At 39.3% G+C, this 135,000-nt stretch overlaps 12 protein-coding genes across 13 annotated transcripts; 5 read left to right on the forward strand and 7 right to left on the reverse strand.

Annotated features, from left to right (window-relative positions):
• Positions 1–5,553: 5,553 nt before the first annotated feature.
• LOC140935030 (neuromedin-U receptor 2-like) lies at positions 5,554–7,129 on the reverse strand. The gene has a single exon (XM_073384567.1). The coding sequence runs from the start codon at positions 6,896–6,898 to the stop codon at positions 5,957–5,959; it is 942 nt and encodes a 313-aa protein (XP_073240668.1). The 5' UTR covers positions 6,899–7,129; the 3' UTR covers positions 5,554–5,956.
• An 8,579-nt stretch (positions 7,130–15,708) lies between these two features.
• Positions 15,709–16,909, reverse strand: LOC140934973 (melanocyte-stimulating hormone receptor-like). Its single transcript, XM_073384526.1, has one exon. It carries the CDS (start codon positions 16,769–16,771, stop codon positions 15,770–15,772), a length of 1,002 nt encoding a protein of 333 aa, XP_073240627.1. The 5' UTR covers positions 16,772–16,909; the 3' UTR covers positions 15,709–15,769.
• A 4,401-nt stretch (positions 16,910–21,310) lies between these two features.
• LOC140934305 (adenosine receptor A2b-like) lies at positions 21,311–22,308 on the forward strand. The gene has a single exon (XM_073383957.1). The coding sequence runs from the start codon at positions 21,343–21,345 to the stop codon at positions 22,306–22,308; it is 966 nt and encodes a 321-aa protein (XP_073240058.1). The 5' UTR covers positions 21,311–21,342.
• A 6,192-nt stretch (positions 22,309–28,500) lies between these two features.
• On the forward strand, positions 28,501–54,637 carry LOC140932724 (cleavage stimulation factor subunit 3-like). 2 transcript variants are annotated; one of them, XM_073382237.1, is made up of 26 exons: positions 28,501–28,716; positions 30,699–30,812; positions 31,323–31,418; positions 36,178–36,210; positions 38,941–39,038; positions 40,787–40,853; positions 41,730–41,764; positions 41,921–41,981; positions 42,229–42,294; positions 43,005–43,082; positions 44,242–44,322; positions 44,590–44,671; positions 45,182–45,291; positions 45,657–45,773; positions 46,165–46,239; positions 46,847–46,948; positions 47,241–47,282; positions 47,405–47,446; positions 47,655–47,715; positions 48,012–48,075; positions 48,477–48,573; positions 48,915–49,013; positions 49,275–49,416; positions 50,245–50,336; positions 52,271–52,343; positions 53,055–54,637. In XM_073382237.1, exons 1-26 carry the CDS (start codon positions 28,651–28,653, stop codon positions 53,237–53,239), a joined length of 2,178 nt encoding a protein of 725 aa, XP_073238338.1. In that variant the 5' UTR covers positions 28,501–28,650; the 3' UTR covers positions 53,240–54,637. The 2 variants fall into 2 exon arrangements, with proteins under 2 accessions (XP_073238338.1, XP_073238339.1); XM_073382238.1 differs by lacking the exon at positions 36,178–36,210.
• A 2,966-nt stretch (positions 54,638–57,603) lies between these two features.
• Positions 57,604–58,955, reverse strand: LOC140934974 (BLOC-1-related complex subunit 5-like). The gene has a single exon (XM_073384527.1). The coding sequence runs from the start codon at positions 58,861–58,863 to the stop codon at positions 58,243–58,245; it is 621 nt and encodes a 206-aa protein (XP_073240628.1). The 5' UTR covers positions 58,864–58,955; the 3' UTR covers positions 57,604–58,242.
• Positions 58,956–68,189: 9,234 nt separating this feature from the next.
• LOC140932726 (E3 ubiquitin-protein ligase MYLIP-like) lies at positions 68,190–73,579 on the reverse strand. The gene is made up of 4 exons (XM_073382240.1): positions 73,357–73,579; positions 73,012–73,202; positions 72,380–72,835; positions 68,190–69,396 (listed from the first exon to the last, which is right to left on the reverse strand). Exons 1-4 carry the CDS (start codon positions 73,441–73,443, stop codon positions 68,670–68,672), a joined length of 1,461 nt encoding a protein of 486 aa, XP_073238341.1. The 5' UTR covers positions 73,444–73,579; the 3' UTR covers positions 68,190–68,669.
• A 7,674-nt stretch (positions 73,580–81,253) lies between these two features.
• Positions 81,254–85,593, forward strand: LOC140932728 (uncharacterized). The gene is made up of 6 exons (XM_073382242.1): positions 81,254–81,318; positions 81,387–81,492; positions 82,993–83,063; positions 83,286–83,400; positions 83,987–84,141; positions 84,437–85,593. The coding sequence occupies exons 1-5, from the start codon at positions 81,260–81,262 to the stop codon at positions 84,053–84,055; spliced, it is 420 nt and encodes a 139-aa protein (XP_073238343.1). The 5' UTR covers positions 81,254–81,259; the 3' UTR covers positions 84,056–84,141; positions 84,437–85,593.
• A 644-nt stretch (positions 85,594–86,237) lies between these two features.
• On the reverse strand, positions 86,238–88,024 carry LOC140932727 (uncharacterized). The gene has a single exon (XM_073382241.1). The coding sequence runs from the start codon at positions 87,903–87,905 to the stop codon at positions 86,832–86,834; it is 1,074 nt and encodes a 357-aa protein (XP_073238342.1). The 5' UTR covers positions 87,906–88,024; the 3' UTR covers positions 86,238–86,831.
• Positions 88,025–88,101: 77 nt separating this feature from the next.
• On the forward strand, positions 88,102–93,488 carry LOC140932729 (transmembrane protein 19-like). The gene is made up of 2 exons (XM_073382243.1): positions 88,102–88,414; positions 90,108–93,488. Exons 1-2 carry the CDS (start codon positions 88,159–88,161, stop codon positions 90,752–90,754), a joined length of 903 nt encoding a protein of 300 aa, XP_073238344.1. The 5' UTR covers positions 88,102–88,158; the 3' UTR covers positions 90,755–93,488.
• A 1,402-nt stretch (positions 93,489–94,890) lies between these two features.
• LOC140934975 (uncharacterized) lies at positions 94,891–97,524 on the forward strand. The gene has a single exon (XM_073384528.1). The coding sequence runs from the start codon at positions 95,065–95,067 to the stop codon at positions 97,069–97,071; it is 2,007 nt and encodes a 668-aa protein (XP_073240629.1). The 5' UTR covers positions 94,891–95,064; the 3' UTR covers positions 97,072–97,524.
• A 2,835-nt stretch (positions 97,525–100,359) lies between these two features.
• Positions 100,360–103,764, reverse strand: LOC140932730 (bcl-2 homologous antagonist/killer-like). Its single transcript, XM_073382244.1, has 2 exons — positions 103,195–103,764; positions 100,360–100,879 (listed from the first exon to the last, which is right to left on the reverse strand). The coding sequence occupies exons 1-2, from the start codon at positions 103,756–103,758 to the stop codon at positions 100,769–100,771; spliced, it is 675 nt and encodes a 224-aa protein (XP_073238345.1). The 5' UTR covers positions 103,759–103,764; the 3' UTR covers positions 100,360–100,768.
• Positions 103,765–114,251: 10,487 nt separating this feature from the next.
• On the reverse strand, positions 114,252–132,834 carry LOC140932731 (uncharacterized). Its single transcript, XM_073382245.1, has 4 exons — positions 132,495–132,834; positions 131,336–132,412; positions 129,345–129,775; positions 114,252–120,278 (listed from the first exon to the last, which is right to left on the reverse strand). The coding sequence occupies exons 2-4, from the start codon at positions 132,364–132,366 to the stop codon at positions 116,674–116,676; spliced, it is 5,067 nt and encodes a 1,688-aa protein (XP_073238346.1). The 5' UTR covers positions 132,367–132,412; positions 132,495–132,834; the 3' UTR covers positions 114,252–116,673.
• Positions 132,835–135,000: the final 2,166 nt, after the last annotated feature.

Raw genomic sequence — 135,000 nt, forward strand, 5'->3', positions numbered from 1 at the left:
CTGCAGTTACGGGCAGCAACCTTGGCCCCCGAGGGCGAGCGTCGGGTTTCAGATAAGCGGTGGGGCAAGGAAGCGAGATCTCGCCCCCATGACCATCCCTTTCCGCCTTAGTGGATTTGATACTCTTCAACTTCAAAAAAGTTCGAACAAGATGGAGTAATGACGACGAAGTTTGAAACGGCTTAAAGTCACTCCCTTTTTAAGTGACGTTTTCTATGCGTTCGCCGTCCTGGTTGCGTAAGCTCCCAGAGAGCGAAGCACAACGGCGACGACAACAAGAACGTCAAAAAAAAAGAATGAAATAGATTAATGAGAAAAACAATAATTCTTATTGATTCATTCTTTACCGTCACGGCACGAATCACCACGACTATGACGTGAAATTTCCTAATTTCATGTTTTGTGGGGGACAATAACACAAGAAGATGTTTTTTGATTTCTTTTTTCTGAACTCGGATACGGTCCCTAAAGGTAACGTTACACGAGACGATTTGCAACGACGATTTTTAGCGCAGCACATCGTTGTAACGTTGGAACAATGTTGCAAACATTCGAAACAATGTCGCAACCAAATTGCAACGCTGGGTTGCACTAAAAATCGTCGTTGTGAATCGTCCCGCTTAACACTGATCAACTTAGAATGCAACTTCAGAAAAATTATCTTGTGATGTTTTGCAAATTAAACCGTAAAATGGAATGATCACGGCGATGTTTGGAAAAAGGCAAAGTAACTTGGTCGGGCCGGGCAGTGGTTGCTTACGCTCCTTATTAGGGACTTTAAGATCCAACAACGCGACGGAAATGAGAACGTCGCTTAAAAAGTGAATTTGCATTCTTTCAGTCTTTATCGCAATAATTCCTACCCACTTACTTCGTCAAATGTAGGTCAACCCTCCTGGAAGTTGAATTTCTAGGGACCATATTCAAGAGCAGAAAGATAATCAAAATTTCGTCGTTGCTTGTTAACGTACTCCATAAAACGCGAATAGGCATTTTCACGTCGTGGTCGTGCAAAAACGGGCAAAGAAATGTACATACCGATATTTTTCAATCGCCTTAAAAGTGATTTTATCCTTGTCCGATCGCTATAAAATTTTCACCACTGATTGACTATGAATTGAAGTTTCTCAAAATGTAGTCTTAAATAAAATCGATATCACTATTACAGCAATAAACAAAAAACTTTGAAATCGATTAAAGCCGAATTTTGTGCTATCTAGACCAGCTACTGAAAATCCGACACCAGGAACTTGAAGTGCAGTGTTTAGTAAACCTCCGTGAGAAATAAAAAATTATGTATATTTGAATTCAAATAAAGCGTAAATATATTACAAACCATATATTCAGAATGCTGCTCGATATCATCTTTCGCTGCTTGGAAATTCCTGAAAACACGCCTGTTTTCTCACCAACTGTCAAGTGCAACTTTATTCTAAATTTTGACTTTTAGCGCTTTCTTGTATATCTCTGGAACGGCGCGACATAATTCTTTTTAAACCTCATCAAATAATCTGAATGATATTATATAATACATCATTAATCTTTCATTAAGATTGATTTACTGCAACATCTTGAAAATTCAAGACAAACCTAGCCTACCAACCGGCCAAAAATCCGCGTTACACCATTCATTGTTTTGACGTTATGCTGATTTTTCCAAATTGTTGCAGACCAACATACCCTTCATGACTAGCACATTTTAGTTTGAATTTGATTGCATCTGTTGAATGTAAAACACGGACAATATTCACACTGAAACGTACTAGTCATGGAGTTTTGTTACCATAGTAACATTGATCATACTTAAAACTACATTTTGACAAAAGGATAAAATCACTTCGGTGCCTCGTTTTCGGAGAGATTTAAATTTTGCATTGAAATTACCAGGGCCAGCCTAAATTCTAAGAGGAGGAAAACGTTATCATATTTTATGATAATTTTTTGTTGTTGTTGTTGTTTTTTTTTTTTACCAAAATAAGACAGGTATTCTGCCACTTCTTAAGCAGGTAGCATGAATGTTCGAGACCGGTAGTATTAAGTGAGGGCGGAAAAGATAGCCTCTATTGATGTCAAACGGAAAAAACTTTTAAAAGGCCTTTTTTAACGCCCCTTTTAAAAAACATGCAAAAATAACCTAAGGAGTCGTAAATCCGTACAGCTCATGTTTATTTTGCTTTTGGTTTTATTTTCCAACGGAACTTTCTCCTTTCACATTTTTTTCCAAAAAAAAGCAACTTAAAACGTCTCAATGGACATTGGAACCGGTTGTTTTAGCTTTGTCTCAAAATACGATTATCATTGTAAATCCGAGTTCATCACAAATTTAAACCATACACTGTCTACTGTTAGGGAACACTTGAGCTTTGAAAAAAGATTTTCACTGTGGGTAGGAATTAAACATACGGGGTTGGAAATTGTCTTGTTATCAGTTATAAGCTGTCCGTCATTTACAACTTTTACAACTATTGTTTGTTAAGTCGACCACTTACGAGATGCAGAGTACAAAAATATTGAGTCTTGTCTCAGTTTATGATAGTGATTTACGATAAAAGGTTTTTGTCCTATAAATCTGAAGATTGCCATTGAATCATTTGATGAAAAATCATCGCTACAGGATCTCCAAGATTAATGTCACTTGAGCTGAAGCTGCTTCTTATGAAAAAAAAAAGGCCACCGTAGCTAAGTGTCAAAAAAAGATGAAAAAGCCCGAAATAAACAAAAGCAATCAACGATGACTAAATTATATTGCTTTTTGAGTTTTATTTACTGTTCATAAAAGTCTTAAATTAGCAGCTGCTACAGCTGGAAAAGGCTTTGATTAAAGTGTACGTAATAAGAAACTTTCACTTTCACAAACATGCTGTTTCTTTCAGAAGAGGCATTTTTCAGTCATGTGCGTCAGTAGCATATTTGTTCGCTGGCGGTGTGTTGATGAAAAAAATGCCTTTGTTCATTTTTTACTGACTGTGTACCTGAACAAACTGGTCTTAGGTGTTTATGACTAGCAAGCATTAATTTTCTCTTGGAATCGTGAAATTATGTCATGAAATTAAGTCCTGTTTCCCGCGTTTTCACATAGCATGTACTCGTCGCTGAGTATAATGGACCGCCGTTTGCGTAAATTACCAGCAGTTAGACAGTTAGGCCTCGTTCAGACGCTGTACTTTTCATGTTCCAAACCTAACTGAATAGCTGAGCGACACTGGCGCGACATCTGATTCAGACGGCGCATTGTGTGTCGCGCCTAAGTTAAGTTCGACAAAAGTTGGACAGACTGTACTGTTTAGCCAGAGAAAACAGCCGACATTTGGCGACGTTACCACTGGTTTCCCCGCCAAATGACGTCTGAGAGACGAGCGCAGAAATTCCATACTGAAAACGCTTCACTAGCCAGAAATGAGTGGTGCTTCTGATTGGTTGAATCAAGTTTCCCACGAGGCACGACCAACCAGAACCACTACCCAGATCTGGGTAGTGACGTGTCATCAGTATGGAATTTCTGCGTTCGTTTCTCAGACGTCATTTGGCGGGGAAACCAGTGTTGGCCTTGCGAAATGTCGGCTGTTTTCTCAGGCTATGAACCGTTAAGTTGAACAAGACTTGAGATGCGATAGACTATCTATAGTTGTCCATCTTGTAGAGGAGTCGGAGAGTCGAGGACCCAATACTGGGCATATATTACAAAGCGCATGCCCTGTAAGGGATGCTACTGTATTTACATTGTTTCAGTGCTTTCGTCTGAACGGGCGAAAACGCTCGAGCGTCGGGAGATTTAGGCCTAGGCGAACTTTTCATGAGACGAAATTTGTGTGATTTAGGGCCAAATTAGAGTTTGGTTCGTCTCATGAAAAGTTCGACGTTTGGCCTAGGCCTTACAGACCTGTCTGTGGAGGCTAAGTTACTTTTATCAATTCAGTGAACTAAGACAAATTTTAGAATGAAATTGATCCTTCAAAAGAATACGGAATTAATTACACTGAACAAAATACCCTGACAATATTCTTCAAATTGCCGTTTGGCGGCAACCGATTACGTTTGGCTAGTGCATCTTTGCATCATCTTCTTTCTTTTTTTGGCATGAACGGCAGGTCCAAAAGCTGGTTTCCAGAAAAATACCGGCAATAGTAATCTTTCAGGCTGTGTTTCGCGGGGGAGTAATTCGGGCCTTCGTTGTTAAACGGGACAATGGAATTCAGAGTAAGTGTACGGGGCTTGCGCTGTGGAAGCTTGCTGTGTTCTGTGATTTTAATGTTTAAAAAGAGTGTTTCGCACCCTCCTTTTTACGTCCATGGGAGACAGACCTCTTAACCCTTTAAGCCTCAATACCCACTTGCAAATTCTTCAAAGGGGTCTCCAAACATTTCCTTGATAAATTAGTTGAGAGAATTTGACAAAATTAAAAAGATGAAAAACACTTTTCCTTTGTTGACCATTTCAATAATTTCTTATAGCCTTTCTATTGATTGTGCAGTGATATTGCTAAGGAGAAAATTGATGTTGGTCAATCTTGGTGCTTAAAGGGTAAATGGCAAAAGACATACTAGGTTTCTGAAAGAACAAGTGAACCGTAATCCAATAGTCATGTTTACATGCAGCACTACATTCCCATATGGCAATTTAAAGAATATTATGGTATTTTCCGTATTTCCGGGCATATATACTCATTTAAACTACAGCAGGTAACTCATCAATAATACTGAGATTTTCATTTGTAACTTTTAGTGCGTAGATTTATATGAAAAACATGCGTTTGCTCTTGCGAGTATTGTTTTTTAGAGGACGAAAATTTCAAAAAAAAAGACCAACTACTCTAAGTGTTAGAGAAACGGCCTTATAAGGCCAAAAAGGTATATTTTTTGAAAAATGTCATCGTTTTAGCAAGAGTTGACTCATCAAAATTATCAGCAGATAGAAATAGGGTGATTTGCAAGATGATTATTATTGAACTCTTTTATGCAATGCAAGACTAATGAAATGACTTGTCATCCTACGTTTTGCATCTTTTGACCGGCGAAATCCTTGGTGTTACCATTCAAATGAACTGCCTTTTTTAGGTGAACTTTGCACAGTATTAATTGCACAAAAGGAGATTTTTTAGGAATTTTATTCTGGCGATTGTTGGAAGTAAAATGTTGTTGTTGTTTTTTTTTTTTAAAAAAAAAAAAAACAAGCCTTTGTGGGGCTTAATAAGACGATTTGTGCGTACAGTTGAATCAAATTAAATTTAAAAAAAGCATATTAGAAGCTACATCTTAACAAGCCAACAAAACCTGTCACATCAGATCGAACGAGAGCTCAAGTCCGAAACGCAACTTATATAAGTGAGACACGTCCGACAGCTGTTTTATCACTAATTTCGAAGTTAGGCTGCTTACCATTGTTGCTTAATTACAGAGCGAGATATTTCCAAGGTTATTGCCGATAACGAGAAACATGGTTGAGAGAATAAAACTTTCTAAAGAAAAAATACTCTCACTGACAGGTTATCTTGATCATCCGTCATGATTTTTACAGGATTCAGAGGTAAAATATTTCCACAAGTTTAGGCTATCTGATAAAATGTCCCCGCCTGATTGTCTGTGCGAGGAACTCCACAAAATTGAACAGCTGAATAGTTAACCTAACTTTCTTCATTTTTATTTGCTTTACATTCATTTTTATACGTTAAGCACGAATTTATCATTGATGGAAAAGAATATTAAAATTTCCATGGAATTTGAATAAGCAAGGAACAAACCAAACCAAACAGCGAGATTTCTAGTATGGATTAAGATATATTTATATAACGCTAATGTTTCTAAAGTTCATATTAAAGGAAAAGTTACAAAAAAAAACAGTGGGGAAATTCCATGTACATGTTCAATGTTGCAATAGAATTGCACGCGGATTTTTGCGGAGGTTTCTACAAGAGGTTAAATAGCGTCCTTAGAACTCTACCAGTTTTTCTGACCGGCTATCAGCTGATTAAACTTCTCCATGTCTGCCTGACGGCATCGTTGATTTCTCTCAAGCGCCAACAATAAATAAGAGGATTGAGGGAAGAATTAATAAATATCAAAGTTGCTGTTATTTCGTAAGATATCCGCGACTCAGTTGAGATCCCTTCGGCTTCGATCACCGCAACCGTGCACATGTATGGTGTAAAACACACAGCGAGGATGCAGTAAACCCAGAATGTACTTATTGCTTGCCTCTTGATACTAGCCACATTTATTTCTTCTTCGTCAGCTTTTTGAAAAGACAAAATTCGATTGCGTTGAACGTGAATGACGGATCGATGGTGGACCACTACGCGATAAATACTAAAGTACGAAAAGGAAGCTATAGATAAGCTCACAGTTATGATAACAATCGCCACTATTTTTATAACCTCATGCTTCCATAACCACAACGAGCCAAACAGTGAACTGAACAACCAAACGCAAACGAGAACTAAAATTGCGCGGTTGATAGTGATGAGTTCTTTGTATCTCAAGTGAAGACGGAGAGCGAGATACCTGTCCAAGCTAACAGCGGTAACCGTTAGAAGCGATACAATGCACAAAGCGTTAGCGGTGATTTCCACTGAGATTCCAGCTTCGCAGAACAGTGGCTTGTTTCGAATGACTTTGGCCAATATTTGCGAGAAAAACAGTGGATGTACTATCAAGCCCACACCGAGATCGGAAAGCGCTAGACCAAATAAAAGAGTCCCTGACGGAGTATGTAGGGAAGGAGCCCGGTAAATGGCTACCAAAACAAGTAAGTTAGACAGCGTCGCAATTACGGAAAACACGGCGTTCACGACGCAGGTGAAAATGTACCAAGCGGGCGAAGATTCGCCAAGATTGAAGTGTATATCAGTAAAATGATAACAAATTAGTCCGTCGTTGAGTTCATCTTCAGTCGAAACGGCCATCTTAAACTCGCTCCCCTTGGCACCGATTTCGTTCGTGAACAAGTTTAATTTTTTTTGGTCTTTTTGGACTTCCGCAGGCCCGTTTTGGATTTTATGGTGCAAGAGAGTGATGCTGACTTGACAAAAAACACACTTTGGAGAACAGAACTAATGCACTTTAACGATCGGAAATGCAAACGATAAACCAGATTTTCGATTTATCTGATCATGTCTTACCAGAAGATGCAACGTGAAGACCTAAAGCGAGAGAGTATAGCAAATAATCCAATCATAGATGTCAACTGACTTAACAAAAGCAGCTGCTCGATGATTGGCGTTGGCCTGAAAACACTCAATATCAGCTTCTATATCGACGGTTCTTCGGGCAAAGTACACCATAAAACGATATGCCTTTCAAAAGTACACACACAAAACAACACAAATTCACATTGCGAGGAAACGGAAATTAAAATGAAGAACGTATTATTTGACAAGTAAGTTATTAAAGTGACGATCAGTTCACAATTGGTTAGTTCTTCAAGGTGAAAATCAGAATCCAATGATTTCTGCCGGCGGCAAGCATTAACTCAGAAACCGAGAGTAATAGTTTAAAGTTGTAGCGGATGTTATGATTCAAAAAGTGAAAATTGTTGTTTTATTCCATTCGTACTTTTAAAATTTGTGGGGTCTGCATAGAGGAAGTTTTACGAGTTTTACAATACAATCATCTGGGACATGGGAATACCTTTCAATTAACTAAGAAGGCAGATCACAATGTATTTGTTTAAGAAGAAACACGGATTAAGTCGACAGACCAATCCTGGAAAGGCATGTTTTGACTAAGATTGATTCAGCATTATTGTCTTCATAATTAAACCAATATCGGGCGGAGGCTCCGAGCAAATACTGAAAAGAGAGCATGATTACTGCCAACAATGGTATAAATTGGTGATAAATTGAATGCTTTGAATTTCAAAGAGGCCAGGCCAAGATGACTTGGGGCGCTTATAACCATTTGTCAAGACTGGCTATTATTTATCAGGACTTTCCAGTCCGGTTTTTCATATGCTGGATAGCACTATCCACCGGATAAATCACTATCCAACGGATAAGTATTAGGGAAACCAACTGCGTTATCCACTGGATAAAGATTTATCCAGTGGATAGCATTATAAGTTTAAGACAAAATTTCGAGAAAAGACTTATCAGGACTTTCGAGTCACATTAGTTTATTCTTAAATGGTATGCAAGTCAGTGATGGGGTTTGGTCAAAATTTCGAGAAAAGACTTATGCATACAGTAAACACCCGCGAATCTTGTAGATTAAGGGTCTGTTTACATAGAGGTGGGGGACCCCAGGTAGGTGAGGTAACCCGCTTAGGTGGGGTAACCCGCCTGTCCATATAATCTCTCATTTTACTTGGATCACGTTTACATGATAGGTGGGATGACCCGCCTAGGCGGGTAGCCGAGTCTGCTAGACCGGGTAACCCTCTCAGCCAGGGTCAAATTCTGCCATGCAAACGTTTCAAGGTGGGGTAACCCGCCTAGCCGGGGTCGGATTCGCAATACATCAAATTCGAGCAAAGTTCATTTTGGCGGTGGCTTTGCACCATCATTAAAGGCAGCAATAGAAAGCCACAGCACTGAAGGTTGCAGCAAGAGCAGCACGTGAGTGTAGAAGAGCATTAATCGCCTAAACACGAGGTTTGCCAGCATTTTTCTTGTTTACGTGCTTAGCGATCATTCAATAATCTTGAGAATGTACACCCCGGGGTGGCGGGGTTGTAAGATTACATGTAAAGGAGGGTTATTTTTTTACCTAAGCGGGTTATCTCACCTACCTGGGGTCCTGCTGAAGCCAAGCAAGATCAAGCAGTTTCTTATACGTGGGTTACAGCTAAATTATGATATATAATTTAACCAAGGAGTGTAACTTAGTTGAGATTGATAATTTAACTCTTTGGATATAGCTACAGTGAATCTTTGAACGCTAAAAAGTCTTTTTAGACAATTTTTGGCTCATTCCATTCACTTTCCTATTTTATTTACTTACTTGTTACATGTCTTGTTATAGAGTTAACACTGCATATAAATTCTGTAATCACCTTTGTTAGGGTAATGATAACAATAATACAGTTGTGAATAAATAATGTATATATAAGGACCAAACCCAAGTTCGTTTATTCTTCTGGTAAACAACAATCTATTATCTCCTTCACAAAAATTAAGAACCTACTTAGCCTAAATTGCCAATAAGTTCCCCAAAATACAAGAACCTATTTTGCCAGACTTCAAAAAGGTAGGTTCTTATTCGAGGGTGTCTACTGTGTTTCGAAAGCGCCCTAATAAGTCTGTTCAACCAAACAAATTGAATAAACCAAACAAAGAAATTAAATTATTAGAATCGTACATAGGAACGATAACTAAGGCCCAGGCCAGTCGTCAAGCTTCTCATGAGACGAACCAAACTTAGTGAGTTAGGTTCATGAAAAGTTCGACGTCTGGCTAGCTCAGACAGTTCGTCTAAATGAGTTTCGATCGTCAAACACGTTCCATCCGTTTGCTTCAGACGGACAGAACGTCTGACGATCTTCACATGCGACGAACTAAACTAATAAATTAAAAATTTGTGTGAGAATGTGTATTTAGCCTCATTCGGGAGAAAATGTATTACTTGCCAATTAAAATTGCTTTCTGGTCTGATCATGTCTGAGTTTCTACGTCTGATCCAACAGACGATCTTACCTTAGGTCAACTCAAATTAGAGTTTCGTTCGTCTCATGAAAGGTTCGACGTTTGGCCTAGGCCTAAAATTTCTTACCAACGGCCATACATTGTGGTATTTTTGTGTGAATTCACGCGGTGGTAGCAGAAGGTAAAACCCGAGTGCAAGTTGAAAATTAGCTGTGGGGACAGTGGCATCTCAATACTAACTGGGGTTTAAGTCAGTACCTTTAGGATTCGCTTCGGCCGAAATTGGCTCAGAACAATCTTTTGGAATATCAGATTCATTGATGTACGGCTTCAAAAGGAGGAGGGTCAATTGTTCTCAAATTTGAATCAACAAACGGTTTCATACGATTCGCGTGACACGAAAAAGCAACTTTTTTTATCGGTGATCGTGCGCAACTTAAAAAACCCTGTTGACAATTTCTCAACAATTCTGTATGTACCCAACCAGTTATGCATTAACTTTTAGGATAATCCTTTTCTAGTTCTCGGGGTATAAACCCAAACACGTTGTCCAACTTCAAAAACAGGTTCTTTTGTCTTTTGATCGTAATAATCATTCATTTTTTGTTGTGCACGTTGTAAATTTTCTCTCGCTAAATTTTGAGCCAATTCGACTTTTTCGACAACACGATTTCGATAGTCAAGGACCGAAGTGCCTAAGTCAGCAACCACAGGGGGCAAATACTTAACGTCACTTGGCAAACGTGGCTCCCGCCCACAAAGAACGTAAAAGGAGAATCCTTAATTGCATCTAGAACAGAAGTCCTATGCGCAAACAAAATAAGCGGTATGAACTGGTCCCAATCTTTCTGGTTTTTGGAAAGGTACATTGACAAAGACTGACAAAAGGTAGAGTTGAACCTTTCTACAAGACCATCAGTCTGTGGGTGACAACTAGAAATATTGACCTATTGAATTGGAAATATTTTACAAACTTGTGAAACGACCTTAGACAAACGTTAGTTCCCCTGTCAGATAGCAACACACGTAGTGCCCTATGTCTAGAAATAATTTCATCAATCAAAAGATGTGCAAAAACAGCTGCTTCGACACTAGGGACTGGGAAAACTTCGAACCAACGAGCTAAATAATCACTAAAAACTACAATATACCTACTGACTTTACTAGAAGGTGGAAAAGTAACTAAAACATCAACAGCCACTCTGTCAAATGCACCCTCGATGGGAATCAGAAATAAGGGTGCCGTTTTCGAACTTCGTGGAGACTTCCCTATTGAACACTCCACGCAAGACTTAACCCAATTTTCTACATCTTTAAACATACCTTTCCAATAAGTTTGGTTAAAGTTTTGTTCAAGCCAAAATTAGCACCGGCAATATGATCACGTACATTAGAGAGAATTTCAAAACGTAATGCAGCTGGGAAAACAAGCTGAGAAAAAGATTCACGAGCATTACGCCTTCGATTGAAATCAATGTGGTAAAGCAAACCATCTTGACCAATATAAAAATTATCGCAAGTAAAATCTTGCGTGCATCTTTATCCTTAGTAAGTAGGATATCATTCTCTAGAAAATCAATCATTGCAGCTAATTCAGGATCTCTTCTTTACATTTCTTGAGTGTGGGGCGTTTGAGGTTCTTCTTTATTGAGCGAACTTATTTCACAAGAATCATGTGGACGTCTAGACAAACAAACAGCATTACCATGGATTCTACAAGGGCGATGAACAATATTAAAGTCAAATTGTTGCAAAAGTAAGGCCCATCTTGCATGACGACCGGAAGTATCTTTAACATTCATTAACCAACAAAGAGAGCTATGATCAGTAACAACAGTAAACTTATGATTGTGTAAATAAGGCTGAAATTTCTTTATACCCCCAACTAATGCGAGAGCTTCTCTTTCTGTGGTACTATATTTTTGCTCTGCCTTATTCAAACCACGACCATTGTAAACAATGAATACTTCTTTTCCATTTTGAATTTATGCCAAGGTAAAACCAATACCAGTGGCACTATCATCAACTAACAGCAAAAATGGTTCCCGAAAATTAGGATATGCCAAAATGGGTGCAGAAACCAAGTTACGCTTAAGCTTGTCAAAAGCCTCAGCACAAGCTACAGTCCAAACAAAAGGAACGTTCTTCTTTGTCAAAGGATTCAAAGGGTTGGCAATATTTGTAAAGCCTCTTACAAAACGTCTGTAATGATTAGCAAGACCTACGAAACTCCTCAATTCCTTCAAATTTATGGTGGTGGGGAATTCCTGAACCACCCTTACTTTGTCTGGGTTGGGACTAATGCCTTCTGGCGTAATTACGTGACCAAGATACTCTACTCTTTGTTTAACGAAACTCCATTTCTTTGGATTCAACTTAACATTAGCGTCACAACCGTCTAGAAACTTCCTCCAAATGGACTAAGTGCTCATCTACAGACTTAGAGAAAATGATTATATCATCGATGTAAATCAAAGCAAAATGGTATCCTAAGACTCTCAAAATATGACCCATAAGTCTTTGAAAACTGGCTCCTGAATTCACTAATCTAAACGGAATTGTCAGAATTCATAAAGGCCGTTCTGCGTAGCAAAGGCTGTCTTCTGTTGCGAATCCTGGGGCATTTGTACCTACCAAAATCTAGTTTTGAGATCCAACGTGGAAAACACGCTTGCACCAGCCAAAGAATCTAGCGCATCAGCAACTAAAGGCATTGGAAAGCTATCTACTTTAGTGACTTTATTAATTTTACGAAAATCAACACAAAATCTATATGATCCATCCTTCTTTTTTACCAAAACAACTGGAGAGCTCCAAGGGGAGACAGACTCTTGAATTATTCCTTTCTCAAGCATTTCGTCCTCCTGACGGTTAATCTCTTTCTTAACATCAGGAGATACTCTACACGGCCTTTGCTTAATAGGCATAGCATCACCAGCATTAATGCCATGCTGTACAAGGGATTTTCTACCTAACTGATCCCCAGGAAAAGCAAAAACATTACGATGTTTATTAAACAAATTCTTAAATTTTACTTTTTCATCATCATTCAGAATACTATTCGACAAATCAGGAAACTCTGAATAATCTTTTGGCTGTTGCCGATCATCTCAAGGCTTATGTTCAACATAAGAAGGGGAATTTTTGCCAATCTCAAATGTGGCTAAATCATTATCAACACACTCAAAATCTGCTATTTTGTCCCACGAAAAATTTTAACTAGTTGAGCGGAAAGGTTTACCACCCTAACAGGAACAATTGCATCACCAGAAACCTTTACGAGCTCTCACGCTCCAAAAACTGAGTAGCGGTGAGGCAAATCAGACTTAGGCGTGACCAATCCATAAATTTCACTGGCACTGGTGTTTACACCTTTCGGCATTGAACTTAGGGAGCGTTCCTTTGGGATGATCTGGATCAGGATCAGTGATCCGAGATGATGAATGCACTCTGGACAAGGATTCTTCGGTTCATTTGATCAACCGTGATCCGAGTGATCTCGGATCACTGATCCTGATCCGGATCATCCCAAAGGAACGCACCCTTACTATCTATCAACGACAACGACTTCTGATTGAGCGGGAAAAGTAAAAGAATTATCAGCATGCACTGACAAAATACAATTATCAAAAACTTATCCAAATCATCACCAAAACTATTAGCAAAGGGGAGTGGATCCTCGGGGTGGGAAAATTCAATGATGTTCTCCATAAAATCAATTATCGAACAATATTTTTTAAGTAAATCTCTGCCCAAAACAACGTCATGAGTTAAATCTTTGATAACATAGGCTTCAAAAGAAAAACATCAGACTTAATAACAAAATTGAGCCATACTTTACCAAGAACACTACGAGGGGAACCACTTACAGTCGTTACACAACTAGTCGACGAGGAATCTAAACAACAATTTTTGTGACTAAGATACTTGTCCCAAACTTGAGAACTAATTGCTGTTACAGCTGCTCCTGTGTCAAGGAGAGCACGATAGCTATTTCCCTTTATTGTTACACTTACATTAAAATGGTCACTCTCGAAAGGATGAATAGAATCAATTTTACTGGATATGGCACGGAAAGAAACCCAGTCAGTCAGGTCAGTCACATATGCCCTTGTCTCTGGGCTACTTGCGACAGATAAGCCACGGCACTCACAACAAACATAATTATTTTTAGTCCCAACGATATTTACTTCCAAATTTTCTTCATTTTTAGACTCAGGCGCCAACTGTTCTTGTTTTTTAATTTTTTTTTATACTGACTTCGCGAGATAAAGTTTCACTTAAAGACTTCTCATAAATGACTTCACTTTTAGGAGAAAACATAGGTACATTTGGCGAATGAGCATTTTCTTTTTCATTTGGCGACGAGCCGGCGATTACATCATCAAATTTTGTTATGACCTGAGAAAGGTACTTAATAACTCCAAACATAATATTTTCATTAGGGACGTTTTGAGGCTGGCCCTCTTGAGAACACCCGTGTTGACATGTGACGGCAACTTGAGGTTCAAACATTTTAGAGTCTGAAGAGATAACAGGCTCACAGGGATTAGACAAAACATGACTAAATTCTTGAACATTCTTTTTAGTAACACTTTCGGCCGAATTCCCAGAGTTACCGAAAGCACCTTTATCATAACTAGATCCGACGGAAGAATGGTTATTACTTGTTGAACTTTCAAGCACCCCATCACGGGTTCACTACCAAACACGATAGGGGTGCCAGCCAGTTTAACTGAGCGCCAATTTTTCCCTAGTTACAAACATTTTGCACATTGCTTCTCCGAGGCAGGCGTTTAAAATTAGGTTTGAAATTTCTAAATCTGTCGAATTTTGGCTTTTTACCAAAAATAATGATTCCACAACGGGTAGGGAAAGTGCATGATTGAAATTTCCGATGAATACGATATTTTTCATTATTTTTGGAAGTTTCAGTCCATACATTTAATTCATCTCTCACAAATTGTTTAATATCCTCTTTTGAGGGATTAGACTTTAACTCTTAACATTCCTCAATTTCTTGACCATTTTTCGATTTACCAAGAGTAACTAATTCTTTTAATCTCGCAAAATTCAAAGCGGAGTCCACATCAGTTGGTTGTTGCAAAATAACGTGGCCACGTATCTCAGGTCTTAGACCTCGTACAAAACAATAGAGCCATTCACTGTTAGGTAAATATAGACGAGAGCAGAATGAAAGAATATCGTAACGGTAATCGGCAACAGTCTCCCCTAACAACTGACGACGTTCTTCTAATTTTTGCCTCAATTGCCATAGAGTTACATTTGATTCAAAATGAGAAATTAATTTTTGTGACAATACTTCAAACAGACTAGACTCCGAATTCTTCACCAAAATAACGGGTTCTCCATCAAAATATGTGGGGGTGTGTTCGAGCAACTCGCTCGCTACACGATGAGGTATCAGTAATCTGATTTACATCTTGGCCTCTATTCGTCTTCGACTTCTGCTAACAATCTTAATCTTCCAACTCTTCTAACTCTTTTCTACTTACTAGTGCAAGTATAGTAGCGGTTTTTAAAGCCAAAGCTGGACATTTTTGGGTTAGCTGACCGGGAGACCTTCAGTATTGAATATCTTATCGCTAACATTGCAACAGGTTTGCTATTTTTAGGGAATAGATTAGCCTACGCACAGTGGCAACTGACAAGTACCTAAGAACCAAGGTCGGCTCTAACACCACAAACACAACAACCTTTAAAAAACTAACATCTGACAACGACAAGCGAAAAACATTCCTATTATGGCAATAAGTAAATTCGCGAGCTAAGCATAAATTCAAGTACAAGTAAAAACAAAAGATCAAAACAGGAAAATAGTACGTAGACAAAACAATACTTAATGAAACAAAAACTAAACTTTAAAGATAAGATAGATCCGTCTTAAAAACCACTTTCAAAATACTTCACAAACCTCCAATGAAAATGCAGCGCCCTGTCCGATCCGCCTTGCCTTCAATTTTAAGTGTTATTTTATAATGCTGATCCTGATCTACGACAAGATCAGGCTATCCCTCGCTGCTGTTTGTCCAAGTGGTCCTTGCAAGAATTGTTCGCTAACATCCCCATTAGCCTATTACTAGAAAGTACTCCCCCCCCCCCCCCGGGGGCTTAAGTTTTGTACGCTCCCTCACATCTCCACCTACACGATGATGTTATCGTTTGGAACGGGAATTAATTACTTGACTCAGTTTTGCACGAGAGTCTTAAAACAATATTCAGGGCAGACTTCTTCACGGCGTGGCGTATTTCTCGTAACCGCCAGCAAAAAACCAAAGGATTAAGGAAAGAGTTTATGAAAATGAGAATGGCCGTCATCTCGTACCAAAATATCGTTGTCGTTGAAAGTCCACTCCGCATTATGGCTATTAACACACAAAAATAAGGAAAATAACACACGATGATGAGACAATAAACCCAAAATGTGCTCAGTGCGTGTGCCTTAAATTTAGCCAGGTTGACTGCTTGATCGACATGATATTGTTGAACCGAACATTGTAAGGCCAGAGTAGAAAAGTAATGGCGCGAAACAGCGCGATATATTTTAAAATAAGAGTATGTGGCAGCCATTAGGCATATCGCAATCGTCGCCATCGCAGCAAATTTTATCACCTCAGGTTTATAGAGCCACAAAGAACCAATAGTAGTTCCAGCAACCCAGATGAAGCCAATAACAAGAGTGACACGCTTGATCGTAATCAGCTGTTTATATCGCAAGTGGAGTTGAAGGGCCAGATACCTGTCTAAGCTAACAGCGGTTACAGTTAGGAGCGAGATGATACACAAAGCGTTTGCCGCTATTTCAGCGGCTATTCCAGCGTGACAGAAAACGTCTCTATTCCGCGCCAACTTCCCAATCATATGCAGGAGAAAGAGGGGGTGAACAATTAAACCAACACCAAGATCCGACAGAGCTAGACCGAACAAGAGCGTGTTGGACGGCGAATGGAGTGAGGGGGTCTTGCTAATAGCCAGAAGAATGAGCAAGTTGATGACTGTAGCGATGGATTGGACAACGCCGTTTACAACAAAACTAATAATGTACCAAACAAGCGAAGACTCTCCTATACTGTAGTGAACGGAGTTAAAATGATAACATGACAGGCTCTCTACATCCCATTCGTTGGCTTCTTTCGTAATGTTGGACGCATTTCTGGAAATGTTTTGTACGTGCATCTCACGCTGGATTACTGATTTCCTTCAAGGCCACGTTAAGGTAATATCTGGCTTCGTTTCTTCTTCCACGTGAGACAAGTCGTCAAAAATGGAACCAAAATAAATAAACCAAAGTGATTCACCGTGAACTTGTCAATACCGTCGTCTAATAATAATAATGACAAACAGAAACGCCCCCAGTCTCGCCCACAAAAGAAATTTCTCTCTCTCGATTTCAAGTTGCGTAATGCGGAGTAAAATAAATAGTGGAGTAGATGCATAATATTAAAATTGTGTTTGAATTCATATGAAGGCAGTGTTTACACGGTGTAATACGACTTTTAAAGTAAAATCAATAAAAAGTTTCTCGTCGCCAAATTGCAGGCTTCACTCTTCACTCTCTTTTTGGATGGCCTTCCAATTTAAACTTTCATTAGTATTCTTTTTTTTTTTTCTTTTTTTTTTTTGGGGGGGGGGGGGCATTATTGAATCAAATTTATATTCCAAACATACACCATTGTATTCTTTGGACTGGAAATTTTGTTGTAAAAATATCATTAGAATTTTGGCATGAGAAGTTTTATCCGGAACGAAAAATTGTTCAAGATGATCATGTAATCTGAGTTCAGCTGGACTCCACAGCAAATGACCAAAGTCTACAACTTAAGAAGTATGTTAATTAACTCGTAAATCCCATTAATTTAACTGTTTTTAATTTCGATTAACAATAACTCATCCTTAACTAAAGTTGAATTTACTTGTACTAAGATAAAACGCTGAAACACAATGAAACTGGTCGCAGTGGTACACTTCAGTAATAAGTTCAATTTCCGATTAAAATCAACCGTACGAGAAACTTAATCTCAAGGAAAATGAAACAGCGAACAAGGAAATTTACCAGTGTTATGAATATACATGTTAGTTCAACCTACACAAACAGAAAAAAATATTAAATTTCATTTCTTCCCAGACATCTCCAGAAAATTCCATCTAAGCCCACACTAGTTTCCTTTCTTTTTTTCTTCGAATTTTTCCTAAACATAGAATTTCAGTCGAGACTTATTCAAATGCAAGAATAGATTAAAAAAAAATTACCAGCAGACGGAAACGTGATGGGAATAAGCCAAATATTCAAATTATTCTAAATTTCACTGAATGCTCATTCCTGCATCCGCATATTTTCTTTTCAGAAATGAAAATATGCGGGATGTCCATTGAGTTGCTTGACGCACGCGTCGCATAACTACGTGACCTCAGCAAACTACTCAAGCATCTTATGAAATAAAGTCAATAATCGTTTTTAGGAGGCTTCCTGGTTGCTCTTTAGGGGAAATGGAATTGAGTTGAGGATGAGAGAAATAAGCGGAGTAGAAAAAGGTATAACCATAAACCGGTGAGTCCGCTTTTGGGTTCAGGAGCACCTTGTTGTGGATGTTGACTATCTGGCCCGGGTTGCTCGAAGCATGGTTAGTGCTAACCAGCGTTACATACCATGGAAACCTATACATTTTGATACTTCTTAGCCAACGGTTAGCGCTAACCAGGCTTCGAGCAACCGGCCCCCGGTGGTTGTCTATTAATCATTCATTTCAAATTTCAGTTCTAAACAACTGCCCTAATTCTAATATTTCCCCAAATTTTTAAGATAGACACCCTTAATATTTATTCACTACGAGTATTCCGAAAATTCTCAAACAATTATTGAACCAATGACTCCCACCTTATTGAGCCATTGGTTGAATGGAATCTTGGCAAGATATTTAAGAAAAAGGGCGAAGATAAACGAAAAACAAGGTTTTTAGCCTATGGCATTTGCTAAGCATACGAGTATACTTTAGCACACAGCGGATAAGATGACGCTAACCTGGGCGGTGGTATACCCTCAAGATCACGATTCACGAGCCCTTCAATCGTAATAAAAGCTAAAAGAAAATTTGTTCAAGGGTTATTTCTTTGTATTTATTGTTTCTGCTGTTTTTGTTTGTTTTTTTGTTGGTTTTAGGGTGTCAATTTTCAATCTTACTTATTAAATGGCGTCAGGGCTTCAAGAACCTTCGCGCTACACCTACCCTAAATTGGGCGGAGAATCCCCTACGCCTGTAACTAAATAGATCAGTAAATTGGCTATTACGTTTAAAGACCCTAGCGTAACCTTCTACCATCGTCAAAGCAAACGGTTACGTTGTATTTACAACCTAACGGCCTCCCTAGTAAACAAAGTGGTAATCGTAAATACCACTCTACAGAGGCTCTTAATATTATGATCTGCGACTTCTTATTAGATGCTATGGACAATAAGAGACTGTCAGCCTTGATACTATTGGATCTATCAAAAGCTTTTAATAGTATTAGCCATTCTATATTATTACAGAAGCTGAGACTTGTTGCCGCCGACAAAACTTGAGAGTTACCTGACTGATAGAACTCAGGTGGTCCGTATTGGCACATCTACATCTACGCCCCTCCCTATCACCCATGGCGTACCACAGGGCGCCATACTGTCACCACTTTTGTTTTGTATTTATATCAGTGATCTTCCTCTCGCTCCACAAGTATGCAATCTCGAGTCCTACGTAGACGACTCTAAGATCTTCTTATCCTTTCCAGTCAAGGATGCCGCGTCTGCAGAACGTGTTCTTGAAGAAGATTTAAGACGAGTGGCTGCATGGTGCTGTAAAAATCAACTACTAATCAACCCTGAAAAGACCAAGTTCCTTATGGTCGGAACACAACAACTACTGCGCACGCTTCCTAACGAAATCTCGATCTCTTTCTTGGGGAAAGAGATCACACCTGTCTCCAGTGCCAAGGATCTCGGAATAATTCTAGACAACAACTTAACCCATGACCAACACATCCATCAACTTACTTCATCGTGCATAACCAAACGTTGTCAAATAAACAGGGTAAAGAACAGTTTTGATAGGGACACTCTGTGCACGATCATCTCCGCTCTAGTCCTAAGCAAATTGTTCTATTGCTCTACAGTTTGGTCAAACACAACTGCCACAAACATCAAGAAGCTTCAAGCTGTTCAGAATTTCGCGTGTAGAATCATAACAAAAACCACGAAATTTGAGCACATAACACCTGCGTTACGCGAGATCAAATGGCAACCGATAAATGAGCATCTCCACTACAGAGACACTGTAATGACATTTAGGTGCATGAAGGGCCTAGCTCCCACATATTTGTGTGAGTCTCTCCAAGGACGCAAGTCTATTCACTATCATAACACTAGAAACAGAGAATCCCTTGATATTCTTCCAAGTAAGACAAAGTCAGGACAGCGACGTTTCCTCCATAGAGCAGTCAACATTTGGAACAATTTAGACAGAGACTTTAAACAGTTATCATTTAAAAAAAAGTTGAAAACGCACTTGCTAGAGAACTATTTTATTTAATGACCGCTTTTTATAATTTTATTCATTTTTTATTATAATGTTCTTTGCTGTTTAGTATTGCAAAGCCCGCTGGGGAATACTAATAAAGTATGTATGTATGTATGCGTTGGTCATTCTGTCTCCCACACCTAAAACAAATGGCATAGCTTGGCATTGTACTGTGTCGTGGCAAAAATATGCTTAGATCTGCCTCGTCTCCAGTCGCTCGCGATCACTTTTGGGGGATATTTGAGTTAATTATTCAGGAAAGCGGGGACAAAGAGAGTGATGGGAAGGGGAGAAAAAAATCAATCCCCGCTCAGGCAGGCGCTCTACGCTCATTCCCATCACCCCCCTCCCGCGCTTCTCGCTTTCATCCAGCTCTTGCGTATTCTTGAGAAAGCCAGTGGAGGAGGCAGTTCTTATACTGGGAAGATTATTTTTATCAAAGGAACTTCTGAACCGTATACCAATCTTTTATCCATGATTTCATTCAGTGACCAGTTTTTTTTTTGTTTTTTGTTTTTTTTAACTAAACAATGAATAATTCCCTCTCTTAAAAATTCAGTAGGACTGTCCTCAGTTTCTAAGTCAATTGGACGATACAAGCCGAAACTCAAATATAAAAAATAAACAATATCACCTAAACTTTTGGTCCGATTGCTTTACTGACTTTACCTGCTGGCTGTTATACCTTACTGATTAAAAAGAATAATTGTTTTCCGGCTTCAATTGCTGAGTAAACTAAAGAGATTTAAGAATATATGCTGTTGTGGCTATTTATGTTCTCTTGAAACTTAACTCGGCAATTAATTAGTCACGTTGTACGCAGCCGCGTTCAAATTTCAAATATGAGCTGAAAATCATTTGCATTTTCAAATGACTTATCTAGTTGTTAATTTGAGAACAAATTTTAAGGGTGTCTTTTGAAGTTCGAAACAAAGAAGAAAAGGTGGTCGCAATTTTCAAGGCACATTATGAGACAAGATGTCACTAAAGTTGGCAGTGTTTGATTGGTGAGTTTCCACCCAATTAGTAATATTTGTCAACTTCAGGCATTGGGAAATAGGCACTCTTAACCTTTCAAATGAGTCTTCAGTTCTTTAACATTGACTTGGCTTTGCTGTAAAATTCGCAATAATTTGTCCCCTCAAAGCGCTTTTAAGCTTTAAAAAAACTAAAGGTCTTCTGTTTGTCAAGCATTACGGAATGGAAGCTTTGGGAAAATTCAACTTATCGACTGAAAACACGACTTTGCTTCGAACAGGTGCATTCACTGACAAAGCATGCTACAATGTGGACAGTCGTTTCTTTGCAACCGGAGACTTTCTCGAGTACTACATTGCAAACTTGATATGTAATATAATCTTAGCAATCGTTACTACGTTGGAGAATCTTGTCATCTTAATTGCTATCTGGAGAAAACCAACACTACAAGTTCCTTCAAACATTCTACTATTTTTTCTAGCGCTTTCGGATCTTGGAGTTGGGTTGTTTGCGCAACCATTCATTGTTGTCTACACCGCCGCAAAATTACAAGGATTTATAAGCATGGCCTGTGTTAGTTTGCAAGTTGCTGCTGTATTATCGACTTATTTATGTGGTATCTCCCTGTTAAGTATCACGGCTGTGAGTATCGACCGATATCTGGCGCTGTATCTTCACCTCAGGTATAAACAACTTGTCACAAATAAGAGGGTCATAAAAGCACTTGTTTGCACCTGGCTTTCCGCTGGCCTGGCTCTTGTCCCGTGGATCTGGTATCCGAAGGTTATCTCCAATATAACAGTTGCTGTTGGTTTGGGTTGTATTTTTGTCACAACGTATTGCTTTTGCCGTATCTACTTCATTTTACGGCATCACCAGAAACAAATTTTTTTGCAGTCAGAAACTGAGCGTTCTTTCAGAACACCGAACCGAACTCTTATCTCCAAGCGTTATAAACTTTCGGTATTAGGAATGTTTACAGTTTACATTCTACTATTGCTTTTCTATATACCTTACATATGCATAGCCGGTGTAATTGTCTTTCAAGGCACAACGATTTCTAATCGTCTTCTCTTTGAACTTATGAGAACAGTGGTTTCTGCAAATTCTGCGATAAATCCGCTGATATATTGCTGGCGTCTCCGAGACATCAGGGAAGCTGTGTTAGACCTGTTCCCTTGGTTTTAGTAAGCCATATAATATGGGCGGATTTCAGAGAGTAGGGCCGAGAGGACTGCGGTCACCCTTTTTTCTACGTCTTTCTGGGATACTTTCTATTATTTTGAAAGAATTCTCAGCTAAATAAAAGGTATCTATATAGCTGGCAAGTGTCCCGGCCACCTCTTCCTGAATTTACTGGATCGGCTCCTTATATTGCAAGTTTCTAGCTTCTTCAGCGACGCGGCTTTTATTGCAGTTTCTTCTATTTGGTTTCTTTGAGAACAGCTTTCATGGTTGTTAAAAGTATTGGACGAAAAAACGGAGCCTCAAAAAAGTAGAAATCAGGTGGCTGAGTGACGGTGAGTTCTCAGAGTTTCCCAAGGCTTGTCAAGTTTAGATGAAGTTCAAAAAGGATAAAAACAACTTGACCCATGCAGTAAGCTAGGTTAGAAGAAGGAAAACGTACTTAACGTGTCGGCAAAAAAGTAAGCATCTATTTCTTCTATCAGAGAGTATTAAAAATTTAAACACAAAAAGGAATTCGTTTGTATTTCCTTTTTTATTTCAAAAACAGCTCTAACGTTTTTGGGTCGTTTTTGGTTCACATTGACTTACCGTTGAGAGTGTATTAAACAGATAAATCAAAATTTGTGCAAAAGTCCGTCTCAATTACAAAACATCATATGAAATTCTGTTGAATAACCGAGTATAATTGTTTGGCATACATGTTAAAGGCTACTAGGAATATTTAGTCTGACTTCGTTGCACGACTGAAACATTAACAACCTTAACTCATGTTCAGTTTGTCTACACATGCATAATATTCTCAGAATATTTTGTCAGTCATGGCCTTACAGTGGAACCTCGATTTAACGAAGTTTCAAGGGACTGGGGAAATTTGTTCGTTACATCCAAAACCTCGATTTAGCGAATTTTTGGGAAAACAAGCAAAATGTTCGTTATATCGAGATATAGGTAATGATTAATTACTATCCTTCGGTCACATGTTGAAATTTATTCATTTTATCGAGGTATATTTTATGTTAGCGTTTCTGGATTGTTTGTTATAACGAGGATTTCGTTAAATCGAGGTTCGTTATGTAGAGGTCCTTTTCCCACACATTTTACTGTAATTTTGGCCGGGCTAAAGAAAATCGTTCGTTATACCGAGGACTTCGTTATATAGAGGTTCGTTAAATCGAGGTGCCACTGTAGTAAGTTTGAACAGCTGCTTCTGTTTCTGTCTATTAAAATGCGCATAATACTCAAGGCAAATTAAAGATAGCTGATTCATACGTGGGATTGATTATTACGTATTTGAAGGGAAAACACGTTGAAGGTGCTGGAATTCTCTATCACACACGCACACGCGGTCTTTGCGTCAGTCAGATGCGCCTCAGTGGTACATTGTATTTTTGCTCTCCCTGACTTAATTGCTAACAGTGACAATTCAGTTAAGATTTAGATTTCTAGCGATTTCTACGAGGTGATCTGTATTGGGGAGTATGGATACTTCAAATCTTTTAACCTTCTATTCAAGGACTAATTTATTTAGATTTAGTTTCAAGAACAGAATAGCTGGTGAATGGAATTGTCTCCCTCGTGATATCAGAAGAGCATCTTCTGCGGCAAATTTTAAGTTAAAGTGTTTTTTTAGATTTTACGTGGTTAATTTTCGAATTTCTTTTGGATATGTATATGGGCTTTAGGTCGTTTGGGGTTTCCTCTTAGTACGGCGCTGCAGTGCTTAATGAGTATTCTTTCCCTTTTTCAACGTGGATGTTGATGAAATAAAGTTTGAAAAAATGAATTTTAAAAACTCACGAAAAAGTCCAAGATTTTTTTTGGTTAAATACTAAGAAATACATAGCACTATGCAAAAAGGCTACCAAAGAGGTTTCACTTGGGTGGTAACACCATAGGGTTTCGTCTCCAGACTGATGGCAAAATTTAAAATGATGGTTCGGTCTAAGAATGAATGGAGAAATGCTGGCTATCTTTTCAATTTAAGGGAAGTTTGGTTTGGTAATTTGGCACTCATGCTTTTCATTCTAGGGCTCATTACTTCTGATTTAAAATCTCCTCCATGCCTTACAGCGAATTCAAGACGCAATGTCAAGAGTAAAGTGCCCGCTGACCTGTCTATTTGGGTATTTTGACGAACATTTTGTTCTCTGGCATATTCATGGTTCAGACAATTCCCATTACCTACCCTGGGTCCCTACCCCAAACCCAGGTATTTATCGTTTTTTCCTCCAATAAGGTGAGAAGCGCTATAGTGGGGCCAGAAATTCCATGAGACTTTAAAAAATGATTGCATGCAGATGCCCAACCCCGGAGGCAAGATAAAATAAAATTTTCTTGAGAGAAGCTAAAGCTTGCAAGTCCATGCCATCATAGTTATTAGAGGAGACTGGTTATGAAAAGCGGCAAACATCAATGATAAAAACAACAGTGCTGCAGTTTATGTTGGAAGCACCCTGAAAGTGCACAATCCTTTGTTTTCTGTTGGCAAATTGTTACGGAATAAATTAATGCAACGTTTTTATTGGTCAATACAATCAAAATGATAGGAATTCTTTTGAACGTTGTGCACTTTCAGTTCCACAAAAACATATAACAAAGGAGTCTGACGGGTTTCATAACCATTCCACTCAATTAACTATGATGCCATCAAATGAATGGAAATCAACTCATTCCAGTTCTCAGTGAGGCTTTGAATGCATTAGCACTCGTATACACAATGTTGTCACCCACCACAAGAAAAGGAAAACGTTAATTCACTTCAGTGTTCTCCTTATTGCTGGTGAGAAAATCTCAGTCCTGACCCAAGTCCATGATTTTCCCAGAATATGTAAAACTACGACAATCCCAGTTCCTACTCCCTCGCTAGGCAACGTAAATAAGTTATGAAGAGGGGGACTATGATGATTTTGAGGGAGTTCACTATTTTTCAACCGCAGGATTATGGCAGTGGAAGGGGCTTTAAAAAGTTGCCCCCCAAAATAAGACAAGGAGGGCATCAAAAAAGTTTCAACTGATTTTTTTGCTCACAGGATCTTTTAGAACTACTAAGGCAGTGATTTTGTTACCTCTGCGTCCTGCGTCCCTGACGCAAAAAAATCCCCAAAGACGCAAAATTAACCGCCACCCGGTTAGTTCAGTTGGGAGAGCACCAATCTGCCGAGCGGGAGGTCGCGGGTTCAAACCCCGGCCGGACCAATACTCAGCGTCTTTAAATAACTGAGAAGAAAGTGGTGCCTTTGTAATGACATCTGCAAATGGTTAGACTTTCTAGTCTTCTCGGATAAGGACGAAAAACAGTAGGTCCCTTCTCACAGCACTTTCAATGATTTGTTCTTGTGGGACGTAAAAGAACCCACATTACTATTAGAGAAGAGTAGGGGTGGTAGACCCCGGTGGTGTAGTCAACCTTTACGGGTTGTGGGATTGAGTAGGGATGGCACCTCGCATGGGACCTGAGTCCCGTTCGCACCCATTCCCTCTGGGCAGGCCTGTGTCCAGAAAAGCTGGTAAATAAATAAATTAATAAAATAATTCACACGCCAACACCGGGCGAGCGAATGATCTGAAGATGTTTTGTAGATATCCGGTTCGTGTGATTTTGGTTGCTGTTTTTGTGACTGTTCTTTAACAATGCATATTTGTTTTAGTCTTTTTTGTGCTTTACATAGATGGACTACATTTTAATTTTAGTAAACTGTAATGAGGAGTTTTGGAGCCTGTCTTCAGATTAACTGTCTACAGTTGAACCTCTACTCACAGCTACCTCTCCACAACCACCACCTCTCTAGAACGGCCATTTTTTTTTTTGGGGGGGGGGGGGGGGCAGACAGTCCATACATTGACTCTTGCTTTAAACCTCTCCACAAAGGCCACTTTCTTCTGTCCCCAAGGTAGCCGTTGTGGAGAGGTTCAACTTTTGGTCAACTGTAGTTGCATAAAGTCGTGTGCAATTTCAATTTAGGAGTCATTGTTGTTTGAATTTGGACTCAATGGTTTTAGACTGGGACTCAAGATTTTTCACAAAATGAGCCCCAGTACTCACCATGACTATTTTTAACAAAATCACTGCTGAGGCTCAAAAGTTCATGTTCTACAGTCATGAAAGTATTTTTCCACAAAAGGCTGTTTGACCATCAGTATTGTACTAGCAGCAACCCATGAACCACTTACGCAAAGCTTGTGATACTCTGCTTCTAGCCAAAACATTTTTTTTTTGCTACTTTGCTGCCGCTAGTACAAGATGACAGTGAAACTCAGCGAGTCACTTATCATTGCTCTAATTCTTGATCTCCCTCAGTATGTATTTGGGAGGGACAAAGTTTTGCAAACCACAAACAACTGCCAAATGCCAAATACCTCTGAAGTTTACTGACAATAAGTGGCAAACCCAGAAACAAAACGCTGGGTCACCTAAAGGGGTGACCACCTAGCCTGGTCACACTTCCTCAGTAGTAGGGTCACACTCCTAGCCGGCCCAACTTCTTTTCAAAAAACACTTTGGCTTGCCCTCCCAGGTCAAATTGGTCAAGGCAAGACAATCAGAGCATGGGTGACTGTAATTGGCCTGGAGAAAGGGGGATCTGGGCTGGAAGGGTGGCGCTCAGTTTCATGGCACATCATTTTTTCATAAAAAACAGGACCTTATTTGTGAAATTAAGCTTAATTAAAGGTTAAAGGTTTGTTTATTGTGGAAAAAGCACTTAGCTTACATCCAGCTAGTTTGCAGGCACTCCACTCAAATAATTCTGAAACAAATGATGCAAATATAACATAGCAGGATTAAAAACCCCAACTAGCAGGAGGCTGCACCAATTGGTTATTTACAAGAATGGCTGAGGATTTGAACTCAGGACAATTGAGAACAAATCCAGAAAGTGGCCAGAGCAGGAATCAAACCTGGGACTGCCAGATTGTGAGTCCAACGCGCTAACCAGTACACTCAGCCACACTGCCTCCCCTGTAGCTGGCAATAAATGCTTACAAAAATAGGTGGCGGAAGTACTCCCACAAATTTTAAATAGGTGTCCCAGGGTCAGGGATACCCTATTTACAGGTAAGGCCTAAACCCCAAGAATGACAACATATTCAAGATCAGTTATGGCCATCCTCTTTTCTTTTCGCGTTAAGCATTGTCCGACCGACCCAAATTTTTGGCATTTTCAAAAAAGCATAACGACATAGTTAAACCATTTTTCACTTGAAATAATTCTTTTTATCTGAAAAATTAGTACAGTAACAGCATAGAGAAAAACAGGAACAAAAACAGGAACATTTGTTCACGTATATTGTGTATTTTGTTAATCCAAATATGTGAATGTTAACTTTGAATGTCATCCTGGGGTACCAGGGCCTCCTGTTCTGCGACTTCTTGAGAGTTTTTTTTAGGTTTTTGTTTTTCAATCCGACTGACCGACCCAATATCAGGAAACGCATTCGACACTAAACGAAAAATAAAAAAGGGGGATGGACCAAGGGAAAAACAAAAACCAACAAACACACAAACCATCATTAAATAGTTTTCCTAGTACTCTAAGGGAAAAGTTCAGTTTAAGCAGGTAATTTGTTTCCCGTGTAGCTGGGCATGTATGAACTTGAATTTTAGTTGATACAATAAATTTAGATACACTATCCCTGCATCACAGCATGAACGCAATGCCAACAAGGGAAAAAACAATACCCCATTCAAGGATTGAGACCCTCAAAACGGATAACCCTGCGGCACATCCCCCCCCCCCCTTCCGCCCCCTTCCCACTAACTGCCCCTGAGCATGGCGAATGCCAAGAGAGAATTTATTTCATAAGAGGATGTAAGGGAATAAACAGAAAATGTTCCTAATTCTGCCTTTTAAAAAGATTCTGAATTAAATAAAAATGTCTTACCTTCAGCTTAAGCTTCTTGTTTTTTGTTCATGTTGTGGTCTACTCTGTTTACTGGACATGTCTTTACATAATTTGCTTCTGGAGCCATTTCAAACCGTTTTCGCAAGCTTTAGATACCTCTTTGTTTCTTTTTGTGTTTAAAGTACAACTACATATCTATAACTCGCAAAAGCGGCTTTACGTTTTGCAAGTAGCGGTTTAATTCGGAGGACGACGCCATACTGTCACTTTCCGAGTATTCCCGCCATTCCGTTCCCATGAGTCCCTTCGTCGGCTGGGTAATCCCATCATACCTTGCAGTCTTCACAACCACGCTTTTTCCATCCTCCATCTTTGTTTGAGTTCGAGTTTGGTGTGAAATAGCATCTGGATGGCTTAGTTTTAGTTTTAGGTTACTTGACTCAGCCGCCAAAGATTCAGTGGGTAAGGGTATGTTTTAGACTCTAGGTTAAGGGTTTTAAGATGAACGGAGGAGGAGAAATGATCGGCAATGGCGCTATTGAACGGCGTGCAAGTGCAGAACACAAGGTAAACTAGTTAACTCTTTGACGACGTTTTTAGTTTTTTTGGAACTATGAATATTTCCTTCACAGATCCAGTTAGCTTTCCATTTAAGCTAGATCTTTCTACAGGTACATCATTTCACAAATTTTGACCAATCCTGACAGAGTTACCCTAAATAAAAACAAGCAACATTTGGGGAAAAACGCCAATTTTGCTCTTCACGAGTTCAACTAATTAATACCCATGGCAGATAAGATTTGCCCCTTTCCTAAAAAGTAGGTCAGCCAAAGCTCCATGCAAAGGAAAGACGATAACGTGGGTAACAACACAGGCCATCTGAAGAAGAAAGACAAAAGGAAGAGTGCAAGGAACACAAAGACCAAATAGATTTACAAAAAAAGCAAGTTCAAGTCTTGGCTAATGTACACAGAAGCTGCTTAATTACGTCCAATTAGTAGAAAAATATACTCTGAGTGTCGCAAATCTCCTTGCTATCTAACCAAAAACTAGTCCATTAAGGAGGATTTGGTCAAAAAAACATTATTTTTCCCTACTAAACGGTCATCAATCTCCATTGGAATCCTAGGTTAACCTTTTTTTTTTCCCCCGTTATTTATTTTCAACTCTTACCACATAACTGTTTTGAAAACAAATCATGTTTAGAACTTGGAGATGGTGTAAGATCCAGTGGAAAAAGTGAATGGGCAGCATGTGAAGAAATTGATGAAATTTGATATCAGTTAATCATGGATGACCACTCGATGTTCAAGAATTATTATCCTTTGGTTATCATTGCCAGTCAATCAATTGCATTACATTGATCGTCCTTGATTATCAACTTTTGTTGATCAATCAACAAGGCTTTTTACATCATCTGTGATTCTTTGATTTTTGTGCATCAAAATGTAGTTTCAATTTGTGTTTATGATAAAAGATCCAATTTCTTTATCTTGAAGATCATCACCTTAACAAAAAGGTCCCATGTCACTTTACATTTTTTCAGTAATAGATCACAGATGACGTTAAAATGTGTTAAGGAAAAGTGGCACACTACAGCTCGTGTGTCACTGATGTTCTTACTACGTTTTGACATCTTTTGTGATCTATTACTAAACAGATGTACAGCAACATGGAATCTACTCATTTTATACAATGAACAGAAAGCACTGTGCTGACAAATAGTTGTGGTGAATCCTGGGGCTCATCTTGCAAAAAATCATGAGTTCCAGTCCAGAACTATTGGACAAACGCTAAAGGCTAAATAAATAGAATATTTCTGCAGAAACACATGTTCAGATCGATTGATCAACCTTTGCGTCCTACGAGACATCTGTCAAGGGTGTGTCAACTCCATCACTTGCTCAAAGCGAAATAATTACACAAGAATTTTCAAAACTGCAAGTCTTTCATAGTAGTGACACACAACGGCAACCCTTATGAAGATTTCTTCCAGTTTAGGAATTTTCAATTTGCCAAGAATGTTTTTTGTTTCAGTTTCCCCATCTCTATATTTTAAGATCATAAAACAAGATGCAGTAGCATGGTTCGCCGTGCCTTGAAAAGTCCTTGAAAAAGCACCATGTTCTTGAAAAGTCCTTGAATTTTCCACAGAAGTCCTTGAATATTTTTGGAAGCTCCTTGAATGAAAATAACTTTCATTAAAAAAAATGTTTGGTGCAAAGGAATGATTGAAAGCAGAGCAATACACAAAAAGTTTCTTGGTGATCATGAAAGTGTTTTCTTATGATTTCCTGGCATAGTTTATTTTCCCTTATTTGAAGTACCCTAGGAACAGTGTCTTAATGAAGGAAGGTATTGCAATAAGCAAACCCCTTAAGCATTTTAATTTAATTTAAAGGTCTTAATTACTTATTGGTGAAAAGAAGTCCTTGAAAAAAATGATTTTAGTCTTTGAAAAGTCTTTGAAAAGTCCTTGATTTTGCCCAAAAAATTCTCTATGCACCGTGAGTGGATTAAGTCTGATAAATTGGCTTTCCTGTTTTTAGGATGGTGGTATCATTTTCTGGAGTAAAACTGAGCGTGGTATGAAAGCTGAACTTCGCCTACAGCATCATCCATTTGATACTGAATCCTGGGGTGTTTTGATCAGAGAAGCACAGGTATACATGGTATTATTGTAGTGTTGATGATTCCACGGGAGATGTATGTATCTGGGATGTTTGTAAAGGAAAATCATTTCCCTTGTTTTGCCTTTGGTGGTTTATAACCTAGGAATAGCCTTTCCAACTCATAAGTTCTCCTTGGATGTTTATTAGAGCTAGCAGCATGGCCAAGTGGTCAGTACTTTGGATGTTTGGTAATTTCGAAATCCAGCATTAATTTTGAGCCCTGCTCTTTTTAACCTTGGTGGTAAATACATAAACACAAACTCTTTTGCTCAGGGTAGCTACTGAGGTAATATCGTCAGTCATAGTAAAAGAGAATATTGCTTTCAGATATTTGTGCAGCCCATGAGCAATGTTGAGGGTAATTTAAATAAAAACTTATTTTTGTATGGTATCTTTCTTTATCCACATCAATTTTTTTTCTTTACCTTGTACGGTATGAATATCTTCTTGCTTCAAATTTCATTAACAAGTTGCTAAATAATGATTACTTTCTTTTTACAGAATACTCCATTAGAAACTTCAAGAGTACTGTGTGAAAAGCTTGTGAGAAGATTTCCTAATGCTGGTCGTTACTGGAGATTGTACATTGAGCAAGAGGTTTTTAGAAAATTTCTAGTTCATTAAGATATGTTATGTTTTTTACCAGTCTTGTTTGTCTTTCATCCTTAAGCCCATAGACACAATAAACCTTTTTGGCAGTTTGAGTGGTCACATTTGTGCACTGGTGTTACAGCATCAAGAGTTTCCTCTTCCAGTTTATGGTTAATGTCATTGCAAGGGGTCTAGTTGAGATAAAAGGCAACATTTTGGATGCCACCACTGTTTTTCTCCTAAAATGACATCTGAGCAACGACTGCAGAAATTCCATACTGATGATGCGTCACTACTCAGATCTGGGTGGTGCTTCTGATTGGTTTAAGTTAATTTATCTTACAGCATGACCAAGCAGAAGCACTACCCAGAACTTCAAGCCATAGGAATTCAAATCCCATGGATAACAATTTTTTGGTTCCATGCCCAGAGATCATGGGAAACTATCTGTAACAATTTTTTACTTCTGTGAAAATTCATGGGAACCCACTTTTATATCTTTTAATGTAACGCAACAGTTTTCTGGAAACATGTGTTAAACTTAACATACTTTAAAATTAAAGAACATCAGTGTGTACTATTATTTACAAAAAAACTTCAATGTCTATTAAAATGTCAGAAGAAGGTCAATTTAAGTGATAATTGTGTGTGCACTAAAGTGTCAAAAACTCCAGACTCCTCTTCGATCCGTATACTCACTTGAAATGTTCGTTACAGATCTTGTCTTTTCATAAAGAGATTTGGGCCTCATCGTCAGTTTCAATAGTGAAATTGTCACTGAAAGACTACATTCTAATAATGTTTTTAAACTTTAGGAGTCATATATTTTTTTTGTGTCACTGGAAGCCATAACAAACGCCGGTCTTAACTCTTAAAATCTTTCGGGCATGAGTCATCAGAAAAATGGTAATGTTTTTTTACGATTTCGTTTATACACAAGCTGAGTCATAAAGAATTGCTGTACTAGTTAAGAACCCAAGTGAAAAAATACTCTATTTGGGTATTTTTTATCTCTCAGTCTGAATATATCAGGACATGTCAATGGAAAATTATTTTTCGGTTCCATTATTTTAAGATCACGGTACCAGAAATGATCATTACCGTGAATTCCTAGGGCTTGGAACTGGGTAGTGACACATCAGTAGTATGGAATTTCTGCAGTCATTTTTCAGATGTCCTATCGCAGGAAAACCAGTGGTGACGTCTTGAAATGTCAGATGTTTTCTCAGGCTACAAGTGGTCTAGTCCATAGCACTATCCATTGGATATAAGTATCAGGTGGATGGTGATCAACTCTTGAACAATTGGAGACTGGTCTATAATTTTACTAAATTCTCATGACATTAGTTGCAACTCGCACAAATTTCTCACTGCACTAATACTCTAAATGCCACTCAAGTTTCACCAGAAGGAGTGTCAGTGAGTTGACTGACAAGGTGGATTATTGACAAAGAGACTTCAGGTGCATTTGTACAACAGAACTTTAATTTGGTCTGGATCCTTCAAAGAGTGGTATTATACCGGTGACTTTTTTTAAGAAATACTGGAGTTTTCACAGGGCCATAGATGACTATGGTCTTGCTGAAACTCGAGAATTGCTTTGGAAAAGTTATCAGTACAGTGCCACTTTTTTACTGGTCAGGGCCCAGTTTTTCTGTAGTGTAAACTCACCTTTAACAGATTTAAACTATTAACAATTCTTTGTTGCCTCAATCCAGTCAGGTAGGCAGTTAACAGATTAAATGAAACTAAAAATTCATATATTCCCATATTGGTTTGCCCTTGTGGGGGCTTAATAAAGCGGTTTTCAGAATATGGTGTCTTTCATCTCTGAACAGAGATTGACTCTCAAACTGGTTGTGTCGTGTTTCCATTGTGTGCAGTGTGGTTATTTGTCTCCAGTCTCAGTTATTTTATTCCTAGTAATTTTGAAGTGAATATTACTGCCTGCTATTTGACAAAGTTACTGATTAGTTGTGGGCCCTCAGAGAAGTAATAGTTCAGTCACAATGACTGAATGTTGGAATTCCGACTAGACTTCTCTGTTCCTTGCATTACAATCATATCAAGTTGGTAATGGGACAAGCCATGATTGCCATTCTTTTCTTGGGCCATTATATTATGTGTTAACATTTTCATTCTGCTCATCACCACGATGTATTGGAGTTGGGGAATGAGGACAGAATTTCAGAAGGAAAAAAGCCTGTAGTTTTACAATACAGTGTGGAACTGCTGCGATTTCTTTCTCTTCCTGACCCTTTCCCTTCTTCCATGGGGTAGCCGAATGCTAATGCTACTAATTGCCTGTAGACAATTACCATCTTATCAGAGAGTTTAAACCATCACTTCGGTCCTCCAAAACCAGGATTGGTGGTGATTGGGGATTGACTGAAATGATATTTTTAAGGACTGTGTGGGTGTGGCATGCAACGGTTCCAACAAATATAAAATTCAGTTCACGTACTTGGAATTGCACTAAAAACAATTCCATTTTGTTGGGTATAACACTGTTTCAAAGGAAGAAGAGCGTGACTGATTTCTATAGTTTGATAGATCTTAACACAAAAAGAAATCAGAAGTTTTATTCCAAAAGTAATTAATTTTACTCTGTTGGTTTTATACCAAAAAGAAAAATTTCACTATAGAGCTAAGCTTTATTCAACCAGTTTATGTGCCAAAATGGAGGTCATTAGAGCAGTGCTTCACGCATGACTGTCTCTTGAGCCCTTGTTTGCTAGCTTGCAGATGTGTTTCTTTCTGGTTTCCACAATCAATACCATTTTTTTCTCATATCTTTTAATTTACTTCTTGGGTCAGGATGGGGTGTTCTCAGAAGGTGTGGAAAATCGCCCTTTTGAAATGACCAGTCATTTTTGGCAATGTCATGTTATCAGCAATTATTAGGGTATTTCATTCCTTGAGTAGTGCTAGAACCTGGGTATAATGCAACTCATGACTTCATTACTACCCTATTTAAAAGAGCTCCAACAAAATGTTGAGAAAAAAGGCGAGTTCCTGTTTCATTTTACAGCTTAAAAAACTCCTTAAAACCTCTCTTTTCAAAACAGAAAACAATAATTAAGAACGAATGGTGCAATTGCCTAACCTCCTCCCCCTCCGGAAATGATAGCCTACTGGGAGCCATTTATCATGGAAAATCAAACCATTGTGTAATTTCTACATTCGTTAAAGAATGAGTTGAAGAATTTTATATGAGATCAAATTGTTTTCCTTTGGTGATCACTTATTGATTCTCATAACCTGTTAAGAGAAAATTGATTTTGGCCACTTTTTGGGTTCAAAAGGTTAAGGAACAAAGGCACTTTGTATTCAATGGGTGGTCACAGCCCTGCTGCTAAGGACAACAAAAAAGGCCCCTCCCACAACTGTTATTTCAACTTTTGACATCGACCAGTCAATGACTACACTATCAACACAACTAAAAGAGTGCCTTAAATTCAGTGAAGTTGCCAAGTTTGAGAGTGATGCATTGAAAACTAATAACACTATGGCTCTGCAAAGTCAGAAAATTGTACGGATGTTTTAATAGTGGGGGAAGGTTTGTGCCCACATCCTCCCTCCCCCCCCTCTCCTTGCCTCACCATTAGAAATTCCATCTATTTTGACCCTCAAACTTGGTAAGTTATTAAATTCTTGGGCAACTGTTCCAACAGTGTTAATGGATTATTACTTACTGGTTCAAGTCAACAATTTTCCAAAAAAAGTGGAAGGTCTAAGTTTAATTTTGTTGAGGGTAAGAGTCACTCAAGTTAGTAGATGAGATTGACCCTTTCTTGTCAGTCTTTAACGTCATTGGCTTCTCCGCAGTACGCAGCTTTTGCACTTGCCATTTGTTTCATGACAATCTGAAAAAAGATAATGGGAAAGTACTAATGTGCATGTTATCTCAAGGGCATACTTCATGGAGTATGAAAATCGTGCTTTTCAAAGGGCGCATTCCTTTTGGACAATCCGGATACTGAATACTGATCCGAGATCACTCAGATCATGGAATGTCAAATGAACAGATGAATTCTTTTTCCGGAGTAGATTCTGGACACTTCCTTTGATGTGCTGTGATCTGCAGGGCATTCACTAGGCATCGGAGATAGGAGAATTCTCTGTTTACTATGCAAAATTCTGTGGCTAATGTTCAGTAGCCTGTGGCTACTTTTTATTCAGATGTGGAGCCTCTTTCAAAATATTCTCCTGTAATGTTACACCTTTCTCCTGCTACTAGAATTAATGAAAACCCTGGATCTGAGTAACCTAGGATCACTGATCTCAATCTGGATGATCCTAAAGGAATGCATCCAAAAACTTAATTGTCTCTAATTGTGTAAGGGGGTGTTCCACAGCACCTGGAACTTGATTGGCAGGGGAATTTTGCAGATCTGCGAACACCAGATGACTGTGAAATTTAGTAAAAAGGGTTAGGAAACTGAGTGAGTCGAGATTCAAGTCAGTTTGCCCAGTATAATGACTGTAAATGGAACCTGATTCACTCAGTTTCCTAACCCTAATCTCTACACTTCAGAGTCATTTGGTGTTTGGCAGTCATTTGACATTATGCAAAATACCTGTACCATATCTTGACAAGCCACGGTCTCCCTGGTTTTTTTTATCTTGGATTCTGAAAACTTTAACCTCTGAAACAAGAGCCTTATCAGCATGTCTCAGGTTTCACTATCTATCTCTTCGTTAGGAAGACGTGATGTTTGTAGTATGTAGAATGAATATGCACTGTTTCATTGCTTTCTTTCAGATGAAAAATAAGAACTATGAACAAGTAGAAAAGGTAATAAGACCTCTTTGAACCTAAATTTTTGTGTTATGAACATTTTGTTGAAACTGGTCACCAAACACTTAAAGAAATTTATAATCCATTGTCGGGACTTGTTATGCAATGTCCTGTCAAAGTGTCAGAGGGTGTGATTCGAGGGGGACTACCACATGAAAGTGACAGGGATGCTTATTGTCTCGCTTTGGGGTGTAAAAAGCAGATTTTGGTCTCCTTTAGGGTGTTTGGGATGGAAAGTCACTATATTTGCCCATTCAGGTATTGCTCAGTTCTGTGCATAAAGAAATTTGAAAAAAAAGCCTGACACAGACCTCACAGAAATCTCACTAAGGGGTCAGTTTAAGCTTTAGCCACACCCACATTGATCTCCCTTAGGATTTTAAATTGAATTTTGTGACAAGCATCCCCATCACTTATATATGGGAGGACAACGCCCCCGGGGGTGGGATAACTTAAGACTCTTCCCCAGCACTGAAAGAGCTGTACACTGTCATTAAATGTTAACAAATTATTACCTTCAAAAAGGGTATCTCTCTTCCATGCATTGTAGTACACTCTGATTAAACTGCAAGTTGTGTGAAACATTATCAAATTTAAAGCTTTTATAGCTAGCGTGAATGTGAATATGGAAGCCATTTTGAAAGAAATTGAACTGTTTTCTGAATACTTGCCTCTGAATTGCCCTTTGGAAGCTTAAACCCAAAGCGACATTTGTATTGTGCTAATCCAAGCATCAAAGAAAAATCCATTTCAATTATTTTTCGATTCCCAAAATCTCTGAGTTTAGATGGCATGGACAAAACCTGGATTGGATCAATCCTTCCAACACTATCCCTAACTTTTTGTCATTAGTGACTTACACAAGGTTGATCTGATCCAGGTTTTTTTGACACCTGAATTTGGAAGTCTGTATGGGATATGTTGTTACTTTCTTGAGAACTTCGAAAGTCTTGAGAATACCTTAGGAGATCTTTGAATTGAAAAAGTACTTCATTATCCCCTTCCCCATGGGGCTTTTCAGGGAAAAAGAAAGAAACAAATTTAAGTGGAAAATAAGGTTAAGAATGCCAACTGGCAGGAGGCAAACCAGTTGGCTATTTACAAGCATGGCCAGGGATTTGAACTCTGGACAACTGAGAACAAATCCAGCTAGCAGTCAGGGCGGGACTTGAAACTCAGAGCCTCCGGATCGACTAGATTACAAGTCTGGTACTGCTTTAACCACTCAGCCATGCCATGGGGGTAAATTAAACCCCACTTTACGGACACACGATTAATACAGACACCTCTTTATTACGGACAGTAATAGCTTTGTCCCGTGGGAAAGAAATTCCGTTACATTTTCTCTAAATTCAATCTGCTTTATACGGACACCCCGTCAATACGCACACTTTCTATGGCCCTCTTATTGTCCAAATCAACACGGTTTTACTGTATTTTTGAGTGCCAGTTCCCAGTTTCCCTTGGGTGTGGCTTTGGACACGTCCATTCAGATAAGATCAGGTCCTTGTCGAAGAGGGCTTGTGTTTTTAAAACAAATATATTGCAGACCTTTCAGGGGCACCCAACGTCAGTTTTTGGAAAATATGTTTGTTGTAAAATTTCTTGCTTGCCTGCCTCTCCTGTGATTTTCAAGCATCTAAAAAACGGTATAATTGCCCATTTTTACCGCATTTTTACCCTAAAAAGGTCACCTAGAATTTTCAGGAGACTTTTTTCTGGCTGAAATTTTCGAAAAGTTTTTTGATCAGTAAGCTTTTGTTTTGGCTGGGCTGTGCTGGTGACCTCAATATCAGTGCTGTCAACTCTCCGGGATAATCTGGGAGACTCCAGATTTGGACTGTATCTACCAGTCTCCAGATTAGAGTTCAAAATCTGCCTGATAATTGCCCAAGTTTGCCATTTCTTATAGACTAGACTCTCCGACCATAAAATTTTAAAGATGTTGCATTGTTTGAGCTATTTTACTGCTAACATGGAACATTCCCTCATACACTCCACCATCCCATTGTAATTTATGCAGTAACGTGGCTTCTTATGAACTGTTTTATGGGGTATATAGATCAGTCGGAGTCAACAAGTATTTTTTGCATAGTCAAATGAAATCATTTTCCGTGCAATATGACATCATCTATCATCCCTTCCCTATCAGTTCTCAATATTTGAAGGTGTGGGGGGTTGACAGCCCTGCAATAGTTTCTGGAAAATGGCAACTCTAGAATAGGGAGGGTTTTGGGAAGTTTGGTCCAGTATAGAGTATTAGAATATAGGGGAGGTTAACTACGTCTGGTCAAGGCAAAAGGTTCTTGGGTCCGAGTTGTACACCCCCACCCAAGTTCATAAAGTCCCCCCCCCCCCCCCCACCGCTGGGAGTGGGGGGTTGAGGACACATACACTCGTAAAACCTACCTTACTAATCTTCAACCTTTAATTTCCTTTAAGGTATTTTAACACTGATCTTTTTAATTCCATAAATTCCAGTTAACCGTTTTCTCCATACAGTTAGGTAATCAAATGAATCTTGGGGTTTTTCACTATTTTGGTGCAAGAAAAAATTTAAGATGGATGCAATTCCTGTACCCGTTTAATTTCCTTTAATTTTAAATGGAGTCCACACCCACCTCATGGGGCTTTTCCACTTCTGGTAAAATTTCTGTCTTGATAATGGTTATTACTTCCAGTGAGGACCTAAATCTTAACCAGTTCCTGTTGTTGATTGGTTTTCAGCTTTTTCAGAAATGTTTGATCAAGGTGTTAAACATAGACCTTTGGAAGTGCTACCTGTCATACGTTAAGGAGACAAAAAGTTCTCTTCCAAACTTTAGGTAGGCTTGCCAACATTTGTACTTTTCGGGTAATGTTCTTCCCAACTCACATGTGTTAACATAGAAGTTTTATATGCATTACTAACTAGACTGAAACGTTTGACAAATACCACGCCATGGGCAAATATTTTCTGTTTTATCAAAACCAACACCAATAATTTGCTTATATTTACACACAGAAGAAAACTATGGTGCTTAGAACATTTTGGAACCAAGGCGTTGTTAGGGGGGACTCTCACATAAAATTGTCAGGGATGCTCACTGGAAATTACATTTAAAGCTCTAAACAGGGCCATTCTGGGCTTTGCTCAGGCTTTATTTGACCCCTACAGGAGACCGTACTCCAACAAAGCGTGATGTCATTGCCTTTTTCTGTACCCGCAACCCTAGGTGATACCGTTATGGCCAGAAATATTGGCATTCCATCATGAATACCCTAAGTGACACCAAAGTCTGCAATTTCTACTCCTCAGTGATGAGGCAACAAGCATTCCCAGAAGTTCAACTTGACATTTACCTTGTAGGAGGGGGGGGACTCCCTTTATTATGAAAGAGAAGGGATGTGTGGCAATTGCATTAGGGGTGTAAATTGCAGGCTTTGGTTTCACTTAGGGTGTTCTGGACAAAAAGTCAATATTTTACCCATAAAGGTATTTCTCAGGGTTTTGTGTACTAATAATAAACTAAGGCGGCTGTTGTACTACATTGAAGACAACGTTCAATTTTAACTTTTTCGCACAGTTTGAATCAAAAATAATCTGGAGGTTGCGAGTTTGATTCCCAGGTCTGACATTAAATCCCTGTTTTGTTTTCTTTCCTTTCCTTGTAGCTTTAAGTAGCTTTAAATACCAGTCCAATTCCAGAGCACTGGTGGAAAGTGTGGGGTAAAGTGTGCTCACCATCAGGCTCAGATTTGTCAGTCTATTATGAGTGCTGTTACATGCACCCTGTCAGCAAACCCTTTCTTTTACTTGCTTGATTTTGGCATACTCAAGGAAGACTCTGCCTCATGAATCGATTAAGGTCTTGGTTCAGCATGCGTGACATGTTGCTAGGATATAGTTTCAAACCCAGGCTAAATAGCCATGCAGTTGCAGGCACAGCAGGCTCAGCTATGATCATCGGTTTATCAATAAACGGCTGCTTGCACCCAAATTAACCTGTTTGAAGAGAGAAAGCAAGATTGACCAGGTCATAAGTTTAGGCTGCAGAGACCTCAAGCTTGACGCAATTTTAAAGGCAGAGCCTCCTTTTCTCCTCCTCGCTCAAGAAGACAAAAGGAGACTCTGCTTGCAGGTTGTATTACAGTGCGACTGGGAAAACCATGAATACTTGAAATATTTGAGGAATGTTTATTGTCTTACAATCAATCACAGCAAAGATCAGGACGTGTGCAAGCCACAAAACCACAAACTAATTAACGTTTTTGCGTGCGGTTCAGTTTCCTCAGGCCTGATTGGCTTTTTTCTTGCACCACAATAATATTCCCGAAATATTTCTGGTGTTCACGGTTTTCCCGGTTTGACTGTCTAAAAGTTACCGAGTGACGTCAAAAAAATACTTCACCCTTGGGTTAAACTTAACTGTCAGTGTACATAAAAACAGAGAAACTGAGAGTTTCTTTGAAGATTTCTGTTGATTATCATATGTCTCTTTTGCATTTTTGGCACTAGTGTGACTAGAGTGGGCAATAGGCGTACTTAACAATTTGTAAGCTTGAAAGTCTTACACTATTGTTCATACTGCAGAGATAAGATGCTGCAAGCATATGAATTTGCCCTAGATAAAGTTGGACTCGATTTCAACTCATACCAGGCAAGTGAAATGTACTATATTAAGTTGACACTACCTGTAATTATTAAATACTTTTAAAAAGAAAAATTGAAGGTGGCTTTTAACATAGAAAGTCTAAACCCAACAGACTAGGAAAAATGTGTTTGTTCAATGGGAGTATGTTATTTTGTGTCCTTTCAATGCTCTGGCGTTAAATGAGGCCACTGGGCACAAATGCCTAAAACCAGTTGAATAGATAAATTATTTATAGATGATCACCAAGAAGAACATCCCAACATAAGTATAATTATGAGATTTCAGTGTTTTGAGCTAAGCGTAAAGGTTTAGTGTGTTGAATATCTGTAATTATATGGAGAGCTTTGTATGGTCAGTCCATACGGTGGTTGACGAAACACTGACACGCCGCCCAGTCGATGGACTACCCCAATGGGCTATCCCATATGGACTTCCTTGTGAATATACTATAATGGTACACGAGGTAACTACCAGTAAAAGTAATAATGAAATAATTTCAAAAGGTAATCCATTGGGGTGTATAGACAGGGGGTCAGTTTTTTGCCAACGACTCAATCCACAAAGCTGTCCTATTTGAAAAATTTTTGAAATCCCAAAGTTGACTTTCCTTTTCTCTAACTGTGCTCAAATTTCTCATTGTGTTGCTCTTTCATGAGGTAGGGACCTAATTAATGTTAAACTTTCACACCCAGTCCCCTGCTCATTTACAAGTACTTACAGGTATTCTAGTGGCAGTTTTACTGTGAAGGTGTTTGTTATGACTGGATTCCACTGTTATTTATGTTTTTACTGCCATCAGAGTAAATGTCAGAAATTACTATCCAAATGACTATAAATAATGCTTTTCAAATGACTCACCATTTTTGTTTTTGGAATGCACAGGTCTGGGTTGACTTTGTGAATTTTCTGAAGTCGGGGTAAGAATTAAATATTAAATAATTAAAATTGTTGCTTTAAATGGTAATCATTTCATTTTCCAGTTTGTTAGTTAGTTAGTTTCTTTGTTTTATTTTTTCTACGTAGTTTCGTTTTACATCTCCTGATAACGCTTGTCATGATATGTTATCTTTTAGTGAAGCAGTTGGAAGCTATGCTGAAAATAGGAAGATCATCACGATAAGAAAAGTTTTTCAGGTACTGTCAGTGGATGAAACACCCCCACCCTCCCAAAATAATAAGGGATAATTCTTTTATATTCAATATGCCTTCAGCAGTAAAAAGAGTTATGAATCCCCCCCAGAAAACATGCACAAATGACATATTTTACCGCCAGCCTCTATGTAGCTTCCTCAACCTGATGAAGAAGCACTGGAAAAAATAATCCCCTCTAATTTAACAGCTGTACAATCATGTCACTGTGATATTTTTTTGCTCATTCCAGAGAGCTGTGGTGACTCCAATGCTTAATTTAGAAGCTTTATGGAGAGAATACAATGCTTTTGAGCAGGTGAGAGTTTTTTAGTAACTCATTAAACTTACTAGATACATTAGCTGTTTGTTTGTTAGCTTTTTTCAAGCTTTGTTGAAAACTTTTAATTTCAGCAGGCAGTAATGTAAGTGGGCTCAAAAAGATATCATTACACATTTTTGTTAATGGCAATCGTGAACAAAATAGTCTTGGGACAAATTTTGGATTTGTTGGGCATCTGTTTTGGCCCAGAATGTAAACTACTGGGCTGCTAGTAATTGTGTGACAACTCATATGCCTTGTCAGAACTGTGTGGCCTGGTCTAAAGTACAGGTCACATTCCACAGGTCAAGAGTGCAGGTCACTGCTCCATCAATAAATTACCAAACCACACAGATTCCCCTTGATCTAATGGAGCATTTGTTAAGAGATTATAGGGCTAGGAGACATGTCTTTTAATGGTATTAACTTATCTGTATCATTGGGACCTGTACTCTGACTTGAGGAAAAGTGACCCGTATTTTAGACCTCCCGCAACTGTGGTCACATTGTGGGTGGCTTCTTGTGAAATGCTGTTCATTTTGGTATATAATTTTATGGAGCCAAAATGAAAAAATAAGGACAATTATAATAATAATTGTAGAACTACACACATTTTAGGCATTGCAGATGAAATGTTACCACTAGATATTTCCAGCAACAACAATTTGCTATTATGTTCCCTACAAATTGTTATATTGCATATTCAGAGTGTGAACAAGATGTTGGCCAAGAAGCTGATTGATGACAAGACTAGAGATTACATGAATGCCAGAAGAGTGGCTAAGGTAATATTAGATAGACATCATAGTTAAAGGTAAAGAGGCAGAGAAAACTCTGAAAAGTCTTGTTTTAGAATTATAGGAGAGTTTTTTCAGCAACGTAAAGGTGAAAATTAGAAGCTGCAAGAAAAGCTTTTTGTGATGTTATAGAAACCTGAAGCAATACACCGATTAAGTCATTAACATATTCTACAGACTACTGTCAACGACTTACTTTAGAAAGCTGGTTTACTTACTTAGAACAAATGCCACTGAATTGTAGCCAATAGTTACCAGTGCCGTACAAACGACTTATTGACGAGATCAAGCAGAACTAACTACGAGAGAACGACTGGAGAACTGACAATTTGACTAACAATAGACGACTGTTTAACTGTGACAACAGATGTATCAAAATGCACCAATTACTGATTAGGAGTCTTCATAACCAATAACATCACGGCTTAACTGGCAGACGACCAATAACATTGCGACGTAGTTGACCAGTCAGATCAATAACCAGAATATAATACCATCAACTGACTTGATACAACTCACTTTGACTCTGGAGATGACTACCGCACAGGTTGTCGAAACATCAGTCCCTGTCAACAACAACATTCCTTTTCAGGACTACGTTCACCCGGACGATCAAACTCAACCTACTTTTGGAAGACATTCATTATTAAAATGGAACATTTCATCAGAGTTCATTTGAACCAAGGAACATTATTTACCAAGACAGAATTTATTTCAGTTGTTGCCGCTCTTTCTTGTTGTGCATGTTTTAAGAAAAAGTTTAGAATAGTTATACTCATTAGTCATTAAGTTTATTCTTTGATGAGCTTTGTACCAGGTACTTTACATTGTGCAATGTACCCATTTTCTTATTATCTCATTTCTGTTTGTCACTTTGTAAACAGCAGTAATAGTAATTGCCTGTCAAAGCAAAACACAATCAGGCATCACAGACTCAAATTTCTTCCCTTTTTGAGTATTTTTTGTATTTGGTCCTATTCCTCTGGTCAATTTATAAAGCTTATCATGGTTCATTTAATGGCATAGATTCATTTTAGGCCATTTCTGAAGACACCCATTTAAACTTCCTTTTCTTGAATCTTGCTAATATCTCTGACTTTGCTAAACATTCCCAGGAGTATGAAATGAAAAAATATTGTTTCTGCAGGAGTATGAAGCTATGACTCGGGGACTTATTAGAGGAAACCCTTCTGTTCCTGTTCAAGGAAGTGCAGAAGAACTGAAACAGGTATTACTGACTTGTGACTTACTTGTAGTTTGAGTATAATTAATTTTTTTTACATTTTTAGTCTTTTTTTCATAGTTGTTTTTCCTCACCAATTCATTATAATCTTGTAGGTTCCTTGTTCCATAACCATGGCCCTATTTGGCATATTTTCCCTTTTTTTATTATTTTATTATTTATTTTTATTTATTTATTTATTATGTCATATTTATGTATTTGTTATAAAAAGTTTTCTTTTTGTTTTGTTTTTTTGCTCTTTTTTATATCTAGCTACAAATCTGGAAGAAGTATATTGCCTGGGAAAAAAGCAATCCATTAAGAACAGAGGATACAGCCCTCCTTACTAAAAGAGGTATGTTATTTACCCTTCACTTTTTTTTTTCAGCCTCGTATGTCTATGTTCTAACCCATGCAAAATTACCCAAATGTGTTGTCATGGAAACAAATTGAAGGCAAGGTAACATTGCCTGGTTTTGAATTACTTGTCCATGAGGAAAAATGTTTTAGAAGCTTGTCTTCCATTTGTTGTTGTTGTTGTTATGGTGGTTGTTGTTTTGTTGCTGTTGATAATTTCTTCCCAAAAAATCTTTGATGAGTCAACACATTGGATTGTGTGGCAATATGTAATTATGTTGAATTTCCAACTATTTGGGTGTTTTCCCCCTACAAGGTGCTATTTAGTCATGTATCAGAAGAACGTATGACCTCATTTCGTTTAAATGGAACAGTTTTAACTTAATCTGAATGGCTATATACACTACATCTCACTTTTCACAACTGTGGAGTTATTGCATGTAAGTATTATAAATTTACCTGTAGTTCCTTTTCTGTTCTAATGACATTCTAACTGGTCTTATTGCAGTGATTTATGCTTATGAACAGTGCCTTCAAACAATGGGATTTCATCCTAATGTGTGGTGTGAAGCTGCACTGTACCTGGATCAAGTCAGTCAAAAAATGATGGATAAAGGGGTGAGTTAGTCAGAGGGTGTGGCAAAAGAGGGCTGATGATGGATAATGGAGTGAGTTAGTTAGAGGGTGTGGCACAAGAGGGCTTATGATGGCTAAAGGGGTGAGTTTGTTAGAGGGTGTGGCACAAGAGGGGTTATGATGGATAAAGGGGTGAGTTAGTCAGAGGGTGTGGCACAAGAGGGCTGATGATGGATAATGGAGTGAGTTAGTTAGAGGGTGTGGCACAAGAGGGCTTATGATGGATAATGGGGTGAGTTAGTCAAAGGGCGTGGCACAAGAGGGCTGAGTGATTTACACCGCACAATTGTGATGATAAAGACAATTACTGCTTATTATTTTTGCACTCTTTGCATCTTTTATTGCAGGACATGCAGGGATCTAAAGTACTGAGTGATGAAGCAGCAAACATTTATGAACGAGCCATCAGTGGACTGATGAAACACAGCATGCTGATTTACTTTGCATATGCTGATTTTGAGGAGGTAAAAAATGTTTTCCAACCTGTCTGTCTCTGCTCGAGATTCAGCTGAACATTTCATAGGGTCAGCAAGTGAAATCTAGTGTATGTTGTTTCCTGCAATGCAAACTCAAGTATGCCCCTTTGGGTTCTCTGTAAGTTATGTCCAAGTTATTCACTGTTACGTATGTTTATTAAGTCGTTGTTGTAGTAACTGTTTTCTTTTAAATATATTTACAACATTTTCGGTATTAGTTTAAACAAGCTTACTGTATTTTGAATATACCCTCTTTGTTTGACCTAAGTCGTTTTGAGAGGTTGTTATATGGATGAAATGTGTTAGTTTTTTTAATTAGGTAGTTTTGCATTAAAAGCTGTTTCCATTATTTATAATTATTATTTTTCTTACGAAACAGGGGAGAATGAAGTTTCAGAAGGCAAAGGAAATATATGAGAAATATTTAGTCTTGGAGAATATTGATCCAACATTGGTAAGTTACTATTTTTGTCAACAGGAATTTTACCTCAGTCAAGGCATAACATTTGGTAATTATCTTGTGGTCAAAGACAGGTTTTAAATTAATGGCCTCTGTATACAGTCAAACAGTAAAGCATGTACAAATCCCCGTCTGCTTAAGGTTGTGCATAAAGAAACATTAGAATGATTGCAGTCCACTTTTTCTCTGAGATCTGTTGAGATCTAAGTCACAGTGAGTGTATATTAGGACAAAAATGTCCTTAGCCAAAAAATGGACTGAGGCATTTAACTGTAGCTGTCTTGTGCTACCGTGGTAACTTTGGAGAACATAAGAGACTTCTCGCAGTCTTAGAAGCATTTATATGTAAAACACAAATGCCATGATACTGTGTTTGAGTATGGCCTCCTTTAGGGGTCAAATAAAGGTTAAAAAATATAGTTTTCACCAAGCATCCCTCTATCTTTCATATGTGAGTCGCACGCCCCTCCCCACCCCAAACCACAGAAAACGTTTTAGAAGCAAAAATACTTTGTAAACAGGGGTTTTTGTGTTTGTTATGAAAAAATCTTCATCCGGAAATTTTATTTACTTTTTATTCTTTCTTTTTCTATTTTTAAAGGCTTACATCCAATACATGAAATTTGCACGACGGGCAGAAGGCATTAAAGAAAGCCGAGCTGTGTTCAAGAGGGCAAGAGAGGATTCTAGAACAAATTTTCATGTGAGTTTCAAAATAACTAGCAGGTGCAGGTTTCATTTCTTGTCCAAATTTGCAGATGTTTATTTGAAGAAAATAGAATTTTACGTCAGTATGGGTAGTTATCTAGAAAGGATATTCTAGGATTACAACAACATAGTTCTTTCATCTATCCAATGTGTTAGGCAAATTAATCATTCACTTTTTTTTTACCGTCCTTCTGTGAGTTTTGTTTTTATCATATGGCAGTTAAGAGTACATCTGAAAGAATGTTTTTTGTGAGAAACTTTCAAATCCGTTGTGTGTTACCTTCCAGGTTTTTATTTCTGCTGCTCTTATGGAATATTTTTGCAGTAAAGTAAGTCATACAGTCTGGTTACTTGTAATTCTCTGGTTAAATGTAAATTGAAACTGAAAAAAGTAACAGACTGATGTGTACTGGATTAATTAATAATTATGTCCATGATCATCACTTTTTAGGACAAAGCTGTTGCATTTAAAATATTTGAGCTGGGCTTGAAGGTAAGACTGGAGTCTGACAGTTTGTTGAAATTCACATACTTCTACCCCAGGTGCATGTGATACTCAAACCTTTTGTTTGTTTGTTTTTGTTTTTGTGGTTGTTGTTTTTTGTTTTGTTTTTTCTGTTCTGTGGCTGTAAATGAGCTGAGTTTAGAATGCGACAATACAAAATTAACCTGTTTTTACTTTTTGAATCTTTCTTTGATAGAAATACATGAATGAAACAGACTATGTGTTGGCTTATGTAGACTATTTGTCACATCTAAATGGTAAGTTATTAGACATGATGTGCTGTTAAACGTACAATTTTCCATTGCATGCACCATCCAACTTTCCTCCATGAAAAGTGTGTTAACTGTGGTCATTGTGCTGGCTTATGTTGACTATTTGTCACATCGAAATGGTAAAATATTAGACCTGATATGTTGCTAAACATGCAATTTTGCATTGCATGCATCATCCAGCGTTCCTCAATAAAAGTGTGTTAACCCCCCCTGTGGTCTTAACAAACCACCTCCATCCTCCTTACGTTTGACAATAACACAGATCTCAACTTTTGTTACAGATGACAACAACACAAGAGTGCTGTTTGAAAAGGTTCTTAGTTCCATGCCAAAAGAAAAAGCTAGGTACCTTAATTTACAGTGATTTTGAGGGTTGCATTACTAAGTATTCCACAGGGTTTTCAATAACAGCTGGCGGCTGGCGAAATTTGTCGGCTATTTCACATGAACTTGCTGCCTAATTTTCTTTGGAAATTATCCCAAAAAAGCCCAAATTTAGTGTTCTATTCAAACACTCTAATTTTTGCTCCAGAATGCTGGAAATGCACTCTAAGAGGCCCAGATTCCAAAATTTTTCCAGGACCCTCCTAGTAGTACTCAGTAAGTCGTGCCTATGCCGCGAGTTGTTTATTTATCCACCTACTCCAAAGCTTTTGCCACGTACTTAGAACCTTATTGAAAACCCTTATTCTAAGTTGTTTAATATGCTTTGAAAATGTTTTTGAACAACGACATATTTTTTTCAGTGACGTATGGGGAAAATTCCTAGACTTTGAGGGCACAAGTGGTGATTTGGCCAGCCTAGTCAAGGTGGAGAAACGAAAACTGGAAGAGTACAAAGAGGTGAAGATTAATTAAGCAGCTTGTTTGTAATTTATCAAGTTGAGTTTCATCCTTATCAGTAGACCACTTTTATTTCCAATGTGTCCTCATTTTCTCAAAACAAAACTTTTTTGAGAGCATTCTTTGACTGATACTTCACTTGATAGGCCGGGGGAGGTTTAAGGTAGGGAGGAATTTTAAAGAAAAACAATCTACAGACAGGAAAGTTTACAAAAATATTTTCTAAAACCTTCTGATTCCCCATACCCCATACCCACACACCCTCTCTCGTACGACTTCCACGTAAGAAAACCCAAGAACATTTCTTATTTTGAGTATTATATTTTGCTGTCTTTTTTCAGGAGTTAGAGGGCCTTGAAACATCTTTACTTGTAGACAGATATAAGTACTTGGATCTTTTCCCTTGCTCTCCTCTGGAGCTTAAAATTATGGGCTATGTGGTGAGTCAATTGTTGGTTTGTTCTTTAATTGCAGGGGCACCATGTACCTCTTCGTACTTTACTATTAATTTTTATTTGCAGTTGTCCTCATGACTATCACTGTTTTTCAACTTATCTTTGTGTTGTTTGTAACCAGTTTATCTGTTAAGGTCATAGTGCTTGTCAGAATTCATCATAACAGTAACTTTTCCTACAAGTTTAAAGCCTGACTGCTTTGTCCACAGACATCAATAATTTATTGATAGCATTTTCATCTTGTAGGGTTCCACAAGGCAAAGCAGTAGTATGCCAAGTACACTCTCCTCTGGAACCATCCCAGATGAGCAGAGTGAAGAGAAACCAGCTAAATTCCCTAGACCAGATGTATCACAGATGACACCATTCAAACCAACGGCTAGTGCTGGTAAAAACGTCTAACATCAGAATTTTTGAGTTTGTGTGTCGGTTAGAATGGGAATTGGACAAAGGCATAAACAACCCAGCCAATCTATTCAGAACAGAAATGGTTTTTAGAATATTGCCATTCCAGAAAGTTTTTTTTTCTATGGAAAGTGGCTTTTCATCCATTAGTGATACTTTTATCATTTAGATTGTCTGTCTGTCTGTCTGTCTGTCTGTCGAAATGTTGTAACACAATACGGGAGCAATTTTGCTAATATTTAATACTAGTAGGTGTGGAAATCTCATGTATGTCACTTGACCACTGAAAGTAGCTCCTTGGCCCAGTTGTTCGAATGCCAATATTAGTGGTAGTCTGCTACACAGCCGTTTTTAGTGTCGTCACTATATTAGTGGTTACCCAGGGTTAAATTTTTTCTCCATGTTTCTTTTTCTTTTGTTGAAAAGCACTTTCTTGGTTAAATTTCTCTATTCTTTTTGGAGGATCTATCATCAAATTATAGACAAAAAGAATTTAACTGAATTTTCTTTTTAAACTTTTGTATCTGAATTCAAGTTTCGCACTAACCCTGGGTTATACTAACCTTGACTCAACTATCTGCGAAAACAATTATTGAAAATTATTGAAATACATTATTTGAAAGGAAAGACCAGTGTTCATATCACATGTCTAATTACTGTACACCAGACAAAAGTGTTATCCATAGGGTAGAAATTTATTCAGAACACATCTCAGGCCTGTTCCCTTTGCCTACTGATTTCAGTCTACCAAGTAATTCCAGACATCTCCATGACTTATTTTCGCCATTGCTTGTGTGTTGATTTTTTGCAGCTGGTGTTCACTCCGTACCTGGAGGAGTCTTTCCCATGCCTCCAGCAGCAACACATCTTTTGACCATGTTACCTCCCCCCTCGTGCTTTCAGGTAAATGTGACTACTTAGTTCAGCCCTACCCCTTAACTCCCAAGCCGCGTGATCAACATCAGTTTTCAATAGCAATACACAATCAATTGAAAAGCTATTGGAATTAATAATTTGATCACCAAAGTGAAAATGCCTTGATCTTTTCTCAAATTCTCTCAACTAATTATTTAAGGTAATGTATGGAGATCAGTCTGGAAAATTTGATGATGAAAGGTGATGTTACACGAGACGATTCACAATGACGATTTTTAGCACAACACTTTGTTGCCATGTTGGAACAATGTTGAAACTTGTGAAAGGTTTGAACCGAGGAGTCATTTCAAAAGTAGGTTGAGTTAGATCGTCCGAGTGAACGTAGTCCTGAATAGGACTGTTGTTGTCGACAGTGACTGACGTTTCGACAACCTCAGCGGTAGTCATCTTCAGAGTCAAAGTGAGTTGTATCACATCGCACCATTTTAAGATGAAACATAAAATTGACATCAAATTGACTGACTGAATCGTAGCCAACAGTTACTAGCGCCGTACAAAAGACTTATTGACGAGATAAAGCAAAACTAACTACGAGAGAACGACTGGATAACTGACAATTTGACTAACAATAGACGACTATTTAATTGTGACAATAGACGGATCGAAACTCACCAATTACTGATTACGAGTCTTCATAGCCGATAACAGCACGGCTTAACTGACAGATGACCAATAACATCGCGACGTAATTGACCAATCAGATCAATAACCAGAATATAATACCATCAACTGACGTGATACAACTCACTTTGACTCTGAAGATGACTACCGCACAGGGTGTCGAAATGTCAGTCACTGTCAACAACAACAGTCCTATTGAGGACTACGTTCACCCGGACGATCAAACTCAACCTACTTTTGAAATGTTGGAACTCTTTGAAACAATGTCGCAAGAATGTTGTAATGCTGCGTTGTGCTAAAAATCGTCGTTGCAAATCGTTCCGTGTAACATCGGTTTGAAAGGGTTAATTTAGGGGTACAATTTATTATTTATTTTGTGGAATGGTGCAGCTTATGGCGGTAAAAATCTGAACTGACCACACTATTAGGTCATAGGACATTTTGAAGCAATGGACGCTATTGGATAGCCAACTAAACCATTTTTTTTTCAGTTTTGAACAATGAGTGCATGTTGCTGCCAGCTCTTACAGGGTTGCCAAAAACAGCAGGCGGCCGGCACAAATCACCGCCTACGTCACAATTTTAGCTAGCTACTCTGCTGTCCTATTCCTCTAAATTTTAAGTATAAAAGATGACAAATTCATCCACCTTCTTCAACAATGACGCTGTCTTTTTCAACACTTTCCTGCCCTAACAAGTGAAATTAAATTAGGGCAGCCTGCGCCCCAAATAACGATGTTCGGGTAGCTTAAAGAGGCGTTGTCAGATTTTTCCGATGACCCAAGGCCACCCCCCACCCCCCCATCACTTTTATACAGAAAATCCCTCTCACGCTCTGGGAGGTCAGGCCCGAACTGCAACTTACCAGTACAATAGAAAATGGTGGTTTGACATGTCAGACATATTATTTATTGCTTTGGGTTTGTTTGGCCCTGTCAGTGTGTAGAAGCGTGCATGGAAAAATTCTTTGGGTATTATCCATTAGGGATAACTGATTGTAATAACCAGACTAATAACATTGCACTGTGAAAATCTGACATGACTTTTAGTAGTCCTCTTCAGAAATACCAGTGCTACATTAATCAACAAATGGACTGACATAATTACTTTTATCATGGAAAATGTGCTCTCCTCATCGTTGAACATTGTCATATTTCATTTGGTCAGTAAACAAAGCTCCTTAAAATTGTATTGACAATAATATTTCTTATATTACTGATTAAGACGTATATCTCATAGTTTAACCTCGTATTTAACTGAGTTAAATATCTTATATTTAGGGGCCATTTGTGATGATAGATGAGTTTATTAAGTTAACACTTGAACGTGAAATACCGGAACTTCCACCATCAGGTCTGTGAGAATGTTTATTACCTTTTCATCCTTCACTTCGTAATCATCTTTTTTTGTATTTGTTGGTGTTGTTTTTTAGCTTTTGTTAAGTGGAAAGCCCATAGGGTTTTTTCTTTGCAATCTGAAGTTGTGCATGTGTCAATGTGTATCATACTTAAACAAACGTTTCAGAATGATCTTGAGTTACACCATCTGGTCCCAGTTGTGCAAAAGATGTATAACGCTATCTGCTGGATAAATCTCTATCCACTGTACAGCCCAATATTGGTGTTTGTAATACTTGTTTGTGTAGGGTAGTGATTTAACTGGTGGATTAAGCACTTGTATCTAACGTTTGAACAACTGAGTAGGTCTTTCATGCATCAGACTTTCATACTCCTATTCACTTTTGAAAGATTTAAACACTCTTACAGCCTCAGCTGGCATAAATTGCTGTTACATAAAATGAGCACATCAACCTTTGCGTGATAGCTCGTTTTTCTCCTTAAAAATATTAAAAGGGGAAACTTTCCTGTGTTAACTCTGTTTATTTAGTCATTTATTATGTTATTAGTCATTTTTCTGACCCCAAACTAAGCAATTTACAGCAACTAGAAGAGATGGTCTTGCACATAGGCCGCACCTATGAGTTTGAGCCTAAAATTTAAGCAAAAAGATGTGACTTATATACTATTGTGGCGTAATTTCAATACTCTTGCGTTGTGTTCACAGGATTACCAGATTCTGAGGCACCTATGAATGGAGTGGAGAGTAGTGAAAGTAGCATGGAGGTTGAGCAGAACAAGCGAGGTGTCAAACGACCAGGTGTTGACCATGAAAGTGATGATGAGAGTTCATCTGCTGCACCTCCTGTGAATGACATTTACAGAAGTCGACAACAGAAGAGAGTACACTAGTGGAATCACTGGTCATTAATACCTCATAAGTAACACAATGCAGCCTTAGCAAGTGGCTACACACCCTCTATTCTAGACTTTTGTATAAACTCTTAAAGCCATAAGGCGAAAATGCCTTCTAGACCTCCTCTCCTGCCCCCACTGGCTAATTAAAAAAGCCCATCCCTGTTTATAACATTTGTTTGAACTCTAGAGAGGAAAAATTAACTTTTTCAACAAACCAAGTACGCTAGTTCAAAAATAGAGAAGTAGTATGGTTTTCTTAGGGCCTGTTTACACTGGCAATTTTTTTGCACGGTTTTTTATGCAATTTCAAATCGTAGGAGTATAACTCCTGCAGATTTTCACGGTGATTGTCACTACTAAATCACTGTACTTCAGAATGTGCCTGAATTTCCAGTCAACTGTTCACTTTATTACTCAACGGTAGTTAGCGAAAAGCTGCCTTATGGTAAGAAAGTGTTTATACGTCAGAGGCATCTTCAGGTTGTTCATTGGGAGATCAGAGAATTCCCCGTTTACTACGCAGAATTCTCCATTAGCCTATATGGCTATTTTTCGTTCAGACGTGGAGCCTTTTTCAAAATATTCTCCTGTGATGTTACACCTTTCTCCTGCTGCTGGAGTTTTTAATGAAAACCCTGATCTTAGAGAGGAAACCGCTGCAATACTACACTAATAAGAATTAGTTTAATACAACCACCAACAAATCACTGTAAAATTTCCACGAAATTGTGTGAAAAATTGAGGCAAATCATGTACTCCACACAGGTTTAAACAGAACAACTATCTAAACTTTTCTTTTCCACGTTAAATAGTACACTGCTTGTTTGGAAATGAAAAAATGGTGGGATACACCGCAATTAGATTTGAGGTATAGAATATTGTCCACAGAATCCTGCTATAACATGGTTTAGTCCTTCCAGAGGCGCGTTCTTCTACAAAGTTTTACAAACTTATGCCTTTTTTGAGGTTAAGGGCTCTTGCCTCTAATCAATTTTTTACATTCATCCGTCTTTATCAATAACTGTAAAAAGAAACAGGTCACATTTTCTTTTTCTAACACACAGTGTCACAATGTATTTATTCATCTAGTAGATCCTCTCCAAATGGCTAAATAATCTATTCAAAACATGCAACAAAGTTGTAATAAATTTAGCTTGGTGTAAGAGACAAGTGCTCACATTGTGGCAGTTACTTATAGTACCTCAACTGATATCAGTCTTCAGAGAGAGGATCTCTGGCCATTACCAGCTATCTAAAACTAACCTAAGCTTTTTTTTCTCACGGGTCTTTTAAAATGTAATAGGTAGATCTCAGCATATCATTATGTATTTTGCTGTAACCCACAAATGCATTTTAAACAGAGTTTGATAAAGGATTATTGAGGTGGTACAACTTTTCCTTTTAACTGTTATGTGCTACTCATTTCATGCTAGATTGTTGGCATTCTTTCTTTTTTCCTATCTAACATTGAAAGTAGAAGACTTTTCAGTGTTAAGCTCCCACACCAGATCATGCATTAGTGTGAGTGGCTACAATGTATCATAGGGTTTCACCAGAGACTCTTAAGGGATTGAAACGTGTTACTAACATATGTTTGCTTTGTCCGATGCTCGAGAACTTTCATTTTTTCTAGTACTATATTTGGAACGAGAAGAAAAGATATCTGACCAATCAAACTTCGTAAATGACGTGACGTAATTTTACTCCACGTTTCCAGGCCCTCTCGGAAAATAGGGAGATCAAGTAAAAACTACGGCTAGGGCTACGAAATATCACTTCAAAAAAAGGTGAATTTGCGCTCCTTCAAACTTGTTCCATCTCGTTCAGTTCGTCGAATGTTAGCAACCTTTTCTGGAGTTGAATTTGAAAGACTGTATCGAAGTTCAGGAAAACAAAAAGAAAGTCCTTGTCTTGTGTTTTCACCCTCCACGAATCGTAAAATTAGGCACTTTCACGTCGTAGCCGTGAAGTAACGGCAAAGAAATGTACAAAAAAGCGTGATGCTCGTGCAGGCTTGTTGTTAAGCCTATTGCTTTCCAAATGTGGTATTTCAAGGGTTCCCAAATATGGTACTTAGAAAAATGAATATTGACGAGCATTGAACGCAGGTTCTACGTTTCAACCCCTTATGAGTTTCTGGTTTCACTTAAAACACATCCTGGACATTTTTTGCTTAATGTAGTTTTTTATCATATAGAGCGGTTTTCATTTGAGTGTCGAAAAGTAATTGGTTTTGCACTTTCTACACGATGCGATTGGCTTAAAAGATTCGCGCCACCTTTTCATCCAATCAGAAGTAAAACCAAAGCCAATTGTGACGCGCTCGCATGCATTTTCCCGCGCTTTGAGTCAGCCACATGTAATTACTTCGAGTTTTGATTGGTTCAATGTATTGTCTGTGTCCTATGTGATTGGCCAGAGTAATTACTTTGGTTTTGGTTTTACGACACTCAAACGAAAACCACTCTATGACAGACTTACGAAAGGTTTCATCTTAGCCAGTCAACAACCCTATTGCCAGGCCCTCTCTTTCCTTCCAAATACCGTATTTATTCGAATAAGCGCCCAACCTCTAATTAGCACCCACCCCCACTCCCTCCCAATAAAACTCAAATAAGCGCCTGCCCCCACCCCACCCACTTGAGTGACAATGAGATTGAAATTGAAAATGAATAAGTACCAATAAGAGACTTGCCTGAAGACGGAGTTTTCTTCAGAGTATTTTACAGAAACCTTGCTTTGTTACTTCTTGGCATTTTGTTATGAGCATTTACTGTTTTGTTGCAAAATAAACATACTACACTTGCTGAAAATGGGGAAAATTTAATAAGCACCCAGCTTGAATAAGCGCCCAGTCACAAGGTCCAAAAATTTTATAAGCGCCCAGGATGGTTAATGGAATAAATACGGTAAAACAAACTTTGGGGCTTGAGTAGGCCTTAGGTATTTCATGCAGAAGAATGACTTGGCCACACAGAATGAAGAAGAGAAAAGAAATTCACTTCTTTTCATTACTTGGGATTACTGTTTTTTCTCGAAAAATATAGCCATCCCTCAAATAATCACCGCCCTTTGACCCAAATATTTAAAATGATCGCCTCCCTCGAATAATCGTCCCCGGTATCTCGCTATTGATACCCATAGCAGTAAATCTCAAGGGTGAGGCTGAAGTGGAGTCTGATCCATGCAGAAAAACTGATCACTGACGACGCCAACGATATCAACAGTAAAAATTAATCAAGGGACCAAATTTGGAACATTAAAAAGCCCATGTTAAGTTTCTTTTATGTGATTATTTGTTATTTAATGGGAAAATAGAACAAAATGATTGAGGCAAGACTTGCAATGAACAATATCTGAAATTATTATACATTGTACTCACTACCTGTCTCCTCATTGGCTAAGCTAGAGCCTACAGCTAATTTTGGAAATCAGTGCAACCTACAGATTAGTCAGTTATTTGCTAACAGATAACTGACTTACCTGTAGGTTGTGTGCGTAATGCATGATTTCCAATAACATCAATTCATGTTCTGTGCAACAGTATATTTGTCATTATTTTCCTCAAAAACAATGTATGACAAAACAATATTAATTAGATTCAGTTTTTGTGATATGCTTTAATAATCAAGGTCTCAGTAAGTGTTATCAGCCTCAGCCTTCGGGTTGGCTGATAACACTTACTTACCTTGACCTTGATTATTCCGAATATCACAAAAACCTCATCCAACAATAATACTGTTTTTAATCACCTTCCCCCGAATAATTGCCCCCTTCTGGTGCGAAAAAAGAAATAATTGCCCCCTGCTATTATTCGACGAAATACGGTATACAGCTGACCCTCCATTAATTGGCTACCCATGGGGTAGGCCAGGAAGTGGCTGTTTTATGGAGGTTGGCTGCTCAATAGAGTTTCATCATAAATTTGAATAATCTTTAGCAGAAACAACAATTTCATTTTCAAACACACAATGGGAGCAGCATTACTGGTCCACAATCAGTTGCCACCTATCTCACAGGGTATTTTCCTTCATTATATTTTTAGCATAAAGCCAAACTGAGACTATAAAGCCTTTTAGTCCTTTTAGGCTTTAATAGGCCATTTTACAGTTGTGTGCTCAGTGCCCTGGCCTTTGAATAGAAGCAAGGATGGCGGTGACCTTGTTTTGTTAGAAACCTTGTTTTTCAGATGTAAATGATCAAGTTCACAGGCTTGTTAGCATGAGAATACCACGATTTGCACATGAAAAACAAGAAGGTTTGTAACAAAACAAGGTCACCGCCAGCCTCACTTCTATTCAAAGGCCAGGGCACTGAGCACACAACTATAAAGTTGACAGGGATGTAGCTTAGTGTCAGCTGCTACTGAAAGACTAGAGAGCTTACAACTAGCCCAAACTGATTTGGCAAACAAAGGACCGGGTGGCAAAGGGGTTTTCAGTGACGCTTGAGGGGTCATGAATTATCAGCGTGATGCATGATCGGGAACAAATTAGTTGCATGAGGCGTGATTAGGCATAGCTGCCCTTTTAGCTGGGTGGTGTATGATCTTCTGTATTCACAAAGAGTGACACGTGAATTTTCTTATAGAATTCCGTGATTGGTGAATATCATTTGAAACTAGAAGCACAGACATTAAAAACAGATATTCATGATGTCATTTTCTTTTCTACCCAAAAAAGACCATGAAAGCAATTTATTAGAACTGATTCATTCAAGGGTTGATATATTGCCATGTTAACTTACTCATTTACATGATGCATGATGGCTAATTCAGTTTTCCCTGTGATGCTTGATGAACCAAACAAAGTCAGCGCAACGCTAATCTGAGATCAGGCCCAATTTGAGCGGTTCTCATACATTCTCTCTGTAATACGTACACCCCTTTGCCACCCTGATAAAATGGTTTTCTTGTTTGTCTTTTGTTGATATTGTTGCTTTTTGTTTTTTGTATGTTTTTTCACCTACCCACCCCAACATAACCCACATTTATAATTTTAGCGCTGTATGCTGTATTGAGATATAGAAAATTCCTCCAGCCGTTCTTCCGCAGGTAACACGTTATTGAGTCTTTCCATCATAGGTACAAGACGCTTGAGGTTAGCGTCGATTCTCCTGAGATTAGAGTTCATTTCCTCTACCTTCCTTAGCTGTCCAGCCACATAAGAGAACTTCTTGTATCTGTCACTTACTCCTCGCAAAACTGTAGCACAATATGTATCCATTTCGCGGACTTGTGACGAGAGCATGTGTTGGTCAAATGCTACAGCCTCCGCGCATTGCTTCAGGTGCTTCTCATATCGTGAACAAAGCGACAAACACGGGCGAAGGTCAAACTTATCAAAAAACTCCAACTCTCTAGCTGACGAGGCGGAAATTGAGCTTCGAAGGAGCGGATAATAGAATGGTATTTTGCTCAAGTTTCTCGTATCAGGATCTTCAGTTTTGGAGACAAGTTTTGGGCTTCCAGTGGGCGCATTAACGACCATAATGTCTTCCAGCTTGGCTCTCTGTTTCGACTTCGGTTTTGCTCCCTCCTTTTCCACAGAAAACGAGGTATAAGGAACATTTGGATGGCCCATTTGACCCGCTAAACTACTGCTTTGATCTTGCCCCATTCTCAAAAACTGTAATAACCACTACCTAAATAGCATTAAAGAGGAAAGGCTCTCGCCTCAGCGTATTAACGGTCCGCCATCTTGCATCTCATGACAAAAGCCCTCAGACCTCCCTAACAGCGGTTCTCCATTTGGTACCAAGGCTATGGTAGGTACTTCATGTATGGGGACGTATATTGGCCCTGCCCGATATCGTGCCCGATGAGACGGCTTTTTCGGATTCGTTTAATTTGTTTTACGTTAGACAGTCCGCCTTTTCTCTTAAAATCCGTCTAGTTCCTATCTCTGTTAGCACGATTACAAACCATGTGCAGTAACTTTTACAAAGAAAAATAAGAGACTGCTCGCAGTCTAGTTTTACATTCATAACATAAGGTATGAACCAATGAATCGTTGTTCTGATGGTGAGGACATGGGCCTTAACTGCAGGCAATGAATAGTCTGTACAAAAACCACGTCATTGCAAAACAAATCTCTCTTCAAGGCAGTCACGTTGTGTAGCGACACGCACGGCACGTGCACTTTTTGTCACTGTTTGTCACGTGCTATATCACGTCGTATTAAAGGTTGGTCCGGCGGGCACAGGCAATATTCAGGGTAGGCCGGATTCAGGGTAGACTACGAGTAGTCCCCCATTTTTCCTCAGGGATAGTAGAGCGAGCAAAACGCGAGCGCGCGTGAAAATCAACCCACGCGAGCGTGGGGTGATTTTCACGCGCGCTCGCGTTTCGCTCGCTCTACTATCCCTGAGGAAAAATGGGGGACTACTCGTAGTCTAGATTCAGGGTCAGCCAGGGTTTGGGGGTATACAGTATAGTGGGGTCTTGAATTTCGGAAGCTATACAGTATTTTATCTGTAAATTTGGGTATAAAGAATTCACTCACAACTAATTTTGCGTATAAAGTATACCGTGGTTTTTCTTAATTTTGGTATTTTACACGAGTTTTAGTATAATTTTTGGTACATTGGAAGGTTTATTTCGGGTATTTTGGTATTCCACTAACCCCACCCCTCCTGGCCGACCCTGAATATTAAAACGTTTACAGATACGGTTCTAGGACCGGACCATTGTAATTTTGGGCAAGATTAAGCACGCGAATGTCGGAAAGAAATTACCATAAGATGAAATTTTAAAAATGCCAGCCTAGTTATCTCTTTTAATAGTGCAAATTTATGACATACTAAAAATTAAGACAACGGATTTTTTTGTCCCACACCCTAATATCGGTTTCAAGAGAAGCAACATGATTCAATGGTGGACTGTATCTTAAAGGCCCGTTTCAAACGTCGTGCTACTGCCGTGCAGAACTCATATTGACAAAATTAAATTCGACTTAAGCTCGAGAAACCGTAGTTATGACGGGGGGTGACAGCTCTAACAAGGGCTGTTTCGGGAGAAAAACAAATTTATTCCGGGAATCTGGAGATTTTGCTGGCAATCGGGAAACCTGGGAAATTTTGCGGGAAATATGAGATATTTTCGGGACATTGAGCAAAGATCTCATACAATGACACCACACAGAGTATACTTAGCTGAAAGTGATATCCAGAGCAATTTCAAAAACCGCACAACTTGTCTAAAATAAAATTGACTACTTCTACGCGAAGTCACGCCAATAAAAATAAGCATAAAAAGGACAATCGATTTAGAGAACATTTTGGACAGAATTTCTCCTCTCAGAACACTAGAAATGGCGTTTCAGAGCTCCAAGATTTCAAAATTTTCTGGGGGAGCATGCCCCTGGACCCCCCTAGTGGTTGGCCCCTTCACTACTCGCCTGAATTTAGTGGCGATTAAAAAACAAAAAAAACACGAGTTTGACAGTCTTTCTGTTTTAACATGATACCCTCTAAACGAAAAAATAACTAAGGTTGGAAAATTAACAAGTTACATAAATTAACAAGAAGCTACAAAAAATCTCTCATCAAAATTTTAATTTTAATTGTTAAAACAATTTTGGGAAGTTAAACATTTATGGGGAATGCCACCGAAAAATTCGGGAGGGTCGACGAAATTTCCGGGAGCACGTAAAGTTATTCATAGGACTGCCCAAACAGCCTTTGTTGAGTTGTCACCCCCCGTGTTATGCAATAAAGCCAAAAAAACAGTAAACGACGATCAAACACCAAAATGCAGTGGAATACATTGCAGCATAGTAACTATGATTGCAGGTAAGTCTTTTATTTCATTTTATTTAAGAAAAAGTAAGATTTAGCGTTGTTTAGCGTTCGCAGATCTCAGTAACATATTTCTCATATAGACTACGAGTAGTCCCCCATTTTTCCTCAGGGATAGTAGAGCGAGCGAAACGCGAGCGCGCGTGAAAATCACCCCACGCCGCGTGTCGCCTTTTCTCGCGTGGGTTGATTTTCACGCGCGCTCGCGTTTTGCTCGCTCTACTATCCCTGAGGAAAAATGGGGGACTACTCGTAGTCTATTCTCATACAAAGTCTCGTATATTTTCAACGGTCGCCTGTAACGCGACACCGGCGCGTCACCTATGGTATGTAAATTACATTACACCCTTCCCTCGTGACGTGAGTTTGGGCCGCCTGTGGTAGCACGGCAAGCCTTGCCGTGCTACACGGCAGTAGCTCGACTTGTTTTTAAACAGTCAAACGTCGTGCTACCGCCGTGTCGAACTCAATTCATAAATAATAAATACGTTAGAATATATTTAAAAGTTCGCTAAACCGCTTCTTTATTTTTGTGTTTTGTTTTCGGTAACGGCCGTTCTATTCGACTCAATTAAATTCGACGTCTGAAAGCAAGTCGTGCTAGTGTCGTGCTGCAGTCGAGCTACAGTCGAACCAGCTTCGCAAGGCTGTAGCACGACGTTTGAAACAGGCCTTAAGGCCGCGGGGGACACCTATCTATGAATAGATCATCTTTTAAAACGCTTATATCTCGCCTGTTTTAGAGGCGATTTACAGTAGATAAAACTTAACAGAGACATAATGGAATAATGGAAGTTTAGGACGGTTGTTTTTTATGTTTTAGATTGCACTTTACCGATAATACTTTAAGCCACAGTTGTACCAAATTGAGAAAACACGATTTTGTGTCCAAGTTTGTGGACCGAACAGAGGAAAACACTCTGTGATTTTATTAATAAATGATAGGTCAAAATCTCTAGTTTGACAGGCATAGAGCAGATTTTACTATTTTACAGATTGCCAGCAAGATTTAATCGTTTAAATGAGCAAAATCTGTCATCCCCGAAATTAAGGCCTTATGTCTTTTTCTAAAAGTGCTCTTTTAGAATGACGCTGTCAAATTATACACTAGCTCTTGAAGTTTTGTATCTCCGCTGAACTCTTTGAGACTCCCGAAGGTGTCCCGACTAAGCACGAGTTCCAAACAGACGACGATCGAACAGTATCCCATGATGCACCTCGTTTTATGTTATGTTGTTACTGCGTACGTGGCATATCGTGAACAGTGTTCTTCAGCACGCTCGAAGTGAACGTACATCGCGATGTTCCATGTGGATGGTTTCCAAACATGTTTCGGTTTAGCAGCTTCTGCTTTTGAGAATATCTAGTTAGCTTATATTCACTGTGCTTTAAAGGAGAATTTAAGCCTCACTTTGAAGCGTTTTACACAGTCTGGTAGTTGGGTAAACATTAAAAGGGAAATGGTCTCTTCGCCAAATGATGAAGAAATAGCTAATTCTTCTAAAAACCATACCCAATTCAAGACTAGAGCACAAACCATACCCTACTGAGACCAAAATGGTCGAAATTGATACCCTATTGGCAAACCAAAAAGGCTAAAAAAAACCATACCCTTTGGCGCGGCACATACCTATATAGCCCTTTTAAGGTGATTCCCTGGTTTTGCACTGCGCATCTCTTACTGCGCATAACAAGATGGCCGCCGTAAAAAAAAGAGCATGTGAAGTAACATTATTAAATAAAGTTGACTGCGGAAGCACCATTGGAATTTTTGCTTGCGGTTGTTTCTTGCCGAGGTGAGACTCAGTGTGTTTGGAATGTGCATAAAGTAAGCAGTACGCGTATTGCTGATTTCGACTTCCTCACGGAAAACCTCGATAGTGGATGTTTAACTTGTGCTTACTCGCTTTGATTTTCATTTAAACGTTTTTTTTCTTTATCACATTGTGTCCTAAATGTGATATCTCGTTGTAAATTCTGTAAAAATGGATTTTTTAATACTTTCTTCCCCTCTTTCCGATACATTCTATTTTGAAGCTCGCCCCAGTCCTCTCTCAAACATCGGAGAAAATGCATTTGGTGCGCACCTTCTTCAGCTCTACGGCAAAAACGAGTTCGGTGACCTCCATTTTTTATTTCATGATTTTAATAAGGGCAGTGCTTCCTCTCGATGAGAAAAAAATTGGCACAAATCTATGTTCAGTTTTTTTGGCAATTTTACTAAATTGTACGGATTGAGCTATCACGGGTCGAATAGCGCGTGTCCAATTTAATTCTACTTTGGAGCGCAAAAGGCAAAAACAAAGGCACTAAAAGGCATTTTTCTGGTACGTCAGTGGATAAAGAATACATTAAAATCAAATTCTTTGCGATACCACATGTATCATCGAAAAAATCTCTCCTTTTTGTCTAGTTTTGGGCTGCGCGCGGTTTTTGTAAAGGGTCTTAAATAGCCGTATTTGTCAGCGTTGTGACGTCAAAACGAGCACGGTGACCCCGACTTTTTATTACTTTTTCGTCATCTCCTTGACTTGTTTCATCATTGTACCAAGTTCCATCTATAATCTATGTTAGGTTCTTTTACTAAGGAATCACCGTAAGGGACCAACCCCCACCCCCGGGGCGAAAAACGCCTTGCAGATTATGAGTCTTGCTGCTTACGCAAGCGGCAAGACTAATAATCCTTGACTATGAAGGTGACATTTTTAACAGTTTTTCAAAATTGTATTAAAATTTTTGCTTCAAATTTGTAGGATTGTTCATTAGTTAGTTTTTCAAAAAAAATTGTTACTTCTGCTCTGACAGGCGTAAAGTACGGTCGGCGACGCGAAACAAACGTTTTGTATTTTAAAAATCTCTAAATAAAATAATACTAAAACATAACTTAAGATTTTTATTCCAGTAAACGACGATGTATGAAAAAAAGAAAAGATACGAGTATTATTGTGATTGTTTTAGAAAAAAGGTATGTAAAGCTATAAAGTCTCGCATTGTCTTTGGTGTCGTGACAAGTCATTACGTATCACGTACTAAAAGCAAATACGCAAAAGCTAAATTTTTAGAGGTCAAAGTAGAGCTAGCTGGCTACCGAATCCACGAAAAGCTCATTTGTCCTGAACATTTCGCCGATAATATAAAACAACGACTTTCCAACAAGATGATGTACTCAAAAGAAATAAAATTTTGGGGGCGGCTGCGGTTTCGTTGAAATTCAAAGCAGCTTTCCCGTAAAGCTCCACGGGATCTCAGTCATTTATCTTAAGCGAATTTTCTTTTCAACCTAAATGATTAGTAAAAAGAATAGCGTCCTTATTTTTGACCCAAACGTTTTTATAAAAAATACATAAGCAGACCACACTCTTAATTACTGTCTACTCTCTCCCATGAGTCCCCTGTGTCCCTTGTTTCCCCTTGTGTCCTCTGTTTCCCCTGAGTCTCTTGTGTCCCCTTGTGACCCTTGTGTCCTCTTGTTTCCCCTGTGTTTGTTGTGTCCACTGTGTCCCTTGCTTCCCCTTGTGTCCTCTGTTTCCGATGTGTCTCTTGTGTCCCCTTGTGACCCTTGTGTGCCCTTTTGTCCCCTGGGTTCCTTGTGTCTCCTGTGTCTCTTGTGTCCCCTTTTGTCCCCTTGTGTCTCCTTGTGTCCCCTGTGTCTCTTGTGTCCCTTGTGTCCACTGTGTCCCACTGTGTCCCTTGTGTCCACTGTGTCCCACTGTGTCCCTTGTGTCCCTTATCTCCCTTATGTCCCTTATGTCCCCTTGAGTCCCCTGTTTCCCCTGTGTCCACTGTGTCCCTTGTGTCCCCTGTGTCCTCCAGTGCCCCCTGTGTCTCTTGCGTCCGTTGTGTCCTCTTGTGTCCCCTTGTGTCCTCCTATGTCCCCCTGTGTCCCTTGCGTCCCTTGTGTCCCGTTGTGTCCCGCTGTGTCCCTTATGTTCCCTTGTGTCTCCTGGAGTCCCCTGTGTCCCCGTGTCCTTTGTGTCCCCTATGTCCCCCTGTATCCCTTGTGTTCCCTTGTGTCCCCTGTTTCCCCTGTGTCCCTTGTGTCCCTTGTGTTTCTTGTGCCCCGTTTCCCCTGTGTCCCTTGTGTCCCCTAAAATAAATGACGACGTTGCCCTGGTCTCTCATATTGCGCGAAAACTTTGATGGGTTTCATTGTTTTGGTATGACATCATGCGAGGCTTTTTTCGCACGCCCAGCAGGTCAAAGGATGTGATTTTTCATGAAAATAAAGAATCAAAACTCAAAGTTCTGCTTGAGCTTGTTTAGAAAATAATTTGTTTAATTTTTGATAATTAACGAACATCTCACTGATTTACTAATTTGAGCAACCAACTTAGAGGCCCGAGCACCCCAACTAAAATGCTTGGGAGCCCGAAGTGCTCCCTGAAAATTTTCCCTAAAGCACAGCCTTGCACCCTGTAAATGTAAATGTAATGTAGTTATTGTAAGTCTTATACATTACATGCTAATGTTGAATGTGAAGTGCATTTATTGAGGATATTAGTAAAGCAGGAAAGCAAATATTAGTGAAATACCCCATACTCTTAACATATGTAGTGGCAATATTGATGTAAGTTTTGTTTTGAGGAGCAAAGGAACCGTTGTGAGTCACTCATCTTCCAGTGTATGTAACATAACATCTCCGTCACTCCTGTACACATTTATTGTTGATACACTGCTTAACTTTCCAATGCAATTCAACATAATTCTTACTTACACCAACACATCCCGAGTAAACGCCTTCAGGCGTCTTCTTGTTGAATTAAAAATCCCTGAATTAACAAGGTTTACTACCATTTAGGGCCCGATCAACTGGGCTCATGTGAAGAGGCCTTGAGAGTTTGGATCGTCCAACACGTTCTGTTCGACGAATAGGAGACCCCATAAAACGTCTGAAGACTGGCGTCTCCGGGACAAACGTCGACCTTCCCATGCGACGAACTAAACTGATACTAATAAATTAAAATTTGTATGATAAAGTATATTTAGTCTCGTTCAGAAGAAAATTTCTTAAAATAACTTTTTGGCCTGATTCAGATGATTGGTTTGACGCGTCCTAAGTTTGACGTCTGACCCAACAGACGATCTTAACTTAATTTATGTCGACCCAAATTAGAGTTTGATTCGTCGCATGAAAATGAGGCCTTACATTTGATGTGTCATCTTAAGTAAGTTAGAATTTCAGTCGTGAAACTTGAATAACTGTGCCGTCAACAGTGTTTAGCTAGTGTCCCCGACATATTTCATGAACGGAACCAATTCAGTCAAATTTTCCGTGGCTGGGGTTGCACAGAGTTTGACTGTGAACGGGTCTGTTTCCCTTTTCCACCGCTCTCTCCGGCTCAAGTTTCTCTCTTCGACCAGTCCTACCTAGGGACTACTCGAGTTCTAACTGTCTTGCTCCCTCAAAGCAATAACAAGGCGACCGAAGGACAATTTAACTCATTTTTATTCTTCAATCGTCTTCTTTGTAATTGTTTTAAAATATCTAAGTTCTCATTTCAATACTAAGCTAAGGGCTACTCTTTAGACTCGCGGGAAAATGAGAATGTTCCAACAGTTAATGACAAACCTCAACTCAATCTTGACCCTATAAATATAACTGATCGCAACAATGAACAGTTAATCTTCTTTAATTTGGAACTTTCTTGGAACTGACATGAAAACCCTTCCGTAAACCAACCCGCAAATCAGACTATTAATTTAAGAATATGAAGAAAAACTGTGCGTCATGAAAAATAGGCAGTAAATAATCTTACGAAAAAAAAAAAACAATAACTGCAAAACTTTGCGTACTAACTCAAATATCTGAAAGAATAGTTTGTCGTCTACTTGGCTAGAAAACTACTCTATTAAAAAAAAATCTATCCATATTTTTTGAAGTGATCGTTGTCGACTTCAAAACCAGCTTCTCAGCTGGTAAAAAGGTTGCTAAACTCAACAATTTCCCTTTTTGAGAGTTTGGGTCGTCCCACACGTTCTGTCCGTCTGCTTCAGACGAATAGAAGACCCCATAAAACGTCTGAAGACTGGCGTCTCCGGGACAAACGTCGACCTTCCCATGCGACGAACTAAACTGATACTAATAAATTAAAATTTGTATGATAAAGTATATTTAGTCTCGTTCAGAAGAAAATTTCTTAAAATAACTTTTTGGTCTGATTCAGTTGATTGGTTTGACGCATCCTAAGTTTGACGTCTGACCCAACAGACGATCTTAACTTAATTTAGGTCGACCCAAATTAGAGTTTGGTTCGTCGCATGAAAATGAGGCCTTACATTTGATGTGTCATTATAAGTAAGTTAGAATTTCAGTCGTGAAACTTGAATAACTGTGCCGTCAACAGTGTTTAGCTAGTGTCCCCGACATATTTCATGAACGGAACCAATTCAGTCAAATTTTCCGTGGCTGGGGTTGCACAGTTTGACTCATGTGAACGGGTCTGTTTCCCTTTTCCACCGCTCTCTCCGGCTCAAGTTTCTCTCTTCGACCTGTCCTACCTAGGGACTACTCGAGGACTAACCCTCTTGCTCCCTCAAAGCAATAACAAGGCGACCGAAGGACAATTTATCTCATTTTTATTCTTCAATCGTCTTCTTTGTAATTGTTTTAAAATATCTAAGTTCTTATTTCAATACTAAGCTAAGGGCTACTCTTTAGACTCGCGGGAAAATGAGAATGTTCCAACAATTAATGACAAACCTCAACTCAATCTTGACCCTATAAATATCACTGATCGCAACAATGAACTGTTAATCTCCTTTAATTTGGAACTTTCTTAGAACTGACATGAAAACCCTTCCGTAAACCAACCCGCAAAATCAGACTATTAATTTAAGAATATGAAGAAAAACTGTGCGTCATGAAAAATACGCAGCAAATAATCTAACAACAAAGGGCGAAAAAAAAAACAATAACTGCAATACTTTGCGTACTAACTCAAATATCTGAAAGAATAGTTTGTCGTCTACTTGGCTAGAAAACTACTCTATTAAAAAAAATCCATCCATGTTTTTTGAACTGATCGTTGTCGACTTCAAAACCAGCTTCTCAGCCGGTAAAAAGGTTGCTTAACTCAACAATTTCTCTTTTCCAGAAAGGAAATTACACGCTCCATTGACCGTAAACCATTTTTTTTTTTCAAAAGTATTTTGAAAATACACTGTAACTACCTTTATCATTTTTTCTTTCTGCATTTCAAAGATGCCTCAAACAAACCTAAATCTTTTAGTTCTTTTTGTACGTAATAAAGAAATATTTTATAAACTCTTTCTCTACAAATAGTTTATACATCCTCTCGGCGGACTCGCAATGTCTCAAAATAAAACAATTCCGCCTTTCAGTGAAGTCGTTCTGAAACGAAGGTCCTCTTCAATGCGACAGATGTTGCTAGAAACAGAGAATCCTGCTATCTCCAAGTCGTAAACGTGTTTACGCGTAATTTTTTCAACTTAAACATTACAATTTTACTTCATCATTAATATTATTGCCATTAGAGTACAATGTTCCACTGTTCCACTTATTGTTGCAATTCTATATTAAACAGTGAATATAGGACATATTTATTACGTTCCGAAGATCTTCTCGGTTTGGACATAAAACGGACATGCACTTTCACAAAGTCTCCTTTCACTGGCAAGGGAAGAAGACCCTCTGTGCATAGGTAATCTGACTTCGGCATAACGGGCATTCCTTACACATGGCTGAACAATCCACACAACAAACCACGTGACCACAAGGGCAGAAAGCAGTAGCAACCTCGCTATCCATGCATATCTGACAGATACGTGCATCCTGAAGGTGTCGTACCATAACCTTCAGCTCTTCTGGAGACAAATTCTCCGTGCACTCTCGTTCTGTGCAGGCTCTCTGTCCCTCGCCCCGGAACGTCCCAGGTTTGTCTTTCCTTTTCATGTTGTAGCACCTCCGTTGAGTGAGCGGAGACTGTACAGGGCGGTACTCCGCTGACGCACCCGCGCAACGGAAACTGCCAGAGGTGGAGCATGTCATGTCAATCATGCGACACGAGTTAAGCTCGCCCCACGCATGACTGTATGCTTGACGCCGAGTGCGCTGCACATCGAACAGGAAAATCCTGCCGAAGTCGTTACGAGGCACGAACACGGAAAACAGCCGGCCAGCGAATGTCCTCGTGCACTGATCGATAACTGATCGCTTGACGGTGTTACACTGGTAAAATGTGTGGTACTCGGTAAACGTTCGGAACAATGCAACTGCATCGCTCTCTGACTTCATCTTATAGGTGTCTCGCTGGGATAACGGCCCGGTGCCACCGTGGACGACAGTGAAACAGCGGTTGTTGTACGAAACGGTGGACACATCTTCAAAGGAAACTCTGAAAGGACAAAACAGTGACATGAGAAAAAAAATGCAATCACAATACATGCTGTCGTTCAAGGGACCCTCCTAATGATCTTTGACATGGAGAAATCCATCCACATCTCTGATGAGAGGGATGGGGCTTATTTGAGAGGGGGTCCTAATAGAGGATTCACAGTATGTTCCTCATCTTTTTATACTATAGTCTTTGACCTTTGACATTTTCTAAGGACGATTACATGCAAATATGAACTTTAAAGTACAAAATGCAACTTTCGTTTCAGCTTGAGTATTGTCTTTATTTCTGTCTTCCATCTTTTTTAAGCCAAGCAGTATTAGTATCAACTTGGTTGACTGATTGCCAACTCTGATCTCGTGATTTAATCAGAAAATCTGTTTCTCAGCCAATAGACCTTGTCACGGTTTTCGACGACATCTTGACGAGTGGGCAAACGCGTGAGAAATTACAATGTTTGTATGAGAATCTAATGTGGAATAATTTCCGTAGAACGGCTGTTCTGAAAAAAAATATGATTTGTAAACTAAAGCTTCACTCCTAAGAATTCTCCTGAAAAAATTTGAGGGCGTTACATGCACTAGAAGACCTAGAACCACTTATTTAAAATTTTCTATACATTTGTCTGTAAGAAAGTCCCGGGAAAATTACAGACAAATGTATGGAAAATCTAAAGCAAGCCTCCGGAGAAATTTAAGCACAGGTACGCCCCCAAAAGTTTTTAGGACAATCCTTTGCTTTGTAGCTTTAGATTACAACTGATATTTTTTTCAGAACAGCCGTTGTATGGAAATTATTTGACATTAGATTCTCATACAAACACTGTAATTTCTCACGCGTTTGGCTACTCTTCAAGATGGCGTCGAACACCGTGACAAGGTCTATTCCACCTTTGTGGTATTTCCAGTAACACTCAAATGCCGATGCTTTCACTAAAGGTAAATTAGTCCAAGAGGATATAAGGGCTGAAAAGAAGGTGTGCGCAGATTATTTTAGTTCCAACAGCGCGCGTTTTCAACTGCTTAGAGCTCGAAGATGTCAGTGAAGGACGATGCTTAAGAAACCCGCAGCACACGAGATATACCTCCAGCTACCAACCAGGCACCCAGGGTCTAATAAAGTCAAGTGCGTAAGGGGTTATTCATTCCACACAGGAAGACAAAATTAGTCCTAGACTGTAATAATAACAATGTCAAAAATTAGCTCGGAAACGGAATATACTACGAATCAGTTGTGCTAATCATGAAAAGGAAATCTGTAATGCGTGGCCAGCGGTGAACGGTCTTATTACTCATTTACTCACGTTTTCGCAGGAAAATTTTTTACTCTGATTAAAAAAATACACGTGTGATATTCGGCTAGCTAATCTCTGCAGTATGATTATAGCGGATTCAGGATTGACTGACGTCAACGAATTTCGCTTAAGGACAAAGCCCTAAAGACGTTTATTAAGTAGTGAGAGGCATTTTGAATAACTCAATTTATTTATACGAAGTCATCTAGAGTAAATAACACATTGAACTTAATTAAAAGAGTAATAGTGGTGGCAAAAAAGCGTTCTTTTCTCGATTCAGTTGATTCTTAACTTTGTATCTTGTTTAAAAGAGATTCTCAGTTGTTCAGATAGCCATCTTGTGCCAACGAAACTCGAGCAGCATTGACAGGCACCACTGAAACAGAATATGAGTCTCCAACTAATATTACAGGGCTGTCACTGAATCTCGATCACAAAAGCAAACAAGCGGAGAGCTTGAGAAAACACTCGTCTCTTAGAAAAGGAACGTGATTATATCTCAGCGGTGCAGCGGGCGGATACATTCAAGTTTAAAACAAAGGTTTTTGTCGCCAAAAAAAATTGAAATAGCACGAGTTCTTTATTAAGCTTTCCTTTCATTCTTTCAATTACAGTCAATTTTTTGCTATAGATGTACAAACGCGACTTCATATGCGAACTGCTGTTCCTGCATTTTATTTCCCTGTTTATTGAAAGAGTACACTGTAAACATCTGCCTTCCTTATTTGCTTTTATGCAATTTTCGTATTCAATATCGGATAGCCTGCAGTTCTCTTTGCTTTTCATTTCATTACGAGGAGCACTCTACCATTTTCCTACGAAATTGAACTACTTCCACCTTGAGAATACCCGCAGGCGGGATAGAATAAAAACGAATTAAAGATAACTGCAAAGGTGAAGTCCAAAAAAAATAAAAAATCTAGATCCATCGGCTTGGTGCTCGCTCAAATGTAAACTCGCCACGATATCAGGTCCGTGAATTTTTATCGTTATACCGATACTTTCTGAAAAGAGGAAAATAAAAGAGCGACTTTGCCAAAAATTAGTCGTTTGCGGTCTCGCCAGATAAGACGTCTGTGTGCCAATGCAAAACAAATAGTAGCTCAAATCAACCACAGACTGAAAAACTCAATTATATGTATTTCGATTTAAAAAATCTGTCATTTAGATTCACGAAATTCCATGCACTTCCAAAAAAAGAGAAAAGATCATCATTGAAGTAATTATAGTTTTTTCTTTTTTAAAAAAATCGAAATAAAATAGTTTTGAAGTTCTTTTCTTTAGTCCGCAAGACAAGTCGCTGGACTTTTTAAAAAATTTATATTCGTCAGTAAAAAATTGCCAAGGTATAAACAGATGATTTAAAGATGCAAATTGTTAATCCCCAAGAAAACTGTTTTGGTTTAAAAGTTTAGCGAGTGGCAATTCGAACAAAAAGGTTTAATCATTTCAACTTAAGATAAACTGGATATTATAAATGACAATTATCTACGCTCAGTTCAGAAAAAAACGTTTTGCGCGTGATAAAATTAAAGGATATTTTTAAAAATATGGAACATGTTTCCGCTGAAAGAAAGGGCGCACTGTAAGCCAGCTTTTCACTTTAAATAACTTCTGTTTTTAAAGCTCAGCTCAGCTCAGCTTAGTTTTCTAGCTATAGTTCAATCCAAGCGAGAAATTTAGGCTTACCTTTTTTCAAGAATTCTCCTTGCCACATCTTTGCCTTGTTTCCCGTCATATTCTCGGCTTACACTGAACACTCGAATGCCATCACTGCCGACATAAATGTCAACCTTTTTTAGCATTTTATCATCGCTCAGGCGTCCATGAAAAACCTCGATTCCGTAGCCAGGAATACCACCAGATATGTGCAAGAACTCGATTTTCGATTCGCTTATGGGAGAGTTAACAAGCTTGGCGTGCTCAATAGCTGCGTCCTTTTGAAGATCTGAGGTTTTGGCATAAACATTGTAAACAGACAAGGGAATATAACAGGAATATTTTGGAGTTCGTTCTTGGGTAAAATCCCCGCATTCTATATGAGCAAGCAGGGCACATAGCCGAGCGATGGTCTTCGTTTGCAGAGAGGAAAAATCCAACCTTCCTTCCTTTATAAAGTTCTTTAACGTCAGATAATACTGGTGTCTGAAAATATGTTTAAAACAGAAATTAAGAACGAAAGCGAAAGAGGTAGTACAGTAAAATAAACAAATGACAAATACTGATCGAGTGAGGTTTATATTAAGGAGTTGCAATAGCAGGTACAATTGTCATAACGCAATAACAGAGAACTAACGATAAAATTCATCTGTCTCGCTTACCGTGTTATTTCTTGCTGAAGTTCCTGTGGTTTCACGAAGAATTTTACTAGGAAATACAGTCGATAAGGGGGCTTTCCTGTTAGCTGAGACGACATAGAATTTCTCAAATTTAACCAAAACTTTTCTCCTTTCGCGCCACCAAATTTCAAACCAAAATAATCCCTCTCGACAAGCTTTAACATTTCGCAAACCTGCAAACGATGAAAAATTATAAAAGTCCTTTACGTCAATCGAAACTAGCGAAATGAAACGCCGTTTCCTAAAAATACAACCAGCATACAGGTGTATGATGAGTTGCGAATATTCATGCCAATCGCTCAGAGCCTTTTGAGTGTAAATCCTCACCTTGTCTAAACACTCCTGACCGACGGCATTTTTCGAGAGGAAAATTTCGTGAATGATGCCGTTCGGCTCCGAAATAAAACACCACATCTTCCCTTCCAGTGTGTAGGCTGTTTAAAAATCGCTATAATGAATGTTTCAACGTCTCAGGCTCGCCATTTCTAACCCTTTTATCTTCACCATTCACCGGATATTCATGCACAAAGAAAGCGACAGTCAAACAGCTGAACGCAACAGCGCTGTAATTATTTCATTTACTGGCCAATCACATTGGGCCTGTTCGCTTGTGACACGAATTACGCATATTTACATCAGAATTGAATAAATTAGGACAAATATATTTATTTATCAATAGAGACCTTTAGATTCAAGGACGAGAACGACTACCTGTACGAGATTTGACTTAAAGTGTTTTCGCGTATTCTCAAAATATAGGCTCCCCGGAAAGCTTCATTTTACCATTTTTCACTAGAAAAGTTAGCACTGTTACCTTTAGTGAAGGAGGTTACGCGCTTTCCCGATCGCAAAATGATAAAAATTCGTACATTTGATAACTCGTTTTCCCCACTTCGACATTCTCGCTAAAATTCGTAGTAGAGTGACGACGGCTACCACGTTTTCCCGCCAAAATGACGCTGGTTCACGCGCGAGCACTACTTAGTACTGAGAAAATCTCGTACTCGTTGTCGTACTCGTCTTAGAATCTAAAGCTCTCTAATTACTGAACCATCAACGTTAGCTCCCTTTCCTCTTGTTTCGGCTGAAAGAAGTAAAATATTCCATTTATTACTTGAATCAAATTTTGCCTTACCACGTTGCGGATAGTAAATGATAAAAAGAGGAACAATCCTCCATTCTGCTTAAGTTGCTTCAGAATATTTTATTCACCCAAAATTGCTACTAAGATTCACACTTTGAGGGTCGAAAATAAAAATTTTGTTTGATAATTTATCTAATCACTCCCGTATTTTTAGGAAATCAGGTTTTCGTCATCTCTCAGTTTCTGGCCTGCACTACAATTTCACATTCGTTCCGTGAGGAAAATTCTTAATTTTATTGTTAATATTTTTTGTCAGTTTCCTTTTTTGTTATGTAAAATACTCAAACAAAGCTTTACGCTCCGCGTCTGTTTTGTTTTATTTATCACCTGTTGATGGGAGGCTAGCAATTATTTCATACGGCAACTTTACAAAATAACTCCTTGAAATTGTAATTTGATCGAATCAATCGTTGCGTGATTTTTTCAGGTGTGAAACACTTTAATATTTTGTTGTTGTTGTTTTTGTACATTTCCAGTAGCACGTACGCGGTAAGGAAAAGAGTGGATTACAGAAAAGTGACGGTTGCGACAAATTTATCTCGAAATTGACAAATTCACAATTTATCACATTATCGCTCAGTCAATTTCAAGAGCGCTCATCCCACGGGAGATTAGTCGCGCATTTGTCATCAAAGCTCTGCACGAAGATAGAGTATTAATCATTGTTGAAATTCACATTTTTAAAAAGGCGAAATAGACGGATATAGCATATGAAAGAGAACATTACACAGAATACTGCTCATTAATAGTAAAAAGTCGTTTTTAAAAAATAATGGCCCTTACGTAATCAACCAGCAGAAAAATTAATGTCTCCTTTTTCTTAAGCCAGCAGAAGGTTTGTGCACGGCCACGACTGTAGTTCTTTTCGGAGAGAAGACCAACCTGTCACTGTGAAGAAACTCCATGGAACACTTTAGGAAGGTTACGACAAGGGTTCCAGCTAAACTCCAAATGATGGTGACAAGTTTCATCGCACAGTCGAACCTCCCGTAAGCACTCACCCAAAATGCAAAGACTGAGAGGTCGCTTACGGGAGGTGGTCGTTTACAACAATCGAACCACAGGGGTCTCTTCCGAGAAGAGGTCCGGGCGCATCTACTTTATGGAAGATAATTTATTGCATGCAAGTTAGGATGTGTGTAGTTCCATCTTGTCACTAAAGTTCTTCGTATATTCTTAATAACAAAGCTAACATAGCTAGAGATCAGAGAATGCGTCAAGTGGTCGCTTACAAGAGGTTAGAAACAACGCAATATCATTAACCGTCAGACCCAAAAAGTGGTCGCGGTCGCTTACAGGAGGTGGTCGTTTACTAGAGGTTCCAACTGTAAGGCTTTGACTGGGAAAGTTTTGGTGTTTTGGATTGGCTGTCGCTTACGAGAGGTGGTCGCACGTGGAGGTTCGTCTGTATTATTGAACCTCCCCTTTGGATACTACATTAGCTAATACTAGCTGTTTCTTGCGTCGTTCTATAGGGTTAAGTTAAGTAAAATTCTCCGAAAGAGAACAATTGGACCCTTTAAAGTATTGGAAAAAATTTCAGGTGATTGTCTTTGCCGTTTTCTTTATTATACCTGTGATTTATGTACAGAGGCGCTCTCTTGCTTACGAGTTTCATTTGTGAGGTTAATTCTGTTTTACATGCATGGCCGAGGAATTCAACACGGTGCAACCGAGAAGCATTCCATGCCAAATCCTACCAGAAAATGTATTTTTTTATGTTTAATTTTACTTGTGGTTGTCCTCTTCGCTTTCACAATTTTAATCTAACTTTGCGTCGTTAATGGCATTTGCCCTGTCACCAACAACGTTTTTTCTTTATTTATTTCTTTTTTTTTCCGACGAATTTGGCGAGCGAATTTGACATTGCGCTAGCAGTCTGATTATAAATCCCCACGGTTTTTACTTTTATACGAGAGCTCGATGATCTCTCAGATTAGGCTTGGATAAATTCTGCTCGTAAAATGGCTTATTCTGCCTGCCACCAGTGCTCGTAAAAATCTCTTAATCTGCTCAAAATTTTGCTCCAACACCCTTATTCTGCTCGAATTCTGCTCGGTATTTATTTTCGCAAATGTAGAGGGGAGCCTGGGCCTAACCACTACAAACTAATTAAATATTCATTATGCGTAGCAAAATTTTAATTCATCTTACTTTTAATGTGAGTGTGTTGTAGCTATTGAATAATCAAATTAATCACAAGGTATTTTCCATGTATTTTTTATTTAGTTTTTAAGTTTTATTACCGTGTCGCTGATTTTCCCTTATTCTGCTCAAATTCTGCTCGAAAATGCCTTATTCTACCGGCAGAAGGCTCGCCTCAAAAATCGCTTATTCTGCTCGAAATTCTGAAGGTAGAATTCATCCAAGCCTATCTCTAATAAAGAGAAAATAGAGGGTCTCCCAAAAGGCTACCGTTGCGGGGGGTCCCTCTCAGCACGCCCACCCAGCAGCGAAAGCCTTTGCTCGCCCTCGAAAAGAACCAGTGATGAATACTATCTCCCTGGTGTCACTGTTTCATGATCACACCCTTTTTTGGAACTTATCCTAACAGGCTTGTTGCCAAAAAGTATTACTAATTGAATAAAAGACCATATTAAACAGACAGGCTCGGATATTTAATTTGCACGAAACGTGACTCACAAGCACAGCTGACGTGAATTTGATGTTCCTTATACTCAGTGCAAATTTGGAGATAGCATCATTTTCCGTCACACGTGATCATTTGCTTTATAATTTGAAATGATTTTAAAAAATAAAAATTGAAAAAATAACCGAAAAGAACTAACGCTTCTAAGGGGTATTTAAATCTACTTTAATTTTGATTTGAAATCTTAATCAGGGAATCGACTTTTCTTTGACTAATTCTCTGTTCCATCTAACTAACTCGAATCTTTACGTGCTCGAATAATTTTAACTACCGGAATTTCCTTATTTTTAAAATCGTCTTTGACAATCTAAACATGAATATACAACACATATTTAATTCCATGAACAATCTGTCAACTTATTCGGACCTGACACACTTCGTTTTAATTATTTTATTTTGTGTTCAGTCGTATTTTGCCAACAGAGCATACTATAAATGGGATATTAACTTTTTAATGCTATGGCATAAATTCCGGTTTACCAAGATTTATCTTAAAACGGAAATGACAAGCGAGTTAAAGAACTGAGATTAAATAAATACATTTCTCAATCAACAAGAAACACGTTTCACCTTGGCTTTGAGTGGAGAAATTTTGAGACCCGACCAATTTTTTCGTTTGAACAAAACTTTCGTTAAATTATTCTGAGCCCGCATAAAAACGTTTCCCTGTAGGCTTTGGATGGGTAATTTATTTGCCCAATATTTCGACTAGACAAAACTAGCCTTCATCAGGCACTTTTCTAGCCCCTGTTTTGTCAGTGTTCTCTATTTTTCTCTCTCCCTCTCTTTAATATTTTTGTTTTTTTAGAAAAGCCGCGGAATTCATTTCTGTCATTTTTGGATGACATGGCACGTATGTCTTGTTTTGCACGAATTAATTTCCACGATCAAGGTACTCAGATCATCGCCTAATTAATCAAAGATTGCGGACTTCTCGGTAAACAAACTTCCGTTCCCAAAATGACTTATCGTAAGTGAAGTAAACATAGAGTGATTTTGCTTGAACCGTGAAACAGATACTAACAAATAATGCAAAATGGCAAAAGGTAAACGCCAAAGAGAACAATGGAATAGGTGCGTAATAGTGCGTAGTATTCTACCACCTGTTTTAATTTACCGGTTAAGTAAAATCACTCTAACCCAAAAGCCACGAGTCACTCTCTCGGTCAGGGACCTTACAATGCGACGAGAATAGGAATTAAACGCAGAAAAAGAGTCTATCGCTGATAATATTTGCGTCGTTAACACATTTCCCGCAAATGTTGGAGGTCGAGGTGACAAGTGTCAGATTTCAATTTCAGTTTCTTTTTCTGTGGCAAGAGAGGCTAAAATTTCCTTTCTATGCTAAATTTCTGTTTGGTCAACATGTTTAATTATCCAAAAGCTCCAGATACCTTCAAATCTCTTTGGTTCGAGAGAACAAGTAGGCTCAGTCTCAGTCGTGGGTGTCTCCCATCTAGGCACCCATGGCTAGAATGGGAGGGACAGTCCATTTCTCCTCCTCCGAGGTTGCCGCTGGGTATGATCCCGATTAAAATACTGAGCAATAATCGAAAAATAACAAGCGCGCGGGGGGCGATGGGAAGAGGGAAAAGGCGGGCGCTTCGTCTCTTTTCCCTTCCCATCGTCCCTCAGGGCGCTTTCTTTAATCCCTCTCCCCAGCCTCCCTACGACACAAAGAGGCATCTGCGGAGGAGAGAGGGGCAGTCCACCTTCAGTCAACTGAAACCCCTCTAAAAGTGAACTTATGAGGAGGTATGTCATTGGCTCTATGTACCAGCAGCAAAGCCATTTTAAAAGAAAGCATAAGACCATGGTGATGACAATCTCATCGACTGAACAAGGGAGCTCACACATGGAGTATTCCCTAATAGCTAACTGCGAGCAGTATTTGCTCCACGCGAGCCGCGATAAACATCGTCCTAATCCCTTGTAGTGACGTCGTTATTTGCAGTCCAAGATATGAGAAATAAGAGAGATAACACATGGTCAACTGTATTTTACAAGCATGTGGTACGTACCATCTACATAAAGCGAAATTTCCTGACCCTTGAAAGGTCTTCAGGCTGCAAACAATGATGCAAGGAAAGCTAGTGCCTTTTTATCGATTTACCAGTCAAAATCGTCGAAAGAATATTGACCGGTACCGCACACAAACAGCGTCACGAGTCGCGTCAACTCCAGAACACATATTGTTACACTTGCTTAGCGACCAGCCCGTAAAAAGTATAGAAATGTTGAAAACGCTTTTTTTTTCTTCTTTTTTTTTCAATAAAGGCGAAAAAAGATGACAGGAACAGCCTGGAAGTGTAAGGAATGCTTCCTTCGATCGTTCCTCCTTTCGTTACGTTCCAGTCACGCAGCTTACCCTGTTCCCCTTATTCCCCTTGTTCCCCTTGTTCCCCTGTTCATCTCGTCCCCTTGTTCATCCTGTTCACCTTGTTCCCCTTGTTCCCCCTGTTCCCCTTGTTCCCCCTGTTCTCCTTTTCAGCTTGTTCCCCTTTTGTTTTCATTCCCCCTCTTCACCGTGTCCCCCCTTGTTCCCCTCGTTCCCCATTGTTCCTCCTTGTTCCCCCTGTTCCCTTTTTCCCCTTGTTCCCTGTTCACCATGTCCCCCCTTGTTACCCCTTGTTATTATTTTTTTTTTTTGCCAGGTAGATTTATTTATTGATAGAAAAAATTAATTACAAATACTTGTTCTTTTAACTATGAAAAATAATATATATATATTAAAAAAAACTAAATTTGTAAAGGAAAGAAACTAAATTAAAAGGAAAAAGACGCAAACCTTGTTACCCCTTGTTGCTCTGTTCCCCTAATTCCCCCCCCCCCTGTTACCCCTTTTTTCCCTTGTTCCCCCTTTTTACCCCTTGTTCACCATGTTCCCCTTGTTCCCCTGTTCTCTCTTGTTCCCCTTGTTTTCCCGTTTCCCGCTGTTCCACCTTGTTCCCCCTGTTCCCTTTTTCCCCCCTTGTTCCCCTTGTTCCCCCTGTTCCACCTTGTTCTCCCTTGTTCCCCTTGTTACCCTTGTTCCCCTTGTTTCCCTTGTTCCCCTTGTTTCCCTTCTTTCCCTTGTTCCCCCCGTTCCCCCTGTTTTCTTTGTTCCCCCTAGTTCTCCCCGTTCCCCCTGTTTTCCTTGTCCCCCCTGTTCCCCCTGCTACTCTTGTTCTTTCTTGTTCCCCTTGTTTTTAACGTTTGACCGCGGTGTGCCACTGAGCTAACAAAATTTTTTCCACATTATATTTCAAAAAGGCTCTCGTAGATTTCTTTCAAATCTTGCCAAGGTTAAGATCCCAGAGGGGGTATTTCAGATTTCAAGTGACAAGATGAGTGAAAGGGGCCAAATATCAAAACCCCAAAAAATCCCATGCTGAATTTCTGAGCCTTAACCCCGGAATCAAAAATTTCAAACCCCAAAAAATCCTTTAATCATCCCTGTCACTTAAAATCCAGAGCACTCCCGATCCCCCCTCCCCCTACTCGTTATTCTGTTGCTATGGAAGCGGCGATGTCAAGAAAACATACATACAAAACATAAGTTCAATTTTTTATATATTAATTTAGTGTGACTTTTTCGTACATGCACTACAACCAAAGTTGTGGAGTGTCAAACACAAAGAGGTAAGACCTTGAAAAATGGGTGTTAGCCTCCCTAAATAAAGGATAGCTGAAAAAAAGGTGTAGTTGGTTATGTAACTCCGCTGTAACTTCTTTCAGACGCCTTTTGCAAAACAAAAGCGGTGTCTTTCCTAGATTTTGCCGCATTGTTTTAAAATCTCGGGAATCGTAAATAATAGTACTTTTATCTGGGCATCAATAAAAACGAGACTCAGAGAAAGTTCACTGAATTAAATTCTTGAATAACGACCTTCCCAGTAGTTGGCCATTTCCGAGTTCCAAAAGCTCTCAATTTCAAAACGAGACTTATTACAAAATCCTTCTTGTGAAAATGATTTTATTTGCATGAGAATAAAAATCATTTTCACATCAATGTCTTCGCGCCAGCAGCGAGAAACTAGGGGGTAAGTCTGGGAGGAAGATAGCCTGCGAACGGCTGACGTTTCTCCTCTCTCATCGCCGCTGAGGGACGTTTCGCGAGGAGGAGGAGGAGGAGAAAATGTCTCTCAGCGGCGATGAGCGAGTATAAACGTCTGCCGTTCGCAGGCAAGGAGGAAGAAAAAAAAGCGTTTTTTGTCTATACGCGCTCATCGTCTTAGTACTCAACGAATCTAAGTGAAATGGTGGACTGCAAGCAGTCTAGGCTAATTTTGAAAAGTGTGCGTACCTGCAGAAAATCTGTAGTTACAATCCTCGTAACATGGCCTTTGCCGATCAGCACCTGACGTAGGAGAACTGGGGATGATGCTAAAGCTCCCAGGCGTTCTTTTCACTCTTTCCACCTTGCGCGCAATGATTGCCGGGTCCTCGAATCCAAGATGGCGTACAGAGATGAGATAGATGATGCTTTTGATGCAGCAGTTTTCCTCGAGGAAAGGTACCTTTTTACTCTTTTGATACAATAATTTTGGAATTTTCTTAATCCCTTAAAATTTCATCTTTCAGATTTTACGAAAAAGGCTACCAAGAAGGCTTTCACGATGGAAAAATCAAAGGTCTTCAAGATGGAAGACAGCTGGGTTTATTGAAAGGGTGTGAAATTGGCGGCGAGGTTTGTGCTGGGAGTCATAATAAATCAGCTGATAGTCCTGAAATTCCATAAGGAAAAGAATACTCATTTAGAACTCTGTGTTTTCACTGTCACGCCATCAAAAATAAAAATGCTAACCAGTCGATGTAGAAAGCCCAGAATTTGGGAAATGACAGAAGATATATAAATATTCAAAAAGGTTCGCCAAACATCAGGTCTTTACGATAATTCATATGCGAGATATTCGGAAAAAAGTTTTACCCAAATTTATAAGGCTTTGTATGAAGAGGCCATGTTGGTGTCCCTTTGAGCTTATTTGAGGGGCACAAATATGGCCGCCGCAAAGCAACAGAAACATCTGTTTTTGAGTTTTACTTATGCGTGAATTCCCGGGGGGGGATACTTCCTTATAAGAGCTCAGTGGGGACGTGTGGCCATCTTGGGTTTGTTTTTCGGGATTTTTGTCTCAAACAGGGTATCGATTTTATCATTTTTTCTTTATCGGGGTATCGATTTCATAAATTTTTGTCTGAAACAGGGTATCTTTTCTTGGACGATAACCAGCCTGTGCGTATGTTCTAAGAACTAAACTACAGCAAAATTTTTATTTATTAGTGTCTTTCACAGGGTATGCTTTCGGGTTAAATGTCTTAAACAGGGTATCAAAAATCGGAATCCTGTCTTAAACAGGGTAGGAAAATCAGCGATTTTTGTCTTAAACAGGATCAGGGTATGAGGGGCCAGTCCACACCTTCCCACCCAAGGATGTATCGAGTACCCCCCCCCCCCCCCCGGTGAATTCATTGCTTGCAGAACTCATAAAGATTAAAGTAATATTTATTCTAACACAAGGAATGTTTAGCTAGCAAAATCTCAGAAAATCAGTAACGTTTTTAACCCACCTGTGAGCTTTCCTAGCCACCAGCTAAATGCTGCATCACGTAAAAGCCTGGAAATTCAAGCGAAATGAAGAACCCTTTGGAACCGAAATTTTGTGCAATAAAGGTTTTTAGGTGCTGTTATACTTCATGAGAGTAGAAACTCGGAAGAATCCATTGTTTCTTAGTTTGAATTTTGGTGACTTCATGTGAAAACTCCTAACAGGTACACCAAGGTAAATCTAAGAAGATGATTGAAGCTGGTAGTGTGAAAGTTGATAAACAGCAGTTCTGGGACGTTCCAAATAGAAAACCAGTCGTTTTGATACAAATTCGAGCATTTCAAGTATAGTTTGTGAGTGAACAAGAAAAACATTTTGGGTGAATATCTTCGTTATTTAAGCCAAGTACGTGGAACTATTTACACCTCTAATGAATAAACTTGTTACGAAACAACTTGTATTGAAACAACTCTGTATCGAAACGACCAGTAAGTCCAGTAACCTGCAAACACAGCTGCATGAACCGGAACCTCTTGATCCAGAGTCAGCACACTGATCCTTACACCACCTTGCCTCGGGCCACTCAAGTTGCTTCTTTGTGTTAAATACAGTATTTAATGTGTTGCTTAAATATGTTGCAGGTTGGATTTTATCTTGGGTTTGTTTCATTGTGGCTTGAAATTCAGCTGGAAAGTCCTGATGCAAAGCCAAGGTACTGCTTTCAGTGGTAATTGACCAGTAGATATATTGAAGGTCCTCTAGATTCCCACCCAAAAAAAACTTCTCTTGCTGGTCAGGCAAGAGTCTTGCACATTTGAAAATACCACTGTTTTAATCTATATTTTCACAAATATATTTTTATGTCCTGTTGTCTGATTTTTGAGAGACTGTCATCAATGTATACCATTGAGACTTCATTGCGGTTTTCCCTCAGGTGTGTCAAATTGTTAGAGACCGTTAAGGACATGCTTCTGAGCTTTCCTATCAATGATCCCACAAATGAAGAAATGTTTGCTAAGCTTGAGAAAATTCGGGCCAAGTTTAGACAGGTAACATATGTACATTGCACTGTCAAGTCTTGTCTTTTCTCAAATAAATGCATACATATGCATGTGCACAGGAAAAAATAACAGATTCTCATTGTTGGATATTTTAGGGTATTTAAAGAATACCCATAAAAATCCCAAATTTGGCAAAGTGAGACAAGTCCCAACCAGGGAAGTCCCAACCAAGTTCCCTGATCGGGACTTGTTTCACTCTTCCAAATTTGGGATTTTTGTGGGCATTCTTGAAATACCCTAAAAATGGGAATCTGTTATTTTTTTCCTGTGGTGGATAGGATGGTATTTCAAAGAAACAATTCTCTTGGGTAACATCACACGGTCTGAAATGGGAAAGCAAAACTAAGACACTTGTAAGAGACTGCAATAAGCTGTTACAAGAGAGAAATACACACACTTTAATGATAACCAAGTAACTTATTTAACTGCCCAAATATCGAGCCATGGGTGCTGGAATGTAAGACACGCTGTATTGTGAAGTATTTTGTAGCAGCTAGCTTTGATTCAATAAGAAATATATCAATAAGTTTATTGTCATTGACTAATAATATTGCTGAAATTTCTATTGCATCAGGTATGCTCATTGCTTGGAGTAAGTGTTGAGTATCATGGTGGTGGAAATGTGTCAGGAATGTCTTTTTGAAAACACTACAGTTATCAGGAAAGAGGAATACCTCATTCAGTCTGGAAACCACTGAAGCTTCCTAATCCAATTGAGATCCTTGTAAGGTAATCATCATTAAGTAGATGATACATAGCCTGTAGTGCAGGTTTTTTTCTTCAGGCACGTGGATGTTTTTTTTTATGTGAAAGTGCCATGTTGAAACCCTAAGAGTTGCTATTTCTGCTCTCCCCAGTCTTCCCGTCATAAAATCAAAGATGGTGGCTGGTCCAAAATATGCCTGCACTGCAGGCTACGTAGAGAAAAAAGAAATGGCCAATAGAATACTATGTCACTAAATATATTTCTGTGTATTGTCTCTTAATTTCATGATACTAAGCTAGACTTTCTTTCATGTGACAGACTGACCATGACCAGATGGGAAGAAAAGGAGAACCACCAGCAAAAAGAGCAAGATAAAGATCTACCATCACCTCCACGCCCACCAACATCCTACGCCCCATATCCATTTGTCCATTCCAGCCACCTTGCACTCAGTCAACTATCACAACCCAAATTTCAGCTTTATGCCATCTGCATAACATATACACACATTCACCCGTTCTACCTTCCCCTTTACCACAACATCATCATACACACAACCACGCTTGTCACAACTTCCACACTTCATATCCCACATCCCACATGTGTCATATCTAACATAATCACCTCTACCACAAATCATTACATCATGAGCATTAAGTTTCACATCCCAGACCCTGGTTGTATAAACTATCATTCCCTCACTAAACTTGTATGCATTCCGCTCTCAGCACCACCATGTCCATCCACAAAATCCAGTAGCAACCACACCACACCACAACACACAGGATGAAGAGTCACATACCTTGTAAATATGATAAATATTGTGAATGTAAGAAGAAACCTCTAAATACAACTGTTATAATTAAATTTAACATGATTTATTTTCAAAAAACTTTTTCAATATGTATTTTGAGCTTAAAAAGTTGGTTATGTTTTAATGGCGACGTAAATATCTCAACTTAATAAGTTCTGTCAGGGATCAGGTTCCTGGGGAGTACCCCACAGAGGCAGCTACAGCTGTAAGCTACGTGCAAGTGGACGCAACAACTTCCAACATTGTTGGTCCATCATGTGTGTTGGTCTATCACACAAAGTTATTGCTTTCCTGTCTCCAAGGAGACCATGTGTAATGCATGTGCGTAGCCCCAACAATGTTGGAAGAGCTGTGCAAACAGATCCAACATTGTTGCGATACGTCTCGGTGATCACAGAGCAAAAGAAATGTTGGGAGTTTTTGACTCAAAAGTTGGACTGGTTTCAAACTTTGCACCAATACTCCCAATAACACACAACAACTGGCAACAGGGTGTACAAACTGACGCAACACGTAACATCCAACTATGTTAGGAGTTGTTGGCCAATAAAGTTGCGTCCGTTTGCAAGGGGCTTAAGTATATAGACGTACGTATACACGTCATCATGTGAAATATTACATTGAAATTGTTAGAGTTTTTCAGGAGTCTGTGTTTTCTTGTCTTTTTTCAGTAAGATGTATGTCAATAATAATTGGTTCAACATAGCAGAAGGATTTTTAAGAGTAAAAGAAAAATCCCAATAGTATTGATCATTATACTGAAAATCTTAACCTATATTTTCTTTTCTTCGATTTTGGCATAAGATGAAACTATCATCATCCTAATATTATTTCTAGTTAATGTTTTGCTGAAAAGCACAAAACCGATCAATACAAGCTAACTTAAACAAATCTGTGTCATGTGGGCAAGCTACAAGCTGCAAACCATCACAGAAAGAATTTAACCTGACCTGTTGCATCGAAAAAAATTATTTTCCTCAATGCATGAAGTCACACTTTATCTAGTGACGCTAGTCATTAGCCTGCTATATGACATAAAGGTGAAGCATCATTTTGTTGTGTCAGATAAATAAGCTTCACCTTGTGCAATCGAAATTTTTTTCTTTGATGCAAGAAATCACACTTTATTTTCTACAACAAGACAGGTTACATTTCATGCTTTCTGCTTTTTGGCCTGAAGGGATTATTTGAGGTGGGATATAACAATTTTATTTGGCCTCATTTGAACCTCCCTGTCATTATTCTACCAAAATACTAGCCAGTTCACACACTCTTTATTTTCTCTTTAGAGATTGTCATGTGTGCAATGAAAATAAAAACTGAGCAGGAATTACTAACAAACAAGCATAAGGAGGTGAGAAAGAAAAAGAAAAATTCCTGTAAACAGGCTACTGAAGTACCCCCCTGGAGAAGGGGAAGGAAGGCCTTTTCCTCTGTGTCGTCTTATAAACAGGGTGACATACACAAGAGCATTAAGTCCCTGAACTGAGGCAGCTGTACGTAGGCTGCCAACAAACAAGATCCTAAGGTGTCCTCAATCGAGCAGTGTGTTAAAATAATTGTATCAAAATTCAAACAGAGGGAACCACCACCAAACTGCCCAAAATGTAAAAGGAAAAAACGTATAAATACAAAAGGAGCCACGGATAGACCAACTTGAAGAAGATCGAAACCGATTTCAATTGTGGTTTTTGAAAACTTGTTAGCCTAAAATTTTTTTTAATGTTTGACATAATGCTTGTTGGAAACAAAACTGTGATTTAGTCCCTGGCAAGTAATTTCGCAAGTCCATGGTGCATAAAAATATGAAGAAGCTATGACACAGCCCCTTTGATAAAAACACTATTTAAAGATTTTACAAAAAATGGTAATTGCAAATTATCAATTTTTTTAAAAAAATTATTTCTTCTTTTCTTTTGCCTTTCTAAGGTCAATGTCTCTAAACAGAAGTGGAGGAGATGCAGGCTGCAATTCTTTTTTGCCCTTTCTCCTCTCACAGTTTGTTTTCACTTTTGGTGGAACCCATGGAATTGGATTATAATAACTTGGAGCAGGATATGAGCCCCATTCATAATACCCCGTCAACACTCCTCCTGTGTAACCAAAGCTGTTGTAAACTGGTTTAGGTCTCTCTTTAACCTGTGCCATCCAATTGATGTATGCTTCCTCACTATGCAGTTTTCTCTCCACTTCCCTTTCTTTCTTTTCTCTTGCATTTATCTCTTCCTTTCTCTTCTTTTCTCTCTCTTGAACTTTCTTATCGTCCAGCCAATTATTGTACTTCACAGCTGCTTTCTCCAAAATAAAGCGTCTTGAATTTTCTTTCTGTTCTTGTTCAAGTTGTTCCTTTAGCTTTTGAGTCCTTCTTTCCTCTGCTATTACCATCTTTTTCCTTTCAAGCCATTCCTCGTATTTTTCGCTCGCCTGTTTCAGAAGTTGTTCCCTTTCCCATTTCTTTCGCTCACTCTCCTCGGTTTCCTTTTTCGTGTCAAGTCGTTTCTGCTTCGCCTTCTCACGATCTTCTGCAGTCTTTTTAATAAGCCAACTTTCCCACGGCGAAAGACAATCACCTTTACTTTTAGCTGTTTTAGAGCTAGCAATTTTACCACTTTTATGATTTGTTGTATTTGATCTGGAGACAGAACTGGTCGATTTCCTTGAAGAACTTTTGTGCCTTGAAAAGGAGTTACTGGCAAACGGAGTAGTGTATCCATTTGTTCTTGGCTTATCTGAGGTGTAAGACTTTTCAAAATCGAGACTATAATCTTTTCCGCTATTTCTAGACTGATGAAGGCTTTCCTTGTCTGTTTCATCGCCGCTACTTAGGGAACCGTCAGAGAGCTCGGAGGGTTCAAATCTGCCGCCATCACCATGAAAAACTGGCGAGAGCAAAGAACGAGTCGAATCACCGAGGGAATCGTCCGAAAATGTCTTTGCAAAAACCCCTTGATCTCCCTGCGGTCTTCCATACATCGTTATTATTTATCTCCAATATACCAATAACCTCTATCTGTGACTATAACTCGAGAATTTGGCAGTAATACACCACGCGACAACCGTCAACAAGGCCATTTTGAAAACAAATGCACAGGCACCAGATTCAAATCCGAGGGAGACTGTAACTAGGGCGAGAGACTGGGTCGAGTATATTTTGAACTGAAGGTAAAATATATTGAAGGGAATGGGAAGTCGACAGAATGTTTTTGCCCGGAGTTAACACAAAAATATGGCTATTCCCTTTCTACAATTCCTAATTAGGACTGGTTTTGCTGTTTTCTCATGTCTTATTATCGTACAACACGGACTTAAGAAGAAATCACTGGATGTGACCGGCGCTGTTGCCGCTGTAGTAGTAGGGTTTTTGTTGACCTTGAGCAACCTTTGCTTCTTCGCTTCTTGTGCAACGTTCTTCCTCTCAAGTTCAAAGCTGACAAGATTCAAATCCGACGTCAAGGAGAAAATAGAAGACGACTTTAAAAAAGGTTGGTATCAGAAGTCTTCCCTTTCGGTTCTTTCAAGTGACAAATGAGTTTTCCGAAACGAACTTGTGATCAACCCTTCACAATTGTGAAAGTGCCACTCATTACTTATTTACGTTTCTTGAAAACTCCTTTAGTGTGTCAAAAATGACAGGTAGATTTTAAAAATAACTGGAAAGACACCGGGGGAAATCTTTCCATCATAATAAGCTTAACTTCTACTGCGAGGTTCGAAAGTTCACGTAGTCTGAGGTCAAAGTACAAACTATTTAAACAGATTGCACAGATTTAATGCGGATTTACGTTAACTTAATCTTACACTGTTTTTTGAAATAAACTTTTTAATTGAATGTTTATGGTTATCGTTGTTTTGTTTTGTTTGTTTGTTTTTTTCTGTTGTCAACTTATCTTCTGATAGTGCATGTTAGTGCTATGGTTAATACTGAGACAGCTTAATGATATTGTATTTGGCACAAGCAGAAATGCTTTCAAGTTCTTTAGTAAAGACCATCTAATTATTAATAATTGGTTTATCATCAAAATGCTTGAGCTACATGATACAGTCAACACTTGCCTTGCGGACACCCTAATAATAAATTACAGACGTTTGACTGAACTATACTCCCTTTGTTACGGACTCTCACTAATGATGACTCTAACTCAAGGTCCCAACAGTGTCCACTATAAAGGGAGTTGACTGTAACAGATTATGGAAATTGTTTGGTGGATTATCGTGAGAAAATAAAAAGTAGATTGATGCAAATGAAAATATTTATGACAGAATGACAAAGGTGAAACAGCAAGGAAACTGGCCACCAGGCTAAATGAACAGCAGAAATCAATGTAAGCCTGCGATCTCAAGTCTGCTATGTCTGAACACAAGGGTGCAGGCTACTCCATCGACTGGGCCAGTGTAAAAATAATTGGCCAAGAAAACCACCTGCTTTCACACAAGATACTTGTGGCCATAAACATTCATACTTGGCAACTGGCAATGAACCATGATTAGGGCTACCACCTTCCCTCAATTTATAGGATAATTTTGTAGCCTCATCAAAACAAGGATGCAATTCATTAACAACAAAATAATGTCACTGATGAGGGGATCAGGATGGGTTCCGAAAGCTCTGCGTAACTTTCATGAATTTCTTGTATTTTGAAGAATATTATTTTCTTTGCAAAATTATTTGTTCCACTGATGGCCCTTTTCCATTACTCTTCCTGTGTTTTATAAAACACAGCATTATTCTCCCTGGTTGTTTGTAAGAGTTTGTTTTGTTCTCAAAATGTCTGGCACTAACAAAATTGGTCCTTAGTCAAAAAACATAAACGTTAACATAAATTACTCTTAATTGCACACAAGAGGAAAATAGATTGAATTTTTATATTTTAGAGATTTTTCTTGCTAAGTCCCAGTATGGCATCTTCCTAGAAAAAAGAAATCTTTCTGGGTCTTCTTGTCTCGTGACCCGAAATGGACAGACCTCATGGAAAAATGAGGCCTCGGGACTAGGCCAAGATTTCTCCAAATTATAAGATCAGTTGGGTAATCAAATTCTCTCTGATGATTGATTATAAAATTTCAACACTAGTTATTGTAGATGATGTCATCCAGGTTTTGTTTATACTAGGCTGGGCTCTAATCCAAGCATTAATTTTATGGTACTCATAAATACCTTTTGACTGTCTCTTGCAGGAGGTCAGAGAAATTGGATACAGGTTTTCTGCAATGGAGGAGTGCCAACATTGCTGGCCCTGTTTTATATGATTGATGTCGGTATTGGAGAACATGCAATTGACTTTGCAAAGGACTTTACTTCATCTGTGCTTTCTATTGCTGTTCTCGGATCCTTTGCTTGCAGCTGTGGGGATACGTGGGCATCAGAAATAGGAACAACCATAAGTTCTCATGTCCCTGTTCTTATAACAACATTCACTAAAGTCCCTGTAGGAACCAATGGTGGAATCACAATAACTGGAACTGTCGCAAGTGTTCTTGGTGGAACTGTGATTGGAGTTGCTTATTATTTATCATTGGTATCAATATTGGCAGTGCGCAGGATCACAGTGATTACCCCACAATGGCCAGTCATAGTAATGGGTTGTTTAGGAGGCTTTCTTGGATCTGTGTATGATTCATTACTGGGTGCAACTTTGCAGTACTCTGGATATTGTTCAGTAAGGAAACGTGTTGTTAACAAACCTTCCCCAAGCACAAAACACATTTCAGGAAGATCCATCCTTGATAACCATGCTGTCAACCTCGTGTCAAGTCTTCTTACAAGTATCACAATGCCCTTCATTGGCTACTTTTTATGGAAAGCGATTGATGACCAATATTAGGATTGTGTCATGACTGATGCTTTCAAGGCTATGAGCACTGAGCAAGATTAGCCAGTTCCCAGCAAAACACCTTAAGTGTGTTTGCCTTTCCCGTGTGCTTCTGATGCAGTCTTTGTCATTTTTTTACCCTAACCAGAGAAAACAGCCGCATTCTGTGATGCCACGACTGGTTTCCCCGCGAAATTACGTCTAATGAATGAGTGGAGAAATTCCATACTGATGACTACCCAGATTAGAAGCTCTACCCAGATCTAAGCAGTGGCATGTCATCAGCTGTTCCTCGGACATCATTTTGCGGGGTAACTAGTGATGCTATCGTGAAAATGTTGGCTGTAGCCTGCTAGCAAGCTCTCGATGTATGACAAGCAAAGCAAGCCGAGAGAGAATGCGTAAGCAACAAAGCTGCAAGGGGTGGAGGAAAGGAGAGCTTGCAACGATCTCTTATAAATTTTCATTTCTGCTTCGCCCAGACGAAGGGAAATACCATTGCCTGAAAAATGACGCACCGCCAATTAATTTTAATGGATGAAATTCTTGGCTGACCCACCATAAATGTTTGCCATACATTTAGAAACACAATACTTCCAGAAATCGGGAAAATTATTACTCCTTCATCCGGCAAGGAACATGGTCGCTCTCTCCTTCTGTGATCGATGAACCATTTCGGAGGACTGTGTGGCTGTAATTTTTTACCATCCAGTTTGGATCTCAACCTCGGCCACAGAAAGCAAATCAGAAGGCTGGGAAGGGGTTGCCAGTAAAATGTTATGATACTAAATCTCACCACATTTGTTGTGTTTAAAAGTTTCCCCACAACGAAATCAGTTGATTCGATATCCAAGTGGATACATGGAAGATCGATCTCTCAAGAAAAAAAGAAAACCACTGCAGTGATGAATACAACATTATTTTGACAAAGTGGAAAGTAACTTATTTCTAGTGACAGTTTTGACGCTTTGCGTTTTCCTGTGGTTTGCGTGGTGGAAATGAAAAGTTATGGGAGATCATTGCAAGCTCTCCCTTTTTTTCCTACCCCTTGCACGCACGTCTCCTTTTGCGTGACTTCTCATGACTCCCCTAAATGCAGAGCTTGAACGCAGGCTATGTTGGCTGTTTTATCAGGCTACTTAAACTTAGCCATGTCAGTGAAACCGCACTGAAGGCAAACGCACTAAGGGTATTTACCAAAATCCATAAATGGATTATTGATCCAAATGATCCACAACAGAGGTGGATTTTTTGGATCCTATCCAAAACCAGATACTTTGGAAACATGATCTAAAGCATTTGTCTTTACTACAAATACGAAAAAAGTGAATACTGCCAGCAGTTACTCGAAACAAATACAATTGTTTAAGCTGTTTGACTACAATGCTCGTGTTTACAGCCATTTTTGAACCCAAGGCATGGATTAATGGATTGATTTTATCAATTTTATCAGGGTGGTAAAATCACAATACAAACAGGACCTGCATTATTCTAGTTCACAAGGCTGACAAAACTGCTACACTGAACTTTGCTGGGGCATCTTGCAAGACTTTACTTTTCCAGTACATATCTTATTGCAAGACTCATCTTCATTTGGCCTGTCTAACTCAAGCACTATCCTTGAGCTAATCGTCCAGAATACAATGAAAGAGCAGCAGCAGCAAACTTGCAACATTTTCAGGAGCAGTTTGTTCTCTTAACAAAAAGTCCTAATGATCCAGATTTTTTATGTGATCTTGGATTTTGGTAAAGAACATTACTAACCCTATGATGTTATGACAAGTCCACAGCTCCAAGTCTTCTGTCTTAAAATTTGACCTGAAATGTGTCAGCACTTTGAAAACATCTCTAATGTTCTAAGTCATGTCTATATTACTATCTAAATGTTCCTTTAACCTCAACTCTGAGAGTCAAGAAAAACTCGGCTTAAAATTTCACCTCATGAATTTTCTGCACTCCAAAAAAATTTATTACAGACAAAACTAAGTGGTTCAATAAAAAAAATATTACTCTATTTTTAAAGGAGAAGGACTGGATTATTCATATTTGGTGCTCTGGTATTATTTATACAAAGTTAAATATGGTTTAAGAAGCCATTATGGCTAAACCAAGGTATAAATATATTTTGTTAAACCTGGTGTTGTTTAAAAATGTGATATCATCTTAAAATTTTGAGTATTTAATTGCATGTCATATATATTAGTATAGTACACACGCAGTAAGTTATTTAATGTCAAAACTACCTGAGTGTGTTGATGTGTTAAATCAAGAAAATAAAACTCTGTTTTTAAGCTTTAAAACTCTTTATTTTTTGTCATTTTACTGTTCTAATTAGTGTAGAGCTTTTATTACAGTCAGGCTTTTACAAGCAGCCACCCTCTATTAGAAAAAAACCAGTTGCCAGGGTCCATAAAAGCCAGTAAACTGAAATAAAATCTCTATTAAACAGCCACCTCTATTATGCCAGCCTCCTACACAGGTATTTTTTTAGCTCATCACACAATCTTGCCCAGCGTAGGGTGCATGGGGGAAGGACTGCGTGATGAAGACCAAAAAACGTCTGCAAGGGAGGCTACTATTATGTTCATGTATTGACCACACATGGATCTATCATAAGATTATTTTGCTTTCTGTCCTGTAGAACCGTTTTAGTTAGTGTAATATTGCATGGTGTGTTGTACTGGTGACACAAGCAGACAAATAAAGAAGAGTAGAAAATCTGCATCTGCCAATGCAAGCTTTTGAACGGGATATGTTGTTCTTTAGAGGACATTGTCTTTGAACCAGGACAATGCCAAATCATTTATATAGAACATGCATGATGTGTAAAATCTCTTAGGTTGTGAGTTGTAATTTAATTAACTGCTACAGTTTAGTAAAGGTCTCTGTTGATTTTTTGTAACCTTCTTGTACTTGTCCTAGGGAAGTTTTCACAATATAATACTACAGTTTACTCTTTCTGACGGGGCACCTATCATTGATCCTTGCCTTACTTTCGCCCCTTTATTTGACTCTCTATATGATCGACATCATTCTTAGATGGACACTCGGTGCTGGTCCCATAGAGAGACTTTACTGTATTACTTTCATTAAATACCTGTTATCATGGTATGCTATTACTTGAATTTTTTTCATCATCTACAATCCATCCTCACTGGAGCCATGACAACATTCAGTGGTTTTGTTCAAAATAGTTATGGTCAGTCCTAGGACCCGTCTAATTAATCTGAACACAGACTCCAAAACGCTGTATTAAAGTTTACTGAAATAAAAATATACTCCTTCTATTGTAAATCACAACAAAGACTAAAAGAAATAAGTGTCGTTTAACAACAGCCACAAGAACAGCCACAGGAATCACACAAACAGGATATACCACAAAAACATCTTCAGATCGATCAATTGATCTTTGTGTCCTATGAGATGCATACCACAAACTATTTTGCGTCTTTGGGGATTTTTATGTGTCAGGGACACCGGACGCAGAATATTATTGGGTGCTCCCACGGTGAAGCTGGGTGAAATATATGTGAATTCCCTTTTTTTACCCTTGTGATGTTATAAATAATTATAAATATTGTTAAGTTTTAATAATAATATTATTATTATTATGGCAGCTTTCTCAGCTGGATGCTAAAAGTTTAAAAAGCTGCGCAGGGTGGACAGCATAACCTGTGAGCCTAGGAGACTTAAAAGAAATATAGCCATAATAATAAAAATATATACATAAAAAAATATGTAAAAATATCTAGATCTATCACACCAATGTGAATTGAAGACTGAAGAACACATTACTATATAGGCAAAAATGCTAAACAGATATTTTCATTAAAAAAAAATTATATTATTCACATTTAGTTTCAAGCTGTTTTTTTTTTTTAATTTATTTTAAAAATTCTTTTCTGACTTGTAATAGACTTTGGTCAATGTCCTATAAAAAACCAAAGAAAACGTTTCTATTTTGGAACAATATTTAATTGATTTTTATTGTCATTGAACCACCACCGCGGAGGGGTCCCACGAGCCCTATCTTAGCCCTATCTTAGCGCTATCTGGGTCGGAGCTCGAGGACTGGGCCTTTTACGTAACCTAATACAAAGACAGTGGTGAAGAGGGAGAGTGGGGAAGTTTGTTATCCTTGGTGAGGCTGCTCAAGGTTCCCTGGTTCCGAGCATGTTAAGGAATTAATCCTGTTTAATTTAGAAATGATATTTGAACACTGTGCGCTTAAGTAGCAAGTTGTTTTGTTAACTTTGAACCTTTCCTTCAGATTCGGTTTCGTTTCCGGCCGGCGACGTCGAAACTTCAAGTAAGTCCGCGTCATGGAAGAAGCGCTGTCAAAAACAGAAAATGGTGAAGCTTGGAAAAATGGGGCTTTACACGCAATCATGAAAATGATATTAAATCCAACAGAGACACAGCGCAACCACAGATCGTACCTCAATTCTTGGCAAAGATACAAGACGTTTGAGGAAGGGCTGAAAAAAGAAAGTGGTAGAAATGTTGAACTTCTCCTCTCTGGCAGCATGGCTGAATGTCTGTTTGCACAGCACTGGGTCTACAAGGATGGTAGAAGGGAAGCTTTAAATGATATTGACATTATGCTTGTGGATTGTTCGATGACAATTGTAGAAAGAAGCGAATTGGTCCAATTGGAGTGTTCAGGGGTCGTTGATAAAGACCAAGACTCTCAGACAGCCGCAGTCATAAAGATGAATTCATGTTATTCCACAGCTAAATGCTGCAGACAAGAACAACTAAAACCCTTGGACACTCCAACGCCTGCTAGCACTCCTCCATCACAAAAGGAGCTCTTTCTTGAGCCAACTAATCACGCTGGCTATGCTCAACTGTATGAACTTAGTGTGGAGGGCAAGCCTGTTTTCCTATCAGTGGAAAGTTTCAAGGGGTTCTGGTCTGGGATTGTTAACAAAACTGCTTTATATTCCCTGGTCACAAGTGGTCCACAGCTTCCATCAGGCGGGGCTGTTGTGAGTGGCCCTGCCCTAAACAGACGGGATCGCCCAAACAGAAGGAATAACTACGCTCATGATTATGTTCCATGTTTGCATTGTCCTAAATGGCCAACAATGGCAAATAAATGGTCTGAAAGGAAAAGAACAGTTGAATGGCCTGGTGAAAGGTTAATTTCTGATATCATGAGCGATGGTTGTCATGTTGTTCCTGTATCTCACCACAATAATGACAATAAGTCATACCATACTGAGTGGAGGCTATCTTTTTCTGGTGCAGAGAAAAGGCTTGTGAACTCTTTGTCAATGGAGCAACGTCAAAGTTACATTATTGCAAAGTTAATTATGAAACAAGTAATCAAGGAAATTCAGGAAAGGCCCTCTCAACCTCCTCTTGACAAAACTCCATCTTCTTATCATTTGAAAACAATCCTATTATGGAAATGTGAGGAAAAGCTCTTAGAAGAGTGGAACAACCTTCTAAATTCAGCAGTAGGTTTGCTGAAAACCTTTGAAGATCATTTGAGAAAAGGTAACATCCCAAACTACTTTATACCTGAGAACAACATGATCAGTCACATAAAACATTACGAGCTTGTTTCAGTGGCAGATGGAATAGCAACATCCCTGGATGATCTTCCCAAAACATTGCACCATGTTTTTCTTAGTGCTTATAATACTGTACTGGACTATGATCATGATTACAGTCCAGTGTTAAGACTTGTTGATTATCAGTTAAAGCTTTTTTGTCACACTGGCAAGGCAGGAGATAAATTCTATCTCCTCTATATCCTGAATTTATTGGTGGACTCACTGTCTGCGACAATTACAGGAATATGGGACGATCTACAACCTCTGAAGGACTACAAGCATATTTTAAACATTTATTGTAGTCATTGTAATGTACAGGCTGGACATGTAACACTTCCACGACCCCCAGATTTGAGTGCTGAAGAGTCTAGCAAAACCATGATGATTCTCCTCCAATATCTGTACACTTTATTGCAAGACAATCACATTCTGAATCATCTGCAAACTGACATCTTTGCGGTCATGTCAAGAATCTTAACGCGAACTCTTCCTTCATTGTCTTTAAGTGAAGGAACAGAAGAATTGTTTGGTCAATGTTGCAAAGAAAGCCTGAACATATTTCAGACTGTTTGTAAGAAACTTGGAATAGACCACAGTTCAGACGTTTCATGCCATGATGAATTAACTGTACTTTCTGGTATCAGGTTCATTTTCGTTAAGAACCCAGAGTTTGCTGAATTGCAGACCTTTGAGTTTGCCACCCAAAGATTAAAAAAGTTCAAAGAAGGGGGTCAGTTGGAAACTGTAAGACATCTGCAGTGGTAAAATGAAAGCAAGGTTTAGATTGAAGACTTGGTACAGTACAACTTTTAATTCAGAGGATCCCTTAGAAGTGCACTTGATGAAACTGACAGGTTGATATAGACACGCTCTCCCAAAAGATTTTAATCATTTGGACTCTCATTTTCAGCATTTCGAAGCTAAAAAAGTCATTACGGTCAACTCTCTCTTAACGGACACCTGGTGTTGGTGCCTTCCATTTTCCAGTCATTTTACTACAAGATCTGTACTCTCTGTAAGATGGACACCTCTTAAGACGGACAACAGACACTTTAGAAGTGCTTTATCTAGTGAAAAATACCTCAAAACTTTAACGTAGGTGCTGTACGTGAAAGTAAATTGCCATTAGGGGAAGTAAGTTACATAACCAAAAACAGTTACACTGTATCTTTTGACTCTTTTAGCCTTGAGAAATTGAAAAAGTCCCACAGTGGTGGATCCAGGGGAAGGGTCCGGGGGGGTCCCCCCTATTAGACCTGACACTTGTTTGAGACTGAAATTCTTACATCGACAGGATCGTATATCACTTTTTAACCAGCTGATTTTTTTCAATGAAAGGTGTGTTGTTGTTCTTAGATGTTCGACAATTATGGCGACAACTCAGCCGACAACCTTATTTTATCAAGCAGTCAAAGTTCGACAGTCCTTTCTGAACCAAAGTTTGGACCCCCGCAATAAAGAATTCCTGGATCCGCCCTTGTCCCACCAGAAACAATCCATTATCTGTTATAACGGGTTAATTTTTGCATGCTTATGTACTTAAAGTACTGAATGACAGTTTGTTTTGCAGTTCAAACCTTTATTCAAAGAAGCAAATTATGTATTGTTATTCCTTGGTAGTCTTATTCCAGTTCGCAGAATGTACAGTGTTCTGTTATGCTTTTAGACTACTCCATCATGAGCATTGGCTTGTATGAATGTTTGATTGTACAATGAGAAAGTGATTCCACTTTTTTATTACATTGTTCCAGTTTTTACTATTTTGCACAATATTAAAACAGAATGTGTATTCATTGCAAATAGGTTCAGCTTTCTTTTTTTTACTATTACTAGTGTCATGCTACCCCAACTCTCTATAAGCTGGACACCTCTCTAAGACAGACAGTCAGGGCTGGTTCCAAAGGTTTCCCTCTTATAGAGAGTTAACTGCAGTGACATTTTGTCCTGTATGACTGAGAATTAGCTTCTCATTCATACAGTATAGGTTAAGGTCCTGTGACTTTTCTTCCTTAGTGTATGCATACATGGTATAGCTCTAAGGCATTCTCTGTCTGACTGTTTTCTTTTTTTAGGGTTTCACAGCCCCTAACCCCCCCCCCCCCCCCCAATCCCTAGGCTTAATAAGCAGCCATTTTGTTACTTCTTATTAAGAGGAGAATGAAAATCAGACTCTCTCAAACAGCTGGAAATTGATCCTAATCTATCCCCCTCCACCCCAGCCAGGAAAAGCCAGAAAAGTAAAAAGGGGTGTCTACAATAAGGCTCTAAGTGACACTTGATGTAATATCAAATTTTTCTCTTGTTTCACAAGCAAACACAAGGTAATTTGAAAGAATAATCTAGCTGGCTGCAGTTAATCACAGGTCACGTAGGGCTTTAATTTTATGTTGTAATATGAAACATCAAATCAAATTGACATATTAAACAAAAAATAAAATGAACTAATTTAGATACAAAAAATGTGCATTCTGAAAACCTTTTGTTGAGTTATAGCATTTTAGACTGAATATACAGAGGACATTTAACAAAGGTTTCTGCCACAGATGTTTGCAAGTCAAAGATGACAGTCCGAGGGAAAAAGTCTTAATGCATGTAACACCCCAGAACATAATTATGACATTAGGCAGAAAAAATTTAAATGAAGCAATTACTTTTAATAATATTTCAATATTTGTTTTGCTGGTTGATTACGTTTTGTAAGACCTTCCATAATTTCTGAATAGCAGAATATTAAATAATATTAACTTAAGCTTTGGAAAGTGAAGGTTTAAATTATTCACCACCATAGAGGTGAATAGTGAACATCTGCCACTTTTCACAGGCTCCATCCACGCGTATCTGGAAATTTTTGAATCCGCAACTTTTTCTGTACGGATACACCTTCTGTCCACACGTATCTGGTGAATCCAGCATACAAATCTCATTCTGGGCATTAGCATCATGCTGCTTGAAACTCACGTATAGCTGGGTATCATCTGTGTAACAATGAGCCTCGGAGAGATGACATTCAATAACCTTGAAAGTGTAGAAGTGTACATAACAAATAGTGGAGGACCTAAACAGGACCCCTGAGGTGCACCACAGTTAAGATGGCGTTGATTGGACAGAGAACCATCAATACAGACTTGTTGGCATTGATTAGAGAGATATGATACGATACGTGTGGACGTGGAAATTCTTGAATCCAGAAAAAAAGGTGCGGATTCAAAAATATCCGGATACCTGTGGATAGGACTTCAGATTCTAAAATTACTAGCAGCAATTGTAATAATTCCCCTTTTAATAGATACCAATCAAAAGAAAACATGTATGTACCCAATACTAGAACTCAGGGATGTGGCTAAGAAAAGCTATCCACGGTTTTTAAAAAACCAAACCAGATTTTTCACTCAACTGCAACTAAAAAGTAATTCCTGTCATGGTTTTCCAGGACAATAATTAAACAAATAATTATTATTTGAGCTGGTGATTAACTATTTTTCAGACACTAAAATAAGCCGGCAGCCACCTCTTAGCAACACCCCTGAGTACTTAGTAAACACATTTATTATGTGACTGGTTGGAAAGATGAACCCAATCCTGGATTTTGGTTGGCTACCCGAGCAACCAAGATAATCCTACTTTGCCCTCTTGCTTTGTCCAGCAGAAGAAGAGTTTGTTTCAGCCATATACCAAATCCTTTACTGACCAATCCTGTTTAATCAAGATTGATCTTTTTAAGCAAAAAATGGGGATCCAAAATGAGGAAGCATTTTTATGCGTAATCCAAAACAGTGCTTTTCAGTGAATAGGAAATACCATTCAAAAGTACACGTATGAATTTACCAAAGAATGCAAGAACACTATTAATCTTTAATAGTGCATTTTCTTTTAAAAGCCTTTTAAAGCCTTAATATCAACTTGGGAATTCTCCACCAAAAAGACACCACTATTGCTGGTTTTTACTGTCACACCATAACAAAAAATTAAAGCACTCAATAGATAAAGTCCCAAATCTGGGAAATGAAAGGAGGTAACATTCAATTAATTTATGCTTAATTAAGCAGTCATGTTGTCAGTAGAAATTCAATGCTGGTTATTACTAAGGCCTAAAAAGTTGAGCAACATATCAAGTACATTGCTGTGGCGAGCAATTCAGGTGTTACAAAAGAAGAAAGGGAAGGAGGAATTTGGGTGTGTAAGATAGGCTTGTTCTCAAGCGCTTAAATTCTTCCCTCCCCTCCCCTCTGAATCCCTGCCAAGCAGACTACAAGTCAAGAGCACTTTAATTTAAGCTCTTTAGCAAACGGACAAATGTACATCATACAAGACTAGAACAATAAGTTAGCATAAGTGTAATTATTACACTTACAGCTGACACTCACAGAAAAAGCATTTTTTCTACTAATTCTCCAGAAAAAGTCACTCTGAGAGAACAATTCTTAATCATTCATAAAATTTATGTACATGTACTTTGTATGTTTTATGTTCCTGTCTTCTTTGTAGCAGTGAACACGGCTAAGGCTCCTAGTAAAAGTACAAGACTGACAGTGTACCAGCTTGGCTCTTGTAGCCGGAAATCTAACACACCTCTCTGTGGAGGAAAACAGTACAATTAAATGGCGGATGAGCCATAAACGCTGTGCACGTGCATATGAAACTTGAAAACAATACTAGTGAATAATGAGGATGCTTACTTGTAAGCACAAAATCTGGGGGGAAAATTGGTTACATTTGAGGCCCTATTTAAAAGCCTTACCTGTTTTCAATGCCCTTGAAACTTGCAAGATATATATTTTTATTGACAATTGATCTCGTGATTGTCAAGTTTATAAAAAAATTTATCGAGCGGTTTTTTGAATAATACGAAATTTGTATGCATGGACCAAAATTTGGTTAATTATGTGCAAAAACTGTAACAAAAGCAGCTGAATGCAGGTTAATATAATTCTCCTTACTCGTAATTAACCAGAGCAATTCCCCTCTTTTTTTGTATGCAGTTTTCAATAGAATCAAACCACTATGAGATGAAGCCCTATTTCCAAAGCTTATCATTTTCTTAAAATATTAGCTAATTGAGTGGATAGCATGCTATTTCACTGTTTTTATGATGCTTAAACTTCGTTTCAAAATATTTCCAAAACGCTGTCATAGAATTTGTTCAAACTTTGCCATAATTGAGGCAATTATGGCAGGTACATACTCCCTTAAGCGATTTCTTAAAAAACCTCCTGGTACAGAGAAAAAACATTAATGGCGTCATTATGTTGCAATGGTGACTCCAATTGCATTAAAACCCAGATCATAAGAAATTTTCATCTTTATATAATACAGTTGTGGTAACCTTTTCCCCATAATATCTTTACTCATGCAGACGTAGTTAATGCTCAAACTTGGGAGGTATCCCCACTAAAAAATCCAGTTGAGCCACCTTAAATGTACTGCCCAGTTATGCATCTGGAAATTCCAGCTGTACCAATGCCCCCAACCCTCCTCAGGAATAAGCAACTTTTTGCCTTAGACGGCAAGGACACTTAAGTTGCCAAATACTCTGCGGTGGAGACAAAAAAAAGAGCACAAATGTCCCGCCCTCAATCAACATTGCAGCAGTATTCATTGATCACACAATCAAATAGCACCACTTTCAGCATTTTAATGTGCAACTTTTTGTTTCAGTGAATGTATGCCTTCATGATAGCCTTATTCTAATTAAGACTTCATGCCAGGATAACACCACTTCATGATTCTTATTTCATTATCATTACTCATCTTGTTTTAAATAGTTCATAAGTGAAAAAAATTTACATTGAAATTTAGTGTGCTGTGAAGCTACATGTATCATCTTGATTTGAATCATCACCACTAAATTTTATGCACATCCTAGATCAACAGAAATTTGATTTGATAACCAAAAAAATATCTCAACTCATGTCAATAGCCCCTGATTTTGCTATGTAAGTTCTGGCTTGACAAGCAGTGAAGAAATGCACGCACAAAATCATGAAAACATGCCTTAAAAAAACTCTACAACCTTTTCACATCCTTGATAGATGCGCCAATTTGCCAGTCGGCTTGTATTTCCAGGAAAATCCTCCACTTTTAGTTATATTTGGATAGGAAACCATGTGTGTTTCAAAATCTCAGGGTGGCCCCGGGGTGGGCAAAGCCCCACCTCCAGACCACGCAAAATTTGCTAATGACCCACCCCTGGGACTAACATAGCCTGCAAATGCCCCTCTGTAGTCTGGAGGGGATTGGCACGGCTGGAATTGACTGATACAGTAACGAAAACAGCTTCTGGTATTACGTACATGCACTATGAAAATGATTTTGCTTATAACCAGAAAAAGCTCATTTGAGATTTTTCCACATCTATCTCTTTCTCTACTTGCTGATGGTTTTTTCCCAGTTTTTTGACACCTGCTCTGTACCCAGTGGGGAGCCTGTTCACAGGCCATTACAAAATGTCACCACAAATTAGCACACAAGAAATGTGAAGAGAGCAAATGGTAGAGAGTTACACAAAAGACTTCTACGATTTTTAATGAAAACATACAAGGATGTTGGCCCAAAAAGCAAGAAAATTTGAGAAAAACCTCGGTTACCATATAGTGCAGCAATCTGTATGTTGAAAACGAATTTTCAACCACAAATAGAAGATTACATTTACTTGAAATTGGAAGTACCTGAAAACCATCTAGAGGCAGCTGGTACATGAGCTAGATTTTAAACCCAGGATCGCGTGTTTACATGGGTCAAATTAAGACATAAGCTTAATAAATTTCTCGCCGACTCATTTGAAGTCTCAAGATTCATGAGAAATCTTAATATTGACATCACGAAAGAGCCTGATGTAATATTATTATCAATACTTGTGATTAAACAGGATATGCCGAGGGTATAACTTACCCATCCTCCATGCTGTGCTATCCATCTAGCAATTCTTTCGTTGAAGATAAAATCCACCACAAATCGAATGATTCTCCGTAAAAAACTACCGCTGAAGCCTCTACGTATGACAGTCACAGCAATCTCGTAGCCGAAACAGAGTAGAGCAACAATTCTACCCCAGTTTATGCCCGATCGAAACAGCCTTCGAGCCACAGCGGCAAAAGTTTCATAGGCCGTCGCTGGTGTAAGGCTTAATGAATCGATCATGTCCTTGAATTGGTCTTTGTATTTAGCATCTATTTCATCGCCTATCTCTCCTAGTCGCCTTCCAATAACAGGAACATGCTGCGAAAATGGATGAACGTCATTACAAGAACGCAGTTCCTCCAGCGCGTCTGGACGAGCGCTAGCGGTTGGACTGTTCATTTCGCCTCTTTCTTCAACTCTCTCCGTCTCATCCTGATATCTTTGAAACATAAAATGACGAAAAACTCCTTCTGTGTCTCTTAAGACAGATCTCTCATCTTCTTCAGGCTGAATTTCTGGCCTGTTGTGGCTGGAATCTTCACCACCTGAAGCCATTTCTGCTCAAACTCTGAACCACGAAATCGAATCGCTGAGCCGACAGTCAAGCAGCGGAACAAACAGCGGAGGCAAACCGGCTGAGGAAAGTACGTGCGCGCCCCGTTCTTTCTTGCGCCGACCAATTTTCATCTTTTTATTAAATGACTCACCCTCCGAAAATGGTAGGGAAGTTAATTGCAAAATGGGAAATATCGTAGATAAATGAAGCGGAAATTTTTAGCTTCTCTTAACGTGTCCCCCGATATGTATGATTATTAAAGAATATTTTGTGGTAGAGGTCTGTTATGTGCAGAGTGAAGTGCCTCTGACCATCATAGAGTGGTTTCAAGTCAGTTGATTATACTTAACAATTATTCCTCGAGACCGAATGGGTTCTGAGTCAATAGCCCATGAGGCCAAAGGCCGAATGGGCTATTAACTCAGAGGCGATGAGGGCGATGGGAATAATTGACATAATTGTTTTAGTAAAATCCAACTAGTTGGTCAAAAATATCGAGAATAAAAAAATTTTAGCTAGTTAAAGCTAGACTTTAACCCTTTTTTGCCGCCTAAAAGCCCGCGCTTTTAGCTACTATGGGGCTACAACAGATAGCCTAGTAGTAGCTCAACCAATCAGAACGCGGCATTGATAATAGACCACTAGCTGGATTTTACTAAATAGATTTAGCCAGGGCTAAAAGCGAAGCTCTCGATAATATTTACAGTTTTTTCAAACAAAATATAAAAGCGGCGAAAGCATGCAACGCGACATGCAACGCCGGAAAACGGTGAAAAACAACAGAGCGACTTTGCTCGTGCAGCACACTTTTCTTGTATATTTCTTTGCCGTTGTTTTGCACGACTACAACGTGGAACATCCAGAAACTTCTTAGTTACACGTTTTATGGAGGAAATGTCGTACGTGTTCCCGTTCACTTTTTTTCACTGCCGCTTATTTTCACGTCGCATTGGTGGTTGTTAGCATTTCTCATTTTGTCACCGCCGCTACAAAATTTTCAAGTTGTTCTTCCTACAAAAAATGTCTCCTTCGGTTTTTTATCTTTCGCTCTAAGTCCCTGTCGCCCTTTTTCTTGTTGAGCTTCGCTGGCCTGCCGCCCACTTTCTTCTTTTTCTCTGTCTTTTTCTGGTTCTATATTGATCTATATTCCAAATTTGTAGACAAGACAATTTATCTAAGTTTAATACTTTAGACAACACGGATACAGAAACAATTTCCGCATTCCTTTTTCGTCTTTATAGACTCCTTTGTTGTCTGTGGTTTACAAGACGCCGGTGGCTATGCGATTTCCCGCCAAAATAACCTCTAGTTGCATTTGGGAGGCCATACCTGTTGATTGAGTTATTTTACATTGGTATGCCTGTGGTGCGCACAGACGGTCTCTCGGGCGGGCGGGCGGTCGGTCGGTCGGTGTACGGTCACGTGATTAACAAATTTTCTCGGATGGGTAGATTACTTCATTTTCTTATCCATGGTGCTCCGCTGGCGTGCTCCGCTGGCGTGCTTCGCGCGCGAGAGCTCCGCTATAATTGAATTAGAGCTCACTTCTGCCCCAGACCAGAGAAACCAGGTTGATTTTGTTATCATGTATTTCTGCAAAACGTTTGACAAAGTCCCACACCAGTGCCTCTTATTAAAATTACAACAAACCGGTTTAGAAGGTTCTATTTTTGGTTGGATAGAGTGCTTTTTAACACAACGCTCCTCAGCGAGTTGTTCTTGATGGTGTTCAATCTGAGAAAGTGGCTGTGACATCCGGTGTGCCACAAGGAAACGTGGTGGGACCATTATTGTTTCCAGTCTTTCAGATCTTTATCGACGATATCCACGATAACATGCATAAGACTCTCAAATGAGTCTCTTTGCAGATGACTGTCTTGTCTATAGAATCATCAATTCCCCAAACGACTGCCTTAAGCTACAAGATCTGTCACTTTTTATGTGACTGGGCGAGCGACTGGCAGATGAAATTTAATAAATGCAAGTGTTATGTTCTTCACAATCTATAGGAACTTTATACTACTTACAAGACACACCCCTAGAGATGTCGACCAAACAGAAATATTTAGGAGTTGCTTTGTCTAACGATTTAGACTGGAGTCACCAAATCAACTCACTCACTACCAGAGCGAATAAGACTCTTGGCTTACTGCGCCGTAACTTGAAATCATGTTCACCCTATACTACGAATATTGTCTATAAGACCAGCGTAAGACCGCAACTTGAACACTGTAGCCCGATTTGGGATCCTTACGAGAAGGGTCACATCTTATCACTTGAGAAGGTACAACGACGAGCAGTTCGCTTTGTTAGCGGGAGACTACCGTTGAGAGTCCGGCGTGAGGGACATGATTAGTAAGATCAGTTGGCAGTCACTTGAGGAGCGCAGGGCGATAGGCCGCCTGGCACTTATGTAAATTGTCCGCGCGGTCTTGTCGATATCTCCACTCCACTCCTCCTCCCAAGTGGTCGCCTAACACGTCATACTTCTGATCTGTCATATCTTCGACTACAACCCAATACCAACTGTTACCGATCTTCCTTTTTCCCAGGCACAATTCCTGAATGGAAATCATTGCCACTAACTTTGCACTGTGCAATCTCAACCCAGTCATGGCCTCTCTAATTTAAACATTTCAAGGATTATTAACACTAGCCACTATGACAACTAAGACCGCTGATCATACTCCTGTATCTTATATGTCCCGCATGAGAGATTGATACGGTTATCAATTTAGATTTAAAAACTACACAGCCCTACATAGCTCCACATAGCCCTACATAGGCCTACATAGCCATACACATCCCTACATATCTTTTTATAGTGATGGTGTAAAATTGTTTTAATATTAATTTTGTTCTTATGTTTTATAGAGGGCCACAAGTTTATAAGTTTTTTCATAACTGTCACGTGTTTACCCTCTTTAAATAAAGGCGTTACCTTACCTTACCTTACGTAGCCCTACATAGCCCTACATGGCCCTGCAAAGCCCTACATAACCCTACATAGCCGTACATAACCCTACATAGCCCTACATAAGCCTACATAACTTTACATAGCCCCACATACTTCTACATACTCCTAGAGATCGCTACATAGCCGTGCATAGCCATACATAGCCCTACATAGCTTTACTTGGCCATACAAAGCAGTATATAGCATTACGCATACACAGATTACATGCTTGGGAGGGTACTTCCTAGCAAAAGGCTAATGAGTATGTGCCACTGGAACTGAGTTGCATTTTCACGACTGGATTGACTACAATGCGGTTACAGTTTCCATAGAATTGCTAGAATGGGGTGGCACATTTTCGAGATCTGGGGGATAAGAACAATCTGGTAAGAGGGAATGTAAAAATGGGAAGATTTTCACCATAGTTAAAAGGTAGATGCATGAACAGAAAGCGACTAAGTTGGGATCTTGAAAACTGTATTTGCCCAAAAACGACTTAGATGGGGTCCATAATTGACCATAGAATAGACTATAATGGGGTAGGGGTTGTGAGAGGCCAGCGGCCCATATCTAGCAATTGACTCAAGTAACGCGGGGTTCCGCCGGGGCAGGTACTCTTTGTCCTTTTAGTCAGAAATTCAACTATTTCGTCTTCGCATAGTTGGATAGTAATTGCCTAAGTAGCCTGGTTTCCAGGCAAATAAACCATCATCAACCTCGTTTCCATGCAAATATACCATCAAATCGATGGTATCAGGAGCCGATTATAATCGGCTTCTGATGGTATATAGCAAGCACTTTCAATCTTTCAAAGTGTCCAGCACCAGTTGGTTATGACGATTTAGCCGGGCCAATCAGAAAAGGTTAAATATTTTGAATGAATAATAAATCACCAAGATCACATTCTTCTGCCCAATAATGGTAAAATATATGGAAAAGAACCTAGATATAACGAAACCTCGTTATAGCGAACAAACCTTGCATGTCCCTTGCGGTGGTGGTCCTTCGTTATGTCGAGGTTCCACTTTCTTCTACCATTACCCGTACAAACCATCCTATCCTCTTTTACTTACCCGGTGAGAAGCCCACGCCGAAATAGCCGGTTCCAGGCTCCGAGACAGTAAGGCCCGCGGAACTGACAAAGCGCGAACACGAAAAAAAAAACGGGAGGAATCTGGGGAGAGGGGGAGGCGGCGGAAATGATTACAGGCTCTCTCTCCCTTCCTTTTCCTTTTTCCCGTCCCGCTTCCATTTTCGCGCGCCCTACACTTTCGCGTCTTCCCCACTATCTGAGAGCCTGGAACAGGCTAAAGCTCAGGCGAGTCTGTTGCGCGACAAATGCGAACAGCAGACATCAAGACTGAGAGGTAAACAAGTTAAACGATGTTGTCAAATGCTCTTAAAACTTTCCCATCTTATACTTTCTTATGATGGCATATGATGCGTTGACAAGTTAATTCGATAAAGGAGTGACTTTTATTAGCAAAATCAGTCTCAAATTCTGCGTGAGCACTCTAACACTCAATGTAGAGAAATGACAGGCTACTCAGTACGTTGCTAATGACGTACTCACAAAAAATATCAGGCAAAACCCTGAACCTAATGACAGACAATTGTTTGCAAATTTGCAGTGTCTTTATACAGGGTCTGGAAGGGTATTTTCGGGCTCCGCAATTTGACCAAAATACTGTGCGAGATTCGGGAAAACGCAAAATATCTTGCCCGGGGGGCTCAACCTCGTCCCCAGGGCTTTTCCCTTAAAAAATGGGTGGGGCGGGACAAGGCCCTGGCATCGGCTGGTCACGTGTACAGCCTAAATATTCCTGAGAAGTTAATTTATATGCAACCCGCTGGTCTTGCGCCGGAAAATAATAACATCGCGAACTATGTCGATATTTTCGCGTGTGTGCGATTCAAAAGCTTAAGATCCATTCAATTGCGCATTATTCAAATGCGAGTTTTTGAAAGAGCGTACCGGCTCTACGTTGTTACGTACAAAATATGTCAAATGCTTCAGAGTTGAGACAAGCTGTTTATCGGCTAGGACAAGGGGAAAGTGATTTTGTCCAATGTCAAACAAAAATGCGGGCCTTTGCCTCCAGAATTGAACTTGATTGAAATAGAATTGTTCATCAAAATGCTTTATGGAGTCTGGTCTTCTCCCCGGAAGGGACTCCGCATATGAAAGGAGTGGGGATGCTCGTCGAAAATTTTGAATTAAACCCCTAAAGGAGACCAATCTGGGCGTGGCCCAAGCTTTTTTTCACTCCTAAAGGAGACCATGTTAAAACAGAGACAAATGAAAAATACAGTGACTCTTAATGATGGCAAAGACATTATCATCGAATACTTGGATTATACGAATGGAGTAAATAAAACAAATAAAAAATACATATGAAATATATATTTTTATATTTTTTTCGCGTGCAACCCAAAACGAGACCTTCACGGCAAAATATGATCGTGTTTTGCCCAGAACCGTCCCTATGTGAGACCAAAATCCAAACTTTACACCCCTGAGCGAGACGACGAGCATCTCCACCCCTTTCGTATGCGGAAACAGGCAAACAAATCTCCGCGCCGGAAGCAAGTCAGCCTTCCAGCCAGGAACGATGACAGGTCGCCGATCTGAAACATTTGAAGACCTCTGATATCTTTCCTCTTCCGAGGAAAAGTACAAAGGATTTTCCATATATCAAAGAGAAGATTGACTGATCGATTGGAATCAACTACAGCTTTGTCAATTTTAAATGGACCCGTCTTTCTTTGTGCCAGTCGTTTGATCGCAGAGGTCGATGAATTTTTTCAAAATACAGGTCATACAGGCTAAGTCTAAACCAACGCGTGTCGCTATGATATGGCTGAGAGTTAAGGTGAATAGAACTAGGCTGTGTACGCCGGCCCACTTCGCAAGAAATAAAATAAAATATCAGAAGAGTCGAGAAAGCGGACTTTTCCAGTACATACTTTATGCATGTTCGATAGCATGGTTGTCATTCATACCGCTCTGTAAACAGAAGTTTTAAAGATGTCACTCGCTGCCCCCTTCATGGAAATCGAAGGAAAGCAAAACAATTACCATTGCCAGTATCTGTGACGGCAAAAAGGAAATCTTGTAAAACCTTTCGTTAATGGATGTAAACGGCCGCCCAAGACCGCGCGGTGTGAGGTTACGCATAATTTCAGCTTTTCACATAGCGCTAATTTATTACACCCAGGATTTTAGGGTGTACGAGGGCACACGTGACCAGCCGATGCCAGGGCCTTTTCCCGCCCCACCCATTTTTTAAGGGAAAAGCCCTGGGGACGAGGTCGCGGGGGCCGGGATATCTTGGCGGGAAACTGGATTTGACTGCTACTCGGGACGCGGGATTCACCAAAATTTTGGCACGAGATGCGAGATTTTTCCCCCTGGTTGTCGGGAATTCGGGAATTTATGACGACTCAAATACACTGAAAGCACTAGATAACATCGACATAAACCAGATGAGTCATCGATATGTCAGCAGCGTCTTACAAAATGATTGAAATGATCCCGTCGACTTCCGCTCACTTGATCGATCGCAGCGGGGATGTTATATTTGAGTTAGTTTGGGCACAGGGCGCCCACACAATCTGTTTCTGTAGCCGATTGTTATTTTATAGTAAATGTACTGGATTTACCGTTTGCTTCACCTATAGCGATAAATCGCTAACTATGTATATAAATCAATGATAAATAAACGTTGAATTACCTTACCTGTGGTATATAGTCGTCGTTTTACCTCAAAAGCGGTTTTTCGAGCGATTTTGAAGGAGTTGGATTTCGCCGTTGACTGTTTCTTATAATAGAAGGAACAGTCAACGGCGAATTCAAACTCAAAATCGCTCAAAAAACCGCTTTTGAGGTAAAAGGACGACTATATACCACAGGTAAGGTAATTCAACGTTTATTAATCATTGATTTATATACATAGTTAGCGACATATCGCTATAGGTGAGGCAAACGGTAAATCCAGAACATTTACTAGAAAATAACAATCGGCTACACAAACCACAGGTGGCCCAAGCTCATTACATGAACACGGACGTGACTCTTGCTTGCGAGCGGTGTTGTGTTACAAACGGTTATTTACAAAGGCTTGTATGGGATGTAAACGGTTTTTCTTAAAAGAGAGAAAAAATGTTATGTTTGTCAATAAAATCGACTTACCTTATTGCCTTGTTGTATTCTTTGTTGGTTGCCCGCGTCTCAGGCCGTTTTGAAGTGTTTTTGGCGAGTTAGCAAAATAGCGCTAACTCGCCAACTCATGTAATGAGCTTGGGCCGCCTGTGCACAAACAGATTGTGCGGGCCCCCTGTGGTTTGAGTTATAAAACGGTCAATAATGTCGTTTCCAGTTTATATCACTAAAAAAAATGTTAAATCTGTAATAGACTCAGTTGTATTGCATTGAACGACGCGGCTTATAGTCCCAGGGGGGTACTCGGGATTTCAAGTGACGGGGATGCCGATGATCAAAGGATTTTTTTGGGTTTGAAATTTTCGATTCCGGGACTTTTTTGGGTACGAAAATTTGGCTTAGGTAGCTTGATTTGAGTAGGGATTTTTTGGGGGTATTAAAAAGAGGGGTGAGAAATGGTCCGTTAAAATTTTTAACTGCTCGCAAAATTTTACCTTTGCTCGATTTGCTCTCAAAATTCAGCTGAAAATTTAAACGATTTGATTTTTACGTTGCTCGCAAGCTCGCAAAGCAAATTGTTTATTTCTGCTCGTGCTCGCAAAAAAATCGCTGTGGTCGGCAAGCTCGCGAATGCTCGCAAAGACCATTCGTCACCCCTAAAAAGAATCGGTAGTGCTCTGGCTGCGTAGTTCTGCGAATAAAGTACAAACAAACGTGTTTTGCTGTTGTTTAATAGTTAACTATGGTGTCGCTTTACATCGCACGTGTTATACAATAGTCTGCAGAAATCGGCATGGGATTTTTTGGGGGTTAATTTTTGGTCCAGGGATTTTTTGGGGTTTTGCTGGAAGCCCTAGGGATTTTTTTGGGTCTTGACTTTTGGCTCTATGTAAAAGTGATCATCCCCGTCACTTGAAATCTCGAGTACCCCCCCCCCCCCCCCCCCCTGGGCTTATAGTCTTCTCGAGGAAGGCTGGCCTTGTTCGGTCGATGTTATTTAGTGTCAACACGTCACGAAATCCTATCTAACATCGACCAAAACCTAACCGGAACTCGGCTAAATCACACGTGAGTGCGAATCCCACCCCAGTTTTATTGCTGTCATTTGAGTCTCAAACAATAGTTTTCCAGCTTTTCGACTTTCACCTAAGACCTCGTCTGGTCTCAATCCTTTATTGTAATAATAACGTCGTGGTTTGCAATCGCGCTGGATGAGATAAGAACTAGACGGATTTTAAGAGAAAAGGCGGACTGCAATTCAAGCAGTCTACAAATACCACAGGGAGCCAGAACGCTGTATTAGCTAATAGAAAAAATTGGATGTATTTACGCTGTATTAGCTAATAAAATAATAAGATGCATTTTCCTTTGTTCCTGTGTCTTTATGAGTCGTTTTGGAAGGGATTTAAATCCGATAAGAGACGGTTAACGTAGACTGTTCACAGTCCTCTATTTTCCCGCGAGATCATCGAGATCGAGCGCTTTGCGTTACCGGCTGCCATCTTGCATGAGTGTCAAAACTACTTAGGGGCCGGGGGCGATTTGGGAGGAAAGGAGAAAAATAGAGGGACCTCTATTTTTCTCTCCCCCCCTCCCCCGAGCTATAATCCCCGACGCCCGCCCCCTCGGTACATTTGAAAATCAAGATAGCCGTGACGGTAAGACGCGGTATATCTAAACGATCTCACGAATAAGACGCTCAAGTTTCGTCTCACGTTTCTAATATTGTCATGTTAACTACTAACTCTCGTTCGCCTTGGGAGATGATCTCGGGTTTTAATTTAAGAGGAAAGTTAATAGTTAACAATATTAGAAAAGTGAGACGAAACATAATATTTACGACGCGCCAGACAAGCAAACGCATTTGATAACCAGCAATGTTAACCGTCTCTGATCGGATTCAAATCCCTTCCAAAACAACTCGTAAAGACACAGGAACAAAGGTAAATACATATTATTATATTATTAGCTAATACAGCGTAAATACATCTAACTATTCTATTAGCTAACACAGCGCTCGGGTTCCCTGTGCAAATACACGTGCTAGCGGCAGATGCGATTCACTAAGGCGAGCGTTCAGTTGTGTGTCCTATCAAAGCAAACTATATAGTGATCTGGTTAATGATTGTCTAGCTGAAACTGTCAAGTGGTGAACAGACAAGCGGACAGAAGACCCAATGTTTCAATCATATGCCAGGAAAGTGCGTGTGATGCAATAGCATACCAGTTAATGAAAAATATTCCTTCTATTCAAAGAAAAACTTCTGATCGCAGGTTAACTTGAGACATTCATAGTGTTGGTGTCGTTCTTTCAGCCGAGCCTGTTAGCGCCACAAAAGCCTGTTCCAGGCGTCCAGATAGTGGGGACGTAGGAAAAAAAAGCAAGCAGAAAAAAAGCGTTGGGGCTAGGGAAAGAGGGGGAAGAAACCCTCCTCTCTCCCTCCTCCTTTCTTCCGCATTTTGTTTCCTCCGATCTACTTTGCGCTTGTGCCACTATCCACTGTCTGAACACTTGGAACAGGCTAGCGCCGAAAAAATCTTATATCCCACTAAAACACGAACGCAAAGAGCTGTAGAGATTCTAGAAGCAGTTTAAAACCTTCAGGGCGTTAGAGGAAATCACGTAGAGTAGAGGCCGAAGAGACTTTTCCAATAACAACGGTGTTCTTCCCCGATTTTGGAAGTCACTGAAGCAAGACGTGACGTCATATTGCATAGCACTAGGACTGAACCAAAACGTCCCCTTCTTCCTGGCCAGTACATATAGGTAAATCTTAGTTACCACTTTTGCCCTCATTAACACATGCCTTTCATTCTCTGATCAAGCTATTAAAACAACCTCTCTTAATAGTGAAAGAGTATAACAGTTTCAGTTATCTGTGAAATTTTGAGCCCGATATACCGAATAGTTTCGGAGAAATTCTCTTCCAAAAACTCGAAAGTTTACAAAGAATATACCGTAAATCCTCTATTAAGCACCCCTCTCAAATAAGCCCCCTCTCTCTGTAAGCCCCCCTTTTCAGGGGAAGAAAGTTAATAACGCCCCTCCTTTCTTTTAAGCAAGAAACAGTTAATTTTATTTTCTTTTTACTTGGCCCAAGGCAAGTGTCTACAGTAGTGTTAAGTGAATATAATCGTAACATAGTTGAGAACTAACATGACACGAAACTAAGAAACTAAATGAAAGTAAGCAAATTGTAATCAATAGAGTACAATTGTTTCAATGAAGCTTACGCTGTATCAGAGTACAGGGCAAAACTAGATCAAATAGTGTACAGTATATGAATTTCTTGGTTTACGTCGATCTACGTAAAAGGATTGATCAATCTTTGCACCACGATGGAAACAACATCACAATGACGTTACACCCGGACAACAGGGACAATAACGATTTAATTTTACACGAAGAAAGTCCTATGTGTACATCTTTAACTATGACACTCATCAAGCTACGACTTGACAACCACGAGGTCCATAAAACTACTCTCGCACATGCGTAGTACAAGCGATCTAATTGAATTATTCTCTCATGACAAACATTACTTAAAAATACAGACACACACCAAATCATAATTCTTTAAAAATATTGTGTCATTCACGCATTAAGACAAAGCTGGTATAAAATTCCAAAACATTTGTGGAAAGTAACATTATCGTCAGATCCAAATCAAACTGAAACGTTGCTTTGATAACAGGCTAAATACTTTTAATTTTCATTCAAAATATTTCTCCGTTTCTGATTGGCTCAAATCCCGTGCCTTATTCTTCATAACCAGCTATCGTTGCCCAATATTTTGAAAGTGAAGTCAAAAGTACCGGATAAATACGAGAAAAATGGACGTCAACCAAGTCGCCCTGAGGACGAGGTTGCGTTATTTTGGTAGTCCAAAACAATAACGGCGGAACTTTTTACACGTTTCGCGAAGAAGAAATAGCCGCACTACTACCTAAAAACATAGTAAGCACAGCAAGAATACAGCTCGACGGATGTCAACTTCCATTTAGAGAGCATCTGCTGTTTGCTTAATCATAACTATAACAAAACTTTACCTTACATTACGCATTTTCCAATATCCAGAAATTGTTAAGGTCTCTTTGATACTAGCAAAGGTTTTTGACTGCAGAATGTTATGAAACTTCGCGCTGAAGAAAAAATTGCCAGTAGCGTAAATGAGACAATGTTGGAAGAGACGTGCACTTTTATGAAAATAAATAGTGCGATGGCGAAGCAATTACGTTATGTGTCTTATGTATGTTATATCTCGTCTTTACAGTGCATGACTATTACTTCAAGAAAAAAGTAAATGACGGAATGTATTAATCCATCATTATTTCGATATAAACTGTACAAAAAACTGCCAGATAAAAACTCTAGATGGACGGGCGAATTACCTTTTTCCAGGGGCACCCAACGAGAATATAGTTCAAAACCACTTAAACATAGCATTGTTGAACGTATTTTAGTATTTAAACGGTAGATATGGGCATATTTTTATCTCCTAAAAATTTTTCATCTGTTCGGATTTCCTAGCGGAAAGTCTAGTGATCCGAAAATTATAGGGATCAAAACTTTCCTTTTCGAAAATTTCAGCCAGAAAAAAAGGCTCCCGAAAATTCTAGGTGACCTTTAAGGGTAAAAATCCGTTAAAAATGGGCAATTATACCATTTTTTAGATGTTCGAAAATCCTAGGAGAGGCAGGCAAGCAAGAAATTTTACAACAAATGTTCCGAAAATTCTAGAACTCAAATCGTCTTCCGAACAGATATTTTCCGAAAATTGTCGTTGGGTGCCCCTGTTTTTCTCAAGGTGTGTTTCGTGTTTCGTACAGCTGTGTAAAAACAGTGGATGAGCTAGTGATTTCTTGAACATCCAAAGAGGTTTTGTGCACAGTTGCCCTCTCTAGCACTATCTGTTTATCCTGGCAGTAAAAGTGCCAACCAAATGCAAAGGCTTTCGCAAAACGAAAACATAAAAAATATCACTATAAATAACGGGGAAATCAAGATAAGCCAGTAGGCAGATAACACTCATGCAACCCATCTTGGGGTTAAGTTAACTAGGTGACTATTGTATTCTGACGTTTCAGGCCTCAGACTCAATAATACGAAGAACAGATGCTTTCTGCATCGGAGCCAGCTATCCCTCTTCGTGGGAGCGAGGCGTCCTTCAATGTTTTGCCAGATCATTATAAACTAAATATGTTAGTAGCACTTGGTCTGAGGCCGGACGCATCATCAAATTAACTTCAACTATCTTCTGACCAGATACTATATCTGGATCTTTAAAAGGGGAAATCAGAACCGGCAAAGCTAAAGCTAAGCCTTTTAATGCAAACCTTGATCTACCAAAAAAGCTGGATGCACTGGTCAATATTCTTTAAATGCTCATTTTTCACCAACTTGGTGATGTTACCTATTTTATTTATTTATCTTCTTATTTTTTTGGCCAAACCATAACTCTCTTACCGCGGAAAAATGTAGCAAGTTTCCTTAGAATTACAGCTACCTTCACGTCGTTAGTAAGCGTATCAGGTAAAATATGGAGAGTTTTTTTTTCTTTTACTATCAATTAATCTGTTATTAGCTGTTTTACCTGTTTCTAGTTAACTGTATTGATTGGTAATGGAACACACTTTATTAGTTTTTTCACCATGCACTGTATTCCTATTTTTCTTTCTTCTTTCATTTGTTATGGTTAAAAAATCCATTTAAAAATAGGATTGAACAGGAAGTCGAACATGTCGGCTCTACTTTAAAGTACTTTCGTGTATAAAAGTGTAGCCAATGTTAATAAACTAGGTTGGATTCTGCGATGCGAAAGTTATCCCGTTAGCAACGGGTCCATGAAGATTAAAACTCACGACAAAGTATACCAAAGAGCCAGGGGTAAAGTCCCTTTCTACTTTGCCAATGTCTGCATTCTTACCGACATAAAGGTGCAGATTTCCTTGTACCAGTTCAATGTAAGGGTGGACCTTTCCAAAACGACCTGAAGACTTCTCAACTCGAATTCGTCCTTTACATTCGAGCAGTTTCCTCCGACTGTCTATCCGCCAGAATCGTGACACTTTACCAGAGTCATCTGTAGAATAGTCAGTTTCCCCTTTGAATAAAGCATTACGGGTGATTAGACGAGACATCCCTTGTCCGTCCTTTCCTACAAACAAGGTAGACTGTGTGCTTCGAAAATGATTCTGAGACTTTTCTCGACACATCCGCAACGATTTGAGGTACTTCGCGGCGAATTCAAGAGAGTTACCGTCAAGGATATTCAAAAAGTAAATGACCATCTGATAGAAATAAGGCATGCAATCATTTGGGAAGGCGTCCCGCCATCTCTCACTCAAAGTAAGCCCTTGGTCGAGGGTGTAGCTTCTTAGCCCAGTTACCAGCATACAAACCTTCATTAAGTGGTAAGCAAGCCGGTATTCATTTTCCACCAGAACAAGTTCTTCCAGCAGCTTCAACAAATACTGAAGTTTTTCAGGGGACAGTTCAGTTGGCTCAGTGGAGCTCAGAAGGAAGTGAGCCTGGAGCCTCTTGAGTTCTACCTGCGATGACTTCTGAAAATTAGGAGCACTGCAAAGAGTCTTGCAAAGTTGGATTAAATCTTCTGCATCTCGTCTTCGTCCAGGTACGAAAACGTCCTTTTTGAACGTCATCATCAGCGACAAACGGGCGTTGTTACTGAGCCTCTGCGTTTCCTCCGGATCTGTTAAGTTAGGTACACTTTGCACAATTCCATCCACAATATCCAATAGTTGAAAAGAATCGCTGACACAGGTGCGAAAGAAAGCGGGTGATTCGTTGGTTAGAAACTTCAAGGTCTTATCTGAATCGCGATTACATTTGTTTTTCATGATCCAATCAATACAAGCCAACCAAACTTCAACCTCGCCAATCAAGGGATGGGGATATGTAGGAGGAAAGTTACGCGCCTCGCGGTAGGCGGTGAGCACCTTACTGGCCAGTTCTTCAACAGTCTGCAAATCTTTAACTTTGCGAGTATTGAACTTGTGCTTCATTTCCAAATACAGGACGACACCTTTCGTGTGATATAGGCTGCGTAATCGCATCATCGACTTGTTGGCTTGGAACGCTTGTTGCATGACTGTTTTTGCTTCTGTGAAAGATGGAGGTTCTTTCTTTGCAAGGAATCTTGCTGCGTTGGCAAATATTGCGGCGTCGTTAGTTTTCGCAGCTGCTTCGCAGAATACCTTTCCTGCGAGCTCTGGATTGATCCGTTTGAGGTCTTCAAAAAGGATTGAAAATTTAAGCTTCCTTCCGTACTTGTTGTACAGGAACAACTCTTCAAACAGGGGTAGGAAACTTTCGTGTTGGTAAATAGGAAACTGAAGGAACTTCCTCACTACTCCAAAAAGATCACACTCTTGTGCCCGGAAAACCTTTCTTAGCACCAAATCCGCCACCAAGGGATGCTGAAAAGTGTATTTCTCGGGTGCCGTCTCCCTTGAGCCACTGGATCTCCCTCTGGGGAGGAGCGGTTCTGCTGGTATCATTAGGTTAAGCAAGTGCTCTGTGAAAAGCTGTTTGATGTCTTCATAAGTAGTCGTTTTCTCAGTTGAAACATCAAGGATAAACCTTTTAAAGGCTTCGTAAAGGAGCAACGCTGGTGTCGCATGATTTGCGTATTTCTGTAAGAATGCGACTACCAAAGCAATTTCTTGTTGAATGCCTCCCATTTCATCTAGGGTGTCATCTATTATCTGCTCCAGTTTAGGACGAAACTCCTCCATCATGGAAAGAAGAGGGAAATGAAAAACACGGCACAAATTAGGTTTTTGGTTTCCACCTAACGATTGAGCAATGTATTCCTTATACTTGGACTGAAACTCATTAAGATCAGCCAATGAGTCTTCCAGTTTCACGTTCACATCAAATACGTAGTGAACATTTGATGATTCCTCCCTTTTTGAGGTCTTTGATCCGTGTTGACAACGCAACAGGAGGGCTCGTTTACCTTTGTTACATAGCATCCGCACAAGTTTGTTTGAAAGGCCTTCAATCATCCCTGACTGCTGTCCATCAATTAGAATCACTGGGGAAGTCTGACAGATTTCTTCCAGTGCTGATATTCGGTCAGCAAATTTGTCTGATAGCGTGTTGTCCTCGTCAAAATAGTGGGGAGAGCTTGAAATTTTCAAAAAGGCACAAGGATACGTTGTGTGAAGATCCCACATAACTCTGCGGGCGATCGTTGAGCCACCAGTTCCGGGAGAGTGCCTAATTTCTACGATCAAGGATCGTGTCAAGCCCTGATCAAGAAGACGTTGAACATGGGTCCGGATTTTCTTGCTAATCTCTCTTCTTGCGTCGTGATTGTCATAGAGACTTACAAGTGAAATTTGGTTTCCTGAGATAAATGATTTTCTGTGTTCTTCAAAGAAATTCTCCGCTTCAGTTGGGTCACCAGAAAATTCTGGCAGGCTTTCACATCCCTGATTCAAAATTTCAAGGTGTTCGTTGAGGTAAAGAAATTCATTTTGAGTTAGCTTGGCAAGAACTCCAGCTTGCGATGAAGGCATTCGGTATTCTTGTGCTGTCGATGCACGTAGAATGTCAGACAGACCCTGACGGATAATTTTCGAGTTCAAGTCAAAGTGGCGCACTTCAAAATGCTTTGTAATTAAATGACCAAGATTGTGTTTGAAGGAGACAAGCCTTAACCTGAATTCATCGAAGTTTTCGACAAGACGACTTAATGTTACTTGCAAGTACGGCAAGGTCACATGGCGAAAAGGAAGAATAAGGCACACGATCGGCTTCTGCTTGTCAAATTTGTCAGGATCAGAACAGCAGCTGAAGAGCCTGGTGATTTGTTTAACTGAGGTAGCCTCCCATTCCGGAAATGACAGTGCGCTACCCTCAGCGTCGCTCTGTCTGCCATTAGCAAAGAGCCACTGAATCTTCTGGGGATCAATTTGACGTAACATACTACTCATTGTACTTTTCTTCAACTCTGCTGGTGTGATCATACTGACCAAGTTACTTTGTCCCTCCATCGACGTGAATTCGCGATAGAACCCTTTTTCTTCTGACATTGGATCAAAGTCCAAGACCATCCTCCATGACACACCTCTAAGAATAGAAAAGCACTCCAACTCTTCAAAAGGAAGTGCATCTGTAATAAGAATGTACTGATTCTGGTTAGGCTCAAAATTTCCAACAGTCTCGCAGAACTTAATCCATTCATCCCAGTTTGGACTGCCAAGTTCTTTTTGCCCGAAAGTACCCGTATATACAGCTTCTGTTGATTGATTTTTAAGGACGGTATCCAGTTTGTCCACAATGACACCCAGGGTTTCCTTCAAATAAGCTTCTTTTGCTTTTTCTTTTAAAAACAGCTGTCTGTAATACTCTCCCGAGAAGAGGACTTCATCTAAATCAAAACAATAAAGGAATACTTCAAACATGTGCAGGATATTATATCTCAAATTCAATTATTTCCCATCTTTTTCAGATCCTAATCTAACATAAAGAAAAAATATTCATGTTTTGCAGAACCCGATTAAAATATCTTTCTTGCTTTGTCATAAGTCTTCCGAATCGTTGTGGATCAGCCGTAATTATTCGAATTTTGGGAATTCCCAAAACAAGTATATATATAGAATCGAAATCTTCCTACAGTTAGTTTAATATATAGATTTAGCCAGGGCTAAAAACGAAGCCTCCGTTTCTATACTTGTGATAACAGGAATCAAATTTAAACTAATAACATGAACTCAAAGCCGAAAAACCAAAAAGGTTTCTAGGGTTGGGATTTCTGTCTTAAAGGGAAGACCTAAAAGGAAAATTAGGTCGACATAGGCACTTTTGTGTTCCTGTAAGCCCATTATATTTTATTTTATTATATTATATTTTTTAAACGGGCTTGGACGAACAGTTGTGTGTAGCCTTTCCATTTTTACAGCCTTACAATATCCGATTGAAACTTTTCCCGTAAGGTGTATATTTTCTTTGAGGACAGACACATAATAGGAAAGCAAACGATAACCTTTTTCGCTATTCATAACTATAATCCAATCTCCAACCTACTCAAACTGTGCGGTTCGTGCTCAGGTGTTGTACAGTGCACTGCTAAGAAATGTGCGGTAGACTTATGTTAATTACATTACAAATTATAAACGTTAATAACACAGCAACTCACAACTTTTTAAAAAATAACAAATAATAAAGACAAACTCGGGCTCGAAAAGCCGACGAGTCTGTTGTTACAATAGAGGAGAACTCTTTCATATTTTAGATCAGCTCACTTTTTCAGCGAGAATAAATAGTAGTAAACAAACAACTGAAAACAAACTTCATTCAAGCGGTTTGAGCAGTGTTCATGCAAAATTCTTGAACGGCAAGTAATGAATAAGAAAATGAATAGTTCAATGGAACATGTGTAGTTTATACACAAAAACAACGCTTAACTTTTCAAGAATGGGGAGTAGCCCGTCTGAAGTGTTTCTAAAAATCTCACGATCGTGTTTTGAGTTAATGTTATGAGCAATGACAGATGAATAACTTAATTACTTGAAAATTTTTATTCAAAAACCCATAAATTAATCCTAAAGACCGATTCGCGTTCGGTAACACTAACTGGATCGTGGATCGGTTCACGCAAGTTAAAGTAAATCGGCTGAGCACATGGCAAAAAATAAATTACAAATGCACATTTCAGGGCCACCCAACGTCAATTTTCGGAAAATATATGTTGGGAAGTCGATTTGAGATCTAGAATTTTCGGGACATTTGTTGTAAAATTTCTTGCTTGCCTGCCTTTCCTAGGATTTTCGAACATCTAAAAAATGGTATAATTGCCCGTTTTTAACGGTTTTTACCCTAAAAAGGTCACCTAGATTTTCGGGAGCCTTTTTTCTGGCTGAAATTTTCGAGAAGGTAAGTTTTGATCCCTCCAATTTTCGGATGACTAGACTTTCAGCTAGGGAATCCGAACAGATGAAAACTTTTTAGGGGATAAAAATATGCCTATATCTACCGTTTTCTTACTAAAATACGTTTAACAATGCTATGTTTAAATGGTTTTGAACTATATTCTCGTTGTGTGCCCGTGACATTTTGTGGTTTTCTTTCACGCCGATGTATAAATGAGGAAAACGTCTATGAAACCTTTATAAATACAAACATTCCCTTTTAAAAACGTACTTTCCTTGACCATAGAGTATACAGAATGTATCTCAAGTTTCTTCAGAAACCTCGCTGTTTAGGTTGGTTCAAAACAAGCGAGGCGCTCTGATCCGCGGTGAAGAACACAAGGTTGAATTCCTCGAAAGACAGTTTCATAGCGAAAAGCTCTCGTTTGTCCACAAAAAAGAAACCGAGCATTCTTTTGAACTTTCTCTTTCCATTGATGTCTTTATCGGCGTATTTTTAATCTTGAAATACAAAACTTTAGTCTTGAAAACCACCACATGATGAGCGTGCGCCAGCCATTTTGTTGATGGATGACATTTACTAACGTGTCAAATCCGCTTCTTCCCCCACCCCCTATGTAGTTGACCATGTAACTTTTGTGGGGGATTGGGGTATGAGTGATTTACTTTTGTTAAGAATTTTTTTCTCAAATCTCTGGAGTTAGAGTTTTTTTCCCTGACATATTACAGCGTAAGATTTTTTTTCAGCATTATATACGTCACAAGCGATATTTTTTTGTGTGCAGGACATTGTTTTTTCCAGTTATATACTTGAGAGCTTTTTCCCCTCGAAATCAGTCTGCAGGATATTTTTTTCTAAAAATCACCCATAACCCCCTCAAAAGTCAAATGGTCGGCCCCTAAAATGCACCAAACATATGCTCAGTTAGCAGATTCCGATTTGTCAATCATTTCCAAAGCCTTTTGAAACAATAGGGGACAAAACTCTCTAGGAGGGAGGGGAGGAATTCGTTTCTACTTACCTCTACCCGGAGCGTCCGTACGGACGCGTACTGTGACGTCATAACCAAATTTTTTCGGATGGATAGTTCACCAAATTTTCCTAGGTATGGAGCTCCACGCTTGCGCGCGCTTGCGGAGGCTCCTCTACTAGGAACCTAAAGCAGCTTTATCCGTAAAGTCAAGGAAAACGCTCCTTTGAATCAATTTGAATTTGTTGCAGTGTGATTTCCATGCAACTGAATGTTCGGCCTGAGCGCGAGTTCGTATGGAAGGTTTTTTAGGAACGTTAACCAGTGTATCTTCAAGTTTCCGATATAAATAAAACCTTGACTTTAATCTTCGAAGTTGTTGATCACAGGCGGGCGTTAACTTCCGCGTTTACCCACAACCGCGAAGATTCACTAAGAGTCACTTTTAAAATTGCTCCCAAACGTAAAAGAAACGGTAAATTCTACTTCGATAGCAGATAAATGCCCGAGGCACCTATCGGAAGATTGAGTCGAGGGGCGTTGCTGAGGCCTTCAAACCCTGACCCCGCCTAGGGGAAGCAATCTTTTTATTTCGGTACCGTGATAAAGACAGCTAATTTTGTTACTCCGCTTAAGGGGATTAGGGTACGTCCCTGCTTAGGCACATAAGAAGACCCTTTTTATGTCTGTTCTTCTAAAGCCGAAAGGGGTACTTTCTACGGGGTCGGACAAAGATAGCGTGTTAAGTATCACATAGCGCAGATTTAGCAAGGACAACGTGACTACAGTGACGACAGCGCGCAGATCTAAAACCCGAATTATCCAATAGCAGAGTAGCAAACTGGACAACGGAGTCGCGAATTTTTTACAATTTGCAATTTTTAAATCAGTTATAGTTGGTTCTCTAAGAACCTCTGTTTCAGTCTGTGCGCCATTTTTAATAATTTCGATTCAAATAAATGGAATCCTGTTGTCAACGGGAAATTCAATAGTGAAAGAAGGAAAGACTGAGGTAGAGACTGTTAAGGGTAGTAAGAAAATCAGTCGCCGCTTAAGTGTTAAACATTCGGACCAAAGATCGTTAACGTATCATCTGCGAAACGCAGGCATTGCATCATCGCAAGCAAGCTTCTCTTCAAGATGGCACGTAAAAACATTACTTAACTAGACTCGCCGAAAGGCGACTTTAACTGGGCTACTATAAAAATGGGCTGCCATATTTGAAGTTTGAACAAACCTCAATCCCTCTGTAACATTAGACCAAAAGCGGTTCAAGAATCAAGACACTAAAATATTCTAGATGTAGGGACAGTAGGACGGTAGATTGTTTTTAGTTTCTTTTTTACTGTTATAACGACCGTAAGAATCAAAGATGGATGAAAAATGGTATCTGTATTTCCAAAGAAGTTAAAATGAAACTAGAAACTACCAAAACTATCGATAGTTCGCTACACTATCGCGATATTTATCGATGTTTCATTTTTACTATTGATCCATCGCTATCGCAGCGTTAGTATCGCGATTAATCGATACTTCGATGTAATGTTACAGCCTTAGTTGTGTACGTAAAAAGGCGATGCATGTTAAAGCGACTTGCAAACGGGTTATGATGTCTTAGAAAAGAGTCCAAATTACTACATTTTTGTTTTTTTTTTTTCTGAAAGATTTATTTCGTCAGAAGTAATATAATCTATAATTCTTGGAATGAAAAAGCTATAATATTTATTTCGTAATCAACAAATTCATTCCAAGCAGTTCCAAGCTTATTTCACGGTAACAGCGGCGGTGGAGCGAAATAAAAAGTGGGGGTGGAGGCGGGGGTGGCTGAAAATAAAATCGGACATTCCATTTTTCCGCCTCCCCCCTCCCCCTCCCAAGAAGAGGTAATAGGCGCCTCTATCTTTTTTAAGACGCCGACAACATTTTAAACCCCTCCGATGCAATCTTCAATGGTGTCGACAACCAAAACTACATAGGATAGCCTTCCATAGGGGGTGTGGGGCGCAAGTGCAGATAAAAAATGATATGTCCCAATTCAACCGGCTACGTTCGCTGTTTCTTGTTTCAAACAGACGAGTCGGCGTTTACTTGAACTTTCCAAAATACTGTTTTTAAGTCCGAATAAGTTGACCGTGGCAAGGCGAATTCTTCACCAGCTGGGCGGCATCCAGAGAGTGAGCGCTTTGCCGGAGGACCCGACATTCAACCAAATAAATAATTAATACGACAATCCGTCGTACAAGAGAATTTGCGTTGAGTTCAGAGAAGAGCCAACGGCAGACTTCAGTTACACGCACGATCAAAATCATGGCCTTGGTTAGACAGAAGTTCTTGGCCCTTTAAGAAGTGGATGAATCCGCCGGCTATGTTGTCAAGCCCTTAAAGTCAGCGTTTTGCAGACGAGAGCGGGGCTGAGAAGGGCAAAGAAAACATTCTTGGATTCAGAAACAAACAGGGTGCCGTTAGGCAATTTGATTGGTTTGTGACCAACAAGGCGAACGGGCTCACGCAGGTAGGGCTGCATTCTTGTCGATGGAGGTTGGGCGAAAGAAGTGCGGGGCGAGTTCCTCGAATTCTTGGAGGACGCTATCAGGCAGCCAGACCTTGTCAAGAGCGTGCAGTTCTACCAGCTCACTGTAGACGAAGCAAGGTGCGTCTTGATTTAGCAGCTGCGCCTGGGACGTGGCTGATGTCTTCTCGAATGGTGATTAATACAGAGAGAACAGTTGCCTACAATAGCAAGCTCTGGCAGGCAACACCAAGCTTGAAGCTTGGTTTGAGCAATGACGTTAACAAAGAGACAAAAAAAAGAGGGTCTGTGCCTTATGGACGGCGGCTCTTCAAAAAATTAACCCGCCAAACAGCCATCCTTCCAATCAAATTCATAAGGAGGCGCACAGGAAGGCGCCCGCTCCAGCGACTACAAAGTCACGACGTAAACAAGGTGATGCTCTTTGTGGGCGCAGTCATTTTGACTGGGCTGTTAAATTGGAAGCGTTAACGGTTGCACTTGAGGAACTCTCCCATTGAAAAGGCGACCACGGCAAGAATTATTGGCCACGTGCATTCTAACAGAAAGGAAATGGGTTTCCCAGTTGCTTTTAAAAAAAACTCACGATCGAACCAATCAGGCCGGGGAGAACAGAACCGATTTTGCCTATTGCCAGTAACCCTTTACCGATGCTCTTGTTCACTTTTTAAGGTCACAGCGCCGATCGTAACTCAAGCGCAAGGACAACGGTGGTAAGGGTTAAGCCACACCTTTTAAAGATCTCTTTCACCCGCTCACGTAGCAGAAGCTTTTCCCGAAGCTTCTCGTTTTGTTCTTCAAGAGCCACGACGTTTTGTATCTCTTCTTCTACTTTTTCAAGTGGTCTCTCCCTTACTTCCGGTTGTTCATTGTCATCGTTAGCAATTTCTTCATTTGCAGCTATTTCTGCATTGCGCCTGTCGATCTCCGCTTGATTTTGAGCGATAAGCTCTTGTCTTGAAAGGCCGACAAACTTTGGCAAGCTTTTTCTCACGGACATGTCTTCATTGAAAATCTGAGATTCACCTCCCTTTGGGCCAATGCTCACGATTTTCCCGGGGTACTCATCCTTGGGAATTTAAAGATTTAGTCTTGTTCGTCTTTCTGAGTCATATCCGGATAAAGATCTTCTAGCCTGGACTGTGCCTCGATTATTCTTTGATCTTCAGCAGCAATAATAACCCTCCCTAGGGCAGCGCCTTAGATGAAAGAGGTTTCTTGAATGTGCCCTCTTTCTGGCGGCCTGTTCCGCTGGTAGTGCGCATGGGACAGTTTTCACCGGAAAGGCCAGGCATTGAGGAAGAACCGACTGCGCCATCATCATCATCGTCGTCGGCGAGTTCCTCATGGGGGATGAGAGGATCTCATGTTTTTTTATATATTACATTTTTAAAAAACATATATAACATGCATGGCATTGCAATCCAACCACCTTACAACACACTATGAAAAAGAGCAGTGAGGCAAACCCCGGTGAGAAGCTTTACGTTTCGGTGCCAAAGCTTAACAAAAATGAAGTCATTGTGCCGGGGTCATTGTATCTGCCTTTCAATATCGATCTGAACGGTGGCCACGCAGATAACGTTTTAGTCCAGAACGTCTCAAGGGCGCTTTAAGTGGACAAATTCACTGTGAAATACGGGGGCACCACACTCCAAGACACATTCGACTATGATATTTAAAACATTTTCGAGGATCTTTTCCTTCTTGTGGATGACGGCAAGAACAGGTTGCTGGAAGGGATTCAAAGTGAGGCCCTTTGCAAGATTCGCTCGGGCTCTGGGGACAAAACACTGCGGGCGAGGACGCCGAAAATTGTCTAAACGCTGTTTTCAGCAACAAGTACCGCACCCGACTGGAGCATCAATTTTTGACAGACCATGGGGTCCTTCACCCACTGGAACTGTACAGTGATCTTATTTTCGAGCTGACACTTGCTCGGAGTCTACAAGCTGACAAACATTCAGCTGGAGTACGAAACTATCCACAACGACGTGCTGGCCAAGGATCGCAGGCAACCAATGTTTATTCCAGCGCTAAGGCATTTCCTTACGATCATATTATGCGAGAAGAGGCAACCTTTGCAAAAAAGCACGGACAGCAGGCTGGACATCAAAGTAAACCCACAGCACCAGTCACTCAAGGCCATACTTGCTTTTCAACGAACCCTACAAAGCAGGCACCCGAGGCACAGAAAAATACGTTTATCCCGACATCACCAAAAGGAGCGTCACGGTGAACGGCTCTCACAAAAGGATTTATGACAACAGAATTGTGGGTCATGACATGTGGCAGGAGATAAGCCGGTTTCAATGAATATCATTGAACATGAACATCATTAAATATAGGATGGACCCAAACATAACATTCCTTTGAATGCCCTGATAACTGGGGCCGAAAAACTCTGGCAAAAAACAATTCCTTGTAAATCAGCTGCGGGGTCCTCTTCGAGACAAGTTTGATTATCGTTTTGATATGCCCAACCTTAATCCACAGCAAAACCTACAAGGGGTTTGTGGACACGACCCCTTTATTTTTGTGATTGACTGCCCCCAAGAAGAGGTTGAACTCTGGCTTCAACTGTGCAGTTATTTCTTTGAGGGAACAAACACGCTTTATGTTTTGGACGGTTGCCCTGCGTCGAAAGACGTGAAAGGCCGAACAGGCCAGCTGGTTTCTTTCGGCTTTTCAAATCACCATGCAGGCATAAGAGTTTCGATTCCGACCAGCAGGTCACCAGCATTGAAAAACCCTTCCTCAAAAATGTTGTTGCTATTATTCTGTTTTACCATCCGTCGGCCAAAACCACAAAAACCTTCTTTGAAGACTGCGCCGGCGCACTTTGTTCTGAAGAGTACAAGGAACTGATACTTGAACTGGAAAAAACAAAAATTTTTCTATCCAGTGTTGCCCTTCCCCACCCCTACGGAATCAAATTTTTCTATTACTATATACCGCATGTCTGAACAGGATGCGGAACAACAAGCTCTCAACGAGGTCATGTATCGCTAATTAATGCCCCGGCCCAAGCATTGATCATGAGTACTGATTTGCATTTTTTTTTTAATTAACGAGTGCTATGCCATGACCGGTAATAAACATCCTTTCTCTTTTCAAAGCCGCTCTGCAGCCATATTGATTGCAGCGCAGATCGTGATTCGGGAATTTTCTGTGCTGCTTCACCACTGTCAAAACGCTTTCCACGGCAGCGCTCAACAGCCCAAATTTGCAACTGCACAGCTCTTTTGCAGCACTTCTTGAAGTCACAAAACTTATAAAATCATTCCGCATCGATTGAAAATAACACTATGATCGAATCACCTCGATCAACGCAAAAACGCAAAACCTTCTCCATTCGCAACGCCTTCTGGGTTACTGGGTTAATAATTGATAGTGTTCATTTTTAGACGCAGAAATCTACCTATTTTATAAACTGGGCACAGACAGCCCAGTTAATAAAAAGCCAAGGGGCGAAATCATGGCCGCACCATCTAATTGTCCATTTAATATTTGGTTAGTAGTCGCGATTTTAAGTAGCCTGCGAGGTGTTCCTTTTGAAGGTTCAGAACATAGGTTTGGTTTAACCCGGAAAAAAAAGGCCCATTCAAAGGGACCTTTAATTAAAATATTTCAAACAGACCCAACTTATGGCTGTATCACGCCTCTACTCCAAGCCGGTTGAGAAAAGGAATACAGTATACTTAAGCAGGTAGGTGAACAGCTACTAATTTTTTATGGATCGTATACGAAAGGGGTACCTTTGCTGGCAAAAATAGTATTAAAAAAGTGAAGGGTTGTTCCTCATGGCAGAGCCTCCCAATATCAAAGTTGTTGAGTACCCCATGGTAGATTGCAAAAAACGTTTGGATCAATTTAGGTTTATGGGAAACTGCCCACCTACCCCTCCTGTAACCCAACATTTTGCCCTATGTGAGAAGTAAGTGTTCATGTTAACTTAGGGGAAGGGTAGGTGGGCAGTTTCCCAGAAACCTAAATTGATTCAAACTTTTTTGGGGGAAACGCTTAGGCGTAGATGGCGCTTTATCTTTGATTACTGAAAATACCTGACTGGTGAGCGATCTCTGCGACTTCATTGGGATGTGCACCAAGTTTAACGAAGTTTCCAGATAAAATCGGCCAGAAGGCGTTGAAATGCAAATCAGTCATTTTTTCTGTTGAAGGATGTCCTAGCAGGCTGTTGCGGCAGTTCCTCAATTCCCTAAGAGCAAGTGTGAAACCAGGTTTCTTGTTAATCTCCACCATGCAGTTCTTAGAGTAGAGAAGTGCGGTTGTCATTAAGGAGAAATCCCATTCGTTAATATCTCCTTTGTTGAAAATGGCTTCTTGTTCTTTATTGAGCTTCATAGTTCCTTTGTCATAGCCAGCTGCATCAGAGGGCTGATTGCACCACAAAGGATTGATATCCATAAACAGCTTTCTGAGTGCTCGAAGGCCCACCCCATAAATCAGCTTGAAAATGCACATGATATTCCTCCTGAAAACAAAAAATATAAACTCCATGTTCTATACGCATTAAAGGTTTTAAATTGGGAAAAACGCTACTAAACGGGACAGTCGACACCTGCATATAAAAAAGCTATTGCCGCGTGAGAACGTACAGGCTGAAGTTTGAAAAAGTAGACCCTGAGGCCATTAAAACCATTTTATAGGAACCCATTTAGTCTGAAAGTTGAAATAGGCTCCTATTAATAAGTCCTGCCTAGCTTAATCAGTTATAAACTTGAAGACAGACATTGTAGGAGCTCTATTTACTTTTTCTGTGACTACAAAACTGTACTTATCTGATCCAATACTCCAAAAATATTCTGATGAAAGCTTATTTGCAGTAAACAATTATGCTACCATTTGTTATGTTTGTAATTCATTTGTTCTTTCATTCAATTAATGGTAAAGTAGTTTTATACAACTGTTTTATATTGCCTGTTTCAATCCCATAGACAGTGGGTCGTTACAACTCACAGTAAAACAAAGGGAAAAAAAGTACATTATTCAAAAACATAATAAAGCATGTTTCATTTTCTGAGATCATCAGTTGCGACATAAACAATAGGTTTCAAACTTCTCATAATGCATTGATCAATATTTCGGTTATTTTATGAATTAATATTAAATAACAATGATTATGTGATGTGTTTCTTGAGACTTTGCCTCAATCACTACAATAAAAGTTTTTAGTATATACTAAAACAGTGGATAGTGTTTTTCGCACGCTCTGACTGGCTACTCAATCAGTGAATATCCTGTACTATTCACTGATTCACATCCAGTTCATCTGAGCAAGACGCCAAACGCCAACCTCGCGTAAGTTGCGAGCAAAATGCCTTCCCGGTTTGCTGCTGTATCAAATAAAGAAATTTCAAAACTAATCAAGCAAGCTGTTTCCAAAATACACAAAGAAGGTGACGAAGTTCAGTTTGGAAGTTTTAATAGGTAAAGCTTTGTCTTTTTGACTCGAATTTATCGATAAAACCGGTAAAAAGTTTTTTGTTTACAAATGCAAATTAAGCTTAAGTCTTGCATGACTTTATTTAGTTGACTTGTTCATAAATAAACTCAAAACTAAATTTAATAATCTTTTTTTAAAGAATGATTTTAAATACAAAAAGAATTCACAACTGCTTTTGCAGAAATTTCCCGGCAACAGCTAAACAAATGCCTTCAAAAGTTTTATTTGTTGGCAACAGTGTTTGAGTTAAAAATCATCATTAATTTCTCTCCTCAATTATCTCACTGTTTTAGTATATACTAGGTAAGACAATTATTCACCTCAGTGTAGGTGGCTGTTGGTAGATATTTACCTTGCTGCTTCGCAGCTCGGTAAATAGCACGACTAGCCACCTCCACTTCGGTGAATAATTGTTATTTATTTTATTTAATATATTTTATATTTTCTTCGGTGTAACAACTACTACCTCATTTTATCCCTCCGATTAATATCAGCGAAAATGGTATCAATCAGAAAACCTCACCTTTAATGCTATGTTATGTCGCTAAACAGTGTGTTCTTAGTTGAGTATGAAGTATTTCTACCTACGTTTCTCTAACCGAAGAGGGGTCAGATAGATAATTTTCATCAATTGCTTCATGCCTCTCATCTTGCTTGACCACATCATCTCCACTTGAAATCACGATTGCTTTGTCTTTCTGATACATAACATTATCCGTGATCTTCGAGTCGCTTGCCTCCAAGTTGGTGGCTTCAGAAACAGGAATTGGGGCCTTGTTGTATTGCATCAACAAAGGAAAAGCATTTGATCCAACACTTGTATCTTCCGTAGACGTAGCTGGATAACCGACTTTGTTGTGACGAGGTGAACGACTCCTCAGTCCCCTCAGTTGTGTTGTCGTATCAAATACCCCTTCATCATCTACTTCCTCCTTCCCATCACTTTTCTTCACAGAAGTTCTTCCCTGGAAGAGATCTCTGTTATTTTCTTCGATGACATTCTCATCAACCCTCCTTTGGGGTGATTGGATCTTAACAGCAGCAGCTCCATGATTCCTTCTTGAAGGAATCTTGGCGACACAGGAGGTGGAGTCTGGTTTATCCCCGACAAGGTTATCTTCATCGCAGGTGGACCCGACAGGATCAACGTTTGTAGCTTTTTTATTCTTCTTTCTCTTTTTCCTCTTTTTCTTTGTGTGAGACGTGCATTCCTGAGGACTTTCGTGCTCAAATGATGGACGTCCTGATCGGTGCTCGTCGTCTTTTTCACTTTGATCTTCTGTTTTAGCTGTTACTCTCGTTGCTGGGCATGAGGAGGCTGAGTGATGATCGAAAGGAACATTAACTTCAGTGTCATCGCGAGTTTTCTCAGAACCCTGCCCTGATACATTTTCAGCCGAAGCATCTTCCTTCTTCTTATTCTTTTTTTTCTTCTTGCTCTTCTGTTTGTTTAGTCCGTAACTTATACTGTTGTTGTTTGCAGAGTCCACCGTTATTAATGATTCATGTACTCTGTCGAGTATTGGTCGTTCGACAAGATGCTCTGAGCTTTCATTATCATTTGCTGATGATTCGCTTGCCGAAGGCGCGGTTTGGCTCGTAAAAATTAAATTCCCCATTTAGGACGTCCAACGAATTGTTCAACCGAATGTCGGCATATTCAGCCTGCAAAATATGATATTCGGTTCATTGAAACGAAAACTCCAGTAACATCAAAATTTGATAGTACATATATATCAATGCTTACTGTCTGGGTATTCTGCTGACATGTTTCCCTTGCTGTTGAAACATTTTCGCCTTTAAAGCGTTTTCTCAGGCAGGTTTCTTCCAGCCGAGCGAGAGGCAAATTTCTCAGGCACTTCCGCTTTCACTCTTGCGGCGTACTTTTCACAAGATTACAGCTGAATAACCCGGATTTTCAGACATGATGGGCGCGATCCATTCAACCAAAATTTCCGGAAATTTCGGTCCAAAACTCAATGGATCGGTTCGGTCCAACCGGAAAAGTTTCGAAAAAACAGGTCCACCTTTTGAGGTGGTCCTCTTTTCCCGGTCGGACCGGTCTGAATTTTGGTTGAATGGATCGCGCCCGATGCGACGGTCATGATTCGACCTGTCATGGTTCGACACTAATCACGTGACGTGTCGCTTCCCAGTACGTAAAGGGTTGCAAAAATAATTGAGAGTTCTGCCGTGGGATCCGAAACAGTGAGAGAAAGATCTGGCTGGCAAGGAAAGCTTAGCACTAAAGGACATAAGTGTAACGAAACTAGTATCCCGACAAATGCGTTTTACCTGAAGAGGAAAGCTTTGTTGCCTGGAAAGCGGCGACATGATACGGAAAATTATGATAACATGTGATACCTGGAGTTCGATTTCCGAGTTCGAATGTATTTATGTAGGCAGCTGTGACGGCGATTTCATAATGAACGAAATATTATCAATACGGCGAAAAGCTAAATAGTCCGATTGTTTATCGTTTAGTCTTCTTCCGTATGACAAGGTTTCGGTATTTTGCAGTCGGTGAATACCACCAGCAATTTACATGTAACAGTGATGCAAATTTAGTTAACAGGGAGGCAAATTTGTATTTCTTCAAGCTGGTACTTTTTCGACCTTACTTAGCTTCTGCATGGTTAAAAAATAACAGGAAAATTTGACGTTTTGCGGAAGAAATCAACAGATAAATTGATCAGTCTGCCGTTGTGAAAGAATTTGCTGGAGAGTTTGAAAGTTTTGTTTTGTCAACCATTGAAAAATATCACAGTGGTCGGTCCTTGACCTATGCCCCTAGTGAGCACAAATAAAGAAAACCATACATAAAAGAAAGCACATTTGTTTTTATTGAAAAAGGGTATTGTTTGTCTTTACACTAGGCTGTTAAGTAAGACTTAAGAGCTGCTAAGTTTTACTAAGCCAAAAATTAGTGCGTGAAGACCGTGAAGACCTTAGTAAAATCTCAAGTAACTTTACTTTGTATCTCATTAAAGTCGGAAAGTTGAAATGATTCAAGAAAGTTTCAAGCGACTTGCAAACCATCCTTTTTTTTAGCTGACTTGCGGTTTCTTGAGCTTTGACTCAGGCAAACATGTCAATCAATTAATTATGATGCGTGGGAAAATGACCTTAGTTAACCTGAAGTAAAAAAGAATCGGTTGTGTGAAGCTTTATTTTACTTGAAGTAATTAAAATTTACTTGTCTTGAAATATTTCTTAGCTTATTTAGGCTCTAGTGTAAAGACTACCAATTGATCGAGAAGTCCACACGCCCTATAACATGTATTGCGATTAGATTGCATGACTTGCATGAGAGGCTGCTGTCTGAAAAGGAGAACAAATTATGAATCACAGTCTTCCTTTTCTGAATCACAAGAGAAACATTCAAGCTATCATTAAAGTAACTTTTAGATTGTGTGCTTTGATTCCTGTAGGATATTCAAAGTAAAATACTGTACTGCTTGGTAACCTCTCGGTCGAATCATGACGGTCGAATCATGTCTAAAATTCAGGGTGTATACACAGCACTGAAATCAGCTGTAAAGTCCGTAAACTTTGTTCGCTCATGTTTTGCATCGCTTCATCGCGTGCTTTCGGCTATGTCGGAGTAGGCTTAAGAAAAAAGTACAGTAAAACAGGATGGGATACACGTCCGACTACCACGTACAGCTCACAAGAATGGTTCTTTACACTAGGCTGTTAAGTAAGACTTAAGAGCTGCTAAGTTTTACTTAACCAAAAAATTCATGTGAAGGCCTAAGTGAAATCTCAAGTTACTTTACTTTGCATCTCATTAAAGTCGGAAAGTTGAAACGATTCAAGAAAGTTTCAAGTGACTTGAAAACCATCATTAAAACAGACTTAGCGAACTCGCGGTTTCTAAGCTTTGAGAAAGGGGAAACATGTCAATCAATCTTAATTATGTTGCGTAGGAAAATAAGCTTAAGTAAACCTGAAGTAAAAAAGATACGTTGTGTGTGAAGCTTTATTTTACTTGAAGAATTTCAAATTTACTCGTCTTGAAATATTTCTTAGCTTGTTTAAGCTCTAGTGTAAAGACTACCAATGTCATAAATCTCGCTCCAGATCTTAAGTATAAGTGAGATGTAGGACGTGGTCACGTGATGTAAAAAGACAGATGTCTTGCCGTATCTTTTGGGTAAGCATTGTGGTCTAGTTTGTTGCATGATGAGATGGACCAATAAAGGTGAAGGCAGCCTCTCCCAAGGCCAGCTCGCCCTATCACAGTGAGTGAA

Source organism: Porites lutea, chromosome 4, assembly GCF_958299795.1.
Source record: "Porites lutea chromosome 4, jaPorLute2.1, whole genome shotgun sequence".
NCBI lineage: Eukaryota > Metazoa > Cnidaria > Anthozoa > Scleractinia > Poritidae > Porites > Porites lutea.

Bases quoted from the DNA above. Each gene is read 5' to 3' on its own strand.
- LOC140935030 (XM_073384567.1), bottom strand. From the start codon at position 6,898: ATGGCCGTTTCGACTGAAGATGAACTCAACGACGGACTAATTTGTTAT.
- LOC140934973 (XM_073384526.1), bottom strand. From the start codon at position 16,771: ATGCACGTACAAAACATTTCCAGAAATGCGTCCAACATTACGAAAGAA.
- LOC140934305 (XM_073383957.1), top strand. From the start codon at position 21,343: ATGGAAGCTTTGGGAAAATTCAACTTATCGACTGAAAACACGACTTTG.
- LOC140932724 (XM_073382237.1), top strand. From the start codon at position 28,651: ATGAACGGAGGAGGAGAAATGATCGGCAATGGCGCTATTGAACGGCGT. The intron at 28,717-30,698 runs GTAAACTAGTTA...TCCTGTTTTTAG, and splicing joins GTGCAAGTGCAGAACACAAG to GATGGTGGTATCATTTTCTG. The intron at 30,813-31,322 runs GTATACATGGTA...TTCTTTTTACAG, and splicing joins TTTTGATCAGAGAAGCACAG to AATACTCCATTAGAAACTTC.
- LOC140934974 (XM_073384527.1), bottom strand. From the start codon at position 58,863: ATGGGGCAAGATCAAAGCAGTAGTTTAGCGGGTCAAATGGGCCATCCA.
- LOC140932726 (XM_073382240.1), bottom strand. From the start codon at position 73,443: ATGTGGTGTTTTATTTCGGAGCCGAACGGCATCATTCACGAAATTTTC. The intron at 73,203-73,356 runs GTGAGGATTTAC...CATCGTTTGCAG, and splicing joins GTCAGGAGTGTTTAGACAAG to GTTTGCGAAATGTTAAAGCT. The intron at 69,397-72,379 runs GTAAGCCTAAAT...TTGTCCTTTCAG, and splicing joins AGGAGAATTCTTGAAAAAAG to AGTTTCCTTTGAAGATGTGT.
- LOC140932728 (XM_073382242.1), top strand. From the start codon at position 81,260: ATGGCGTACAGAGATGAGATAGATGATGCTTTTGATGCAGCAGTTTTC. The intron at 83,064-83,285 runs GTACTGCTTTCA...GTTTTCCCTCAG, and splicing joins AGTCCTGATGCAAAGCCAAG to GTGTGTCAAATTGTTAGAGA. The intron at 83,401-83,986 runs GTAACATATGTA...CTATTGCATCAG, and splicing joins TTCGGGCCAAGTTTAGACAG to GTATGCTCATTGCTTGGAGT.
- LOC140932727 (XM_073382241.1), bottom strand. From the start codon at position 87,905: ATGTATGGAAGACCGCAGGGAGATCAAGGGGTTTTTGCAAAGACATTT.
- LOC140932729 (XM_073382243.1), top strand. From the start codon at position 88,159: ATGGCTATTCCCTTTCTACAATTCCTAATTAGGACTGGTTTTGCTGTT. The intron at 88,415-90,107 runs GTTGGTATCAGA...TGTCTCTTGCAG, and splicing joins AGAAGACGACTTTAAAAAAG to GAGGTCAGAGAAATTGGATA.
- LOC140934975 (XM_073384528.1), top strand. From the start codon at position 95,065: ATGGAAGAAGCGCTGTCAAAAACAGAAAATGGTGAAGCTTGGAAAAAT.
- LOC140932730 (XM_073382244.1), bottom strand. From the start codon at position 103,758: ATGGCTTCAGGTGGTGAAGATTCCAGCCACAACAGGCCAGAAATTCAG. The intron at 100,880-103,194 runs GTAAGTTATACC...TTTCCTCCACAG, and splicing joins TAGCACAGCATGGAGGATGG to AGAGGTGTGTTAGATTTCCG.
- LOC140932731 (XM_073382245.1), bottom strand. From the start codon at position 132,366: ATGGGGAATTTAATTTTTACGAGCCAAACCGCGCCTTCGGCAAGCGAA. The intron at 129,776-131,335 runs GTAGGTAGAAAT...TTTTGTTTTCAG, and splicing joins CCCTCTTCGGTTAGAGAAAC to GAGGAATATCATGTGCATTT. The intron at 120,279-129,344 runs GTATTTTCAGTA...GTTTTGATTTAG, and splicing joins AGAGATCGCTCACCAGTCAG to ATGAAGTCCTCTTCTCGGGA.